This window comes from Ziziphus jujuba, chromosome 9 (assembly GCF_031755915.1).
Source record: "Ziziphus jujuba cultivar Dongzao chromosome 9, ASM3175591v1".
In the NCBI taxonomy this organism is placed as follows: Eukaryota; Viridiplantae; Streptophyta; class Magnoliopsida; order Rosales; family Rhamnaceae; genus Ziziphus; species Ziziphus jujuba.
Window position 1 is genome coordinate 24,177,639 of NC_083387.1, and position 143,090 is coordinate 24,320,728.

The 143,090-nt window shown below is 32.3% G+C and overlaps 4 protein-coding genes, 2 long non-coding RNA genes and 2 pseudogenes across 10 annotated transcripts; 6 read left to right on the forward strand and 2 right to left on the reverse strand.

Moving 5' to 3' along the window:
• Window positions 1-3,570: 3,570 nt before the first annotated feature.
• LOC125424055 (serine carboxypeptidase-like 17) lies at window positions 3,571-13,135 on the forward strand. 2 transcript variants are annotated; one of them, XM_048480320.2, is made up of 15 exons: window positions 3,571-3,799; window positions 3,960-4,096; window positions 6,099-6,175; window positions 6,394-6,519; window positions 6,617-6,637; window positions 7,256-7,358; window positions 8,022-8,059; window positions 8,175-8,276; window positions 9,519-9,605; window positions 9,704-9,829; window positions 9,943-10,014; window positions 11,374-11,504; window positions 11,827-11,940; window positions 12,571-12,625; window positions 12,716-13,135. In XM_048480320.2, exons 1-15 carry the CDS (start codon window positions 3,645-3,647, stop codon window positions 12,797-12,799), a joined length of 1,428 nt encoding a protein of 475 aa, XP_048336277.2. In that variant the 5' UTR covers window positions 3,571-3,644; the 3' UTR covers window positions 12,800-13,135. The 2 variants fall into 2 exon arrangements, with proteins under 2 accessions (XP_048336277.2, XP_060676115.1); XM_060820132.1 differs by lacking the exon at window positions 6,617-6,637 and having other exon boundaries at window positions 3,572-3,799.
• Window positions 13,136-14,784: 1,649 nt separating this feature from the next.
• On the reverse strand, window positions 14,785-50,043 carry LOC107427632 (actin-100-like; annotated as a pseudogene).
• Window positions 50,044-51,443: 1,400 nt separating this feature from the next.
• LOC132799421 (actin-85C-like) lies at window positions 51,444-52,099 on the forward strand. The gene is made up of 2 exons (XM_060811235.1): window positions 51,444-51,470; window positions 51,791-52,099. The coding sequence occupies exons 1-2, from the start codon at window positions 51,444-51,446 to the stop codon at window positions 52,097-52,099; spliced, it is 336 nt and encodes a 111-aa protein (XP_060667218.1).
• Window positions 52,100-67,732: 15,633 nt separating this feature from the next.
• Window positions 67,733-70,486, forward strand: LOC132799487 (uncharacterized). The gene is made up of 2 exons (XR_009634132.1): window positions 67,733-68,867; window positions 68,980-70,486. It is a non-coding gene; the product is annotated as an uncharacterized LOC132799487 (long non-coding RNA).
• Window positions 70,487-84,778: 14,292 nt separating this feature from the next.
• On the forward strand, window positions 84,779-87,281 carry LOC107427640 (uncharacterized). 3 transcript variants are annotated; one of them, XR_001582300.4, is made up of 4 exons: window positions 84,779-85,536; window positions 85,887-86,066; window positions 86,574-86,720; window positions 86,994-87,281. It is a non-coding gene; the product is annotated as an uncharacterized LOC107427640 (long non-coding RNA). The 3 variants fall into 3 exon arrangements; XR_003057240.3 differs by having other exon boundaries at window positions 84,879-85,536; window positions 85,887-86,006; XR_003057241.3 differs by lacking the exon at window positions 86,574-86,720 and having other exon boundaries at window positions 85,190-85,536; window positions 85,887-86,006.
• A 1,562-nt stretch (window positions 87,282-88,843) lies between these two features.
• LOC112492913 (uncharacterized) lies at window positions 88,844-95,639 on the forward strand. Of its 2 annotated transcripts, XM_048480326.2 has the most exons (6): window positions 88,844-89,150; window positions 89,542-89,658; window positions 93,016-93,503; window positions 93,592-93,817; window positions 94,529-94,884; window positions 94,982-95,639. In XM_048480326.2, exons 5-6 carry the CDS (start codon window positions 94,531-94,533, stop codon window positions 95,492-95,494), a joined length of 867 nt encoding a protein of 288 aa, XP_048336283.2. In that variant the 5' UTR covers window positions 88,844-89,150; window positions 89,542-89,658; window positions 93,016-93,503; window positions 93,592-93,817; window positions 94,529-94,530; the 3' UTR covers window positions 95,495-95,639. The 2 variants fall into 2 exon arrangements, with proteins under 2 accessions (XP_048336283.2, XP_048336282.2); XM_048480325.2 differs by lacking the exons at window positions 93,016-93,503; window positions 93,592-93,817 and having other exon boundaries at window positions 88,846-89,150.
• A 3,064-nt stretch (window positions 95,640-98,703) lies between these two features.
• LOC107427637 (serine carboxypeptidase-like 17) lies at window positions 98,704-108,543 on the forward strand. The gene is made up of 14 exons (XM_048480321.2): window positions 98,704-98,932; window positions 99,087-99,223; window positions 101,267-101,343; window positions 101,544-101,669; window positions 102,395-102,497; window positions 103,180-103,217; window positions 103,353-103,454; window positions 104,701-104,787; window positions 104,886-104,990; window positions 105,104-105,175; window positions 106,769-106,899; window positions 107,218-107,331; window positions 107,937-107,991; window positions 108,082-108,543. Exons 1-14 carry the CDS (start codon window positions 98,778-98,780, stop codon window positions 108,163-108,165), a joined length of 1,386 nt encoding a protein of 461 aa, XP_048336278.2. The 5' UTR covers window positions 98,704-98,777; the 3' UTR covers window positions 108,166-108,543.
• A 1,467-nt stretch (window positions 108,544-110,010) lies between these two features.
• On the reverse strand, window positions 110,011-112,317 carry LOC125424056 (actin-3-like; annotated as a pseudogene).
• Between the last annotated feature and the right edge of the window lie 30,773 nt (window positions 112,318-143,090).

Sequence of the window (143,090 nt, forward strand, 5' to 3'; positions counted from 1 at the left end):
TTATATTGAATATACTATTTAAGCTACACTATAATATTATACAATATTTATATTTCTATATAGTTCATTCGTTGCATGGAACGAGCGGAAGACACCCGAATAGAAACTTCGGTGGCAAAATGCTAAGGTAATTATTATATATAAAGTGAGCATTATTAGTTGTTAATAAAGTTACATATTTGTTGTTTTACATATGTATTCTTATCTAATATTACATATTGTTTGTCAATTCAGACTCCTATGCAGTCCGGAAGCATTGAATGCGGTTATTATATTATGATGATAATGAGAGATATTGTCAAGACAAATCCTCATTGACAAAATATAAGAACAATGGTAAATTATTTAATGATTTCATATTTCTATTAATAATAATTAATATTTATGATTGTTTGTATATGTATGATTATATAACTTTATAATGTTCAGTATGAAGGTGTCACTTGGTTACAAGCTGATCAGGTCAACCAGTTTAGAGAAGAATGGACAACATTGATGATCTCAAGCATCTCATCACAGTGAATATCTATGCATGGTTGTGTAATAACTTTTGTTTGTACATATAAAATGGTTGACCAATATGTAAATATCGCATATAAGTTAATATTTAATTAAGTCAATAGTGAATTTATTTTGCAAATATTCAGTGCTTATTTAAAGATGAGAAACAAATTATTAAAAAATGTTAACAGTGACGCATTAGAAAGATTATGCGTCGCCTATTACATTTCCCCAAAAAAAAAAAAAATTAAAGTGATACCAAATTTTCAAACATAATAATGTGTGCTGGAAAAACAAAAAAATTAAAAACCACCTAAGAAATATTTCTTTACATATTTAAGAAATAATTTCAATGCGGCTTAGATGGTAAGGTAAAACAAATTCCTCCCTCCCAAAAAAAAAAAAAAAAAAAGTCACCAGCAAGGCATAGTAAAGACGTATGCATCACCTGTTAGACCTAAACATTATTCCTCCACATTTTTAGAAACAATTTCAATGCTTATTCGATGATGAGGTAAAAAGTTATAAAAGACCAAAAAAAAAAAAAAATTGGAACAAATGACGAATAAGTAAGGATTCTGCGTCGCCAGTTCTATTCAAAAAAAAAATTTTTTTTTTGAAAACCACAAAAAAAAAAAACAATCATAATTAGTGCTTATTTAAATATGAGAAGAAAATTATAAGAATACAAAAAAAAAAAAAAAATATCAACAGCGATGCACAGGGATGGATTCTGCATTGCCGGTTCCATTCCAAAAAAAAAAAAAAAATTTAAAGTGATACCAAATTTTCAAACATAATAACATGTATTGGAAAAACAAAAAAATTAAACAACCACCTAAAAAATATTGCTTCACATATTTAAGAAATAATTTCAATGGATATTAGATGGTAAGGTAAAACAAATTCCCCAAAAAAAAAAAAAAAAGTCACCATCGACGCATAATAAAGACTTATGCGTCGCCTGTCCCACCTAAACATTATTCCTCCACATTTTTAAGAAACAATTTCAATGCTTATTTGATGATGAGGTAAAAAGTTATTAAAATACAATCAAAAAAAAAAAAATTGGAACAGACGATGAATAGGTGAGGATTCTGCGTTGCCAGTTCCATCCAAAAATTTTTTTTTTAAAACCAAAAAAAAAAAATTAAACTGATAATAATAATAATAATAAATAAATAAATAAATGTAGATGTATAATATACATTTGTTTGAAAGGTATGTAAAGATATTTTTTAAAAAGAAAGGTATAAGAAGATAATATGAATAATTGACAAACTAGTACATAGCTACCTACTTAAGTTTGAAATATCACTTACAATAATAATTAACACTCGAAAACTGTGTAGAAAACTTATTTTAATATAGATTTTTAATTTTTTTTATTAGAGTTGGTTTTTATTATTAAATTGTCCCTACATTGACTTTTTGTTAGTAGTAAAAAGTTAAGAGGAGATAAAAGATGCAATTTATTAATTAGCATATCAACTCTGTAGGACCCAGGGGCAAAATAGTAAATCTGCCAAATTAAAGGCATATTATTATTTATTATTAATGTAATTCTAATTAAAGCAGGGCAAGAGATATGGTATATTGAAATCACAATCTCCTCAATATTGAAGTGAAGAATTTACGAATTGAATAAACTTCGTTTAATAATAACAACGGATATTGATTTCCAATTTAACGGATGAGGTATGCAATTATAAAATCCTCCTTCCCCCAATTTAATATATGTAAAAAAGAATAATAAGTAAAAAGAGTTGGGAAAAAAAAAAAATCACAAAGACAAACTCAACTATCAAATAGCTCGAAAATCACCACTCTCTCAAAAATATATGAACAAATCAAACGAAATATAGAAAAAAAAAAATTTATGAAGGCAAGCCCACTATTATTAATATTATTATTATATTGGAGATAAGACAAGGCTATTATTACTCTGCTTTCCAACAAAGTAATTTCGCCCATTCGTCCCAAATGACGAAAAAACAATTATGACTTAAGAGGACAATTACAAATAGGGGTCCACTAATAAAAAGCCTTACATATTAAAAAAAAAAAAAAAAAAAGCGGTTGTTTTAGCTTCTTTCACTGCATTTTATTTAATACTTTTCAATTATTTTTCTTCATTGTTTTCTACATAGAAAATATGAGAGATTGAATCCTATCGTCCTAATACTAGAAAACTTAAGGCTTTTGAAATTGTTTCATTACACAATCAAAGCTTTCTTCTGGTTTTCCTTGGTGTGAGGAACATTTTAAGTTGTTCTTAGTATTAACTTAAGGATTTCTTCCATAGAATATACCAAACATATCAGATTTGGTACTAGCTGATTAATCGGACATACCTGCCAAATCCAAACAAAAAAAAAAAAAAAAAGGGTTGTGTGAAAAGATATATATTATGAAGGTAAGGTAAACTATTTTTATATTTAAATATAGGTTGTGCGCGTTTTTGAAAATTTAATTATAAAAGTTATTATTTAAATATGTAATAATCCGAATTTAAATATAAGCAATGCTATAGATATCAAATTTTTTTATTAAAATTTTAGTAATCAATTATGTGATAGTTTTTTAGTGTTGTTAAATTAATACTGCTTTAAATACATTGGTAGATAAATTATTTAAAAATTATCAAAATATGGATATCAAAATTTTGATAAAAAAATTTGATCATTCTAGATTTATTCTTCAAATATATATATATATATATATCACGTGATATGAATCAAACCACACAATAAAAATGCTCTACTTAGAACAGTCTATAAACCTACTATCATAATTACAAAATTATATAACTATAACTCTATCCAGATCCTATAGACATCAATAATTCATTACTCATCTAAATTATAAAAATTATTATTTACTCATATAATAATTGGAATTTCTAACATTCAACATTCATATATATATATATATATATAAAGATAACGTGCAATGAATTAAGCACGTGATGAAAGTGACCTGCCTAAAGCCATCAATAAACCTACCACATATAAACCTACCACATTCATAATTACAAAATTATATAGATCTATATAAGTCATATAAACAACAGTCATCTACTACACATCCAAATTCTAAACCCCGAAAGATCAGCAGCAAGCAAGCAAACCATTTGGGCAACAATGTCGTTGTGTTCTTCCATCCATGACTGCAAAAGCTATATCTTTATGCGAACTCTACTTGTTTTGCTTCTCTTCGGATCAACTGCTTTATGTGGCTCAATCATAAAGACTTTGCCAGGCTTCCCTGGGATTCTACCTTTCAAACTTGAAACAGGGTGAGTGTATAATAGACCTACTTCTTCTGCACGTTATTAAAATTAGGATATGTTAACTTGATTATTTATGGTTTTTTTTTTCTTTTATTTTCTTTTTGTGATATGTTGGAAATGTAGTCCACCTTATCTTATAGGTACAGTTTGTGGTTTTGTGTTTCAGATATATCAAGGTGGAGAGCTCTGAGTTCTTTTACTATTTTGTGGAATCACAAGGAAATCCATCCAGGGATCCTCTCATACTTCATCAGTTGGGGGGGCCCGGCTGCTCGGGCTTAATTGGGTTTTTAAAGCAAATAGGTAGCTTCTCATCCATTCAATTTCTTGTTTTGGTAAATCCCATCCATTCAAATTCTATCTGCTCCAACGGATAAATTCTTAGAATGATTTGGTACATATTTTGTAAAAGTAAAAGTAAGTAACCCTTTTATCACCCAAAAAAAAAAATAATAAAAAATAAAAAATAAAGAGTAAAGTAACCCTATTTTTTTTAACGCCTTTAATAGTTTTTTTTTTTTCTTTTCTTTTTTTACATCTAAACCTCCAACTATTCTTCTCCTCTATAGATGGAATAAAACTAGATTAATTTTTTTTTTCTTTTTCGTTTTTTATGCTATTACCTAGCAACCAAACAAAATCCAGTATTTGGAAGGAAGAACAAAAGTGAAAAATTCAAATAGATATTAACAAAGAAAAATCTGGAGGGAGAGAGATAAATAAAATGCAAGAATAATTGAGATCCTCTAGAGGCTAATAATTCATTTGTTATATTGTCCATGATCTGAAACTAGATCTGCGTCAATTATTTATATTTTCTATTTTGTTTTCCAAGAGTAATCTTATTTATGTTACAATCTAGAAATTTTTCTGGCAATGGAGGAGGAAGAAGGATGATTTTTGTTACGACAATCTTTCTTTTCTGGTAGACATGATGAAGGATTTTATGTAAGGAACAAAAAATAAAAACAAAAATAATTGAAGAGCGTTGAAACTCTGAGGGTTATTGGGATTTTCAAAATGATTTGTATTAGTGTGCATACATTGTCTCATATCATTAAACAATGGTACCAAATCAATCTCCAACTTGTTACAGATTATGTACCTAAATATTTCTCTACTTATATATAATATATTTTATAATATATATATATATATATATAGACAGGTAGTCCATTTTTTAATGGAAGACGAACAAACTATTGGCACCAAGAGCTTGGTCAATTATATCTAATCATGAGATTGGACGGTCATAATTAGCTATCACCATCAAGTATTGTGCAACCTCGCCCACTGTAGATTTTTTGTGCTTTATATATATATATATATCACCTCCAATAATATTTGAAATCCCATATTGTTTACTAAATTTATTTATTATATAATGTAGAAGTTGTTATCATAATTTTTAATTAGTTTATTATATTGTATTTCACTTATTGATTTAAAATTTTATTTTTTTTTATTTTTATTCAAAGAATATTTCATCCATATATATAATCACACTACGTTAGGTAAATATATTGATCAAACATATTTAATGAACAATTTAGTATTTCTAATCCCTAGTGTTTTGTTTAATGGGCTAATATTTCTTATGTTTATCTATAAGCTTGCAATATTAAAAAGCGGTAAGATACAAAAGGCAATATATATATTTACAATTACTTTCTAAATGATTCTAACTTAAATCATTTGTATACTAGATAATATTATCCACTAGTGAAAGGGAAATATTTTCTAGACATAACTATTTTCATATGTCATTTGTTAACATATTTTTTTTTTTTGCTTTTTTCTTTTAAATTGTGTTTAATTTGTTTTCTTTTAACTGTTTGTTAATATTATTAGAATTTGTTAAATATATTAATTAACTACAATTATCAGAAAAAAATTTAAAATCAGTACAATTTGAAATTATATTTCATTTGATGTTTAAGTTTTTTTTTTCAGATTTATAATTAATTGAGATGTTTAACTACCACAAATTTAACATTAATAAACCATAAAAGTAAACAAATTACACTTTATTTAGTAAAAAATAAAAATAAAAATCAAATACCCTAACAAATGGCACCTTAATTTTTTATCTGTTCTCTTGTCCATAAATATATATATTGCAACATTCTCTAGTCCATAGTTAGATCTCGCATTATTTTAAATTTTACGAAATAAGAGCATATGTAAATTTTTTTAAATTTTGCATGCTAATAAGATTCCATAGTCATGGTTATGGAAAAAACCAATCATTAGTCTTTCTCGAAATCATGTACATTAATAATAGTGTTACAATTTCCTTCTTAAGGACCGTTGGTTTTCAATTTATCAACTTATGGAGCAATTTTACCGTCACTGCAACTGGCCCCATATTCTTGGACTGAGGTACCAAATTAATTTTATCGTACATCATTGCTTACCACAAATGTTTGATGACTAAAAGAAACAAATTATGTGATTTATTTTATTTTATTTTATTTATTTATTTATTGTTTTTTTTTTTTTTTTTTTTGAGATATGAAAGCTCCTAGCCTTCTCCAATGGTACTACTAATACTAAAATGTGGGTTTACCTGCTAACTTGTAATGTTATACATTTTATAGATTTCAAGTGTAATATTTATAGATGCACCTATTGGCACGGGTTTCTCCTACTCAAACAATCCAGAAGATTATTTTTTGTCATCAGATACAAATACAGCGTGGATGGTTAACAAGTTTATAAGAAAGGTTTGAGAAATCTAAAAGTTATTTATTTGTTTTCGTGGAACTATCTTCTGCATTATAATACACAATATACTAATAAACATGTTGTTTATGTGGGCAGCACTTTAATGATGAATCTAAGGTGGGAGATAGGAATTTTCCATATAAATTCGTGTATATATATGTATATATGTCTATAAGATTTCGGTAGGTTAGAAATATAATTTCGCAAAACTATTGTATAGTAAGTGATAAGGATTGTTACTTATCTAACTAAGTTTGGTTTTAAATCATTAATTGACTTGATATCCTGAATTTATATTATAATTCTGTATATAAATATATATACATATATATACATATATATATATATATGTAAAGAAAGCTAGGCTTACAAGATGTCGATCAATTCTAATATTCAATTTTCTATAATTGGCCTTTTGATAGAATTTAAAATTCAATTATTGACCAAATATAAGTTTGATTTTATAGTAAAATTCACAAAATAAATTCCACATGAATTTAAATGACGATAAATGATCCTTAAATTATAACTTTTAAAGGAATCCAAAAGATGAAAAAGAATATTTTCATGACATAACCATATTATAAACCTAATAGAAGTTTAATTTTATATATATATATATATATATAATTAGCAATTTTATCTTATCCATTAAATTTTTGGATGCATATATATGTTTTGGTCTATAAGATGTTTATAGGAATAAACTGTCTCAAAGTTTTAATTATAATGCAGTGGTTAGAAGATCACTCAGAATTCAAGGAGAATCCCTTTATCATTGGTGGTGACTCATATGGTGGACTATTAGCTCCAATTTATGTACAAGAAATTTTGGAGGGTAATACTCTACAATTTTATTTTATATATGAATCGAAGCAATATTTTAACAATATTACATCGATCCTGCTAAAAAAATATTTTAGATATAAAAACAAGATATTTGAATTCCATCGTTAGTTTAATTCGAAGCAAAAAGTGAAAAACAAAAAACTATTGATGTGAACAATATTATAACAATAGAACTTGCTGCATATGTATGAACATCATATTTGGTAAGATTAATTTTTTGTCTTTGGGATAGTTCGATTGATAATAACCACTGATAGTAACCTGTAATCTTCAGTTCAATTAAGTTTGGAACTAAAACTGTCTCCAAATTTATCAACATATATATACATATATGTGTTTGTAGTATACATATGAGGTAAAAAACTTGTTTGGAAAAGCTTATTAACGTAAAGGGTTATTTGTGAAACGGTTTTTTCATTTTATCCTCCAAACTATAAATTTTTCTCACATTTGCCCATTAAACTTTTGTTTTTGCATTATTTGAGTCCAATTATGTAATTTACTTCAATGAATACACAAAATACAAACATAAATATGTAAATTGTTTGTACATAGATAAAATGTGCATGGTTAATTTTAACAAATTGATCCGATATATGCTTCAACTTTTGAGTTTCTGAAGCTTAGGCATTGACTTTTTACAGTCTTGCAGGTAATAAAATGGGACAAGAGCCTTTTATCAATTTGAAAGTAATAGTCTCAACTTTTTTAAGCTTCCCAAATTACTTATGCATCATAAATTTAGAATAATTATATGTAATACATATATATATATATAATGGTCAAAACCATGAAATGTATGCAGGGATTTTATGTGGGATCCGGACATACGGATACAGACATTGAAAAAAATTCAATAATTCCTTACGTTTATCATATGGGACTTATATCAGATGATCAATACGAGGTAATTGAATTTCTTTGACTTAACAATTTAAAATGACTTTCCTTTATAAAAGTTTTTAAATCTGAATTTTGATGATTAAAGTTTTCGATTTCAACCTTTTTGTAGTGAACTTCTTCCCACGGACAAACAATGATGTTGTTGTCACTCAATTGTTTGATGTGGCAAAAAATAATGTATTATTATTTTATTAGATAAAAATTAATATAATATAAATATAGATAAATTATATATAAGTCAATAAAATAATGAAATTGTCAAAACCATTATTGATGGATAAAACATGTAGGAGATCCTGGTTTTTTATTAGTAAATGCGACACTAGGAATGACAAATTACATTTAGATAAATTTTATGGAATAGCTATGTCTTTTCATAATCTCATAATAATTGTTCCTTCATTTTAAGTACATCATTATCATATTTTTAATAAACTTATATGAATTATTATTAAAAGTAAATAGAAATACTATGGCTAATCATTGAAACAAATCCAATGTTGCAATCAAATGGAGTTAAGCCTTGATTTGGAATTCTTATAGATTATGAAAGAGTGAGCGAAAATTCTTTTGAAATAACAATCAATCTTTTTATTTTTTTTGTCAACATGATAAATGTTTTTCAAACTATTACTTCAAAATTATTTAAAGCTACCAAATTAGAAATGAGAGTTTTTTAAATAACCTATATCACATACACAAGGACCGACAAAAAAAAACATGAATTATTATTTTTGTCTTATATAACAATATTAATAATATAATAGTAATAATATTATTAATATATTTCTATTTTTAATAATATAATTAATATAGTTAAAATTAATATATACATTTATTTTTTATTCTCACCTCAACTATATCAACCTAAAATAATATTTTATATATATATATATATTATTTGAAGCTTAAAAATAATTAATGATTCCTTCATATTGAAAAATATTAAAATACGTACAATTTGTTTCAATTTAGACCCTCTTGTTTTTAATTTATTGCAATATAAATTTTTTATTTAAAAAAATTACATTTTAATACCCTCAAACCATTAAGTGCCATTTGCTAAAAATCCAATTAGATTAAAATGCAAGAAATCAAAACTTGAAAGTCTATACTGAACCTTTGAAATTTGACAACCGACAGTGTAATTTTCCCAAATTAAAGAATATTAAAGTGCAATTAATTATTTAAAAATGTTTGTCGGTATAAATATTTTTAACGGCTTATTTATGCTTTCTTTAAACAGCGAGTGAAAGAAAGTTGTGGTGGAAATTATGTCCATGTCAATGCCACAAATACAAATTGTCTCAATGATATTGCTAAAATTGCCCAGGTACTAATTAATTTGATAGTTTAACACTTTGACTTTCCATTCTTGAGTTTCCATCCCCATTTGATTATTTCTTTCAAATTCTACATTTGAAATTTTAGTGTACAAAACACATCAATATACATCATATATTGAGAACCTACTGCAAAAAATATTTGGTCAAGTCAAAGAAAGATAATCAAATTCAAGCGCGAAGATCTACTGAAGAGATGAGTTTTTGCGATGAGGTATCTGTCTTGCTTGATTTCTTTTTCTTAATTTCTTTCTCACTGAACATATGTATGCACTTTTGATAGATGTAACTAGATTATATAATTTTTAATATATGGTTCCTTTGCAGAATATTCCGGCTATCGCCATTCAAAATTGGGCAAACAACAAGATAGTTCAAGATGCACTTCAAGTTCGAAAGGTATACAAATCGAAATAAGGACATATCTCTTTCCAATAATATTATACTAAAAAGTTATCAAACCGACCTATTAAATTTAACTTTAAAGTATAAGTCATTCAATCCAATTAAACAAATTCAACAAAATCAAATTAACAGATAAGAGATTTCAGTTTAATTTTACAAGATGGACTTAAAAGGGAGTGGTGTAAATATATTAAAAAAAAAAAAAAAGAGAAAATGTTATGCTAAATGATTTTAAACTAAAAATCTAATTATGTAATTGACATCTATTAGCATTTGTCACATTAATAGGTTCCGAATATAAAATGTTACTATGTTCCCAATTGATATTCACTACAGATCAAAATCCCTATGTACATATGATGGACCTTAATTACTTTAGAGCTTATTTGCAATTGATTGTTTACATATATCAACTAAGCTTACGTCAAGATATGTAAATTATCAATCTCTTTTAGAATGTTATGTAAATTAGTCTAGATGTGATGCAAGTGACAGATCTACCTTGATTAATTTACAACATATTGATGTGATCAAATTTATACATATAGAATAATTTTGATGTCCACAACTTAATTAAGTTGCAGACCAAGTGTCTTTAGCCATAAAAACAGCATTTTGCTTAACATGCAAGTTGATTACCTTTTTAATTCAATTTATTGCATTGCTAATGGACATTTTAAGGAAGTTTGATCGCACTAGAAGTTTTTTTCACGCAGTTATCAAAACATCAATACTTAGCAATGATTTTCAACAAAAACAATTAAAAAAAAAATTGTTTCTAGTGTAAGTAGCTTTAAATCCCAATCATTGCCTCTAACGATTATTTCTAGGGCTAAAAATACTTAGTCCACAACTAAGTTGTGGGCAGTTCTAATTGGAAAGCGGTATATATATAGTTTTAGTAAGTCTTTTATTAGAATATTCTAATAGATTTTTTATCAGAATTTCATTTATCAGTCTTTAAATATTTTTTAAAATTAAAATTTAAAGGTACATTTAAGATTAATATGAGTTCTGATAAAATTCATTTTGCTTTTATATAGTTTTAATATTTTACTAAACTGCTATAAAACCCTAAAAACATATTTAAATTTCAGCCATTGAAAATATTTAAAAACTGATAAGTAAGAGAATTGATAGAAAATCTATTAAAACGTTCTGATAAAAAATTAACTGTATATAATGTTTAGATAGTACAGATAAATAATATGTTACTTGATGCTTTTCTCAGACAATATATTATGGTCTAGAAATCAAAATTGCTTAATACACACACACACATACATACATACCTATGTATATATATATATATTTACTAGTTTGTCATTGACCCTTTTTTATACTAATGGACAGGGAACATTTAAAAAGTGGTATAGATGCAATTTTGAGGATGTAGGTGAAGGAACTTACACGAATAACGTTAAGAGTGCTGTTGGCTATCACAAGAATCTTACCAACTCAAGCATAGAAGTACTAGTTTACATGTAAGGCTAATATTATTGATTTTCAATATTTTTTTTTTTTTGGGCAACAACTTACATATAAATGAATAATATTATAATATATATCTATATATTTATATAAAAATAAATTAATATTCCTCCAAAATTTAATTGTCTTCTAGTTTATAATAGATGATGTGAAGATATGGCAAATAATATAAAAAAAAAATAAAAATAATGAATTTAAAATTGAAAACATACCTGGGATATAAAAACCCTAAACATTTGTCATATATTATCATGTTGTCATTATAATTATAATTTGAAAGATAGTTAAGATCAACTATGTTTACATTTTGAGCAGTGGTGACCATGAGATCGCTATTCCACATATATCAGCCGAACGATGGATAAAGTCCCTTAATCTGACGCTTCACAGTGATTGGCGACCATGGTACACTGCTGACCAAGTTGCAGGGTGGGTCTCTAATTTATATGTGTTTTATATTGAATAAATTATTGCAGATACTATGGTTAGTTGTGTCTAGTTTTTTTTTTTTTTTTGTTTTTTTTTGTTTTTTTTTGTTTTTTTTTTGTTTTTTCCTTTTCCTCAACTAAATGGTGTGTAGTCTGCTTAATGATATTTAGAATTTGTTGAACATGTTAATTAACTATAAATGTAGAAAAAACAAAATATACGATCACAATTTTAAACTATGTTTTATTTGACGTTTATACTTTTTTTTTTTTAATAAAATTAATAATTAACTGTGATGTCTAACTACCTTTAGTTAATAGTAACAAACAATTAAATAAGCAAACTATATACAATTTAGTGGAAAACAACAAAATAAAAACCAAACCCGTTAACAACGGGCACCTAATTTATAATATGGTATTATATTTTTGGTTTGTATTTTGTTATGCTAATCTGTGCCTAATTTATCAAATTTTAGAGTCCAACTTAATGTAACATTATTTTATCATTGAATTGCATTCCACCCCTCCAAGCAATTACATTTCATAGATTTTCAAATTTATAAAAAATAATTTTATTTTGTCATCTTAAAATTCATTTCTAACTAAAAATTTATACTATTTTTTACAGGTACACAATGACATATAAAAATTTTAACTATAGGTTAACTTATGCAACTGTGAAGGTAAGAAAGTCTCAAATTCATTTTTCAATCGTATACAATACAAACGTGAAACTCAGTGTATTTGGTATTTGGTTTTTGTTTCTTTAATAGGGAGCTGGTCACTCTCCTACGGAATACAAAAGGAAAGAATGTTATGCTATGATTCAAAGGTGGATGAACAAATCTCCTCTGTAGAGAGTATGCCTTTAAAACTGCATATTATCATATGATGATTTAAATTAATTTCCAAATGGGCTTGATTTACTGCAACAATATAACTTGCCTCTACATTCATGAACTAAGGTTGTTAGTCATTGAGCAATGTAAGACTCTACATTTATGGAATAAGGCTTTTGATTAGTAGACTATCAAAATTTATGGTTCCATCAACTAATGGTGTATGAAAGATTAGAAGTTAAAAATCTCATATCTATGAGCGTTTTAAACTTCCAATTCTTGTAATACAATGTTGGATGAGCATATTTTAATTGTTGGGGAATGATTTGTCAAAAACAATAATTCCATTGAACACTCCTCTCTCTATTCTTGAAATTAACTAGTTTGCATGCTACCTGTATTCATTTTAATATATATGAGCAATGTGTTAATATTTTGTTCCTAGATAACTGTACTACATAATCATCTACTCAAGCCTCTGCAGTTACTCTGTTTTCTTACCCTGCTCCCGAATCTTCTTCCTCAGAAAACTAAAATGTATGGTACGGCAAAGCCCAAAAACCCAACACTAAATGCTCATAAATTAATATGGTCTACATCCTTTTGGATGTTTAAGAAATATGAAAACTAAGAAAAGTAAGATACTTTTTTCTCTAGAGAACGGAGATTGACAACCCTTGAAATTGGTTTGGAATTAACATAAGAATGTGAAAAACAAGTTCATCGTTTAACAAACAACATCAATAGAAGTAAAAGACTGAATTATCTGCTGCAGAGGAGGGCAAAGGAGGTTCCTCTTCCAAGCTGCCTAAACTGTAGTTTGGAGGAGGCAAGGTTCTTGAGAAGATTAGGCAAATGTGCCTCAAATTTCAGAATGTGTAAGGCCTGTCTAATGGATAGTTTCAAACTATGGTCTGGGTGAGCACTCCTATGCCCAACATTCACATTTTGTGACTTAAGCTACTCAAGTATTTATACTTATTAATGTGTGTATATATATATATATGAAATTTTTTTCTCGTACAAGAAATTCCCATATAGATTTTATCCGGAAGATCCTGAATTATATGAAATCAGGCGCCTTTTACAGGTACTCGGGGCATGATTATGTATAAAGCCAAAGTCTCCCAAGCAAAATTTGCCAACGACTTTCCAGATGAGAAAATAAATATGTGTGTATATATATATATATATAGGGGTTGAACCAGGAAGTATAACTATCTATATTAATTTCTAGAGGGGCTGATTTATTGTAACGAACTAATTACCGACCTCTAACAAAAACAATACCAGCCAAATTGCTGCTTTTAAGTATGTGAGCAACATAAGACTACATTTACATTTACATTTATGGATTTAAAGTTTTCGATAAATTATCAAATTTATGATTCCATCAAGAGGTATGTTGTATAAAAGATAAAAGACCAATAAGTTAAACTATCACTGTTTTAAACTTCCATTTCTTGTATACATTGTTAGATGAGCAAATTTTAATCCATAGGAATGATTTGTCAAAAACAATAATCCCATAGAACACTACTCTAATCTGGAATATTTACTAGCATTCTTTTGGATCCCAGATAACTGTGGTGCATAGTCAAATTTCCAGAATTATTTATATCTACATATACATATGTATATATATATATATATATATCTATAAGCCCAAAAAATTCCAAATGCTGCAATTTCAACCAGTCATTGCAACCTGAAAAAAATTAAATTTCAAATAAAACAATATAAACAGAAACAAAATCGACTCAGAAAACAAAAACCACTATGGTGATCAAATAAGTGATTGTGAAAATTAGCACTTACTGATTTCAAACAACACTAAATCCATGACCAAAACCTGAAAGATTTTAGACTTTAAAGCAAACACGATAGAACCAGCATTCTAAGTGCCAAAACCAGTCAGCATTGCCAACGATAATTTGGTACCTAAGACCTAAAGAATAATAACTATACGAAACCTTTTGTTCGTACAACTCAAGCATCCAACATACATAATATATTTTCTGTATAAATAAAACCAGAAGATTCAAACGTTTACGAACTTTGGCTCACATGTGGCACAACACAGGTGATGAGACTCTTTTTTAACCTCGCAAATATCTTCCGTACCAACCTTAGAAACATTTTCGGTGAACAATTGCTGGACCTGATTCATCGTACTCGCCCTTGGATATCCACATCTGCAAAATAAAATTAAAAAAGATCAGAAAATGAACGTACAGCATTATAAGTTGACTACCTTTATTCAAACAAACAGTAAACACGTTGGAATCTATAGATACAAACAGATATAGTCAATAAAATTCTACAGATAGAGAAGAGTTAACGCACATATATTTATCCATCTAAATATAAGAAAATAGATGAAAGTTACCTGTTGGAAAGTGCTGAGCGATGCTGAAATTGATCCTCCAATCCAGACACTGTACTTTCTTTCGGGAGGAGCAACCACCTTGATCTTCACGCTGCTGGGAGCAATAGTAGTAATTTCCTTGCTCGTCCTATCAGCAATCCCTGGGAACATGGTTGAACCACCACTAAGCACAATGTTTCCTTACAGTTCCTTCCTGATATCAACATCACACTTCATAATGGAGTTGTAAGTAGTTTCGCGGATTCCAGGAACTTCCATACCAATCAGAGATGGCTGGAAGAGTACTTCTGGGCAACGGAACCTCTCTGCTCCTATTATAATCACCTGACCATCAGGCAATTCATAGCTTTTCTCAACAGCAGAGCTGCTCTTTGCAGTCTCCAACTCTTGCTCATAATCAAGGGCAACATAATCCAGTTTCTCTTTCACGTCACGAACAATTTCCCGTTCAGCAGTGGTGGTGAAAGAGTACCCTCTCTCAGTAAGGATTTTCATCAAAGCATCTGTTAGATCACGGCCAGCAAGGTCCAACCGAAGAATAGCATGGGGGAGCGAATAACCTTCATAAATCGGCACTGTATGGCTCACACCATCACCAGAATCCAAGACAATACCTTTCCAATTGCAAAAATTCATGTGGATGAAAGATAAATCGTACAAATCAGTAAGTTATAAGTACAATATTGTATACATATCCCAATTTCTGTAAAACATGCTTAATGATAAAGTAACCAAAATAGCACCCAATACAGCATAGGGTTCAAAAACTAACCAATTAGTCATATATATAGAATGTAACTTACAACATTCAGAACCACACAATATCTAAACCAATAACAACGAGTGCCTTCTTCTATTATACATGGCCCTCAACATTCCTCAACTCCTAATTCTTTTTACTCAAGTCAGTTTTAGGTTTAGCTTCCAGCTCAGAAGCAATTACCAGGTTTATTTTCGAAGCAATTAACTCGAAAAAAGAAAACAAAAAATCCCAATAGGCAACCACATGCACATGAAATAAGGCGGCCTATATCAAATTCGTCAAACTCAATGGTCATGATTTCGACATATTACAAGAACAGAGATTCGTTATTCATACAAACCTGTTGTACGTCCGCTAGCATAAAGAGATAGAACGGCCTGGATAAGAACATAAAGCCTGTTTAGCTATGTTTTCTGTTTTCAATTTTTAAAATATTATTTTAAAAATAAAAATAAAAAATAAATTATTTTTATTTGTTTTTTGATAACAAGAGTGTTTGGCTAGTGATGTTTGAAAATAGTTTTCAAAATTAATAAATAAAAAACATCATTTTAATATTTTCTAAAATTTTTTTTTAATTATTTTCTACAATTATTTTTGAAAACTGATAACCAAACAGATAATTTTTTATTTTAGAAACAGTTTTTTATTTTATAGAACAGAAAACTGTTTTAAAACTTAATGGCCAAACAAACCCTTGGCATTGAAGATCTCAAACATGATTTGGATCATCTTCTCTGTCAGGTCCCGTCCATAATTCCTCCTCGGAACCCTAGACAAGCCCTGATCCCAGGGAAATACCACCGAACCTTCCAACGGAAAATCCGGCAGCACCTCCCCTAAGGGATTTACTTACCATAAATTACCTGCACTGAAAACACACTTCTAACAACATCCCCTTATTCCTCCCACAGACTACAAATTGTTTCCACAAATTTCAGCACTTCAATATAAATACAGTAATCCAGTGCAAAATAAATACAACAAGAATGAAAGAAATAGTACAACCGCAATAAAGAAGAACAGGGTACTTCACGAAGTAAAACAGCGAGGAAGATCAAGTCCGCTCCGAATGAACACCGACAACCTGGAACCTAGAGGAACGGAATTTAAGAGTGTGAGATGCTAATCATCTCAGTGAGCGACCCTACTATTATACCATATAATATCACAGTAATAAGTATAAATAATAATTATTTGGAAATAATAATTTCTCTCAAAACCCTTACAATTCTCTCAGTTGGAAAGGTTCCCCTTTTAAAACATTTTCACAAAACCCTTTATTCATATTCCCCGAAAACCAAGACATCAAATAAATATCCGAACAGTAATAATTATATTTTTAATTCCAATACAGTTTCCAAACATTTTATTTTTAAAACACAGTTCTGAAAATCATTTGATGCACCCACTATATACCAGTGGCGCCAGAGTACCCAGCGTCCCAAGGTACTGCCAGACAGGAGGTTACAGAGAGAAACCGGCATACGGTCGCGTGGCGTCCCACTGCGCCGCTGCTAACCTGGTGTCCCGGCCAATGGGGGGTGGCCACCCTCTCCGATGGCATCCACAGGACACCCTCATAATATCACCTGCGCGCTAATCATATCCGTGTGCACAATATCCATATCACATATACCATATCACATAATCAGAACACCAGTACGTGCACGGTGCATCTAAAAATCATAAAATCCATAAATTTAAATCATAAAACAAATTTCACATTTTTCATAAGCATAGCGGGCATAATCCATCCGCTTGAACCGGGAAATTCTCCACAATTTCTTTATAATCAATGCCATAAATTCCATGATTTTCAAATCCACCAACTTCCAAATCCATCAATTTAAATATCCACATTTTTCCAAGCATAAATAATTCTCGAAATATCATAGTCAAATCTCATAATATTCCATGGGCATATTTTATAAAAATTGAAATCAGCAACATAACCAAATATTTTCTTTGAAATATTTGAAAATCAAATCGTGCCCAATTTACCATTAAAACCACACCAATTTCAAAATCCTCAAAACCATAAAATAATTCCACACGGCATAAATTTGTAGAATTCGCATTTTCTTAAATCCAATAAATTCATAAATAATTCTACAATAAATCCAATAAATATTTGGCACATAGAAATTAAATTCCAAATATTTAATTCACACATAATATATTCATCAATTAAATTCCCCAAAATTAATTTGAAGGTGGGTCACTCACCTGGAGCACGCAATTAACCCATGATCCACTACGGGATCAATTCTACGACTCACCGGTGCTCCTAGAACAAAATTCACAGACAGTCAAATAAATTAATATTTTATTCGGGTAAATAATACCTGGTACCCGGGGGGTCAAAACACAAACGATATCTAGAATTTACGAGTTATATACCGAATCGAAGCTCGAGTGATGCTGATCACAGATTCGGTCTTACTTCCCGGTGATCGGACCCGACGGGGTCGGAATCTCGCCGGAAAGCTTTTCGAGTTTCGGCTCCGCAATTCTCCCAAACCGTCGTGAATTGGCGGAAACGGAAGTCGAATTTGGGTTCAGGAGGTCGAACACTGCGGACTGGAGCTGGCCGGAATTTCGAGTACTCGCCGGAACAGTATTTTCCGGCGGGCCGCCGCGGTCACCGGCAACCGTCGCCGGCGGCGCGTGCGTGCGGTGGCCGTTGGCTGTGAAATTTTGCAGACTTGTAGATCGTGAGGAGAGCAATCCAACGGGACCGGCGGTGAGCAAAACGGAGGTCGGACGGCGGAGAAATCACCGTTTGAAGATTTCCGACCCCTCGCCGGAAAACGCTCCGATCCCGGCGCGTCGGTGGTCCGATGGCCATGATTTTTGGTGGGTAGGCCAGACTTGAGGAGAGGATCAAGGCTGTCAGGCGCGTGTGGCCGGAAAATGGCCGGAACAGTGCCGATTCGCAGTGGCTGGCGGTGGAGGGGGAAAAATCGCCGCCAAACTTCGGACGTCCGATCCGGGCGCGTCCGACGGCCGTTCGCCGTGAAATTTGGAGGTTTTGCCGGAAATGAGGTGGGCAATCTGGCTGGCCGGCGTGTGTACAGTAACTAGGCCGGAAAATGTGAAAATGACCGGCGGCCGATGACTCTCTCTCTCTCTCTCCTCTCTCTCTTTCTCTCTCCTCTCTCTCTTTCTCTCTCTTCCCCGAGAGTTTTAACAAATAAAAACCCTGCGTGACACTGTTCATGCCACGTGGACCAATCAGAAGCTGACACGAAGTCAACTCCGACACCCCTTGGACAATTTGGACTGCAACTTGTTTCGTCCATAACTTTCAAACCGTAGCTCCGTTTTTGACGTGCTACTAGTCTACGAACTCAGGGCGTCATGCACTTCACCACGGTACCCTGGTCAACTCGAAATTCCCACCAAGTCAAAAAGTCAACTTTTGACCCCTTCGGTCAACAGTCAACCTCGGTCAACGTGCACGGATTCCGGTGCGATTCGGGAAGGGGTGTTACATTCTCCCTATTGGCCTTTGGGTTGAATGATGCCTCAGTAAGAAGTAATGGGTTCAGGGGCAACACGAAGCTCATTGTAGAAGGTATGATGCCAAATTTTCTCCACATCATCCCAGTTGCTAACAATACCATGTTCTATTGGGTACTTCAATGTGAGGATACCTCTTTTAGACTGGGCTTCATCACCTACATAAGCATCCTTCTGACACATCCCAACCATAACACCGGTATGACGAGGTCTGCCACCAATACTGGGAAACACTGCCCTTGGGGCATCATCGCCAATAAATCCAGCCTGCAGATTTCAGGAGAAAATGAATAGAGCATCCATTCAGTTAAAAGAAGACATTTCAAATTCAGCTTCTAATATAACCAACTAAGAAAATCCACACCATGTGGATAAATTAAAACAACAAAATAAAATTACATAAAATAATAAAACATATTAGAACCTGTATATCCTAGTATTAATATGCTATTTGTAAATTGACTGAGGTCTGTGTGGTACCACAGTATGACGTTTTTCACCCACTGGTGCAGAAGTTTTGTGAAAAACATCTACCAGGATATAACGGCTACAAAGATTTTGGACACGGCATTTTCGAAACCTTTCCTTCGAACTTTTTGCGTACTATTGCTTTACCACACGATTATTGCTTTTTTTTTTTTAGATTTTCACGTATTTCTCAAAAAAATCTTTTTCCCTATATTTTTTTGAAAAACTGAAAAGAACATTCAAAAGTCCATGTGAGCATCAATCTCTTAAACACAGAGTTGTATTTCCTCAAAACTCTCAACCCCCATCTTCAAAATTATTATTTTATTTTGTTTAACAAAATTGATCAAAACCCTCATTTTTCCAAACAAACGATAGGAAATAAAACAAAGCCCAAAGCCTTTTAACGCTCAATAAAGGAAAATCATATACATTTTGTGTTGGCCCAAAACTATAACAATCATTGCCAATCTCATATAAAAAGGTTCGTGCAAGGATTATAGGTTGACTGGGATACCGTTACGAACCATGTTGGAATTTTTGCACGTTGACCGAGGTTGACTGTTGACCGTTGACTGAAGGGGTCAAAAGTTGACTTTTTGATCCGGTTTGAATTCTAGGTTGACTGGGATACCGTTACGAAGTACACGTTGGCACGAGTTCATAGACTAGTAGCACGTTGAAAACGGAGCTACGGTTTGAAAGTTATGAGCAAAACAAGTTGAGGTCTAAACTGTCCAAGGGGTGCCCGAGTTGACTTTTTATTCATGCAAAGTTGAGCGTTGACTCATGCATGGTTGTGAAGTGCTCGTTGATATGAGTCCGTAGACTAGCGGCACGTCCGATTTGGACATGTGGTTTGGAAATTATGGACATGTAGAGTTTTTCAAACACCGTATTATTTTAATATTAATTTTAAACGTGTAACGATGTACCACGTGTGACTTAATGAAGGTGACCATGTGTCACCATGGTGAGATGCCACATGTCAACCGTGTTTAATGTCATATTATTTTATTATTGTTATTTGTTATAATAATATTATTTTTAATATTATTTAATTAAATTATTTTATTTTCTTTTATTTCTTTTTCTTTTCTTTTTTTCTTTTTTTTTCTTTTCCCCCACGTGGGAAAAAAGGCCACGAGGCCCGATCATTCTTCTTCCTCTTCATCTTCTTTCTTTCTTTCTTTCATCCTTCCCACCGGCCCGCTTTCTCTCTCCCTGCTGCACATTTTCCGGCCACCGGAACCACTCACGCGCCGACCGACGTGAAATCCCGTAGCTGGGCGACACCGGCTGTAACACCCCGTCCCGAACCATGTCGGAATTTTTGCACGTTGACCGAGGTTGACTGTTGACTGTTGACTTTGACCGTTGACCGTTGACCGAATGGGTCAAAAGTTAACTTTTTGTTCCGGTTGGAATTCTAGGTTGACTGAGGTACTGTTACGGAGTACACGTTGGCACGAGTTCGTAGACTGGTAGCACGTTGAAAACGGAGCTACGGTTTGAAAGTTATGAGTAAAACAAGTTGAGGTCCAAACTGTCCAAGGGGTGCCGGAGTTGACTTTTTATTCATGCAAGGTTGGGCTTTGACTCATGCATGGTTGTGAAGTGCTCGTCGATACGAGTCCGTATACTGGCGGCACGTCCGATTTGGACATGTGGTTTGAAAGTTATTGACCTGTAGAGTTTTACAAACACCGTATTATTTTAATATTATTTTTAAACGCGTAACGATGTGCCACGTGTGACTTAATGAAGGTGACCATGTGTCACCATGGTGAAATGCCACATGTCAACCATGTGTAAAAAAAAATATCAAATTGTTTTATTATTATTTTAAATAATAATATTATTATTAATATTATTTAATCATTTTTATTTTATTTCTTTTTCTTTTTCTTTTTCTTTTCTTTTCCCCACTTGGGAAAACAACCTTTCTCTTTTTTTTTTCTTTCTTTTTTCTTTTCCCTTCCTTTCCTTCTTCTTCCCCGAGCCGAGAGACAAAAACATACACGCCAACCTTTTTTTCTCCCACCGGCCGTCTCTCTCTCTCTCCCATGTTTAACTTTTCCGGCCACATATTTGCTTATGTTGGTGACTTCAATTTTTATAAAATATGCCCATGGAATATTATGAGATTTGATTATTATATTTCGAGAATTATTTATGCTATTGGGAAAATGTGGATATTTGAATTGCTGGATTTGGCAGTTGGTGGATTTGAAATTCATGGAATTTATGGTATTGATTATAAAGAAATTGTGGAGAATTTCCCGGTTCAAGCGGATGGACTATGCCCGCTATGTTTATGCAAAATGTGAGTTTTGATATAAATTATATATGTGGATTTTATGATTTTTAGATGCACCGTGCACGTACTAGTGTTCTGTTTATATGTGATATGGTTAGTGTGCACACGGTTGTGATTAGCGCGCAGGTGGGTGTGAGTAGCTCGCGGTTGATATTATGAGGTTGTCCTGTGGTTGCCATCGGATGAGGGTAGGCTACCCCCCATGGCCGGGACACCAGGTTAGCAGCGGCGCAGTGGGACGCCACGCGACCGTATGCCGGTTTCTTTCTATAACCTCCTGTCTGGCGGTACCTTGGGACGTTGGGTACTGTTGGCGCCACTGGTATATAGTGGGTGCATCAAATGATTTTCAGAACTGTGTTTTAAAAATAAAATGTTTGGAAACTGTATTGGAATTAAAAATATAATTATTACTGTTCTGGTATTTATTTGATGTCTTGGTTTTCGGGGATTACGAACAATGGTTTTGTGAAAAAGTTTTAAAAGGGGAACCTTTCCAACTGAGACAATGGTAAGGGTTTTGAGAGAAATTATTATTTCCAAATAATTATTATTTATCTATTTTATTACCGTGGTATTATATTGTATAGTTGATAGGGTCACTCACTGAGATGATTAGCATCTCACACTCTTAAATTCCGTTCCTCTAGGTACCAGGTTGTCGGTGTTCATTCGGAGCGGACTTGATCTTCCTCGCTGTTTTAGTTCGGCAGTACCGTTTCTTCTTTTATTGCAGTTGTAATATTTCTTTCACTCTTGCTGTATTCTATACTTTGTAGTACTTCATAAAGCTCTGTATACTGTATGGGACAGTTATGTATTTATTTCGCACTGGATTACTGTATTTATATTGAAGTGCTGAAATTTGTGGAACCAACTTGTAGTACTGTGGGAGGAATAAGGGGACAATTATAGAAGTGCGTTTTCAGTGCAGAGAATTTTGTGGTAAGTCCATCCCTTAGGGGAGGTTCTGCCGGATTTTCCATAGGAGGGTCCGGTAGGGTTTCCCTGGGATTAGGGCTTGTCTAGGGTTCCGGTGGGGAACTTTGGATGGGTCCTGACAGTTGGTATCAGAGCTCTAGGTTCTAGTATTCCTAAGGGACTGTGCATTGTTGTGTGTCCCATCCGTGTCTAATCTCTCGTTTTACCCGCGTGAAAGCGTTCTTTCTGTTTGTCTCGAAGTAAATTCGTTGCCCGAGTTTGAATAACTCTAATCTTCGAGGCTGTCAATTAGGATCATCTAGCCTAACGGGGAATTCCTATGGCCTAGTCGATGGTCGAGGATTCCTTTTCTTTTTGAAGGTCAAGCTTATCATCGTGAATGGTATCCGTTTCGTTCAAGGAGAAGAAGGATGATTGCCTAAGGATGTGTGTCGATCGATTTCAAGGCGTCAAAATATTTTTCCGATCGATTATCAAAATTAAATAATTTTCAAAGTGGTATTTGAAATTTAAGGGTATTTTATTCAAGTATTTTTGGTTTGTGTTCGTACATGTATTTGCATGTTATATTGTTTAATATTATACTGCACCATATGGAGGCGGCGAACCAATGTGGTCCATGTAGAGCTAGCCCCATGATCATGTTGCCTACGAGTCTAGGGGATTGGACGGCCAATATAGGCAACCACCCTGGTTTGTATTGGTAGCAGAGTGTCGGCGACAGTTGGAATCATGGATTACGTAGCATGTAGAAGGTGTCGTACGTACCTCCATTACAAGCGTGCATATTTTATTTTATGCTATGGATTTTAAGATATGATTTTGTGCACTTATTCATGTTTTTATTATTGTTTCAATGTGGAGTTTTAACAATTGCCTATGCAAGTTAGGTATATTTGAAAAATATATTTTATTATTTGGTTTACGTTATGGTTTTTCCAAGAGCGACTTAAGGGTTAAGTATCGCCAGTCGAGAATCCAAAGCAGGGTATCGTTGAGTTTAAAAGGGAGATCCTAAAGGACGCACGTGATTCAATGTATGCGATACACCCTAAGGGTATAAAGATGTATGGAATGCTCACTAGATGACATTATGGTTTGGCACGATAGAGGAAGTTGCAGGATTCGAATAAAGGTACTTAAGTCACCGACAAGTAAAAGTGGGGAATAGAAATGTTTGAAGTAGTTTCGATCCTTGCCCATTTCCATGTCGGGTGGGGAGATGTAAACATGGATTTCGTGCTTAAATTATCATTCACAAAGAGAAGGTATGATAGCGTTTAAAGAATCAAGCAAGATCCGGATAGCGATTAAAGTTCTACTTGGTTGTTGATGAGGTTAATGAGATGAGGATGATTCCTTAGGCATGGTTAGATGTTTAAGCATGGTTATTTTCATTCTAGAAGCTAAGATTTTGATATCTTATTTCCTTGGAGATTTAAGGTTCGTATTGGTGGTGCTTTATCGATTCAAGGTGGTTGATATTGTTGGTGATAATTTACAATGATAAGGAGTATGATTTTTGGGACGTAGTTAGAATTCAAGAAGTGTGGAATACTTTTATGGGTTAAGGATCTAGTGATTTGTTCATAGTATTGGTGGTGATGCTAGAATTAAGATTTAAATTCCTTATTGCTTGAGGTGTGGATTCATGGAATTTATTTGAAATGAGGGAAACTTAGGGTTTTCAAGAATGGTATTTGGATGTTGAGAAATTTTATTCATGACCTTGATGAATTTAGTTAAAAGAAAGATTGATGTTTGTCGAGGTTAAGACTATTGGTTAATCAATGAGGAGCAAGGGTTTTATAATTGTAAGTACTAGGAGGGCAATCGAAGACAAGTGAATTAATCTCAACCTTAACTTGGTGATACCAGTATTTGAGGAAATTAGACTTAAGTTCTAATCTTACCTTTTGAATTGCTGATCAAGTTACGAGAGTTGGTTGTTGGTTTAAGGATGCATGCTTTAGAAGCACTTTATGGTTAGCGTTCGACTATGGCCAAGACTTGCAGATCGTGTTCTCGTGGACTAATTTGAATATCCTTAATTAGTGGGCATGAGAAGGAAAGTTGCACAAGAGGAAAGTTAAAGTCACTATTAGGCGTGATGGTAGTATAGTGATAGTGGATGAGGCCTCTATTATACTTGCTAAGTTACGCTGCCGACAAGTGGAAGCGGGAAAGCAGACATCGGCATGCAGCGTAATTCACGTGTTGTTGCTACAAAAGGACATCGAAGACCTGTCAGAGTCTCATGGTGATTAATTTAGTCAAGGAAGCGACGTGGAAGCTCGATGCACAAATCCGCGACTGATGTTCTTATGCGTTTCAACGACATAAGAAATTTCGAGGATGAAATTTTTGTAAGGGGGGAAGGTTGTAACACCCCGTCCCGAACCATGTCGAAATTTTTGCACGTTGATCGAGGTTGACTGTTGACTGTTGACTTTGACCGTTGACCGTTGACCGAAGGGGTCAAAAGTTGACTTTTTGTTCTGGTTGGAATTCTAGGTTGATTGAGGTACTGTTATGGAGTACACATTGGCACGAGTTCGTAGACTGGTAGCACGTTGAAAATGGAGCTACGGTTTGAAAGTTATGAGCAAAACAAGTTGAGGTCCAAACTGTCCAAGGGGTGCCGGAGTTGACTTTTATTCATGCAAGGTTGGGCTTTGACTCATGCATGGTTGTGAAGTGCTCGTCGATACGAGTCCGTAGACTGGCGGCACGTCCGATTTGGACATGTGGTTTGAAAGTTATGGACCTATAGAGTTTTACAAACACCGTATTATTTTAATATTATTTTTAAACGCGTAACGATGTGCCACGTGTGACTTAATGAAGGTGACCATGTGTCACCATGGTGAAATGCCACATGTCAACCATGTGTTAAAAAAAAATCAAATTGTTTTATTATTATTTTAAATAATAATATTATTATTAATATTATTTAATCATTTTTATTTTATTTCTTTTTCTTTTTCTTTTTCTTTTTCTTTTCTTTTCCCCACGTGGGAAAACACCTTTTTCTTTTTTTTTCTTTCTTTTTTCTTTTCCCTTCCTTTCCTTCTTCTTCCCCGAGCCGAGAGACAAAAACACACACGTCGACCTTTTTTTCTCCCACCGGCCGTCTCTCTCTCTCCCGTGTTTAACTTTTCCGGCCACCCATTCACTACACGCGCCGGCCACCGTCCAAGCCCACACGTCGGCGAGCTCACCAGCCAAATTTGGCTGCCGGCCGGCCGGCGACGCGCCCAGATCGGGCCGGCGAAGTCGCGGCGGCGGTGGAAATATTTCCGACGATTTCGCCGTATTCCGGCCAACCCAGTCCGAATTAAACCTCCTCTCCCCCTATTTTGGGTCCTCTGAGTTCAAAAATGGCCTCCAATCTCAAAAATTCGAAGCGGTTTGCGAGATACGAGGAATTGAAAACCGACCGAAGCTTTCCGGCCAAATTCCGGCCACCTCCGGCGGAATTGGGGTCGATGGAGACCGGATTTGTAATCCTCGTCGCTCAAGCTTCGATTTGGTATATTATTCGCCTAGTTTGGTTGACGTTTGTGTTTGACCCCCGGATACCGGGTATTATTTACCCGAATAAAATATTAATTTATTTGACTGTCTGTGAATTTTGTTCTAGGAACACCGGTGAGTCGTGAAATTGATCCCATGGTGGATTATGGTTTAATTGCGTGCTCCAGGTGAGTGACCCACCTTCAAATTAATTTTGGGAATTTAATTGATAAATATTATGTGTGACTTAAATATTGGAATTTAAATTCTATGTGCCAAATAATTATTTGATTTATTGGTGAATTTATTGGATTTAAGAAAATGTGCATTCTATAAAATTATGCCATGTGAAATTATTTTATGGTTTTGAGGATTTTGAAATTGGTGTGGTTTTAACATTAATTTGGGCATGATTTGATTTTCAAATATTTCAAGGAAAATATTTGCTTATGTTGGTGACTTCAATTTTTATAAAATATGCCCATGGAATATTATGAGATTTGATTATTATATTTCGAGAATTATTTATGCTATTGGAAAAATGTGGATATTTGAATTGGTGGATTTGGGAGTTGGTGGATTTGAAATTCATGAAATTTATGGTATTGATTATAAAGAAATTGTGGAGAATTTCCCGGTTCAAGCGGATGGACTATGCCCGCTATGTTTATGCAAAATGTGAGTTTTGATATAAATTATATATATGTGGATTTTATGATTTTTAGATGCACCGTGCACGTACTGGTGTTCTGTTTATATGTGATATGGTTAGTGTGCACACGGTTGTGATTAGCGCGCAGGTGGGTGTGAGTAGCGCGCGGTTGATATTATGAGGTTGTCCTGTGGTTGCCATCGGATGAGGGTAGGCCACCCCCCATGGCCGGGACACCAGGTTAGCAGCGGCGCAGTGGGACGCCACGCGACCGTATGCCGGTTTCTTTCTATAACCTCCTGTCTGGCGGTACCTTGGGACGCTGGGTACTGTTGGTGAAAAGTGGTGCTGTAGTTAAGTCTTGCTCCTAGTGCATCAGCCAACGTCCGCCATAGTCGTGAAGTAGCGCGGATCTCGATCGGAGACGATGGCTAACGGTACTCCATGAAGACTTACAATGCGTTGCACGAACAACTGAGCTAACTTCTCGGGTGAAAAACGTTCTCGTACCGGTAGGAAGTGTGCCGACTTGGTGAGACGATCAATGATTACCCAAATGCCGTCGTACCTTCTAGGTGTGGAAGGAAGCTTGAATACGAAGTCCATGTTAAGTTCTTCCCACTTCCACACGGGAATCGGTAAAGGTTGGAGTAGTCCCGAAGGCTTCTGTCTTTCTGCTTTCACTTGTTGACAAATCAAACACTTTGATACGAAGTCTGCCACTTCTCTCTTCATACCAATCCACCAATAATACTTAACAAGCGTCCGGTACATCTTGGCACTCCCCGGATGCATCGCATACATCGAGCTGTGCGCCTCCTCTAAAATCTCCTTCTTGAGTCCTGGGATATCCGGAACACAAAGTCGTCCGTTATACACGAGGGCTCCATCCTTCCTTATGGAAAATTCCAGATCAAGACCTTCTTGTACTTTACCTTTAATTGTCCTCAACTTAGGATCTTCCATTTGGGTCTCTACTATACGATCCACCAACACCGGTCGTACCTGGAAGCTAGCCATGAGAACTCCTGAAGCATGCATCCTTAAACCAACAACCAACTCTCATAACTCGATCAGCAATCCAAAAGGTAAGATTAGAACTTAAGTCTAATTTCCTCAAATACTGGTATCACCAAGTTAAGGTTGAGATTAATTCACTTGTCCTCGATTACCCTCCTAGTACTTACAATTATAAAACCCTTGCTCCTTATTGATTAACCAATAGTCTTAACCTCGACAAACATCAATCTTTCTTTTAACTAAATTCATCAAGGTCATGAATAAAATTCTCAACATCCAAATACCATTCTTGAAAACCCTAAGTTTCCCCCATTTCAAATAAATTCCATGAATCCACACCTCAAGCAATAAGGAATTTAAATCTTAATTCTAGCATCACCACCAATACTATGAACAATCACTAGATCCTTAACCCAATAAAGTATTCCACACTTCTTAAATTCTAACTACGTCCCAAAAATCATACTCCTTATCATTGTAAATTACCACCAACAATATCAACCACCTTGAATCGATAAAGCACCACCAATACGAACCTTAAATCTCCAAGGAAATAAGATATCAAGATCTTAGCTTCTAGAATGAAAATAACCATGCTTAAACATCCAACCATGCCTAAGGAATCATCCTCATCTCATTAACCTCATCAACCACCAAGTAGAACTTTAATCGCTATCCGGATCTTGCTTGATTCTCTAAACGCTGTCGTACCTTCTCTTTGTGAATGATAGTTTAAGCACGAAATCCATGTTTACATCTCCCCACTTTTACTTATCGGTGACCTAAGTACCTTTATTCGGATCTTGCAACTTCCTTTATCGTGCCAAACCACAATGTCATCTAGTGAGCATTCCATACGTCTTGGTACCCTTGGGGTGTATCGCATACCTTGAATCGCGTGCTTTCTTTAGGATCTCCTTTTTGAACTCAACGATACCCTGCTTTGGATTCTCGACTGGCGATACTTAACCCTTAAGTCGCTCTTGGAAAAACCATAACATAAAACAAATAATAAAATATATTTTTCAAACATACCTAACTTGCATAGGCAATTGTTAAAACTCCACATTGAAATAATAATAAACACATGAATAAGTGCACAAAATCATATCTTAAAAACCATAGCATAAAATAAAATATGCACGCTTGTAATGGAGGTACATACGACACCTTCTACATGCTACGTAATCCATGATTCCAACTGTCGCCGACACTCTACTACCAATACAAACCAGGGTGGTTGCCTATATTGGCCGTCCAATTCCCCGGGCTCGTAGGCAACATGATCATGGGGCTAGCTCTACATGGACCACATTGGTTCGCCGCCTCCATATGGTGCAGTATAATATTAAACAATATAACATGCAAATACATGTACGAACACAAACCAAAAATACTTGAATAAAACACTTTTAATTTCAAATACCACTTTGAAAAGCATTTAAATTTTGATAATCGATCGAAAAAATATTTTGACGCCTTGAATTCGATCGACACACATCCTTAGGCAATCATCCTTCTTCTCCATGAACGAAACGGATATCATTCACGATGATAAGCTTGACCTTCAAAAAGAAAAGGCATCCTCGACCATCGACTAGGCCATAGGAATTTCCCGTTAGGCTAGATGATCCTAATTGACACCCTCGAAGATTAGAGTTATTCAAACTCAGGCAACGAATTTACTTCGAGACAAACGGAAACAACGCTTTCACGCGGGTAAAACGAGATATTAGACACGGATTGGACACACAACAATGCACAGTCCCTTAGGAATACTAGAACCTAGAGCTCTGATACCAACTGTCAGGACCCGTCCAGAATGCCTTCCCCGGAACCCTAGACAGCCCTGATCCCAGGGAAACCCTACCGAACTCTCCAACGGAAAATCCGGCAGAGCCTCCCCTAAGGGATTTACTTACCACAATTTACCTGCACTGAAAACACACTTCTAAAAACATCCCCTTATTCCTCCCACATTACTACAGATTGATTCCACAAATTACAGCACTCCAAAATAAATACAGTAATCCAGTGCATAATAAATACAACAAGAGTGAAAGAAATATTACAACTGCAATAAAAGAATAAACGGGTACTGCCGAACTAAAACAGCGAGGAAGATCAAGTCCGCTCCGAATGAACACCGACAACCTGGTACCTAGAGGAACGGAATTTAAGAGTGTGAGATGCTAATCATCTCAGTGAGCGACCCTACTACTATACCATATAATATCACAGTAATAAGTATAAATAATAATTATTTCCAATAATTTCTCTCAAAACCCTTACAATTCTCTCAGTTGGAAAGGTTCCCCTTTTAAAACATTTTCACAAAACCCTTTATTCATATTCCCCGAAAACCAAGACACAAATAATTAAATATCGGAAGCAGTAATAATTAATTTTATTTTTCCAATACAGTTTCCAAACATTTTATTTTTAAAACACAGTTCTGAAAATCATTTGATGCACCCACTATATACCAGTGGTGCCAACAGTACCCAGCGTCCCGAGGTACCGCCAGACAGGAGGTTATAGAGAGAAACCGGCATACGGTCGCGTGGCGTCCCACTGCGCCGCTGCTAACCTGGTGTCCCGGCCAAAGGGGGGTGGCCACCCTCTCCGATGGCATCCACAGGACACCCTCATAATATCACCTGCGCGCTACTCACACCCACCTGCGCGCTAATCATATCCGTGTGCACAATATCCATATCACATATACCATATCACATAATCAGAACACCAGTACGTGCACGGTGCATCTAAAAATCATAAAATCCATAAATTTAAATCATAAAACAAATTTCACATTTTTCATAAGCATAGCGGGCATAATCCATCCGCTTGAACCGGGAAATTCTCCACAATTTCCTTATAATCCATACCATAAATTCCATGATTTTCAAATCCACCAACTTCCAAATCCATCAATTCAAATATCCACATTTTTCCAAGCATAAATAATTTCTCAAAATATCATAATCAAATCTCATAATATTCCATGGGCATATTTTATAAAAATTGAAATCACCAACATAACCAAATATTTTCCTTGAAATATTTGAAATTCAAATCGTGCCCAATTTAACATTAAAACCACACCAATTTCAAAATCCTCAAAACCATAAATTAATTTCACATGGCATAAATTGGTGAAATACACATTTTCTTAAATCCGATAAATTCACAAATAATTCCACAATAATTCAAATAAATATTTGGCACATAGAAATTAAATTCCAAATATTTAAATCACACATTATATATTCACCAATTAAATTCCCAAAATTAATTTGAAGGTGGGTCACTCACCTGGAGCACGCAATTAACCCACGATCCACTACGGGATCAATTCTACGACTCACCGGTGCTCCTAGAACAAAATTCACAGACAGTCAAATAAATTAATATTTTATTCGGGTAATCCCCAAATGGGTACCCGGGGAGCGAACACCAAACGATAACTAAAATTTACGAATTATATACCGAATCGAAGCTCGAGTGATGCTAATCACAGATCCGGTCTTAATTTCCGAGGATCGTACCCGACGGGGTTTGAATTTCGCCGGGAAGCTTTTCGGGTTTCGGCTCCACAATTCTCCCAAACCATCGCGAATTGGCGGAAACGGAAGTCGGATTCGAGTTCAGGAGGTCGAACACTGCGGACTGGAGCTGGCCGGAATTTCGGGTACTCGCCGGAACAGTAATTTCCGGCGGGCCGCCACGGTCACTGGCAACCGTCGCCGGCGGCGGCGCGTGCGGTGGCCGTTAGCTGTGAAATTTTGCAGACTTGTAGATTGTGAGGAGAGCAATCCAACGGGACCGGCGGTGAGCAAAACGGAGGTCGGACGGCGGAGAAATCACCGTTTGAAGATTTCCGACCCCTCGCCGGAAAACGCTCCGATCCCGGCGCGTCGGTGGTCCGATGGCCGTGATTTTTGGTGGGTAGGCCGGACTTGAGGAGAGGATCAAGGATAGCTGGCGCATGTACTGTATATCAGCCGGAATAGTGCCGATTCGCGGTGGCCGGCGGTGGAGGGGGAAAAATCGCCGCCAAACTTCGGACGTCCGATCCGGGCGCGTCCGGTGGCCGTTCGCCGTGAAATGTGGAGGTTTTGCCGGAAATGAGGTGGGCAATCTGGATGGCCGGTGCGTGTACAGTAACTAGGCCGGAAAACGTGAAAATGACCGGCGGCCGGCAGGTCCTCTCTCTCTCTTTCTCTCTCCTCTCTCTCTTTCTCTCTCTTCTCTCTCATTCTCTCTCTTCCCCGAGAGTTTTAACAAATAAAAACCCTGCGTGACACTGTTCATGCCACGTGGACCAATCAGAAGCTGACACGTGGCATTACTGTGCACTTAAGCCAAATATATTAAAATAATACGGTACCCGGCGAATTTCAAACGTCCGTAACTTTTTAACCACATGTCCGATTTAAGCGTGCCGCTAGTCTACGGACTCATACCGACGCGTACTTTACAACCATACAAGAGTCAACTCAAAATTACATCACAAAAAAAAGTCAACTCCCGGCACCTTTTGGACAATTTACACTTCAACTTGTTTTGCCCATAACTTTCAAACCGTAGCTCCGTTTTCGACGTGCTACTAGTCTACGAACTCAGGGCGTCATGCACTTCGCCACGGTAGCCTGGTCAACTCGAAATTCCCACTGAGTCAAAAAGTCAACTTTTGACCCCTTCGGTCAACGGTCAACCTCGGTCAACGTGCACGGATTCCGGTGCGATTTGGGACGGGGTGTTACATGGACGACACCGGCGGCCAAATCTCCGGCCGAATGGCCAGCAGACGCGCCGGGATTGGCCTCCAACGCTGGCGACCGGTGTGTCGCTAGTTTGCCCATTTTCCGGCAGCCACCGGTCGTGCAACCGGTCCTTTCCTACTAATTTGGACCCTCTGATTCCGATTCTGAGCTCCAATTAACTCAACTCCCGTCGATTTGCAAGATAGGAAGGGATCAAAACCGGCCGAATCTTTCCGACCAAATTCCGGCCACCGCCGGTCGAATTGAACTCAATGGAGGTCGGTAATGTGATCCTCATCTCACAAGCTTTCCATAGACATATAATTTGTCAATTTTGGATAACGTTTGTGTTTAACCCCCCGGGTACCAGGTATTATTTACCCGAATAAAATATTAATTTATTTGACTGTGTGTGAATTGTGTTCTAGGAGCACAGGTGAGTCGTGGAATTGATCCCATGGTGGATCATGGTTTAATTGCGTGCTCCAGGTGAGTGACCCACCTTTAATAAATATTTTGGGGTAATTAAATTATGCTCATGTGGTGTACTTTAAATATAGTCGGGAAAAGATATTATTTTACATATATTTACCTATTGGTGCTAAATGGAATTTTTGGGTTATTAAGAAATCCCTGATTTTTATTATTGTGATTAAATGGAATTTATTACACATGAGCAAGTATTTTCAGTAATTCGTTATGATTGGATTTTATATTATTTTTGGGCATAATTGGTTTGAATATTTTAAGAAAATTATTTGTTCGAATTGGTGGTTTAATTTTCTTAATTATGCCCGTAGTATATTAATTGTTAAACCGCGTGTTGCGAGGAAAATTATTTTTATCCGTTATCGATGTTTTCGTACCGATTTGTTGAATGAAAATATGTGGGATGGTAAGTGTGAAAATTTGGTATATTTCCCACGGTAATTTTGGAAAACGGTACGGTTGGTTTAATAATTATTTTAGACGCATTCACACAGTATTGGTGTTCTGGTATATGTATATATGGTTCAGCACGCAAGTATTATTATTTCACCCGTGAGTTGCCATTGGACCGTGGGCAGGCAAGTTTGTTATTGGCCACAGCCGCCCCCCTCCTTGGCCGGGATGATGGTTTCAGCAGCGGTACTGTCGGGACGCCGAAGTGCCGTTTGCAAGTTTCTCTCTTTAATCTCCCCGCCAGTCGGTGCTCAGGACGCTGGGTATCGGAGGGCATCACTGGTATATGGTGTGGTGCGTCAAGTACAAATTTTTTGGATAGAAATTTCAAACCCCAAAGAGTACAAAATTATTTATTATAATTTATTACAGTTTATTTATATTTGGGGTATTTATTTATTTATTTGTTGTTTATTAAATTATTTGGTCCCTTGGTTTTCGGGAAATACGAATATCGGGTTTTGTGAAAATGTTTTAAAAGGGGAACATTTCCAACGGAGTGAATAGTGAGGGTTTTGAGAGAAATTGTTACCTCAATTGTTTATTTATTTAATTGTTCGGTATTGATTAATTAAATCCCTTTATTTGGTATATTATTAATATTAAAGGTGTACAGTAGATAGGGTCACTCATTGAGATGATTAGCATATCACGTTTTTAAATTCCGTTCCCCTAGGTCCAGGTTGAGAGAAGTTGATTGTCCGGGACAAGCCCAACGTCTCAGTTCATTGCCGAAAGTCCAAGAAGTATTTCTTCCCTTTTTCCTCTCCATCCTGTATTGTTTCCGTATCTGTCATTGTATAAATTCTACATTTATTGTATAATGCTCTGTATACTGTATTGGACGTGTAGTTACTATCTATGCACTAATTTACTGTTATTTGAAGTACTGAAATTTGTGGAATCAATTTGCAGTATTGTGGGAGGAATAAGGGGATGTTTATAGAAGTGTGTTTTCAGTGCAGGTAATTTTTGGTTAGTCCTACCCTTAGGGGAGGTGCTGCCGGATTTTGCGTTGCAAGGTTCGGTGGTATTTCCCTGGGATCAGGGCTTGTCTAGGATTCGGGGAGGAATTCTGGACGGGTCCTGACAGAAAGCTATGAGTCAACCACGTATGGGAAAGAAAAAGTCTGACATGGGAGAGAGTGATGTGTTAAATAATGTGAAAATGTAGTCACGTGGCATCAAATCATATGAAGGAATACCTTGCTGTATAGTACTCCGAGAGTACTAGAACTTTTTATGATTAATTAAGGTGACTCTTATTTTTTTAAAGGAGTCAATTTATGAGCTAAGGTTTTGGAAAAGAGTACCAAAATTGTACATTAAATTTTGTTTGCCAACAGTACATTAATGGTTGACAATAAGATAATCAATAATACTAAAATTATCAATAATTATCAATTATGTTAGAATTATTAAAATATTTATCAAATTTGTTTATAAAATAATATAGTGAATGACGTAGTAATATTTGATTGCTTTATTTTTGTTATTCATTTATCCATTGAAGAACTTGTTTTCTTATATTTAAAATATATAAATAATATATGAATATGTTAACAAATAATATATCAATATATGTCATTTAATAAATAATATTGATAAATATTTTGGTACCTATAATATTATTGTAAAACTATACTCTACTAATCCATGAAAAATGAATTTAAAAAATTCCACGCCACATCTTTTGATGGCTTTAGCATTATTATTATTTTTTATTATTATTACAACAATTTTTAATTTAAAATTCTGTTAATAACATATCTATGAGGTAGTGACATGGAAATGACTTGTGAGGATCTTACATGGTGAACTTTTTTAGTATGGCTCCTATAATATGCCAAACTTTCATCGTTCAAATAATGACACATCTAAATATATAACTTTTTTTAATTAAAATCTAATAAGGAAAGATCAATTTATAAAATTTGACTGCAACCAACCAGTAATTATTGTTAGTATATGTGAGCAACTGATGGTAAGTCAAATACTGCTTACCATATCAAAATGATATGTGTATATATATATACACACACACACACACACAAATATATACATATGGCTTTGCTAAAATGCATGCCCTTTCTATTGTTGACAATAGATTAAAATATATAGCCTATTATTGACAATAGATTGATGGTGCACTAATATTAATGCATTTTTTAGCAAAACTATGTATAAAAATATTTAGCGACTCTTTTATTAGGATGGATCATCTTTATTAATTATCAAATTGTTCAAATTATTGAGATTTAAAAATATATTGATTAATTAATTTGAGTCTATGTATAATCAAATACTAAAATGGCAAAATAAAACTTTATATGGATTTTTTTGGGGACAAATGGATTAGAGTAAATCTTTAATGTATTTTCAACTTTCAACTCTTGATCCAATCAAAAGTTAATTATATAAAAGGTCTTGATCAGAAAAATTCTATATATGTATATATGTGATCAATAGTTTAAGGTTTTGGGGATTGACGTACTAACATATTAGAATCATACAACAAAATTTGAAAGGCCTAATTAGCTAGAATATATGAATTTGCGCAGCTCATGATCCATTACAAAATTTGATATATATAGGATACATATATACGCACATCTGCATGTCTATAGAGGCCTTTGGCAAATTTCTCGACCGATACACTTAGGGATATTGCCGTGTTTCGGATCCGAGAGCAGAGGATGCATATTTGGATTATTGCGCTTTTTCTTTTGAATATCCTTTTGTCCTAGGTATGAAATACTATGGCCGAGGACCCATGCAACTTACATGGTAAGCCATCTTTCCCTGCTGTATGTATAAATTCCTTTCAAAATAATCTAATAAATATAAATATTTTACCGGATATATACGTCCCCATCTGCTATGAGATATGTGTTATAACTATATATTTATATATATGTATATAGGATCTTTTTATAGTATGAATGTCCGTATTTTTTTATCATGTGAACATTTATAAAAAAGATAATTTTAGAATGAATGGAAATAATAATACTAATAGCGCCCTGCTAGTTTATCACTGCACTGCTAGTTTTCTTGGTTTTTTCCTTCAATTTTGCAAATGGAAATAATACATCTTAATCATGTAGACAGCGTAGGATAGAGGCTAAAGGCTAGCGCAATTAATTTACACGCACCAAATAAATAACAGTAGTATTACAGGTGTTAAAATATTCACCAAATTTATTTATGAAGTTACATATGATAAGATATTATGATTGTTATATATTTATATAAGTTGACTGAACTCTTAAATTAAAAAATGGATTAAAAAAAAAAGCTAATTAAATATATAATATGATTGAACTCTCAAATGAAAAAAGTGAAAAAAATAAGCTAATTTAATATTGCCGCAGCATCTGCTATATTATTTGATCGATAACTTTGATGAATATTTTGATAAATCTAATATTATAATATAACTAGTTAGTCTAATTTAGAAAGTAAATTGTGAAACAAATTTTGAAAAAAGAACTAGACAAATATGGGTTGAATAAATCAATGGATAATTTTAATGGCCCTTATAAATAAAAATTCGATTATAAATCATATGAATAAAAAAAAAAAATCCAATGGGATTGAGAATAACAATTACAGTTACATTAATGTGATTATTTAATAGACATCAAGATTTAAATTAGAAATTTCATATTGAATCAAATTTTCTTTTCTTTAGGATAGTAATAAGAACTGTGACTTCATATACTTTAATAATGAAAATTGAATTTTTGAGACTGACAATTATCATTCTTTTCTAAGTGCACCAATTCATCTACGAATCCCAAAACGAGAAGCCCAAAGAATTTTTCCTTTTTTGGAGAAAGAAAGCACAGAGTATTGATAATAGCGCCAGCCCATAAAATGAGAAACCAACCAAAATCATGGGCTATTAACATATTAAAAAAAAAAAAAAAAAAAAAATCACGGGCCCCATTCGCAAATGAGATGGAACAACTGTTATAATTGTTCTTTAAAGTCCACTGCAAACTGATAGAAATTGAATTTCGCAAGAAACAAAACAGAAATCTACTGTAGATGGTTATCGAATAAAGAATAAAGAAAAAATAACATCGAGTTCCAACATACCGAAGATCCATGACCAAAACATGAAAGATTTGGACTTACTCGCATATGTATAATAAGAGATATTAGGACGCGCTTGCGGTACTAACCAAGGACACTTTGATTGTTTAATTAGTAATAATCAGTTTCTTTTTAAATTTTGTCAGTTTCAAATAGGATCTAATAAAAAAATAGAATTTGTATCTATTTTATTTATTTGACTATTTAGGAAATTATCAAAGGATGTGGATCCTCCCCTTATTTAAATTCTACTTAAGTTATCTAAGAGCATTTTTAAAAGTGAATATGATTGTTTTAATATGATATATAAATTGATATTATATAAATTTAAGTGATATAAATATATATTCGTTTTAAAATTTTTTTCCAATGGTAGCATTTATAAAAAAACTATTTATGACTATTAATTAATTATACATTTTATAAATTTTTTTTTTTGAAAAATTAATTTTTATGAAAAATTTTGAATTTAGGAATCTTTATAATGCCTAAAAGTAAATATTTACTGTGACAATGTTTAAGCCACATCAAAGTTGACATTCATTATAAATATTACCTTTGGAAAGTAACGTCTCTAAAATACTATGTATAAAAAAATGCCCATTTATCATTATTGATGAACAATCCAGCTAGACTTGCATATTAGATGATAACTTAAATGGTTACTATTAAAATATTCATTTTTAGGATTTTAATATAAAAAATAATATAATTAAATGCTTCAATTAAATTTACCATATAAATTGGCGATTATTACCAATGATGATAAATAGTAAGATTTATGTGTATATTACTTATTTACAATGTTTATTTTCACAATTTATATTCCCATTAAAGATGCTTTAAGACTAATAACTATTTCCATTATGGTACATTTGTGTATGACCAAACACAAATGTGAAAGGAAGAAGGGCGACTTCTTTCATGAAGTCACCGGTGATTGCTGAAGTCGCGACAAGAATGTAATGAACCGGCACTTCATAACCAAATTCCTTAGCAAACGAATACATAGTATAATCCCAGCAATGAGCATATTGGCCCGAGCTGACGATTCTATCTAACAGCAATCTCGCATCCATGGGGGTAGTCTTCTTTAACCATATAGTTTTATCCCTAATAAAATAATCCGTTAATTGAGCCAAAAGATATATGCTCCCTTAGGTAAGTTTATATGATTGGAAAAAAAATAAAAAAATAAAAAAATAAAAAAATAAAAAAATAAAAAAAAGTAAGTTTATATGGATAATTGGCAAAAGAGAAAGCATCAAACCTTATCATCCACCGAGAAATTATTCGTACATGACCATGTGTGGGGTACTAATATGGTACACACATCCATGAGAGGTAGCCATATTAATTTCAAATACATTCACGTCTTCATATTGTCCAATTGAACAAAATAACATCATTAAGCTAACGTCAAATTTTCCCATTCCTTAATTTTCTATTCACTGTATAATTCTCCCTTCATCAACGGTTCTTTCCAATTTTCTACTTTCCATTTTTTCCTGATCATCCGAGAAAACTGATAAGTGATTAAAGGAAAATTTCATCGTTCCATATTTAGAGTATATATGTGGATGAAAACCAACATATGGATAAATAATAATGTGACAACTAATAGAATTGAGTGGAGGAAAATATTGTTCCATATTATACATATATAGTCTGACTTTGATGAAGATACCTTTAATTTTTTAATTAGTTGAGGATAAGTGGATTTTGTAGAGTATATATGTGGATGAAAACCAATATATGGATAAATAATCATGTGACAACTAAAATAATTGAGTGGAGGAAAATATTGTTCCATGTTATACATATGTAGTCCGACTTTGACGAAGATATCTTTAATTTTTTAATTAATTGAGGATAAGTGGATTTTGATTTCCTTGCATATGCTCTTGGCGGTCTAGCTAGATTCAGAATTTGAGCCTGTTTCTACAATTCTTGGAATCAAACCAGAGCAATATATTATGGAAGAGGTACAGAATCATTATCTCCTAGTCTATGAATCAAAGCTAGATAAAATTATAATTCCTCAATTACCTTTGATTTGTATAATACCCCAGCGCATCTTTGTTTTTGGAAAAACTGTTCTATACCAATCCATCTCGACGCTTTAATGTTCCACAACATCCATCACATTTAATACCTTCAGTTCATAATTATTATGGAATTAGTTAAGTCTGTAAGTGAATCCACTTTCTATACCAAGTTCTAGCAAGCTGTCTAATTAATGTTCACATTGGAATAGTGCCCTCTAAATAAGTCAAAATTGTACATATATAGAATAATGGTGATTTCAATTTTTCTAATTAATGCTAATTAATTCAGATGGAAAATATGAAAAATGGAAGTCTGGTTTTGTTTCCTGATCAGTTTCAGATGTAATTGGTTCTTCATCCAATTCTGCATTTTCTGTAATCAGATAGACCAAATAAAGTTCAGTACTTTCACTGCTAGAATCGCATTGATAAATGATGCAATAAATGCGTCGCACAAAATAAACAATAATGTATCGCACAGCGTCACCTAACGTCCTGTCGCTAAATCCATAAGACAACAAGCGACGCAGCATGAGAGTCACCTATCTTTTAGTTTTTAGCGACATATATTGACTTTTAGCGACGCATTCTATCAATCCACTTATAGCGACGTATTATTTAGTGATGCTTCACCACAATGTCGCTAAAAATATATTAGCGACTGTTTCATATAGCGTCGCTAAATATATTAGTCGCTAATGAGTCGTCTATTTAGCGACGCATTAATAAAGTCGCCTGTTTAGTGACGCATTAATAGAACTGACTATTTAGCGACGCATTAATAGAATAGCTTATTTAGCGACGTAATAATAGAATTGCCTTAATAGAGTTGCCTATTTAGTGACGCATTAATAGAGTTGCCTATTTAGCGACGCATCGACACTTTTAGCGAGGCATTATTTGTTAATGTGTTGCCCCTTCTTTTTTTTTTTTTTAAATTTTTTCAAATTTTGTGAAAAATGATTAAAATAGTAAAAATATAAAAATAATTAAAATACAAAAAGAACGAAAAATAACTTTATCCAAAATAATTAGAATACAAAAATTTAAAATAAATATTTTTTCATAACAAATTAATTATCAAATAAATTAAATATCATCTCATTGATATATTTTTACATAATTTGTAAACTATTGTATTTTTCATAACAAATTTAATATTAATTAAAATCCATGATTGCATACTCATTGAGATGGAAGTTGACGTCCTCTTGTTGATGATATTATACCCTCATGCTGCATATGGAAAATTTAAAAAAGTTATTAACACTTATGTAAATTAAATAAAATATTAATCATTATTAAATTTGTAACTTAGTAAATAAAAATTTAAAGAATATTACCATTGTTTTTAAGATTTGGCGAGACACATTTCTCCCTTCATAGTCATTATAAATATAATCACTCTCACATTCATCCTCATTATCATTTTCATCAATACTTGGCAACTATATGACAAATGAATTGTGAGCTATTATAGTATCTCCAAGAACATCTTCTTCAACAAAAGTACGATATTGTGGTGAAGTTAAAACAATAAATCATCTTGAATCAAGTTGATCTTCAACATAAAATACTTGTTGAACTTAGCAAAACAATGTCAAGCAATATCACAAACAAAATTTCTACAAAAGCAAGATTAATAAAACCCAACGAACTTAACCTGCAATTAAAATGATAAAAAAAAAAAACCCATCTCATGTCTCCGCCAACCACAAAGAAAAAAGAAACTCACCTAAACGATGGAGACAAAGAAAGAAGAAACCCAGAAAATCATGAGGGCGACATAGAGAAATCCAGTTTCCCGGCCGATGACAACGTAGGCAAATGAAAAATGAAACCCCAAATATCTCACTCTTCAAGTCTCTCTTATATTGCTTCCAAATCTAATATCTATTAGGTGGTGTACGTGATGTAGTTTTAAAAAAGAAAATGGATTCAAAGGAGCGCATAAAAATTTTAAAACGCGCCAAAAATTTTCAAAAAATGACAAAAAGTGCCTTTTCTCCCAATTGCATTTTTTTTTTCTTTGATTAATTTTTTATTTTTCATCTATAAATAAAAACTAAAAATATTTCTTAAAAATGCGAAGCAAAATATCGAAGATTGCTGTTTATCTTTCTGTTTTTCAAGTACACCTTTATTCTTTATAAAATTTGCATGTCTTTTAAAATTTTTGTTTTTTTTTTAATTGAGAGAACATACGACGCATTCTCTTCAAGAAGGTCGCCTGTTCTTGAATCGTGGGATCAAATGATGCATTATGGTCGAAAAGCGTCGCCTGTTTCATTTTTTATATTTTCTTTATAATCTTTAAATAATTTTTTAATTGTTCATCTACAAATATATTCATGTAGCAATCCAATGAACATAAATTCTATTGATCTAAAAATAGAAAATAGTTTTATCAATGCTCTTCTCAGTTATTCACATATATGTGTATAGATAAGACACAAAATATCTCAAGATCTAATTTGAGATAGGGTACCGAATATAAAATTCTAATTTAACAAGTATTTATTGACCAATTTATCTACATAGTATGTTAAATAAGCTTAACTTTCATGTGTTTGTGGTCAATGATAGTTTACTTATTTTTAAAAATTGAAAGTCTATTAAATTGCTTTTTTTATAATAAAAAATAAAAACATTTGAAGGAACAGGCGATGCAATTCCATTAAAATGCATCTCCTATTCCATTTTTTTTTAATTTTTAATTAGTTTTGTTGATTGCTCATCTATAAATTAAAAAAAAAAAAGCATATTTGCAAAATTAAAAAATTACTAAAAATAACTTTCAAATTGAAAAAAAGTTAAAAATTGGTTGGGTGAAACGGCGATGCAGTTGTTGACAAATGCATCGCCTTTTTGTCTATTTAGCGACTCTTTCTTAAAAGACTACGTGGCCTAAATCTATATTAGTTAACCACATATACACCGGAACACCAATACTGTATGAGTGCGTCTAAAATAATTACTAAATTAATTATAACCGTACCGTTTTTCCAAAATTACCGTGGGAAATATACCAATTTTCAAATTTACCATCCCACATGTTTTCCTTGAACAAACCCGGTACGATAACATCGATAACAATAAAACAATAATTTTTCTCGTAACACGAGGTTCAACAAATAATATTACACGGACATAATTATAAAAATTAAACCACCAATTTAAACAAATATTTTCACAAAATATTTAAACCAATTATGCCCAAAAATAATATTAAAACCACATACGATTTATTATTGGAAATACCTTGCTCATGCATAATAAATAAAATTAAATCACAATAAAATAATAATTAAATTGCACCACATGAGCATAATTTCAAACATCAATTAAACACCAATTAAATATAATTGATTACCCCAAATTAGGTTTAAAGGTGGGTCACTCACCTGGAGCACGCAATTAACCTAAGATCCTCCATGGGATCAATTCCACGACTCACCCGTGCTCCTAGAACACAATTCACACACAGTCAAATAAATTAATATTTTATTCAGGTAAATAATATCCGGTACCCGGGGGGTCTAACACAAATGTAAACCAAAATTGACAAATTATATGTCTATGGAAAGCTTGTGAGATGAGGATCACATTACCGACCTCCATTGAGCTTAATTCGACAGGCGGTGGTCGGAAAGCTTTGGCAGGTCTTGATCCCTTCGTATCTTGCAAATCGATGGGAATTTAGTTAATTGGAGCTCAGAATCGGAATCAGAGGGTCCAAATTAGTGGGAAAGGACCGGTTGCACGACCGGTGGCCATCGGAAAACCAGCCGATGGGGAGGAAGCCGACTGCCTGCATTACGCGCCGATCCCGGCGAGTTAGCCACTCCACCGGCCGGAGATTGAGTGGCGGAGGTCATGCCATCGCGGGTCACCGGTCTGTCCAGTGCGTGTGGCCTGCTGCCGTTCGCACGGTGATCAATCAGCCGGAGATGAAGGAGGAGGAAAGTGGACCCGTCGGGGGAGAAAAGAAGAAGAAGAAGAAGAAGAAAAGAAATTCCCCCCACGTCCACACCCCCCCCTTTTCCCCACGTGGGGAGAAGAAAAGAAAAAGAAAAAGAAAAAGGAAAATAAAATAATTAAATAATATTAAAAAATAATATTATTATATAAAATAACAATAATAAAATAATTTGGTATTAAGCATGGTTGACATGTGGCATCTCAACATAGTGACACATGGTCACATTTATTAAGTCACACGTGGCACATCGTTACATGTTAAAAATAATATTAAAATAATACAGTATTTGAAAAACTCTACAGGTCCATAACTTTCAAATCATATGTCCAAATCGGACGTGCTGCTAGTCTACGGACTCCTATCGACGAGCACTTCACAACCATGCATGATTCAAAGCTCAACTTTGCATGAATAAAAAGTCAACTCCGGCACCCCTTGGACAGTTTGGACCTCAACTTGTTTTGCTCATAACTTTCAAACCGTAGCTCCGTTTTCAACGTGCTACTAGTCTACGAACTCGTGCCAACGTGTACTTCGTAACGGTACCTCAGTCAACCTAAAATTCCAATCGGAACAAAAAGTCAACTTTTAACCCCTTGGGTCAACGGTCAACGGTCAACGGTCAACCTCCGTCAAAGTTGGAAAATTTCCGTTGTACTTTGGGACCGGATGTTACAGAAGGTCTTTGTTTGTGGTGTCTAATACTTGTAAAGGCTATGTTCCCTTCAATTATCTGTGGGGTCAGAAAAATTGCTGATCTTGGTTCGAACACATTTTACTTTTTCCCTCTCAAAGTTATAAAAAAAAAAGAAAAAAAAAAAAGAAGGCAGGGGGGGGGGGGGGGAAGAAATACCTTTCTCTACTTTGGAGTTATGCTTATTAGGAATTTTCTGGCCTCTACTTAGGTGTGTTTGTCAATGGATAGATTGGCATCTCAAAAAAAGACCTAAAAAGTCTTAAGCTAGATGAAGCACACAGAAATATCCTATGGGACATTGATAATTGAAAAGAAAAAGGAAAGTGCTCTAAGGAATAGGATGCTCAATGCTATGGTAAATTCTGCAAAAAACAAAAAGCTGATATTTTGTTCGTTGGTTTTGTAGAAAACTAGATTATTTTCATGGGATTCTGTCATTGGTGAGTATATTTGTTAACTAGGTTTAAAAAGCCATATTACAAACTAGTACAGAAAACTTAAGAAAGCAAGCTTCATGATTACTGTTCACGCGTACTGTTTACTTGTGTTTAAACATTCTTGTTTTTTCTTATATATATATATATATATATATCTCTATATTTTTTTTTTTTGGCTAAAATACCTGTGTATAAACATCAATCTCAATAAACAAAATATCAATTATTCTTTACTTCATCATGTGGCCTGATGCAAATTGATGGCCTAATATGTTTTTCCTGTAGGCTTGTTGTCCTGGTTTTTGATTTTTTTTTTTTTTGGTCATATTGCAATAACTATCAGCTTAGTTACTAAAAGAGAGTTGAGTTACGATCATAGACTCCTTAAATTGCCATGTATTGGAAACATGAAGTCTTGTTTGATTATTTGACTAAATGTATGCTAGTTTGCCATTTATTTTGCCAATGTGGTTTACTTCAGTTAGCAGGAATAAGAAGCTGGAGATTGATGTTTATACACAGGTATTTTAGCCCAAAAAAAAAATTCTAAAAAAAAAAAAAAAGATGTTTAAACACAGGTAAACAATTCACGTGAACAGTACGCATGAACAGTTTGCGTGAACAATGGTATTTATATACCAGAAAAGAAAAACAATATGCATATGTCCATGCTTTTTCTGAATTCACTTTCTGAGAGTGCATGTTAATAAGTAATATGAATACATTGGTTGAAACCTATGATTATATTCCTTTCAAAAATAAAATCTGTGTGATTTGATGGATCAGCATTCATTTGTATACATATAGAGGACACATATCTTAATGCATATCATATTTACTTCAAAGCTGTTGATCCTATTGTACCCTGTAAATTGGTTAAAATCGCTCGAGTAGAGCATGCTTTAGTAAATTTTTCGGTGTTATTTGTAGGCATGCCAACAATGCATTCTTGTTGGTTATCTAGCAGTACACATCTTTTGGAAAGAAAAAATGGAAAGACAAAAAGAATGCAAATTGAACAAATATTTATTGAACTTAACTTTCGGTAAATTGTTCACAACACAAACATCCAAGTTACAATTTATAAGCTAGTGAGTTACAAAAATTTCAATCCAATCATTTCACAACATTCATTATCATTATGTTCTTTTCTGGTACATTTAAAATGTGTTCATGGTACAATTCAACAACCAACTTGCTTTAGCACTCACAATGTCACTAGTATGGAGGCTAATAGTTGCAATGTGCTCAAGCATCAGATGGTTCATATGATGCATTTCCTCCAGATCAATCAATCTGTATCAGCTTACACAAGCACAAGCATAAGATCCATCTGCTTCTTTAAGCATGACCTGCCATGGCCCTGGCAACGTTTGAACTACACAGAAAGAAGCACATTAGTGAATCTTGCATCTCCTGCTGCCAAAGAAACACCTGTTTCCAAGGCTACCTTAGCAATCAAATATTCCTCAAGCTTGGTGCAGGCAGAGCTATAACCATAATTACAAGAAGAAAAATTATTATTATATTTTTTTTTGGGGGGAACAAGTCCATTTATAGGAAAAAGTAGAAACAAGCAATTGCAAAGGCACATATGTCAAATACATAAATGATAGATGAAGAGATTTGAGCATGCAAAACAAAATGCACTAGGAGTGGATATATAAAGCCTAAAAGGTATAAAAGAAATGACTACTCATGATATGGATGTTTCTGCATCAGATCAAGCATGTAACCAAACAGTAAAAACCTAAAACATATAAAAAAATTGCATTGATAATGGTAAAAACTGATGTGTAGATAGATTGTAACATTAGTATGAAAAACGAATATGATAAAAACTTGGAAAAAAGGTTGTCAAGGTTTGGGATATAACGACATTAACAGTAAATAAATATGATAACTTAGGTGAAATCAACAGCATAAATTTGCTTGCTCGTGAATTACACACCCTGAATACCAAATGAAGATTTACAAATTACAACCAGCAGATATCATCAGAAGTTAATATTTACATAACTGGACTATAGTGTGCAACATACTTACCCTTTAGGCAAGTATGCTTTTGCCATTAATGGTTCCAATTCAATTGCCTTGTTCGTTGCCATTAATGATTACAACCCTTCCTTCATGCTTCGCATTATCATTTGAACTGCACAGAAACAAGTATTTTTTGTTAAAAAATAAACATAGATTGATATGTTCAACTCTCAACCCGCTTCTATATGAATATGCACAAAACGGCTTGTAATTGGAACAAGAAGCTTTTACCACATTTCAAGAAAAATGTCATCTCCAATCCCAAATACATGAAGACAGTAATCATAATCAAGCTCCCATAGGGTAAGTTTCCATTCCTGTGGTTGGAAGTAACCCAAAAGGTAAAGAATATAGAAATAATTTAGGAAGTAAAGGAGAAAACAAGAATACTACAAAGTCAGCTTCTAAGAAGCATATTAGTTACTGGGGTATTGACGGAATAGAGCTTCACTATCATTCACAACATAAGGTGCTACTGCTATTGTCTTAGGAATTAATAAACATATGGTTACTGACAGCTGCACTTAGGACAAAGATTCTACAAATATGGAACGAGAGTAAATTAAAAAGCAATTTTTTTAATAAAATACTATTAAACCACTGCCAAATTGGTTGAAATATCACAGTTGTGTGCATGCCAAAATAACTTCCATGAAGGAAATTTCAACAGCAACCTATACACAAGAAGCAAGCAAAAGCACATAGGATACATATGGTGCTTAACAAGCACATCGCAAAGTTTCGTACATACTTAGTTTACCAACCAAACAAACACATATATTACTTGACTACATCACTAGGCAAACATTTTAAAGAAAATAAATAATAAAATTACAAGAGCTATAAAATTCTTAACATCATATTGGTCTTTCGTCTTAGTATCTTTCTGAATTGCTTCAAGCATATTATTAGATTTCTCCACTTGGATACATAAATGATGAACTTCACCGATAAGTATATCTATTTTGTCTAGTTTAGCTTCCCCTTCTTTTGCCCAAATGAATTTATCACATCCTTTTTCCTGTGTCAAGTAAACATATATAATTTAATTATTTTATAAGCGAAAACAAATGAAAATTAAACAGTCCAACAATTATATACAACCTGTTCTCCATCTAAGCATTTCCAGAATTGACGATTTGGGTTCTTATCTGTCCTTGATGTTTTTAAATGCATATATTGCCCACATAAGCACATCCGGATCGGTTGAACATCACTAGTGCTTGTTAACATGCTTACACAACTAATCTCAACCTCTGATTTCTAAAGAAGACAAGGTAGGATTTAATAAGCTATCAAAAGCCAAACGACATATATCAAAAAACTAAAACAAAATAAAAAATAAAACATTCATGTTTCGCTTGTGATATTTATATCACTTATATCACTATAATGTAAACATAGATGTTTAGATTGAGGGAATCGAATGGCATGCAAAGTAGTCTAAGAGAACCATATAAAGGCAACCATAGATAGTATTTACATGCTCTCACATATGCTTTGTAGTCTCAGAGAACCATATAAAGGCAGCTATAGATATTTGTATCGATTGTTCATAATTGCTTTCTAAAGTAGCAAATAGCATTGAAGATGCTCTAAAGAGAACCACATCAAGGCAGCCATAGATAGTATTTACATGTACCAAATCCAATCCTTGGTAGAACCAAAATGAACCATATAGGAAACTTCAAAATGATGCTAAGAGCTAAAGTGGACTGCCGACTTGGAAAAACAGTAACAACCAACGATAATTGTTTCACAAATATTGGATATAACTAGGAACAATCAAAGATAATTGTTTCAGAAATATTGGACATCACTAGGAACAAACCGATCTGCATGCAAAAGCTAGATCAATGGCTCGAACTTAAAAACAAAAAAAGAAAGCTTTTTTGTTTTGTTTCTGATACTCTTTGCTCATAATCAGCCTACTTGAAGGAAACATACGTCAAAAAAGCTGTTTATTTTTTTTAGCATTCGTGCAGTTCCTTGTAGCTTAACATAGTGAAAAGTGCACTAAACCTAGCTCTAACCTATTAAAAAAAAAAAACATCTTGGACATGTTCGTAAGAAGCTCCAATTAATGTCTATCTCACAACCAAGCAAGCACTGGTGCAAAATCAAATGTAGAAGAGAAGAACAATCGGATTCAGAATAACAAGAAAATTCAACATCAACACAACCGACTAAAATCTCATTTCTCTTCTAGCAAATGGGATTTCAAAAGCAATTCAGACAAATACTTCAATTTCTACTAAGTCACAAAATGTAGAAAAATTTAAAAAAGGTTCAAAAGATGTAAATACTTCAATTCAGACAAATACAACCGACTAAAATCCCATTTCTCTTCCACCAAAAGCAAACAAAAACTACCCCGATTCCATTGAAGTTCCAGATTTGACCCAATCCCTAGATGGTGGAAGCAATGGACAATATGGGATTTTCTGTCCGGTGGAAGTAGTGGAGAATGGTAGTGGCTCAACGTCATGTGCAAACTGGAGATGGTGGTGGCTCAACATCGCTAGCACGGTAGGTGGAAGTGGCTTAACGTCACTGCCATGGTACGAAGGGAAGAGAAGAGAAATATGCGAATGGGAAGGGAAGCTTTGGCCAAACATCTCACGTGAGAATTGCAACTCAATCTCCACCATTGATGCCAGATGTGCAAATTAAAGGGTAGGAAATTTCATCACATGTTTGGTCTGCATATAACCCATACGGACGCCCCTCATAGTAGATGTTCTGATATATACATATATAATTTTAATATGGTAAGCAGTATTTGACTTACCATCAGTTGCTCACATATACTAACAATAGTTACTGGTTGGTTGCATTCAAATTTTATAAATTGATCTTTACTTATTAGATTTTATTTAAAAAAGGTTATATATTTAGATGTGTCATTATTTGAACGATGAAAGTTTGGCATACTATAGGAGGCATACCAAAAAAGTTCACCATGTAAGATCCTCACAAGTCATTTCCATGTCATTACCCCATAGATATGTTATTAACAGAATTTTAAATTAAAACTTGTTGTAATAATAATAAAATAAAGCCATCAAATGATGTGGCATGGAATTATTAAATTCATTTTTCATGGATTAGTATAGTTTTACAATAATATTATAGGTACAAAAATCTTTATCAATATTATTTATTAAATGACATGTATTGATATAGTTTTTGTTAACATATTTATATATTATTTAGATATTTTAAATATATAAAAAAAAAACAAGCTCTTCAATGGATAAATGAATAACAAAAATAAAGCAATTAAATATTACTACGTCATTCATCATATTATTTGATAAACAGATTTGATGAATATTTTAATAACTCTAATATTATTGATAATAATTGATAATTTTAGCATTATTGATTATCTTTTTGTCAACCATTAATGTACTGGTTGGCAAACAAAATTTAATGTACAATTTTGGTACTCTTTTCAAAGACCTTAGCTCATAAATTGACTCCTTTAAGAAAATAAGAATCAACTTAATCAATCATAAAAATTTCTAGTACTCTCGGAGTATTGTACAGCTAGGTATTCCTTCATATGATTTGATGCCACGTGATTACTTTTTCACATTATATAACACGCCATATTAGACTTTTTCTTTCCCATACGTGGTTGACTCATAGCTTTCACTCACTCTCTCTCTTCTGCAACCACAAATGGGAATAATCCTCGCACAAACCTTTTATATGAGATTAGCAATGATTGTTATAGTTTTAGGCCAACACAAAATGTGAATGATTTTCCTTTATTGAGCCTTAAAGGCTTTGGACTTTGTTTTATTTCCTACGTTTGTCTGGAAAAATGAGGGTTTTGATCAATTTTTTTTGAATAAAATAAAATAATAATTTTGAAGATTGGGGGTTGAGAGTTTTAAGGAAACACAATTCTGTGTTTGGGAGATTGATGCTCACACGTACTTTTGAACGTTCTTTTCAGTTTTTCAAAAAAAATACAAGGAAAAATGTTTTTTGAGAAATACGTGAAAACCTAAGAGAAAAGCAGAGATAGCGTGGTAAAGCAATGGTATGCAAAAAATTCGAAGGAAAGGTTTTGGAGGTGCCGTGTCCAAAATCTTTGTAGCCATTGTATATTGAGAGATGTTTTTCACAACACTCCTGCACCGGTGGACGAAAAACGTTTTAAGGACACTGTGGTACCACACAGGCCTCAGTCAATTTTATAAAGAGCAGATTAATGCTAAGATATACAAGTTCTAATATGTTTTATTATTTTATGTAATTTTATTTTATTGTTTTAATTTATCCACATGGTGTGGATTTTCTTAGTTGTTTATATTAGCAGCTGAATTTGAAATGTCTTCTTTTAACTGAATGGATGCTCTATTTATTTTCTCCCGAAATCTGCAGGCTAGATTTGCTGGCGATGATGCCCCAAGGGCAGTGTTTCCCAGTATTGTTGGCAGTCCTCATCATACTGGTGTTATGGTTGGGATGGGTCAGAAGGATGCTTATGTAGGTGATGAAGCCCAGTCTAAAAGAGGTATCCTCACTTTGAAGTACCCAATAGAACATGGTATTGTTAGCAACTGGGATGATATGGAGAAAATTTGGCATCATACCTTCTACAATAAGCTCCATGTTGCCCCTAAAGAACACCCAGTACTTCTTACTGAGGCACCACTCAACCCAAAGGCCAATAGGGAGAAGATGACCTAAATCATGTTTGAGACCTTCAATGTGCCAAGGGCCTATTTGGCCATTAAGTTTTAAAATAGTTTTCTATTCTATAAAACAGAAAACTGTTTCCAAAACAAAAGATTTCCTATTTCGATATCAGTTTTCAAAAACAATTTTACAAAACAAATTAAAAAAAAATAGAAAATATTAAAATAATATTTTCTGTTTTTTAGTTTGAAAATAGTTTTCAAACATCACTGGCCAAACATCTTTGTTTTCAAACAACAAATAAAAGCAGTTTATTTTTTTTATTTTTAAAATAATATTTTGAAAACTGAAAATAGAAAACAGGGCTAAACAATTTCTCAATAGATTTCATATAAAATTCCTCAAATATATTTTTATTTAATATTTTGTAGATTTTAGCTAAACAATATTAAATTGTAAATACACATTAATCAAATAATATTAAAATTGTTAGTTTATAGATATGTTTAGATAACCAAAAGTAAACATACTTTCAACATTTAATAAATAAATTTTCATTTTTAAAACAAAAATATGTAACTGTAATTTACAAAAATATGTAACCGTAATTTATTCATTCATATATAATATAATTTATAAACATGAATTATTTAATTATTTTAAATATAGTTTTATTTTTTTGTAATTTTTTAATAAATATTTTTAAGGTTTGAATATTGATTAATTATTCTTCGTCAAATATAATTATAGATAAAACATTTTAATGGAATTTATGAATAAATATACTTTATTTAGATAGATTAAATATTTTTATTTTTACTATAAAACTTTCAGTTTTTGATTTAAAAAATATGTTTGGTTATACTTGGTTAAACAACTTAATATTGTTATGTTAATATGCATCAAATAATATTAATATTATTTGATTGATGCGTATTGAACAATTTAATTTTGCCCAATTAAAGTCTACTAGACATCTAATGAAGAAAAATAATTGAAAAATATTATATAAAATGCAGTGAAAGAAGCTAAAACAACCGCCTTTTTTCTTTTTTCTTTTCTAAAATAATATGTAAGGCTTTTTATTTAGTGGACCTCTATTTGTAATTGTCCTCTTAAGTCATAAATTTTTTTTTTTTTGTCATTTGGGACGAATGGGCGAAAGTACTTTGTTGGAAAGCAGAGTAATAATAGCCTTGTCTTATCTTCAATATTATAATAATAATAATAATAGTGGGCTTGCCTTCATAATTTATTTTTTGTATTTTTCGTTTGATTTGTTCATATAGTTTTTTAGAGTAGTGATTTTCGAGCTATTTGATAGTTGAGTTTGTCTTTGTGATAGTTTTTTTTTTTTTTTTTCAACTCTTTTTACTTTTTATTCTTTTTTACATATATTAAACTGCGGGAAGGAGGATTTTATACTTCCATACCTCATCCGATTCAAAATTTGGAAATCAACATCCATTGTTATTATTAAACGATGTTTATTCAATTCGTAAATTCTTCACTTCAATATCGAGGAGATTGTGATTTCAATAAACCATATCTCTTGCCCTGCTCTAATTAGAATTACATTAATAATAAATAATAATATGCCTTTAATTTGGCAGATTTACTATTTTGCCCCTGGATCCTACAGAGCTGATATAGTAATTAATAAATTGCATCTTTTATCTCCTTTTAACTTTTTACAACTAATAAAAAGTCAATGTAGGGACTGTTAGAATTTACGAATCTAAATATACATAATAAATTATATTAAAATATCAAATTACTAACTTCTAAATACAGCCATTGATAAATTGAATCTTTAATCCTGCAAAATAGAAAATAATGTAAAGTAGTGCCTATGGACATACTACTCTCAAACCACTCTCAGATCTTTGAAAAATTCTAATCTTAAAAATACCATATGGTATGTATCTGTTTGCCTGCCTTAAACCTTTGATAGTTTCTGTAAGTCAGACTTACCCATTAATTTTAACACACATCAAAATAATAATAATTTAATAATATAATAATAATAAGAAAAATATGGGGGTAAGTCAGTGAGCTTATAAAGAGAGTTGGTCCTCCAGTCCAATGGGGTAACTAGAGTCTTATAGAGAGTGTGTGACTAAGGGCCCTACTACAAAATAATAAACAAGCCAATCCTATTAATGGCATAAATAGGTCCTATAAGTGAGTAATTGATTATGCTAAATCCACAAATATTAATTTATCTAACATTCTCCCACTACTACCTAATCATTATATATATAATCCAAACTCACTTACTACAGAATCTCCCGAACTATAATACAATTTTATCTAAATATATAGCATACCGACATGGCACAACAATATACTAGACTAGGTAGTAGAGATTTCTTAGTAAATCTCCCAAAACATGATACCATTTCAACTAAGCACTTTGCATGCCATAAATCCAATCTGGGTAGTAGAGATTTACCTAACCATGTGCAATCCCCCAACACACAATAGCATTTTATCCGAGCACATTGTGTATTGACAGAATACAACAATACACCCAAACTACGTAGTAGAGAGTCATCATAGCATCTGTAGATCAACATATACATATACATAGACTAAAAGTCTCAACAAGCCTGTAAATACAAGGAACAATAATATGTGTAATAAATCATCTCATAAATAAATAATGATCCACGTACATCAATGTATCAAAATACTCAAAATAATACTTAACATGGATATTACTGCAGAATATATAACAAACTCCCATTGAACTTAACATGGATATTACTACAGAATATATAACAAACTCCCATTGACCCATAGCAGTCTCAATTGCCTTACAGTCCCATACGAGACACATACTCCTCAAATATGCCTACTGGTGAGGCCTTGGTCAGTGGATCTACCACCATGCTATAAGTAGGCATGCGAACAACAGTAATAAGGCTCTCTTCAACTTTCTCCTTTACCATAAAATACTTTACATCAATGTACCTTACATCAGGGATACCTTTTAAATTATTGGAGAAAGGCATTGCTATAGTATTGTCACAATACATCATAATAAACCTCTCAATGGAGTCTACTACTCCCAAATCACGAAAAAAATTCTAAAGCCAAAATGCATGACGAGTAGCCTTATAACATGCCACGTACTCTGCCTCCATAATTGAGGATGCTGTCACTGACTGCTTGGCACTCCGCTAAGACACAGCACCTCCTGCCATGATAAATATATATCCAGTGGTAGATTTCTTATCATCCACATAGCCTTTATAATCTGCATCACTATAACCAACTACATCAAGCGAATTGGTATGTCGATATATCAACATATGATCTTTAGTACCCTGAAGATACCTAAAGACCTTCTTAACTGCTTGGTAATGAATAGGACCAGGATGCTCATAAATCTATCAAGCACACTCACAACAAAAGCTATATCAGACCGTGGATAAACTTGAGTATACATTAAACTACCAACTGCTGAAAAATAGCAAACATTTCTTATCCCCATTCTCTCTCTATCATTTTTGGGACGTTGATCCTTAGAAAGTCTTTCACCCTCTGCGGCTAGTACCCTTCGTGGCTAGTACACTTCTAGGAGAACAATTATGCATATCAAATCTCTTAAGGATTCTATCAATATAGGCTCTTTGAGACAATTTTAACATATAATTAGTCCTATCTCGAACAATCTTGATTCCCAAAACAAAAGAAGCCTCACCAAGATCTTTTATATCAAAATGGTTCTACAACATCTACTTTGTCTCAGCTAATAGGTCAGTGTCATTAGTGGCCAAAAGTATGTCATCAACATACAACACTAGAAATACAAAACTACTCCCACTGACCTTCATATATATGCACCTATCAACAACATTTTCCTTAAAGCCATTTTTGGTGACAACCTCATCAAACTTGAGATAATATTGCCTCGAAGCTTGCTTAAGACCATAAATTAATTTCTTAAGCTTACAAACCAAATTACTATTCCCTGTTTGCTGGAAGCCAATTGGTTGAACCATATATACATCCTCAAATAAATCATCATTTAGAAAAGCAGTCCTGACATCCATCTGGTGCGACTCCAGGTCTTAATACACCACAATTGCCATAATGATTCTAAAAGAATCTTTTGTGGATACAGGAGAGACTGTCTTTATGTAATCTATTCCTTCCTTCTGGCTAAACCCTTTGACTACAAGTCTAGCCTTATATTTCTCCACTTGACCATTAGAGTCTCTTTTAGCCCTTTAGGCTTACTAACCTCTGGTAACTCAACCAACTCCCAAACACCATTGGATGCCATGGATTTCATTTAATTTTCATTGCATCAACCAAAATTTTGAGTGCGAACTGCTTATGGCCTCCTCATAAGTGATTGGATCTGAATCATCATTTATGTCAAAATCATGCTCCTACAAGTAAACCTCATAGTCATCAGGAATAGCTGACCGCCTAGTCCTTTGTGACATTCTCAAAGGTACATCAACATCTATAATAGTTGGAATATCCTGCCCTTCAATAATGGGTTCATCTTGACCAACTATTGGTTTATCAACCACTGGATTAATAACATCTCCATCAGGAACAAAAATATTGGGAATGAATACATTTTCTTCTATAAATTGAGACTCTCTTGGACCATTACTATCATCAAATCCAAAATCATTTTCAAAATAAATAGCCCTGTCTGATTCCATAATTCTGGTGGTGTGAGATAGATAAAAGAATCTTGAACCCCTATATCCTATACAATAGCCAACAAAATATCCACTTATAATTTTAGGATCCAACTTCTTAATTTGGGGATTATAAATCCTTACTTCAGCTTTGCAACCCCATACTTGAAAATGGTGCAAATTAGGCTTTTTCCTGACCACAGCTCAAAAGGAGTCTTAGGAATGGATTTACTTGGAACTTGATTCAAAATATAAGCCGCCATCCTTAAAGCCTCTTCCCACAAGTAATTTGGCAAATTAGAATTTACCAACATAGATCGTACCATATCCAATAAAGTACGATTTCTCCTCTCAGCTATGCCATTCTGCTAAAGTTTATCGAGCATTATATATTGTGCATCAATGCCACACTCACGTAAATAAATTGTGAATGGTCCTAGGTTCTGTCTAGTCTCATCATATCTGCCATAAAACTCACCACCTCTATCAGACCTCACAGCCTTTATCTTCTTATTCTTTTAAAGCTCCATCTTAACCTTAAATTCCTTGAAGGCAATCAAAGAATCCGACTTCTCATAGATAAGCTCAACATGTCTATAACGAGAAAAATCATCAATGAAGATAATAAAATAACTATAACCACCAAAGCAGTTAGTGTAAAAGGTCCACATATATCAGTATAGATTAATTCCAAAACATCTCCACACCTAGCTATCTTATCTTTTCTAACCTTGGAAGTTAACTTTCCTTTCACACATTCAACACAAGTCGACAAGTTGGAGAAATCAAGATTATGAAGTATTCCATCATTCACTAACCTTTCCATTTTGTGCGTAGAAATATGTCCCAAACGCTTATACCATAACATTGAGGAATTATCATTAATTCTTGGATGTTTAGAAACAATAATAGGGGAAACATAGAATTAAAAGAAGAATTGAGACCATTACTAAATAAATCAAGTTTATATAAATTGCCACATAAAGTTTCAAACCCAACAACTTTACCATCCTTATACATTTCAACTTTTGTTATGTTCAAACAAGAAACTATAACCTTAACTATCCAAAAGAGAAATAGATAATAAGTTCCTCCTAATTGAGGGTACATAGGAAACTTCTTATAATTCTAAAACATATCCAGTGGCAAGCTTCAATTTGATTGTTGCCATGATATCCACCTTCACTCTTGAGCCATCTCTCATATAAACATGCTGCTCAAGATTGGTTGGCCCCCTTTGCCTTATCATCCCCTACAATGAATTAGTAACATGAATTGTTGCTCCAACATCTAACCTCCAAGAATTCATAGGCACATCAATAATATTGGTCTCAATCATTAAAATACTACCTTTCTTTTCTTGCTTTCCCTTTAAATGCCAACAATCTATCTTTTTATGTTCAACTTTATTGCAGTAACCACACCTTCCATTGAAGTACGCTTTCCTTTCTTCTATGTGATGAGCTCCATCCCTAGGTCCTTTTGGCTTCATACTAGAGAACTTATTTCTATTGGGCTTAAATCCTTATCCAGGTTTAAATCCTTGTCTAAACTTGAATCCTTGTCCAGGCTTGAGTCTTTGTCCTTTCTTTTGGAAAAACTTCTTGGACTTATCTACCTGATGTGAAATTATAGCAACAGATCTCGACCTGCTTAGCAGAATATCATCATCCTCCTTAACAAGAATAGCAGTCAATTCCTCCAAGCTACAACCTTCCTTCTTAGTACTCAAACTAGACCGTATATTATTAAACTGAGACGGAAGACTCTTCATTATAGAATAGGTCAAGAACTCATTTCCAATGTCCATCTTAAGGTCCCTCAACTTATTATAATAAGAAAAAAGTAGCATAATATGGTCCCTTACTCCTTTAATTCCATCATACTTAATATTATTCAAAAGGTCCTAATAATGATACTTCTCATTTATATCAAACTTGATAAATTTCTTTCATATCTCCTCAAGGAGCTCCTTTGTTGTTTCCACCTTTGGAATATTTGCATAAATTGATTCATCCATATGATTCTCCATCATCATCATGCAGCACTTATTAGAATGCCTCCAATCCTCATAAAGTTTCCTAATTGCTACACTAGTCTCATCAGTTGGTAGCTCTGGTGGATCTATCTCCAAAGCCAAATCCAATTTCATAAAGGTCAAATTCATAACTAAAGTCTTCTTCCATTTCTAATAATTTGTCCCATCCAATTTCATCATGGTAGTCATAGGGAGAACATTCGGGGTGCTACTAACTATGAAAATAATAAACACAACAAAACATTTAAATATATAAAACAATAACTATTTTTCAGCCCCTCAACACAAAACATAAAATATCAATATCGCTAAGGTCTTTGTAGTACTAAAGATATCCTTTCATGGACCAGAGACAGTTAACCAAATAACCACAAATGCATTAAACTAAATCACCGACATGATAAATTAGAACCTGCGATTCATGGCATTTAATCAACTTCCACTGTCATTTCAGGTGTCATACAAAGCAACTAAAACCACTGATAGGGTACCCTAGTTACCGGTATGGACCCTGGTTAATAAATGGGAGATAACAACATATTGGCAATTTCATGAAATAGGCAAATATAAAACATCCCATCCACTATGCCAACATGCATTACATTGGTACACATAATGCAGATAAAAATAAGTCTCACGACAGGTGACTACTTAAAATCCCACACTACTATATCAACTAGGCACAAAATGTCAGGACCCGTCCAGAATTCCTCCTCGGAACCCTAGACAAGCCCTGATCCCAGGGAAATACCACCGAACCTTCCAACGGAAAATCCGGCAGTACCTCCCCTAAGGGTAGGACTAACCAAAAATTACCTGCACTGAAAACACACTTCTATACTCATCCCCTTATTCCTCCCACAATACTACAAGTTGGTTCCACAAATTTCAGCACTTCAAAATAAATACAGTAATCCAGTGCAAAATAAATACATAAGTGTCCCATACAGTATACAGAGCTTCATGAAGTACTACTAAGTATAGAATACAGCAAGAGTGAAAGAAATATTACAACTGCAATAAAAGAATAACAGGGTACTTCACGAACTAAAACAGCGAGGAAGATCGAGTCCGCTCCGAATGAACACCGACAACCTGGTACCTAGAGGAACGGAATTTAAGAGTGTGAGATGCTAATCATCTCAGTGAGTGACCCTATCTACTATACAATATAATACCACGGTAATAAGTAAATAAATAATAATTAATTGAAAATAATAATTTCTCTCAAAACCCTTACAATTCTCTCAGTTGGAAAAGTTCCCCTTTTAAAACCTTTTCACAAAACCCTTTGCTCGTATTCCCCGAAAACGAAGACATCAAATAAATATCAGAAACGGTATTAATTATATTTTTGATTTCAATACAGTTTCAAAATATTTATTTTTAAGATCACAGTTCTAAAAATCAGTTGATGCACCCACTATATACCAGCGGCGCCAACAGTACCCAGCGTCCCAAGGTACCGCCAGACAGGAGATTATAGAAAGAAACCGGCATACGGTCGCATGGCGTCCCACTGCGCCGCTGCTAACCTGGTGTCCCGGCCATGGAGGGGCGGCCTACCCTCATCCGATGGCAACCACAGGACAACCTCATAATATCACCTGCGTGCTACTCACACCCACCTGCGCGCTAATCACATCCGTGTGCACAATATCCATATCACATATAAACAGAACACCAGTACGTGCACGGTGCATCTAAAAATCATAAAATCCACATATTTAATTTGTATATCAAAACTCACATTTTGCATAAATAGAGCGGGTATATTCCATCCGCTTGAACCCGAAAATTCTCCACAATTTCTTTATAATCAACACCATAAATTCCATGAATTTCAAATCTACCACTCCCAAATCCACCAATTCAAATACTCACATTTTTCCAATAGCATAAATAATTCTCAAAATATAATAATTAAACCTCACAAAATCCCATGGGCATATCTTATAAAAATTGGAGTCACCAACATAAACAAATATTTTCCTCGAAATATTTGAAAACCAAATCATGCCCGATTTAATGTTAAAACCACAAGAATTTCAAAATTCTCAAAACCATAAAATAATTTCACATGGCATAAATTTATATAATGCATATTTTCTTTAATCAAAATAAATTCACCAATAATTCCACAATAAATCACATAAATATTTGGCACATAGAAATTAAATTTCCAAATATTCAGACCACACATAATAATCACAGATTTAAATTCCCAAAATTAATTTGAAGGTGGGTCACTCACCTTAAGCACGTATCTCAATCAAGATCCTCCGTAGGATCGACTCCACTACTCGCACGTGCACCTAAAACACCCACAGCATACCAACCAAATATATTAATATTTTATTCGGGTAAATCCCAAATGGGTACCCGGGGAGCTAACACCAAACGATATCTAAAAGTTACGAGTTATATACCGAATCGAAGCTTGAGTGATGAGGATCACTGATTCGGTCTTACTTTCCGGTGATCGGACCCGACGGGGTCGGAATCTCGCCGGAAAGCTTTTCGGGTTTTGACTCAGCAATTCTCCCAAACCGTTGCGAATTGGCGGAAACGGATGCCGGATTCAGGTTCAGGAGGTCGAACACAGTCGGGAGGGGTTGGCGGTGCAACTGGGTACTCGCTGGAACAGTAACTTCCGGCGAGCCGCCTCGGTCACCGGCAACCATCGCCGGCGGCGGCGCGTGCGGTGGCCGTTGGCTGAGACTTTTTGCAGATTTGTAGATCGTGGGGAGAGGAATCCAACGGGACCGGCGGTGAGCCAAACGGAGGCCGGACGGCGGAGAAATCGCGGTTTGAAGAATTCCGGCCCCTCGCCGGAAAAAAGCTCCGATCCCGGCGCGTCGGTGGTCCGGTGGCGTGAAATTTGGTGGGTCGGCCGGACTTGAGGAGGTGGTGATGGCTGGCTGGCGCGTGTGGCCGGAAAAGGGTCGATCAGAGGTGGCCAGCAGTGGAGGGAAAAATCGCCGCCGATCTTCGCCGCCTCGATCCGGGCGCGTCCGGCGGCCAATCGCCGTGAAACTTTGAGGTTTTGCCGGAAATGGGGAGGGGATTCTTGCTGGCCGGCATGTGTACAGTAGATTGGCCGGAAAATTTGAAAATCTCCGGTGGCCGGTCGGACTCTCTCTCTTTCTCTCTCCTCTCTCTCTTTCTCTCTCTTCCCCGAGATTTTTTGTCAAATAAAAGCCACCGTGTGGCACTGTTCATTCCACGTGGACCAATCAGAAACATTAAAATATTACGGTATCCGGCAAACTTCATGCGTCCATAACTTTTTAACCGGATGTCCGTTTTAAGCGTGCCGCTAGTCTGTGAACTCGTATCGACGAGCACTTCACAACCATGCATGATTCAAAGCTCATTTCCCCATAATTAAAAAGTCAACTTCGACACCCCTTGGACAGTTTGGACCTCAACTTGTCTTGCTCATAACTTTCAAACCGTAGCTCCGTTTTCAACGTGCTACTAGTCTACGAACTCGGGGCATCATGCACTTCGCCACGGTACTCTGGTCAACTGGAAATTCCAACCGGAGCAAAAAGTCAACTTTTGACCCCCTTGGTCAACGGTCAACAGTGAACCTCGGTCAACGTGCAAAAATTCCGACATGGTTCGGGACGGGGTGTTACACAAAATCTCTTTAGGGGAAAGCTAACACAATCCAATTCACCAAACATAGATATTTAATTTAATTCAAGAAAATTCAATCCAATTCACCAAACATAGATATTTAATTTAATTCAAGAAAATTAGAATGGAATAAATAAACAAATAAATAAATGAACAACAAATAAATAAATAAATAAATAACAATTTTTTTTAATGAACAATAGATAAAGAAATAAACAAATAAACAAATAAATAGTCAACAAATAATTAAATAAAGTCGTGAAAAGAAAATAAACAAGGGAAAATTTTTTTTTTTTTTTTTATTTCGGCTGCTGAAGTCAGCAATCGACACGCTAAATTTAGCAGAGTGACCATATGACCTATCGTTTAGGTCTTCTTCTTTCCACAACCGGATCGCGGGTCGACTCCAATTCAACGGGTCACGCGACTCACTTCTTAATCCTCCTATAAATCACTATTTAGGCCACCGTTTTCTACAATTTTGGTGCCTTTTGATTTGTCTTTTAATGGGCGACATTTTCTCAAGTTTATTTGGTCCAAAAAACCCAGAAATTAAACACCCAAGCATGATGAAATTCGACCTCCATACAAGAATTTTCAGATCCAATTTCGAAAGGTTTCAGTCCAAATTAGAGGTGTTAAACAATACAAATCACAACAAAAGACAATTTTCCACCATGCCCGGGTCTTAGTTTGAATTAAAACAAAAATTTACATATTTTGCAAAAACTTGATCTAAACCCGATAACCTCAGTTTCATAATCACAGTTGTTTATTTTTTGTTTTTTTGTTTTTTTTTTCAAAAGAAAATAAACACACGGCTTATACATGTATATATGTTTCACAGATAACATATTACCTCATAATCTCACAGATCCATGCGAGAATAAAATAAAAAATAAAGAACATGTATATTTGGATCACACAGATGTTCAATAGTCGCATATAACAATCCAAACATAGCCAATATAATCACAAAAAATTTATTATGCATATTAACCACAGTTTTGATACCAATTGTTAGAATTTACGGATCTAAATATACATAATAAATTCCATTAAACCATCAAATTACTAATCTCCAAATGCAGCCGTTGATAAATTGAATCTTTAATCCTGCAAAATAGAAAACAACGTAAAGTAGTGCCTTTGGATACACTACTCTCAAACCACTATCAAATCTTTGAAAAACCCTAATCTCAAAAATACTGTATGGCATGTATATGTTTGTCTGCCCTATACCTTTTATAGTCTTTATAAGTCAAACTTATCTATTAATTTTAACACACACCAAAATATTAATAATTTAATAATATAATAATAATTGAAAAAAATATGGGTAAGTCAATAAGCTTATAAAGAGAGTTGGTCCTCCAGTCCAATGGGCCAACTGGAGCCTTATAGAGAGTGTATGATCAAGAGTCCTACTACAAAATAATAAACAAACCAGTCCCATTAATGACATAAATAAACCCCATAAATGAATAATTAATCATGCTAAGTTCACAAATATTAATTTAGCTAACATTTAATAATAAAAACCAACTCTAATAAAAAAAAATTAAAAATCTATATAAAAATAAGTTGTTTTACATAGTTTTCGAGTATTAATTATTATGGTAAGATATAATTCAACAAAAAACTTGAGTAGGTAGCTATGTACTATTTTGTCAATTATTCATATTATCTTTATATACCTTTCTTTTTTAAAAATATCTTCATATACCTGTCAAACAAATGCATATTATACATCTACATTTATTTATTTATTTATTATTATTATTATTATTATTATTATTATTATTATTTTGAAAGGAACATATGTATTAATTTGAATAGCTATAGTAATGCCACAAAGAATAAACATACGCATATCACGTCACATTGGTAGAGATATTTGAACTTGAAGTGTCAGATTACAAAAGAAAGTGTTAGTGTGAGCTTTGTGATAGGTCAGAAAGAAGAAACATACGCATACCACATCACATCAGTTTTGTTTGAAGTAGGAAAACCAGCAGCAAAGAACGAAACTCTTTTTGCGTTAAACTCGGCACACACACACGCGCGTGCACACACACACACACACACACACACATATATATATATATATATATATATATATATTCTACCATAAGAATGCAAACATTTTGTATCCTTTATGATGCACAATATATGCCGGATAAATTTTACCACACAAAAAAATAAAATAAAATAAAATATGCCGGATAAACACTTAAATGTATGAAATTGAAGTTTGCGTGTATGATAGGGTCTGAGATAATTATGATATTATGCACATCCAAGTAGTTTCATAAGTGAATAATTAATCTTGTACTTGATTACGAGTTTGTGATATGGAAGGTAGAAATCAAGAACAACTATTGGAAGTCTGCTAATTAAAAAATAAACATAGCTTAATTGAAAGCTTCCCACCAGTAATTAATTAAGTGACTTATATGTGCGCTTGAGCCAATAAACTGAATCCAACTTCAACAATATACCTATACTTCTTTTTTGCAATAATTTTGCGTTGTTTTGGAAAAGGAACAAAGGTTCTGAATTCACCTTCCTAATCTGTTTGTAGACATTTTAAATTTCAGTCCGGTACTCCTCTATGCCATTATATTATGAAAGATAACAAATGTGGTAAAAGCTTATTATTTGTTTTTCAAATGGAAAAATCGTGTGAAATCATCAACAAAATAATGCATATAATAAGGGGAAATGTTTCCATGTGTTGTTTTCCAGGTTTGCGTGCTTCACAAGAAATAAAATAGTAGGCTTCCTTTGTTGATATTCGAAAACTGGTTGCATAATTTTGGCACCTTTTTTTTTTTCAACAGAAAAACAAGAAAAATCAGTATGACCTAATCGCTTAGCGATGCTACAAAATAAACGAGTCTGAAAAAATAAAACCGTGACTCTGAGGTTAATGTGTCAGTAAAAATTCAATAAATGTCGCTGAATGTGGAGCTAACCAGATTTGCCATTAATACTGTGTGTATATTTTATCTGAATTGTATTGTATGTTTAAATGCTACTCATCAAAAATGAATACCAACCACTAATCTATGTTTACGTAATAATAAAATTTAATTATATAAGGTTGTTATTCAATTATATAATTTTTCTTGTATAACTTATTCTTTCAAGTCTCTTAAATAGTATTTTTTTTATTTCAACTACAAATAATCAGTAAAAATATTAAAGCAACATAATTGAGCTGGTTTTTTTGTTTTTTGCTTTTTTTTTTTTTTTTTGAATAGAGGTAAGATTGTGCGTCGCCTGTTACCTTCTCTTTACTTTTTAATTTTCTTTAAGTTCTTTTAAACAATCTAATTTTATTTCAACAACAAATAACTAGTAAAAATATTAGAGTAACAAAACTGAGATTTTTTTTTTTTTTAAGATATAGTTAAAAGGTGACGGATTATTTAGATTGTGTGTCACCTGTTCACTCCTATCTTTGTTTTTTTTAGTTCTTTTAATCAATCTAATTTTATTTCAACAACAAATAAGCCATAAAAATATTAGAGTAACATAACCGAGCTGTTTTTTTATATATTTTTTATTATATATGTTACAGGCGACGCACTAATTAGATTGTGCGTCGCCTATTCTCTTCCTTTTACTCTCTAATTTTTTTTTTTTTAGTTTTTTAAACAATCTAATTTTATTTCAACAACAAATAACCAATAAAAATATTAGACCGACAAAAATGAGCTTTTTTTTTTTATATAGTTAACAGGCGACGCACTATATAGATTGTGCGTCGTCTGTTCTCTCTTCTCCCTTTTTTTTTTAGTTCTTTTAATTAATCTAATTTTAATTCAATAACAAATAACCCACAAAAATATTAGAGCAACATAACTGAGCTGGTTTTTTTTTTTTTTTTTGTGTTATATGTGTAACAGGCCACGCACCAATAAGATTGTGTGTCGCCTGTTCTCTCTTCATTTTTTTTTTTAGATCTTTTAATCAATCTAATTTTATTTCAATAATAAATAACCAGTAAAAATATTAGTACGTTAAAACTGAGCTGTTTTTTTTTTATTATTATATATAGTTATCAGGCAACATACTATTTAGATTGTACGTCGCCTATTCTCTCCTCATCTTTTTTTTTTTTTTAGTTTTTTTAATCAATCTAATTTTATTTCAACAATAAATAACCAATAAAAATATTAAAGCACCAAAACTGAGCCTTATATATATATATAGTTAACAGGTGACGCACTATTTAGATTGTGCGTCACCTATTCTCTCCTCACCTTTTTTTTTTATAGTTTTTTTAATAAATCTAATTTTATTTCAACAACAAATAACAAATAAAAATATTAAAGCGCTAAAACTGAGCTTTTTTTTTTTTATATATATAGTTAATAGGCGACGCACTATTTAGATTGTGCGTCGCCTATTCTCTCCTCACCTTTTTTTTTTTTTAGTTCTTTTAATCAATCTAATTTTATTTCAATAACAAATAACAAGTAAAAATATTATAGCGCTAAAACTGAGCCTTTTTTTTTTTATGTAGTTAATAGGCGATGCACTATTTAGATTGTGTGTCTCCTGTTCTCTTTTTTTTTAAGTTTTTTTTAGTTCTTTTTTTATTATATATATAGTTAACAAGCGACTCACTATGTAGATTATGCGTCGTCTGTTCTCTCCTCACCTTTTTTTTTTAGTTCTTTTAATAAATCTAATTTTGTTTCAACAATAAATAACCAGTAAAAATATTAGAGCGCCAAAATTGAGCTTCTTTTTTTTGTATAGTTAACAGGCGAAGCACTACTTAGATTGTTCGTCGCCTGTTCTCTTTTTTTTAAGTTTTTTTTTTTTTTTAGTTCTTTTAAACATGTACAAACCCATAAAAAAAAATCAGATTGGGCCATTAAAAAAAAAAAAAATTAGATAGGGCCATGCCAAGAATTGAACTCAGAACCTCATATCTCTCAAGGAATCACCACATCACCAAGCCAAATGACTTGGATGTAATAATACACCAAGAACTAGCTAATATAGTGTTAGGTAACGCATTATTTTAAGAATGCATCGCCTAATAGATGAAAAAGTGATGCATTCTTCAACAAATGCATTGCCTTTTCTTTTGTTTTTCTTCAATTTTTTTGTTTAAACATTTAGAAATCCATAAAAAAAAATAAAATCAAAATAGGGTCATAATAAGAATTGAGCTTAGGACCTCCTATACTCTTAAAAAATCACCACACCACCAGGCCAAATGACTTGAATGTAATAATAGAACAAGAACTAGCTAATATAGTGTTAAACGATGCATTATTTTAAGAATGCATCGCCAAATAGATGAAATGTAACACCCCGTCCCGAACCATGTCGGAAATTTTTGCACGTTAACCGAGGTTGACTGTTGACCGTTGACCGAAGGGGTCAAAAGTTGACTTTTTGATCCGGTTGAAATTCTAGGTTGACTGAGGTACCGTTACGAAGTACACGTTGGCACGAGTTCGTAGACTGGTAGCACGTTGAAAACGGAGCTACGGTTTGAAAGTTATGAGCAAAACAAGTTGAGGTCCAAACTGTCCAAGGGGTGCCGGAGTTGACTTTTTATTCATGCAAGGTTGAGCTTTGACTCATGCATGGTTGTGAAGTGCTCGTCGATACGAGTCCGTAGACTAGCGGCACGTCCGATTTGGACATGTGGTTTGAAAGTTATGGACCTGTAAAGTTTTTCAAATACTGTATTATTTTAATATTATTTTTACACGCATAACGATGTGCCACGTGTGACTCAATGAAGGTGGCCATGTGTCACCATGGTGAAATTCCACATGTCAACCATGTGAAAAAATCAAATTATTTTATTATTTTTGAATAATAAAATTATTATTAATATTATTTAATTATTTCTTTTTTATTTCTTTTTCTTTTCCTTTTTCTTTTCCTTTTTCTTTTTCTTTTTCTTTTCTTTTCCCCACGTGGGAAAACACCAATCCTTTCTTTTTCTTTTTCTTTTTCTTTTTTTTTCTTTTTCCTTCTTCTTCCCCGAAATACACACACACACACGCAGCTTTTCTTTCTTCTCTCCCGACCGTCCCTCTCTCTCCTGTGTTTCAAATTCCGGCCACCCATAGCCCTCACGCGCCAGCCACCAAGGAAGCCCGCCACCTCGCGAGCTTGGCCGCCAATTTTCACGGCCAGCCGCCGCCGGACGCGCGCCGATCGGGCCGGAGAAGCCGCCGGCCGCCGGATTTTCTCTCTCCTCTTTTCTTGTGTTTTCTGGCCAGCCCACTCCCAATTGAGCCTCCTATCCCCCTATTTTGGGTCCTCTGAATCCAAAAATGGCCTCCAATCTCAAAAATTCGAAGCGGTTTGCGAGATATGGAGAAGTGAACACCGGCCGAAACTTTCCGACCAAATTCCGGCCACCTCCGGCGGAATTGGGGTCGACGGAGACCGGATTGGTGATCCTCGTCCCACGAGCTTCGATTCGGTATATCATTCGACCATTTTGGTTAAAGTTTGTGTTTTGACCCCCGGGTACCGGGTATTATTTATCCGATTAAAATGTTAATTTATTTGACTGTCTGTGAATTTTGTTCTAGGAGCACCGGTGAGTCGTAGAATTGATCCCGTGGTAGATCATGGGTTAATTGCGTGCTCCAGGTGAGTGACCCACCTTTAAAAATATTTTCGGGGTAATTAATTGTATTTATGTGGTATTAATTTGGTATCTGTAAAATTGTGCTCATGTGGTGTATTTTAAATACAATCGGGAAAAATATTATTTTATATATATATTTACCATTGGTAATAAATGGAAATTTTGGGATCATTAAGAAATTCCCGATTATTATTTTATGGTGATTTAATTATGAATTATATTGTTGTTTAATTTATTATGCATGAGCAAAGTGAATTTTGGTGGTATTTGTACGTGGTTTTAAATTTGATTTTCAGGGCATAATTGGGTTAAATATTTTACGAAAATATTTGGTTATATTTTATAAATTATGCCCGCGGTATTTTTATGGTTGCATCTCGTATTTCGAGGAAAATTGTGGTTTGTTGGTTATCGCTGTTTCGTACCGGGTTGTTTAAATAAAAATATGTGGGATGGTGTTTTGTGAAAATATGGTATACTTCCCACGGTGGTTTTTGGAAAAACGGTACGGTTGGTTATTATTGTTTATTTTTAGACGCACTCATACAGTATTGGTGTTCTGGTGTATGGTGTATGGACACGTGGTTTAGCACGCGGTTATTATGTGGTTTAGCGTGCGGTTATTACTTCACCCGTGAGTTGCCATTGGACCGTGGGCAGGCAAGGTTATTGTTGCGCACAGCCGCCCCCCTCCTTGGCCGGGTGATGGTTTTTAGCAGTCGGTACTGTCGAGACGCCGAAGTGACCACTGCAGGTTTCTCTCTTTAACCTCCCGCCAGTCGGTGCTCGGGACGCTGGGTATCGGAGGGCATCACCGGTATATGGTGTGGTGCGTCAGGTGTAATTGTCGGTGTAAAATTGCAAATAATGTTTTAAACCCCAAAGGTGTTCAAAAAAAATTATTTATTATAATTTATTACAGAATATTTATATTTGGGGTATTTATTTATTTGTTTATTTGTTGTTTATTAATTCGTTTGGTTCCTTGGTTTTTGGGAAGTACGTACATCGGGTTTTGTGAAAATGTTTTAAAAGGGAAACTTTTCCAACGAAGTGACTAGTGAGGGTTTTGAGAGAAAGTATTACTTCAATTGTTTATTTATTTATTTATTTAATTGTTCGGTACTGGTTAATTAAATTTCCTTATTTTTATATTATTATTATTAAAGGTGTTTAGTAGATAGGGTCACTCACTGAGATGATTAGCATCTCACACTCTTAAATTCCGTTCCCCTAGGTCCAGGTTGGAGACGTTGATTGTCCGGGGCGAGCCCAACGTCTCAGTTCGTTGCCGAAGGTTCAAGAAGTTTTTCTTCCCTTTTTCCTCTCTATTCTGTATTGCTTCTTTATCTGTTATTTTTATAAATTCCACATTTGTCGTATAATGCTCTGTATACTGTATTGGACGTGTCGTTGTTTTTATGCACTGGGTTGCTGCTGTTGTTTTATTTTTGAAGTGCTGAAATTTGTGGAACAATTTGTAGTTGTGGGAGGAATAAGGGGATGTTTATAGAAGTGTGTTTTCAGTGCAGGTAGTTTGTGGTAAGTAAATCCCTTAGGGGAGGCTCTGTCGGATTTTCCGTTGGAGGGTCCGGTAGGGTTTCCCTGGGATCAGGGCTGTCTAGGGTTCCGGGGAAGGAATTCTGGACGGGTCCTGACATGAAAAGGAGACGCATTCTTCAACAAATGCATCGCCTTTTTTTTTTTTCAATTTTTTGTTTAAACATTTAGAAACCCATAAAAAAAAATCGAAATAGGACCATACCAAAAATTGAACATAGGACCTCCTACACTCTTAAGGAATTACCACACGACCAGGCCAAATGACTTGGGTGTAATAATACAACGCGCAAGTATTATGTCTCTCGTGAGTTGCCATTGGACTGTGGGCAGGCAAGTTTGATATTGGCCACAGCCGCCCCCCTCCTTGGCCGGGATGACGGTTTCAGCAGCGGTACTGTTGGGATGCCGAAGTGCCGTTTGCAAGTTTCTCTTTTTAACCTCCTGCCAGTCGGTGCTCGGGACGCTGGGTATTAGAGGGCATCACTGGTATATGGTGTGATGCGTTAAGTATAAATTTTCGGATAGAAATTTAAAACCTCAAGTTGGTCAAAAATTATTTATTATATTTTATTACATTTTATTTATATTTGGGGTACTTATCTATTGTTTATTAAATTAATTGATCTCTTGGTTTTCGGGAAATACGAATATCGGGTTTTGTGAAAATGTTTTAAAAAAAAAACATTTCCAACGGAGTGAATAGTGAGGGTTTTGAGAGAAAATATTACTTCAATTGTTTATTATTTATTATCTATTTAATTATTGGTATTAATTAAATTCTTTTATTTGTTATATTATTAATATTAAAGGTGTTCAGTAGATAGGGTCACTCACTGAGATGATTAGCATCTCACGTTTTTAAATTCCATTCCCCTAGGTCCAGGTTGGGAGACGTTGATCATCCGGGGCGAGCCCGACGTCTCAGTTCATTGCCGAAAGTACAAGGAGCACTTCTTCCCTTTTTCCTCTCCATCTTTTATTGCTTCGTTATTTGTCATTGTATTAATTCCACATTTATCTGTATAATGCTCTGTATACTGTATTGGATGCATTTTATTAAATACTGCATTGTTTCCCTGTTATTCACTTGGAGCGCTGTAAATTTGTGGAATCAATTTGTAGTATTGTGGGAGGAATAAGGGGATGAATATAGAAGTGTGTTTTCAGTGCAGGAAATTTTTGGTTAGTCCTACCCTTAGGGGAGATGCTGCTGGATTTTCCATTGCAAGGTTCGGTGGTATTTCCCTGGGATCAGGGCTTGTCTAGGGTTCCGGTGAGAAATTTTGGACGGATCCTGACACCTTCCCATACTTCCTTAAGGCATATTGACTATTAAAACTATAGATTAGTAAAAAGACAAACACCTTGTCCCCCACTCCCTCAAATTAAAAGAGTAAATAAGTTTTCTATTAATCATATTTCTCCCCACTTCTACAATAGGCCAAAATGCAAATAACAACTCTTCCACAACCACACAGATATTCCACTGGGCCACCACCAATCAATGAAATCCAGCAGAAACATGCATAGGAAAAACATGAGAACCAGCATGAACAGCATAGATAAAACAGTAAACTTTCATGAATAACAAACCAGAAAAACAAGCCTAGCAAAAACAGTAAACCAGCAGGAACAACAAATCAGCAGAAACAAGCATAGAAAAAACATGAGAAAGATGAAATAAACAGGCCAATAAGTCTTTTAACAAATAAACTAAGGTGATGAAGTACAATATGGCATTTTAGAAGTAAATCAATAACATGATAGATTAGAAGATTGAAGTAGAGCAAAATGGCAGTGGTATGTGGAAGAACATAATCAGTTGCAAAAATGGCTGCTCTTCTCTTCATTTATCATGATGTACAGAAATTAAACATTCCAAACACAAACAGCAGCATGTGAATATACAGCAAAACCAGTATACATTTAGTCCAATAATCAAAACACATCTCTATTTTACATAGTCAGCTGATAGTGCTTGCTATAAGACAGAAAATCCCAGACAAGCACACCAAAATTAAAAAAAAACAACTTATTCTCCCAAATTTGTTGCAAGATAGGTCATCCTTTCATTTTCTCATGCAGACATGCCAAAGTCCAGCAAGTCCTTAGATTAGCAGCATGTTAGTTCAAAAAGACCATAAGACACCACTTAGTTTCATACCTATGGAAGACAAACTATCAGCTTCAGAATCACATTCCGATATGTGTTGACGATTTTTCTCATTTTATGAGGGCCTATATAGATGAGCAGCATGGTTTGTACAAAGTATGATCATACAAATTGCATAAGAATAATAAATAGTAAATGTATTATTTTCTTACGAATTGTTGAGGAGTGGACAGTTTCTTTTGTCGTACGATTACAGAACTTTTCCACATCCATTGCAATGTCAACCTCTATACTTTATGGAATTTGTTACCTTCTCCTTTCTCCTTTTTAATCTTCGTCCACATCCTTTTACCCTCACGGCAGATGGGTCTTTCAAAACTTCATAGTCATGAACAGTGCTTCCTTTTTCAGAAATGCCTCTACTCTTCATGTTGCTAACTATGGATTCAATCTTGCCTAGCAAACTTTGAAGACCATCATTCACAATTACACTTGCCCCTTCATATATTATGGCTTTATCAATGAGTTCTGAAGTAAGTTGGAATAGTTTAGCTCGCCAAGTCAACATTGAACTACGTTGTCCACTTATCTCAACGCTTTGCTTATCGATTATTATTTGACATTTTGCACCTCTAGTCCACCTTTTCATGATATATTGATTTGGCAAAGGAATGTTACGAAAGAGTCTCAAGAATGCAAAGATATATCTACAGGGAAGTTCTTCACTCTCAAACTTCTTACATGCACAAGATGCAAAGCCTAATTCTTTATCATAAGCAATTTTCGGCACTCTATGAACACCTTCTTTTGGACTACTCTCGACCACATACATTTTGTGTATAGCATTTCCGTCAATTTTGCAAATCGAAATAACACATCCTAATCATGTAGAAAGCGTAGGGTAGAGGCTAAAGGCTAGCGCGATCAATTTACACGGACCAAATAAATAATAATAGTGTTGCACGTATCAAAATATTCACCAAATTTATTTATCAAATTACATATGATAAGACGTTATGATTATTATATTTATATAACTTGAATGAACTCTTAAATAAAAAAGTAAATTAAAAAAAAGCTAATTAAATATATAACATGAGTGAACTCTCAAATGAAAAAAGTGAATTAAAAAAATAAGCTAATTAAATATTGCCACAGCATTTGCTACATTGTTTGATCGATAACTTTGATGAATATTTTGATAAGTATAGTATTATAATATAACTCTAATTTAGGAAGTAAATTGCAAAACAAATTTTGAAAAAAAAAAACTAGATAGGTATGTGTTGAGTAAATCAATGGATAATTTTAGTGGTCCTTGTAAATAAAGATTCGATTATAAATCATATGAATAATAAAAAAAATTCTGATCGGATTGAGAGTAACAATTACAGTTACATTAATATGATTATTTAAGAGGCATCAAGATTTAAATTAGAAATTTCATATTGAATCAAAATTTTTTTCTTTAGGATAGTAATAAGAACTGTGACTCCATATACTTTAATAATGAAAATTGAATTTATGAGACTGGCAACTATCATTCTTTTCTAAGTGCACCAATTCATATACGAATCCCAAAGGGTTTTTTTGAAAAGTAACCACCTTCTAAATTAACAATTGAACAATAACAAAAAAAATATTTTTTTTTAAAAAATAACCACCTTTTTACGTATTTGGACTAAAATACCCTTTAACAGTACAATTTCTTTTTTTCCACTTTCCTTCCAAAACTGCACGGCTGAATCTGTAGCTCACTCTCAGACACATCTCCCCTCTCCACCTCCTTCTCTCTCTCTCTCTCTCTCTCTCTCTCTCTCTCTCAATTTTTCGCGTTTAAAGAGATGTTTTTTGGTTGTACAAATTTTTTTCTCTATGTTGGCGACTTGAGTGAGATTTTTAGTTTTCTGGCTGTACTAATTTTGTTTTTAATTTTAATTTTTTTTAATTATTTAATGGGTTTTCAGAGAATGAGTTGCTTTTCTTGCTTTATTTCTCATCGGAAGGATGTCAGCAAGGTTGAAAATAATTATGGTACTCGATCCTCAGGTATCTTCTTCACTGTTTCAGCTTGCTAAATGTGGAAACCTTTTTTGTTTTTTTTTGGGTATAGTTTTGCTGAATGTGGCAATGATTTTCGCAAAACAATGCTTAAAATTGTAGGAAATGGGAGGGAAAAGGCGAGTTCCAAGGATGGTGGTATGAAGATTTGAAATTGCACTGTTTATCCAAATTCAAATTTTTTATATTAATTATTATTACTATTTTAAATTGTTTATTATTATTATTATTATTATTATTATTATTATTATATTTTGAGGGTTTAGTTTTTAAAGAATTTGTTTATCATGTGTAGAAATTGGGAGAGGAAAAGGAAATGGTAAGGGTGGCAATGGCCCAAAAAACAGTATGACTCATAGTTTCACTTTGAAATGTCACAGCCAGTTGAGTAGTTATCCAGTGAGGGTAGCCCTTCAATTTCCCCACGAGGCAGTGATGAAGTGAAGGTAATTTCTCCTTCAAGATCCACCAAGTATTCCATTAATTAATCTGTTTGGCTGCAAATTTAAGTTATCCATCCATCCAACATTAGCATTTAGCAATTCGAAATGGATTTTAGGCCTTCCTCCAAATTCAACAACCCAATGATCTCTTTGGCTATGAGCTTTATTATTTAATGCAATTTTAATTTCTAGTTGCAAAATCATCAAATAATTAATTATCATCGTCATCACTTATTATGAATATTTTTTTGGCTAAGCACTAGGTAATTAGGCATGCTTCAAACAAGTAACCAAAAATTACATACGTGATTATATATTTAACGTCTTATTTTGTTTTTGACCCCACTATTTGTTGTACATACATATGCATTACAATTACTTTGTTAGTTAAGTCATTGTCCTGCTTTAATGGCTGACTTGCTTTTCTAATCCATGCAAAATTACATCAAAATACAAACAACGCCATGTTACACAAACCATAAAATCTGTGTAGGAGTTATTTTTACTTCACCAAGCACTCAATTTCGAGTTTCTTTCCAGCCAACAATTGTTCCAAAATGGGATAATCCATCTTCTAGTCTCAAAATTCATGTTTTTTCTCTTATTTTCTTAAAGTAATTATATTTATAATCATCTTTTGTCATTTCTATTACTCTTTAGATATACAAGAGCATAATAAAAGGCAAAACAATTGGTAGGTGGTTAATTTTTAAGGTTGGTAGGCATTCATGGCTGCTGGTTATGGTGGTGGCTTTAACCATAGATGGAGATGATTTTGTGGAGTGTAGGTAAAAAATATTACTATGTTTGGTTCGTTTAGAAGTCATGAGTTTTAATTTTGATAGATATAGTCTGAAGATTGGAGTTGAAATTCTTGAATTTTGGAGATGTGGGAAATTGGATTTGGAAGTGGTATTGTAGAAGATGATGATGTGGCCATGGTGATGATATGGTTTGGCCAATCAAGAAATAGAAGTAGGAAAGTAGATTGGATATAGGACAATACATGGTACAGGTTGAAGCTTGCTCTGCCGAGCTCTGCTTGATATGGAGATGTCTTTACCATATGTCTTTGCCAAGTACAGGGAAATTTCTGTATGATGTTGAAGTCATTTATTAGTTTGCTCTTATATATAATGTACTTCTAGCTATTTTCTTAATATTTATCTTGTACTGGATTATTTTGATGTTCATTTATCGAATATAATAATGGGTTTTGGTGTAAAGATATCTAATTAACCATCTACAAAATGTGGCATTTTTATTATAATTCCATTTTTCACAAACCCCTTATATGTAGCTCAATTCAAGCTTCTGGATAATTTTCCGCTTGTCGGAAAATTTTTCCTCCAATTGGAAAGCATTGTTCTCCTGTCGGAATACATTTTTCTCCAAGTAAAGAAGTTTTAAAGGCCAGGTGTCCTATATGTGGCTATTGTGATTTTAGGTAACTAATAATTTATTTTGTTATAGGTATACATTGAGCAGTTATGGAAAGTTTCTCGCCAATCCATCTAAGTTCCAATTCTCATATGCAATGCAAGAATATGTATTGGGGATTCGAATGAAGGAGTCGAAGCCATGGAAATGCATAAATCATGTACAATATACATGTCCAAATTGTGTAATGTTAACTATTCATTTATTCATGTGCCTTACTTTATTTGTTGTGCTAACTGAAATCCTGTAATGTATTGACAGTTGTTGATTCCACTAAACAAGCGCAACATACATTGGCTGGTAGGGCACGTGGACTTAAAAGAGTGTCGTATGACTGTATGTGACTCAGATAAGGCTGACAACCGAAATAGGGAAGAAATTTATTTCCAGAAATTATACATTATGTTACCTTATTTACTGCGGTCTGCATCCTTTTATGAGCAGCGGACGGATCTTGTAGACTTCGTTGATGAGTTTACATGTGAATTGACACAAAATTTCCCTCAGCAAAGTAACGGGTAAAGCCCCTTAATACGTACATGTTTGTTGAATAAATATTAACTATTGAATATGGTTCTAATAATACTAATATATGTTAAAATAATTGTTTTTTTATAGTGGTGACTGTGCCATTCACACAATGACATTCACACAAGATGACATTCACACAAGATGACATGCATATGAGGCTTATAACAAAGAACTAAGCATATAAGCTGGGTGGTGATGCATTTTTCTTTCCTTTTGTCATGTTTATAGATGCATATTCTTTATTATATTAGACTTTTAATTGGTAAAGATAATGGTGGCTTATAATGTTCATTTAACAAAGATAACAATGTGTTATTGATGTAAGGATAACTAATTGACCTTATAGAAAATGTGTCATGTTTAATTATTAGAATTCCATTATGCACAAACGTCTTACGAGCTCAATTGCAAATTCTAAAAAAATTTCCGCTTGTCAGAAAATATTTCCTCTAGACGGAAAACTTTTCCTCCTAGAGGAAAAATTTTCCTGCAGTTGGAAATCCCATATGGAGATCAATTGAAGCCTCTGGATAATTTTCCACCAGGCGAAAATTTTGTCCTCCAAGCAGAAATCGTTTTTCTCCTGTTGGAAAAAATTTCCTCCAAGCGGAAATTGTTGAATAATTTTTACTCCTATCAGAAACTAATTTCCTCCACTTGGAAAATCAATTTCTAATTGATTATTTAAGTTAATAGTGGGGTAAAAAAATTGAGAGTGAGACAAATTATATAAGATGAAGATGGAATTAACAAAAAATGTATTGACATTTAAAATCAATAACCATTTTAAAGAAAAGAAAAAATGATATATATTTGTTTTTCTTTTCAAAATCATTTGGACATTTCATAAAATGAGATATAAACTAAAGATTTAAAATCAACTCCAGAAAGCCTCTTTTCATTTGGGATTAAATTCAAAAAAAAAAAAAGATTGCTAATAGATCTTCCACCGTGGAGTAGAAAATATAATATCCAAGATATGAAATAATTATCAAAATATATTAAACCATAACACTAAATTAAAACTTTTTAATCCAAAGCATAAGACAATGAATTCGTACATCTCTGCCTATAATGTCCAACACCACCACATCGGCTACATCTATGTCCAATAACATCTTCACCTTCGGATGGTATGCATTGCATCCTCGGCCTACCGCCTCGCCTACGTGTCCATCTTGGTGGAAGAACAATACAACTTGCCACGTCATCCGGGGCATGCCATTGTTTTTCATCTAACACAGGGTAAATGGACTCAGCATAAGCTATACGATATGCATCCGCGGTGTAGTAATGAGAACACATGCCATAAGGAGCAATTTTGCGGTCTTTGCAAGCGGCAATACCATGATCACAAGGATATTGATCAAGATCGAAGACTTTGCATGAGCATGTTTTTGATTGGAGATTAACTGTACCCCTCAAACTCCCACCTTCCATAAGAAATTCATGCATATTAATGGCTTTCATGCGTAGTCCGATGGACTCCAAATTTCGTAGTTTTAGTTGCTCTTCCATATGGTCAGTCACAGGCTTCATCAATTTTGCACTTGCAGTACGTCGCTTATAAAACCACCTTTACAGTAAATCCCGTATATGCTCAATTAATGCTACTATTGGCATCTCTCTAGCATCTAGCAAAATACCATTCAAGCTTTCTGCAATATTGGTGGTCATGATAGTATACCTTCTACATAGAGAAAGAGAATGTGCCCACCTTGTAGGGTCCCATGATCGAATGTACTGGGCAGCCCTACTGTTTTTTGCCTCAATTTGCCCCATATAAAAATCAAAATCTTCAACCAAATATGCACTAGCTGCGAGCATGAAACATTGTATCATTGTTTCATCTTTCGCATGTCTATTTGCTTTAATATTTCTGCTTACGTGCACAACACATGGTATGCATTGGGAAAAACTTTGCATAATGCCCTTTCAATAGGGGGTGTCTATCACTCACAAACACCAAATCCGGAAAATCTCCGATGGCATCCTTGAGGTTTTGGAAAAACCATGTATATGTTTGCTCGTTCTCTCCATCTCTAATGCCGAAAGCCAAAGGATATATTTGCTTATTATCATCTATGCCCGATGCAATATACATGTACCCTTTGTATTTCCCTTTCAATGTAGTTGTATCAACAGCCAACACGGCTCTTATGTGGGATTTAAATCCCCTAATGCTTGCTCCAATCGCCATAAAGAAATATACAAAATTGTTATTATCGTCTGTTTTGATACATGTAAAAGTCTCAGGGTTCTTCGACACTAACTCATAACAGTAGGCAGGCAACTTAGCAAAATTCTCCTCTGGAGATACCCTAATACTATTAAGTGCATACTCTTTACTTCTCCATGCTTTGTTGTAGCTTATATTCACCCCATATTTCTGTAAAAAATCATGTTGAATTTCTTTGGGTTTGTAAACATGTGCAATACCTTCATATTTAGATTTGATACATTGCCCGATAACTCGGCTACTAGCCTGCTTATGTTCTCAATGCACGATATCTAACGAGCAACTGTGTACATTATCAAAAATTCTCATAACGAATATTTCTCCATTTTTAAATGTGGTTGCATGTAGTCGCCATTTACAAGTATTTTCCAAGCATACAACCTCATACCGTTGTGTAGTTGATCGTAGCACCTTGAACTCCTTATTTTCTCGCATGCAATAGATACTCAGTTTATTCTGTAAGTCACGTTTGTTGCGAAATAATTGTCCAACTACTATGCTCTCATAACCAGTGAACATTGACGAAAATATGGCCATAGAACCACTTCTATTGCTCGATGATATGTGGTCACTTGTAGCATGATGAACCCTAACATCATCAACTCCTTCATTGTTCATTCCAGAATGCATATCATTATCATTATCCGGCAACTCATCATCAAAATCTACATCATTATGATTAACATCATCCCCTGCTGCATTGTAATTCTCATCATGATCAATATTATGCAACTGCTCATACTCCTCATCGTCAGGAAACCGTTCAGCATAGTCACCTCCAACATCAACTCCTTCGTGGATTTTAAATGATGTCCAGGCCCCACGAACATCAACTGGATCTCTAAACTAAGTTTCTTGAAGCATAATTTCCTGAGATGTAGCCTGAATAGGTTCACTACCGGAAACTTGTGGTAGACGAACGCCAATTGGAGGACAAGAAAAAAACTAAAGATTACTCCTACTATCCAAAGCAAAGGCTGTTTAATGAACATTTCTACATACATGTTCAACTTTCGAAATCACCTCAACATACATTGGAGGCCGCATCATTGTCATCCCTCCATTCCTCACTTCTTGAAGAAAGCATTTCACATCCCTATTACAGCGTATTTCTGTAGGATCCAACTTTTCTACACATCGTCCATATATCCATTTTAGCTTTAGCAAATATTCATTTCGATTTATCTCAATAAATTGAAAATCTTATCCTCTAACTCTGATTTTGTGGATCTCTTACCGATGGAAACCATTATATCTTTACCATTTCGATATTCCCAATTACCACCATCATTTTGTACCAAAGTTCCATTGTATAAAACTGCAATTACAATATCATCATCTTTCATTTTACTACAAAATTAAATGAATAACGTTAAACTAAATCAATAAATACATAAAAATTTGAATAATACTAAACAAACATATTAACTATATTAAAAAAGTTGATTCTTTTTTTTTTCCGCCAAATATAGTTTTTTCCTACTGGTGGAAAATTGGTGAAAAATTAGCGGAAAACTTGCGAAAACTGACAAACTGGAGGCAAATGGCAGAAGTTCATCTTTTTTGCCAAATTTCCTCCGTTTTTACTGTTTTTCACAATTTTTCAGTTTTACACAAATTTTCCCCCATTTTCAAACCATATGCAACCTAAGTATCTTTAAACTCACATATAACAGCTCATAAATTAATTTCTTACATACCCATATTAAATAAAAAGCTTAAAAATTCCAAAACTAACAAAAAATACAAGAAAAAAGAGAAAGAGAAAAAAAAAACACATATTTCCTTAGTTTCATCTAATAAGAAAAAAGATAAAATTTTTACCTGAGTTTAGTTTCGGATATGTGAAAATACAAGAAAATGAGAGTGAGAGGAGATGAGATGTAAAGAGTGGCCTGTTAGAGAAACCTTTGCATGAACGGCTACATAAAGGAAGAAGGAAAGGGTAAAAAAAAAAACTATTGCGTAATTTTCAATTTTATCAAGGGTATTTTTGTTCCAAGGGGACTAGTATTTAAAAAAAAAAAATTTGCTATTCTTCAAAAATCATATTACGGGTGGCTACTTTTCAAAAAAACCCAATCCCAAAACGAGAAGCCCAAAGAATTTTTCCTCTTATGGAGAAAGAAAGCACAAAGTATTGATAATAGAGCCAGACCATAAGAAACCAACCAAAATCATGGGCTATTAACCAAAAAAACAAAACCAAAATCATGGGCCCCATTTGCAATTGACATGGAACAGCTCTAGTAATTGTTCTTTAAAGTCCACTGCAAACAGATAGAAATGGAATTTCACAAGAAACTAAACAGAAGCCTACTGTAGATGGTTAGCGAATAAAGAATAAAGAAAAAATACCATTGACTTCAAACACACCCAAGGTCCATGACCAAAACATGAAAGATTTGGACTTACTCGCATATATACAAATAATAAGAAATATTAAGACGCTCTTGCGGTACTAACCAATGACACTTTGATTGTTTAATTAGTAATAATCAGTTTCTTTCTAAATTTTGTCATTTTCAAATAGGATCTAATAAAAAAAATAGAATTTGTATCTATTTTATTTGTTTGACTATTTAGGGAATTATCAAAGGATGTGGATCCTCTCCTTATTTAAATTCTACTTAAGTTATTTAAGAACATTTCTAATTTTGAATATGATTGTTTTAATATAATATATAAATTGATATTATCTAAATCTAAGTGGTATAAATATATACTCATTTCAAAATTCTTCCTCAATGGTAACATTTATAAAAAAACTATTTATAACTATTAATTAATTAGATATTTTATAAATATTTTTTCTTTTCTGAAAAATTAATTTTTATGAAAAAATTGAATTTAGGAATCTTTATAATGCCTAAAAATAAATATTTACTGTGATAATGTTTAAGCTACATCAAAGTTGACATTCATTATAAATATTACCTTTCGAAAGTAACGTCTCTAAAACACTATCTATAAAAAAAATGTCCATTTGTCATCATTGATAAACAATTATCAGCTAGACTTGCATATTAGATGACAATTTAAATGGTTACTATTAAAATATTCATATTTAGGTTTTTAATATAAAAAATAATATTATTAAATGCTTCAATTAAGTTTACCATATAAATTGGCGATTATTACCAATGATGATAAATAATAAGGTTTATGTGTATATTACTTATTTAGAATGTTTATTTTCACAATTTATATTCCCATTAAAGATGCTTTAAGACTAATAGCTATTCCCATTATGGTATATTTGTGTATGACCAAACACAAATGTGAAAGGAAGAAGGGCTGCTTCTTTCACGAAGTCACCGGTGATTGCTGATGCCACGATAGGAATGTAACAAACCGGCGCTCCATAACCAAATTCCTTAGCAAATGAATACACATTATAATCCCAGCAATCTCGCATCCATGGAGGTAGTCTTCTTTAACCATATAGTTTTATCCCTAATAAAATAATCCGTTAATTGAGCCAAAAGATATATGCTCCCTTAAGTAAGTTTATATGATTGGGAAAAAAAAAAAGTAAGTTTATATGGATAATTGGCAAAAGAGAGAGCATCAAACCTTATCATCCACCGAGAAATTATTCATACATGACCATGTGTGGGGTACTAATATGGTACACACATCCATGTAGAGGCAATCATATTAATTTCAAATACATTCATGTCTTCATATTGTCCAATTGAACAAAATAACATTATTAAACTAACGACAAATTTTCCCATTCCTTATGGTATGTTTGGTTTATGGAATAAACATAGGAATAGAATTTTTTTTCCATAGATTTTGTTTTTTCTATGTTTGGTAAATTTTTGAATTTGGTAATAGCTATTCCATAGGAGTAGATATGTTTCCATTTAAGAGAACAGCAATTCCTTATTAAAACCTCAAAATCCCTATTTCTATATTTTAATTTGAATAAATTTTAAAATATCTTTATTATATTTAAATTTAAATTGATTATCACATACTAAAAATATATAAATAAATATAATTTTAATTTTTAATTATTTTTACCAAATTTAAATTTTTTGGGAAAAAAAATATTTAAAACCTAAACTTTAATTTTAAGTCAATATTTTTACCAAATATATAAATAGGAATTATCAATCATTGTTTCATTTTCTAATCCTATGAATAACTATTCCTATTTTTAAAGAAATATGTATTCTTAATACCAAACGTAGCATTAATTTTCTATTCACTGTAGAATTCTCCTTTCATCAACAGTTCTTTCCAATTTTCTACTTTCCATTTCTTCCTGATCATCCGAGAAAACTGATAAGTGATAAAAGAAAATTTTCATCATTCCATATTTAGAGTATATATGTGGATAAATACAAACATATTGATAAATAATAATGTGACAACTAACAGAATTAAGTGGAGGAAAATATTGTTCCATATTATACATATATAGTCCGACTTTGACGAAGATATCTTTAATTTTTTAATTAGTTGAGGATAAGTGGATTTTGATTTCCTTGTATATGCTCTTGGCGGTCTAGCTAGATTCAGAATTTGAGCCTGTTTCTACAATTCTTGGAATCAAACCAGAGCAATATATTATGAATCAAAGCTCGATAAAATTATAATTCCTCAATTACCTTTGATTTGCATAATACCTCAGCGCATCTTTGTTGCTGGAAAATCTGTTCTATGCCAATCCATCTTGATGCATTAATGTTCCACAACAACCACCACATTTAATACCTTCAGTTCATAATTATTATGAAATTAGTTAAGTCTGTAAGTGAATCCACTTTATATACCAAGTTCTAGCAAGCTGTCTAATTAATGTTCACACTGGAATAGTGCCTTCTAAATAAGTCAAAATTGTACATGTATAGAATAACGGTGATTTCAATTTTTCTAATTAATGTTAATTAATTCAGATGCAATTGGTTCTTCATCCAATTCTGCATTTTCTGTAATCAACCAGACCAAATAAATTTCAATACTTTGCACCAAAGATTAGGTCATACAGATTTTTCTTGTTTTTTTGTTGAAAAAAAAAATGGTGCCAAAATTATGCAACCAGTTTTCAAATATCAATAAAGGAAGCCTACTATTTTATTTCTTGTGAAGCACGCAAACCTGGAAAACAACACATGGAAACATTTCCCCTTATTATATGCATTATTTTGTTGATGATTTCACACGATTTTTCCATTTGAAAAAAAAAATAATAAGCTTTTATCACATTTGTTATCTTCCATAATAGAATGGCATAGAGGAGTACCAGACTGAAATTTAAAATGTCTACAAACAGATTAGGAAGGTGAATTCAGAACCTTTGTTCCTTTTCCAAAACAACGTAGAATTATTGCAGAAAAGAAGCATAGGTATATTGTTGAAGTTGGATTCAGTTTATTTGCTCAAGTGCACATATAAGTCACTTAATTAAGTACTGGTGGGAAGCTTTCAATTAAGCTGTGTTTAGTTTTTAATTAGCAGACTTCCAATAGCTGCTCTTGATTTCTACCTTCCATATCACAAACTCTGCAATCAAGTACCAGATTAATTATTCACTTATGAAACTACTTGGATGTGCATAATATCATAGTTATCTCAGACCCGATCATACACGCAAACTTCAATTTCATACATTTAAGTGTTTATCCGGCATATTTTATTTTATTTTTTTTGTGTGGTAAATTTATCCGACATATATTCTGCAGCATAAAGGACACAAAATGTTTGCATTCTTCTGGTAGAATATATATATATATATGTGTGTGTGTGTGTGTGTGTGTGCCGAGTTTAACACAAAAAGGGTGTGTTTGGTAAGTGAGATTCGCGGGGATTGGATAGGATTGTGTCCCAGTCTAATGTTTGGTTTTACAATTTGAGATCGGGACAACTAATCCTAAACAGTATTTTAATCCCAATCGATCGGGACTCATCTGACCCGTCTCCCCCCTTGGGTCATTTTTGTCCCAAACTCAAATGAAGCTTAGCTCACTCTCGCTGGTGTTCTCTCACCAAAGCAGATCCTTGGATCGTGTCAACAATCGAAGGAGCTCTCTTTCCCTGTGAACGATCGTTTCTCTCGCCGAAGGTCTATATCTCTCCGAGAAACAAACACGGCCGGTGAGTATGGTTCTTACTCTACCCTCCATCTCTGTATCTATTCCAGCTGTTTCTTGACCTTCTTCTCCTTCTTCCTTCCATTTCGTGACCTTTTTTCTCCTTCTATTTGAAATGAAAGCCGATCTTACTTGATCTGGAAAATTTAGGGCTTCAATTTGCAAGGACCCCAAATTTCCATCACTTCTTAAATCCCTACCAGATTTGCAAGGACCCAACCCTCGGGATTTTTTGCTTATTTATTTCTTTTTGGAATTTGGACGGTTGGGACTTGTAATTTAGATCCTTTTCTTAAATGGGTTTCTTTCAACTCAGGAAAATATTCAACCTTTCATTTTAATTTGAAATTTCAGGTCTGTTTCTCAGTTGGGTTGTGTTCAATCTCTGCTTCCCCTTCACTCAGCGGTATCTTATGCTCGGCTCACCCTCTTACCTCAGTATTGATTCCAGGAGCTCAAGGTCATTGGCTCAGGGTATGCTTTGCTGTGCAAACCCACGAGTTTGATATCTCCAATGTTTTGTATTTAGTATCTGTAAGCAACTTTTCGGTATAATTGTTTGATATTTGAATAAAAAGTTATTATGATGATTCATTGAAATTAGTGACCTTTTTATGTTAGTTCATATTGATAAGTAAAAGTTTTCCATTGCAGAGCATCAGTCTGACTCTTGTGTGCTTGTTGCGTTGCTAATTGGCCTATATCTTTTACTTTCATGATGCTTTTTTCTCTAAGTCCAACTTCTTGTCTACAAAGAAAGCTAAATAAAAGCTTGGAATAGATATTTAGTCTATATTATTCTTGTTAAATTTGAGATACTTAGCAGCTTTAGAACTAAGCAGAGACCTCCTAAAAACAATGATTTAATCCAGTGTTCAAGATACAATATGTTAGGATTTGTAGTTCTAATTCTTATATATATATGAAGTAATAGTGCAGAAAGTTTTGAAAAATAAATTCTTACTGTTAGCAATCGGCTCATCATAGTATGGAAAGCTATATGTTTTGGTTGTAATTTGTTAGCATTTACCAATACTTCAGTTGAAAAGGTTGAGGAAAAAAAAAGAAAAGAAAAAAAATTGGATATGAGAGGGATGGGACCCAACCCGATGATGAAATGCATGCCATTCTTGGAGGACCCATTAATGAGGAGGAATGAAAGCATATTTGACCATCTTTACTTTCGGTGTAAGTTGAATTTTTTTTTTTAAAGTTTTCTTTTGTTCAATTTACCTTTATCTAAATGTGTTGGTGAGGTGACTAATTCTCACGCATTTATTAGAACATGTCCCCAAGTTTTACCACTTCATAGTTCATATCAGTTTAGTTTGCTTGTATAGATTATCATTCTAAATGACTTTCTCTATAATCTATTGAATTCATCAAATCTTTGTTTCAGATATGTTGCTTATGTGCATCGATGCTAATATATGTGCTCTGTTTTCTTTTGAAAATATTCAGAATTGGGTCTCAGTGTGCCGCGATAAGAGATATTGAAGTCGAGAAGAATATAGAGTTTGATATCTCCGAGAGTTCACCGCCCATACATGTGCTAACTGGAACAATGAGTGCCGCAATGGTTTTATATTAGGCTGTTTATTTGAGTTACTATCAATGAGTGTATTTACATATTTGTTATATAAGAAAATTATCCTTGTAAAATCCAATATATCCATATGTATGCAGACAAGTATGTGAAATCTATGTTATCAACAAGTTCTTAATTAAATATAATATTAACTTTTTTTATTTGTAGTTAATTGTTAGTTATGATTTAACATATTATAATTTCATTTTAATTGGTTTTGAAAAGTATATATTAATGTAATTTGTGGGTGTAAAATAAAATTACAATTTAATTACAATGTAAAAAAAAATTACAATTAGAAAATATCATTAATTATCTTTATTTTTAATTAATTGTTATTTATAAAATATTATGTTATAATTTAATTTTTATTTATTTTTAAAATTATAAATTAATATAGTTTGTGGGTATAATAAAAAAATAAATTGCATATGTAAATACAAATATACAAATATACAATATTAATTAAATATATTATTTTTTATTGTAATTATAAATAGAATTTTAAAATTTTTCATTTTAAAAAAATAAAAAAATTATAAAATAGTCCAATACAATCCAATTCTATATCAAACATGGAATAACTAGTCTACTATTCAGTCCAAAACTATATCAAATATAGGACTATGCTATTCTATTCTGTCTAATCCTGTCCAATCCAAATCTATCCTGTCCAATCCAATCCGATCCGAATCTATCCTGCATACTAAACGTACCCAAAGAGTTTTTTTTTGGCTGCTGGTTTTCCTACTTCAAACAAAACTGATGTGACGTGATATGCGTATGTTTCTTCTTTGTGACCTGTCACAAAGCTCACACTAACACTTTCTTTTGTAATCTGACACTTCAAGTTCAAATATCTCTACCAATGTGACGTGATATGCGTATGTTTCTTCTTTGTGGCATTACTATAGCTATTCAAATTAATATATATGTTCCTCTAAAAAAAAATAATAATAATACTGATAATAATAATAATAAATAAATAAATAAATGTAGATGTATAATATACATTTGTTTGAAAGGTATATGAAGATATTTTCAAAAAAGAAAGGTATACGAAGATAATATGAATAATTGACAAAATAGTACATAGCTACCTACTCAAGTTTGAATTATCACTTACAATAATAATTAACACTCGAAAACTATGTAGAAAACTTATTTTTATATAGATTTTTAATTTTTTTATTAGAGTTGGTTTTTATTATTAAATTGTCCCCACATTGACTTTTTGTTAGTAGTAAAAAGTTAAGAGGAGATAAAAGATGCAATTTATTAATTAGTATATGAGCTCTGTAGGACCCAGGGGCAAAATAGTAAATCTACCAAATTAAAGGCATATTATTATTTAATATTAATGTAATTCTAATTAAAGCAGGGCAAGAGATATGATATATTGAAATCACAATCTCCTCAATATTGAAGTGAAGAATTTACGAATTGAATAAACTTCGTTTAATAATAACAACGGATATTGATTTCTAATTTAACGGATGAGATATGGAATTATAAAATCCTCCCTCCCCCAATTTAATATATGTAAAAAAGAATAATAAGTAAAAAGAGTTGGGAAAAAAAAATCACAAAGACAAACTCAACTATCAAATAGCTCGAAAATCACTACTCTCTCAAAAATATATGAACAAATCAAACGAAAAATAGAAAAAAAAATTATGAAGGCAAGCCATTAATATTATTATGATATTGGAGATAAGACAAGGCTATTATTACTCTGCTTTCCAACAAAGTATTTTCGCTCATTCATCCTGAATGACGAAAAAGCAATTATGACTTAAGGGGGTGTTTGTTACATGGGACTGGCCAGGATCAGATAGGTTATAGTCCCAATTTGGTGTTTAGGAAGGAAAATCCAAAACACGCGAGTCACTTTTGTCTTGCCCTTTTTCGAAGCTTTCATGAATAACCTCTCATCCTCTCACACGAAGTTGCTTCTGCCGGACCGTTCACCGACTCTGTTCGAGATCTCGCCGGATCGTTGGCCGCTTCTTTTCAGTTTGAAACCCTCAGTGAGTCTGCTTCTTTGCTCTGTTTGTTTTCGTGTTCTTCATATTTGATCTGGTCAGTTTACTTCTTCTTCTTCTTCGTCGATAATCTCTGCTTCTTCTTCTTCTTCTTCTTCTTCGTTTTCCTCTGCTTCTTCTTCTCCGTTTGATTTGTTTAGGGATTTCTCTTGTATCCCACCTAATCAAATAAAATATGTGTCTGAATAATCAATTTTAGTAGTCTTGGAATGATTTTATTTTATTTTTTCCAAATTTATCCAGAACTTCATTAAGACCAGCAACATTTTTGGACCAAGAACGGGGCTTATCTGAGCTTTTTCTGAAAAATAGCAATAAAGTGTGTTAAAACACTGAAACTTTGATTTCTAAAAACGCTTTTGTAAAATTGATATAGGGAAAGAAGAAATTGTGGAATTCATTGGAGTTGGAGGCTTTGAGTTGAGGAAGATTATATACTACTTCAGTCTCCAGTAGTAACTCTATCTCCATTGTTGAAGAAGCCCTAGTCAAGGTACTTTTTGTGTGTGTGTGTGTGTGTGTGTGTGTGTGTGTGTGTGTGTGATGGTATTCTTCGCATCAGATTCATGTATACCTTCTTTACCATGCCAATGGATATCTCTTATGTCGGTTATGTCAAAAGCCACCTTGCTATAAAAAGCTAGCACAATTTTCTTAAAGAAAAAAAAAATACAGCTTTAGCACAGTGAAACACAGTGTTTGAACTTGACTTCAGAGGGAATTGGTCTCAGTTCGACATACTTATTTAAAAGGCCAGGAACTATATCCTTATTGCTTGCTAGTTAGTGACCATTTTCCCATGCATAAAATAGTTATGCCATCTTTACTTGATTTTAATGATACGTAAAAATCATTTGGAAAACAAGAGTGGCCTGAGGGAGCCAACCTGAAACCAGAGTACATTTTCGTTTACTGCCACCTTATAAAACCTGGGGTAGTGAATTTCAAAAGACAAAAGTAGGTAATTGCTTAGTCAGAGTTCAACCTCATTAATTCTGAAAGAATACTATAGAATCCAATCATATAACTTGGATTGCTTATCAATTAGTTCAAAGTATTGTAACGAATTAAAGCATTATATGCATATAATTGAGGGTCATTAATATGATTTCAAAGTAAACGACACTATTTACTGCACATTATCATAATGATTCAACCTAATATTTTCAAAACCAATTGAAGATGTCTTATGAAACTAATTCCATGTTCTTTGTTACAAAATATGTAATTTAAAGAAGTAAATACATAATTTTATGGTGAGCTTCTGTTGCTTGATATAAATGGTTAGACCCAGTTTTTGATAACTTAATCTTTTGAGGTTAATGATAACCTAGAAGTAGAATCAAAGTCTATTTGTCCATCTAGTCTTATGTTCTGATCCTAGTAATGCCTTTTCTGTTTTGGTAGTTTATTAATCTTTAAGTCTAAGGCCTATTTTTGTCACTTATTGGACAGACTTTATATACAAGAGACTGTTAGGTGACTGATGAGGAGTTAAAACTTCATTGTAAGCTCTAAGTGTGAAAATTTTACTTCGTAGTTTGCTCTCACAGAGAACTCGGAAAGCTTTATGCTAATGAGGGTTTTTCAACAAGGAAAAGTCTGTGCATATTTCGTGTCATTTAGTTTCTACAAAGTTGCTTCACAGTCTTTTTCTCTCATGTTTCAAGTCCAATGTTATGTGTTCAGCTTTTGCCCTTGACATGATATCCTCTTCTATATTCTATCTTGTGCTCTTAAAGAATACATATTTGTCCTCATTTTACATTCCTTCATAGAGTTACTCCTTTTAGTACAAAAGAAAAGCAATACCAGGTAGACTCATTCCAATGAAGGATCACTTCCAGATAGATAAAAAATTTCTTGCAAGAAACTCAAAAAAGTTTGGAAAATTTGGGAGTTTAGATTATGAAGAAGAGTCATAGGGAAATAATGGAGCATATGGCTTAGACTTTTGATGAATAGGTTCTCTCAAGAAGCCAGTACAAGCAAAAGTGGTACCAATGGTAGCCAAAAGCTATTGAAATCGTTAAAGAAGAAACAAAACAGAGCCTTAATCATTTTCAGCTAAAACAATAATTAGGACAGCATTTCTCTTTCTCTTTGTTTTAACCAGCCTGTATTTTCAGTAGTTTGCTGGTGATTTTAACAAATGGTTGAAATTTCTGAAAGGAAAACCTATGAGTAGGATGTAGGTGTAGGCAGAAGATGTTGGAGCTACTAATGAGGAAGTGTTTAAGCCAACAGACTTATTTATAAGCTGACACGGAGTAATTGCTGTTCTGCAAAATTTCCTTCATGTTGTATATTAAATATGGAAACATAGACCATGTTTTACCTAGTTAGATAGCAACAAAATTTTTTTTAGTATAATGGTATAAGGAACTGAACCAGATGGAGTGTAAATTATTCAATGGTAATATGATTATTCCTGATAGTCTTGACTTTTTTTTAGTGAATTATTCCTAATAGTCTGATACTGATAATAAAAGCAGTCATTTTTGAGCGCCAGATCCAAAGCCTAATTAGAAGTCTTAAGCAATTGAGACTGACAGATTATGGGCCGGCTAGCTGCTGTCTGAAAGTTGTGTGAATTATGGGCCGGTGATGTGCACAGGCTTTGCAGGCTAGCAAATAATTGGTTTGTTTGGTGGTGGGTTTTAACACTTCAATGACTGAATTGGGCACGCGAGAATAGAGTGAATACATACCAGTTTATTAGCTTAACATCATGGTTATCTGATCCATCACTGCTGAAAGCATGAAAACTATTTGACATGTCATCACACGTACAGACATCAAATTTATTTATTTATTTGGTTAAGGAAAAAAGGCATATTCTCAATATAAATAAAAAAATACAAGTTGAAATCCCAATCAGAAGTACCTGATCTTGAAATGGTCCGGCATTAGCATAGCTCAAAGGGACATGTGTAAGGCCTTCAAAGAAGTCCATGAAGCTTTCAGTAGCGGTGTATGGAAACCCCGTGTCTATGTAATGCACTTCCATTTGTCTATCTTCTCCATTCATTTTTTTTTTTTGTGCCACTAATCAAACTGAAATTGCATACCGGGCTGCAAATGAAAAATAATGACATTCACGATCATAAAAAAGCATAATCTTTTTGGAAAAAAGAGTTTAAAGAAGGAATAAAAATATAAGAAAATAACAAGATTACACAGATTTCCATTAGTTTCAGGCTAATCTCAGCATGCTGGAAAACAGCAGGAGAGGAATTGAAAGTTCGAAACCAATGCACAAGCATCAATAATTTTCTAAAATTTGAAGGACAGTAATTAAAATATCATCATCTGAAAAGCAAAATAAAACAAAATAACGCCTTTTCTTTTATGCCAAACAAAATGTTATATATAGGAATAAGAAAAAAAAAAAGAAAAAAAAAACTAATACTCACAGAAATTGACCAGCATTTAAAGCTAAACTTCAGCTTGTTATCTTAAAAAAAAAAATTAAAATTAAAAAATTAAAAAAAAAACTATAATCACAGTATATGTGTCGGTTTTAAATCTATGACCATCCTTCAACCATAACTAATATATTTTAAGGATACAATTATTCATTTGGCTCCATCATTAATAATAAAAAAAAAATTTGATGATATATATATATATATATATATTGAGTTTGAAGAGTTTAAAAAAACTTAAATCCACCTTTTATTTTGACTTTCCAAATATATATAATGTTTATTGTGAATGCTAATATATAAATATATTATTTATGGAAGATTTTTGTTTGCTGTAAATATTCAATTGTATTGGCAATAGCAGCTCAATTTATTGTATTTCTTATAATTTTTTTTATTTGTTGTTTTTTTTCTTTTTGTAGAGATGGATGGAAGAAAATTAGTTGTGATTCAATCTATTTGTTGGGGCTTTATGTTTATCTTCTTTATGTACATGTATGTAGCGTGGCAAAGGAGAAATGAAAGAGGTGTTAGGAATAGAATAACTAGGAATACCGAATTGCGTACATCTTTTATAGATAGTTTGTGGGACAATGATGTCACTTGTATTAGTCAATTGAGGATGGATAGGAGAATATTTGTTATTTTATGTCGATTATTACGCCAGGATGGATATGTGAAAAGAGATGGTACTGTTACATTGGAAGAGCAAGTGTGCATATTTTTGCACATAATTGCTCATCATACAAAAAACCGTACAATTATCAGTCGATTCTATAGATCAGGGGAGACAATTAGTAGATATTTCAATTCAGTATTGAATGGGGTTTTGCGCTTACATTCCATTTTGTTGAGGCATCCTGAACCTGTGTCGGATAATTGCTCGGATGATAGATGGAAAATGTTTAAGGTACGTATGTGGACTAGTTTGGTTATTAATTTTATAGTTAGATGACTTGTAGCATTATCTGACGTTAGTAAAATTGTTTGTGTCGTAGAATTGTTTGGGAGCATTAGATGGAACTTATATTAAGGTGAAAGTACCTGAAATCGCTAAGCCAAGATATCGAACAAGAAAGGGTGAGATAGCAACAAATGTCTTAGGTGTATGTAACCCGAATATGGAATTTATATTTGTATTACCGGGTTGGGAAGGCTCCGCTTCAGATTCCAGAGTACTTTGAGATGCAATAAGTAGGCCAAATGGAATAAAAGTACCAACCGGTAAGACCAATCCTTAAATATTTCATCGAGTGGATTAACATTGCATAAACTAAGAGGAGATATTTTTCTGTGTTAGGTTGTTATTACTTAGTGGATGCTGGTTACACAAATGGTGAATGATTTCTTGCACCATATAGGGGAACAAGATATCACCTTTCCGAATGGAGAGATGGTTGTGCACCCATAAATTATCAAGAGTATTTCAACATGAAGCATGCATCAGCTAGGAATATCATAGAAAGATGCTTTGGGGTTCTTAAAATGCGATGGGCAATTTTAAGAAGTCCATCTTTCTACCCAATTGCAACACAAATCAAAACCATTACTGCATGTTGTCTGATACATAATCTGATTAGAAGAGAAATGACACTCGATCCTGGAAAAGTTGAATATGATAGGATGGAAAATGTGGACATTAATGAAGAGGAGGACATTATAGGATCAATTGCTTCCTAGGATCGATGGACGAATTGGAGAGATGAGTTAGCTAAGCAAATGTTTGGTGAATGGAGAGGTCATCATGATTACTAGTTGATGGTTATGTAAAAAATTATGCTCTAACTGCTTGTTTAATATTGTTTGTTAAATCTTTTAGATAATATGTATGAAGACAAACTTATATTATATTAAGTGCAACATTTAAGATTTATTGTTATTTTGTTTGCATCTTGTTTTGATAATGTTGGAATCATGAAATGTTTACTTGAATAGCAATGGAAGCTGGAGGTAGCAGTAACGATAATAGGGGGGGTGAATCTAGGCGTACATGGAGTAGAGGTGAGGAAGAAGCTTTGCTGGTTCTTTTAGATGAAGCTGTAGCTAGTGGGCAACGTTGTGACACGGGAGCATTTAAACCTGGTACACTTAATATGATTGAGCGGCAACTGGCTGAAATGTGTCCTAACTCAGGATTGCGAGCAACTCCACATATTGAATCGAAGCTAAAAAAGTGGAAGAAGCAATATGGTATCATATACGACATGCTGAACAAAAGTAGATTTGGATGGAATGACACTCTTAAATGTGTGGAGGTTGACAGTGACGATGCTTGGAAAGCATATGTGCAGGTTTTGAATTTGTTAGGAAAAATACCTTTATTGAATTTTGTGTTTCTTATCTTAAATATATAATGTTTTTACTAAATGATGGCTTTTTTTATTTTAGAGTAATCCAAGTGCAAAAAGTTGGAGAGATAAACCTTTTCCGATATATGAGAGGCTTGCTAATATTTTTGGGAAGGATCAGGCAACAGGACATGGAGCACAAACTCCAATTGGTTTAGTTAATGATATAAATATGGAGCCTGACAATGACCAATTTGATGATGTGGGTTCTCCAATGTCTATGAATCAAACACATAGTCAACTGCCCACACAATCCCAATTAAGAGGTAAGAGGAAAGCTAAATCGAAGGATGTTGACATCGTTAGCGGGTTAAACAATATAGCAGATAAGTTTATTGATAAATTGGCTACACAGTTAGACAAGTTGGAGAAGTCTGATATCAACTATCCACAATACTTAGCTATGGAGCTTGACAGGTTAGGATTCCCTATTACTGACAATCTCAAAATCTCTAAGGCAATGAGATTGGATCCATCGAACGTTGAGGTTTTCAAGATTATTAAAACCGATGCGCAGAAGATTGAATTTGCTTGTGGATTTTTGGATAACTAAATTAGTATTGTTGTGGATTATATATTTATGGATATGTATGAGAGGATGACAACTATGAACATTTGGAATTGAAACTTATGGGCATATATTGTAACGTATTGAATGTTAGTTTCTAATTATGCATGTACGGATAATTTTATTATTATGTGTTATGTTTTAGAATATTAATATGCACTTTATTGATTTGGTTAGTTGTTATTTTGTTTAATAATATTACTATATTATATTGTCATTTATTAGTATATGCAGGAATATTGAATGGCAAAGAGAAGGGTTTATATTGTGTTTAAAGGTAGACAACCAGGGATATATAATTCTTAGTCTGAATGTCATCAACAAGTGCACGGATTTACAAATAATTTATATCAAGCTTATAATACAATTGAAGAACCTGAAATTGCATATGTTGAGTTTGTAGAACAAACAATGAGGAATCGTAATGAAGCAAATCCAATACAAAATACCACCACCGTACATACACGTGCTCAATTTCACAACGAGTGGGGTAATGGTTTTGTATTAGGTTGTTTATTTGGTTTACTATCAATGGGTTTATTTGCTTATTTCTTATATAATTAGATTATCCTTGTAAAATCCAATATAAATATACGGATGCCATACTTGTTAAAAGTGCAACTACATGTGACATGTATTTATATATCTATATATCTATATGTATGAATTGAAGATGGATATTTTTATGCTATCAACAAGTTCTTAATTAAATATTATGTCAATTTTTTTTATTTGTATTTAATTGTTATTCATGATTAGTAATTTTATTTTAATTGGTTTTGAAAACAATATTTTAAGTAGTTTATGGGTGTTAAAAAAAAAATTACAAATGTATTATAAATATCATTAAATTATTTTTATTATTAGTTAATTGAACATATAAATATCTATATAAAAAATATTAAATATAAGTAATAATAAAACTTTAATTAAATATAATATTTAATTTTTTTGTAAATATAAATATAATTTTAAATCTTTTCATATTTAACAAAATAAAAACTATAATTATAAAATAATCCAATCCAGTCCGATCCTGTACTAAACATGGGACAACTAGTTCAACATTCAGTCTAGAACTATACCAAACACAGTACTGCATTATTCGATTCTGTCCGATCCGAACCTATCCTGTCCGATCCGGATCTATCCTACGTACCAAACGCCCCCTAAGAGGACAATTACAAATAGAGGTCCACTAATAAAAAGCCTTACATATTTAAAAAAAAAAAAGAAGAAAAAAAGCGGTTGTTTTAGCTTCTTTCACTGCATTTTATATAATATTTTTCAATTATTTTCCCTCATCAGATGTCTAGTAGACTTTAATTGGGCAAAATTAAATTGTTCAACACGCATCAATCGAATAATATTAATATTATTTGATACATATTAACATAACCAAACATCTTTTTAATATCAAAAACTGAATTTTTTATGGTAAAAATAAAAATATTTAATCTATCTAAATAAAGTATAATGTATTCATAAATTCCATTAAAATGTTTTATATATATTTATATTTGATGAAGAATTTTTAATCAACAAAATATTCAAACCTTAAAAACATTTATTAAAAAATTACAAAAAAAATAAAACTATATTTAAAATAATTAAATAATTCATGTTTATAAATTATATTATATATGAATGAATAAATTACGGTTACATATTTTTGTTGTAAAAATGAAAATTTATTTATTAAAGGTGAAAAGTATGTTTATTTTTCGTTATCTAAACATATCTATATACTAACAATTTTAATGTTATTTGATTAATGTGTATTAAACAATTTAATATTATTTAGCTAAAATCTACAAAATATTAAATAAAAAATGTATTTGAGGAATTTTATATGAAATGTATTGAGGAAAAGCAAAAATAATTTGTGAAAAAAAAAAAAAAAAGAGCCTTTGTACATTTCCAAAGGTCTAGTAGTTGGGCTCACTTTATACTTGGATTTTCAATCATTCAGAAGAATCCAATGGTACGGTCCATTATTTTCTACACATACATATTATTATAGTGCTTAAAAACGACTTTCAAATAATTTTTCAACCAATTATGTCACCTGGTTACGTCCCATTTGCTGAAAATTTATGATATAGACGACAATTCCAATTAAATATTGCACATAATAAATAAATCCACCATAAAGAGCCATACATATTTAAAAAATATATATATATATATTATGGATACGCAAAGGTGTGTAGTAGTTGGGCTCTCTTTAAACTTGGACTTTTTCCATTGTTTTCTACATAGAAAATATGAGAGATTGAATCCTATCGTCCTAATACTAGAAAACTTAAGGCTTTTGAAATTGTTTCATTACACAATCAAAGCTTTCTTTTGGTTTTCCTTGGTGTGAGGAACATTTTAAATTGTTCTTAGTATTAACTTAAGGATTTCTTCCATAGAATATACCAAACATATCAGATTTAGTACTAGCCGATTAATTGGACATATCTGCCAAATTCAAACAAAAAAGGAAAAAAAAAAAAAAAGGGTCGTGTGAAAAGATATATATTGTTAAGGTAAGGTAAAATATTTTTATATTTAAATATAGGTTATGCGCCTTTTTGAAAATTTAATTATAAAAGTTATTATTTAAACATGTAATAATCCGAATTTAAATATAAGCAATGCTATAGATATCAAATTTTTTTACTAAAATTTTAGTAACCAATTATGTGATAATTTTTTAGTGTTGTTAAATTAATACTATCTTAAATACATTGGTAGATAAATTATTTAAAAATTATCAAAATATGAATATCAAAATTTTGACAAAAAAATTTAATCACTCTAGATTTATTCTTCAAATATATCTATATATATATATATATATATAAGTCATATGAATCAAACCACACAATAAAAATGCTCTATTTAGAACAGTTTATAAACCTACTATCATAATTACAAAACTATATAACTATAACTCTATCCAGGTCATATAGACATCAATAATTCATTACTCATCTAAATTATAAAAATTATTATTTACTCATATAATAATTGGAATTTCTAACATTCAACATTCATATATATATATATATATATAAAGATAACGTGAAATGAATTAAGCACGTGATGAAAGTGACCTGCATAAAGCCATCAATAAACCTACCACATATAAACCTACCACATTCATAATTACAAAATTATATAGATCTATATAAGTCATATAAACAACAGTCATCTACTACACATCCAAATTCTAAACCCCGAAAGATCAGCAGCAAGCAAGCAAACCATTTGGGCAACAATGTCGTTGTGTTCTTCCATCCATGACTGCAAAAGCTATATCTTCATGCGAATTCTACTTGTTTTGCTTCTCTTCCGATCAACTGCTTTATGTGGCTCAATCATAAAGACTTTGCCAGGCTTCCCTGGGATTCTACCTTTCAAACTTGAAACAGGGTGAGTGTATAATGGACCTACTTCTTCTGCACGTTATTAAAATTAGGATATGTTAACTTGATTATTTATGGTTTTTTTTTTTTTTCTTTTTTTGATATGTTGGAAATGTAGTCCACCTTATCTTATAGGTACAGTTTGTGGTCTTGTGTTTCAGATATATCAAGGTGGAGAGCTCTGAGTTCTTTTACTATTTTGTGGAATCACAAGGAAATCCATCCAGGGATCCTCTCATACTTCATCAATTGGGGGGGCCCGGCTGCTCGGGCTTAATTGGGTTTTTAAAGCAAATAGGTAGCTTCTCATCCATTCAATTTCTTGTTTTGGTAAATCCCATCCATTCAAATTCTATCTGCTCCAACGGATAAATTCTTAGAATGATTTTGTACATATTTTGTAAAAAGTACAAGTAACCCTTTTATCACCCAAAAAAATAAAATAAAATAAAATAAAATAAAAAGAGTAAAGTAACCCTATTTTTTTTAACGCCTTTAATAGTTTTTTTTTTTTTTTTTTTTTTTTTTTTTTTTTTTTTTTTTTTTTTTTACATCTAAACCTCCAACTATTCTTCTCCTCTATAGATGGAATAAAACTAGATTAAATTTTTTTTTTCTTTTTCGTTTTTTATGCTATTACCTAGCAACCAAACAAAATCCAGTATTTGGAAGGAAGAACAAAAGTGAAAAATTCAAATAGATATTAACAAAGAAAAATCTGGAGGGAGAGAGGTAAATAAAATGCAAGAATAATTGAGATCCTCTAGAGGCTAATAATTCATTTGTTATATTGTCCATGATCTGAAACTAGATCTGCGTCAATTATTTATATTTCCTATTTTGTTTTCCAAGAATAATCTTATTTATGTTACAATCTAGAAATTTTTCTAGCAATGGAGGAGGAATAAGGATGATTTTAGTTACGACAATCTTTCTTTTCTGGTAGACATGATGAAGGATTTTATGTAAGGAACAAAAAATAAAAACAAAAATAATTGAAGAGCGTTGAAACTCTGAGGATTATTGGGATTTTCAAAATGATTTGTATTAGTGTGCATACATTGTCTCATATCATTAAACAATGGTACCAAATCAATCTCCAACTTGTTACAGATTATGTACCTAAATATTTCTCTACTTATATATAATATATTTTATAATATATATATATATATATATTTATATATAGACAGGTAGTCCATTTTTTAATGGAAGACGAACAAACTATTGGCACCAAGAGCTTGGTCAATTATATCTAGTCATGAGATTGGACGGTCATAATTAGCTATCACCATCAAGTATTGTGCAACCTCGCCCACTGTAGATTTTTGTGCTTTATATATATATATATATATACACCTCCAATAATATTTGAAATCCCATATTGTTTACTAAATTTATTTATTATATAATGTAGAAGTTGTTATGATAATTTTTAATTAGTTTATTATATTGTATTTCACTTATTGATTTAAAATTTTATTTTTTTTATTTTTATGCAAAGAATATTTCATCCATATATATAATCACACTACGTTAGGTAAATATATTGATCAAACATATTTAATGAACAATTTAGCATTTCTAATCGCTAGTGTTTTGTTTAATGGGCTAATATTTCTTATGTTTATCTATAAGCTTGCAATATTAAAAAGCGGTAAGATACAAAAGGCAATATATATATACATATATATATTTACAATTACTTTCTAAATGGTTCTAACTTATATCATTTGTATACTAGATAATATTATCCACTAGTGAAAGGGAAATATTTTCTAAACATAACTATTTTCATATGTCATTTGTTAACATTTTTTTTTTTGTTTTTTTCTTTTAAATTGTGTTTAATTTGTTTTCTTTTAACTGTTTGTTAATATTATTAGAATTTGTTAAATATATTAATTAACTACAATTATCAGAAAAAAATTTAAAATCAGTACAATTTGAAATTATATTTCATTTGATGTTTATGTTTTTTTTTCAGATTTATAATTAATTGAGATGTTTAACTACCACAAATTTAACATTAATAAACCATAAAAGTAAACCAATTACACTTTATTTAGTAAAAAAATAAAAATAAAAATCAAATACCCTAACAAATGGCACCTTAATTTTTTATCTGTTCGCTTGTCCATAAATATATATATTGCAACATTCTCTAGTCCATATTTAGATCTCGCATTATTTTAAATTTTACGAAAATAAGAGCATATGTAAATTTGTTTAAATTTTGCATGCTATTAAGATTCCATAGTCATGGTTATGGAAAAAACCAATCATTAGTCTTTCTCGAAATCATGTACATTAATAATAGTGTTACAATTTCCTTCTTAAGGACCGTTGGTTTTCAATTTATCAACTTATGGAGCAATTTTACCGTCACTGCAACTGGCCCCATATTCTTGGACTGAGGTACCAAATTAATTTTATCGTACATCATTGCTTACCACAAATGTTTGATGACTAAAAGAAACAAATTATGTGATTTATTTTATTTTATTTATTTATTGTTTTTTTTTAGATATGAAAGCTCTTAGCCTTCTCCAATGGTACTACTAATACTAAAATGTGGGTTTACCTGCTAACTTGTTGTAATGTTATACATTTTATAGATTTCAAGTGTAATATTTATAGATGCACCTATTGGCACGGGTTTCTCCTACTCAAACAATCCAGAAGGTTATTTTTTGTCATCAGATACAAATACAGCGTGGATGGTTAACAAGTTTATGAGAAAGGTTTGAGAAATCTAAAAGTTATTTATTTGTTTTCGTGGAACTATCTTCTGCATTATAATACACAATATACTAATAAACACGTTGTTTATGTGGGCAGCACTTTAATGATAAATCTAAGGTGGGAGATAGGAATTTTCCATATAAATTATATATATATATATATAGATATATATCTATAAGATTTCGGTAGGTTAGAAATATAATTTTACAAAACTATTGTATAGTAAGTGACAAGGATTGTTACTTATCTAACTAAGTTTGGTTTTAAATCATTAATTGAATTGATATCCTGAATGCGTATTATAATTCTCTATATACATATATATACATATATATATATATGTAAAGAAAGCTAGGCTTACAAGATGTCCATCAATTTTAATATTCAATTTTCTATAATTGGCCTTTTGATAGAATTTAAAATTCAATTATTGACCAAATATAAATTTAATTTTATAGTAAAATTCACAAAATAAATTCCACATGAATTCAAATGATGATAAATGATCTTTAAATTATAACTTTTAAAGGAATCCAAAAGATGAAAAAGAAAATTTTCATGACATAACCATATTATAAACCTAATAGAAGTTTAGTTTTATATATATATATATATATAATTAGCAATTTTATCTTATCCATAAAATTTTTGGATGCATATATATGCTTTGGTCTATAAGATGTTTATAGGAATAAACTGTCTCACAATTTTAATTATAATGCAGTGGTTAGAAGATCACTTAGAATTCAAAGAGAATCCCTTTATCATTGGTGGTGACTCATATGGTGGACTATTAGCTCCAATTTATGTACAAGAAATTTTGGAGGGTAATACTCTACAATTTTATTTTATATATGAATCGAAGCAATATTTTAACAATATTACATCGATCCTGCTAAAAAAATATTTTAGATATAAAACAAGATATTTGAATTCCATCGTTAGTTTAATTCGAAGCAAAAAGTGAAAAACAAAAAACTATTGATGTGAACAATATTATAACAATAGAACTTGCTGCATATGTATAAACGTCATATTTGGTAAGATTAATTTTTTGTCTTTGGGATAGTTGGATTGATAATAACCACTGATAGTAACCTGTAATCTTCAGTTCAATTAAGCTTGGAACTAAAACTGTCTCCAAATTTATCAAAATATATATATATATATATATATATATATATATATACGTGTTTGTAGTATACATATGAGGTAAAAAACATGTTTGGAAAAGCTTATTAACGTAAAGGGTTATTTGTGAAACGGTTTTTTCATTTTATCCTCCAAACTATAAATTTTTCTCACATTTGCCCAGTAAACTTTTGTTTTTGCATGATTTGAGTCCAATTATGTAATTTGCTTCAATGAATACACAAAATATATACATAAATATGTAAATTATTTGTACATAGATAAAATGTGCATGGTTAATTTTAACAAATTGATCCGATATATGCTACACCTTTTGAGTTTCCGAAGCTTAGGCATTGACTCTTTACAGTCTTGCAGGTAATAAAATGGGACAAGAGCCTTTTATCAATTTGAAAGTAATAGTCTCAACTTTTTTAAGCTTCCCAAATTACTTATGCATCATAAATTTAGAATAATTATATGTAATACATACATATATATATATATATATGTATATATATATAATGGTCAAAAACATGAAATGTATGCAGGGATTTTATGTAGGATCCGCACATACAGACACAGACATTGAAGAAAATTCAAAAATTCCTTACGTTTATCATATGGGACTTATATCAGATGATCTATACGAGGTAATTGAATTTCTTTGACTTAACAATTTAAAATGACTTTCCTTTATAAAAGTTTTTAAATCTGAATTTTGATGATTAAAGTTTTCGATTTCAACCTTTTTGTAGTGAACTTCTTCACACGGACAAACAATGATTTTCAATTGTTTGATGTGGCAAAAAATAATGTATTATTATTTTATTAGTTAAAAATTAATATAATATAAATATAGATAAATTATATATAAGTCAATAAAATAATGAAATTGTCAAAACCATTATTGATGGATAAAAGATGTAGGAGATCCTGGTTTTTTATTAGTAAATGCGACACTAGGAATGACAAATTACATTTAGATAAATTTTATGGAATAGCTATGTCTTTTCATAATCTCATAATAATTGTTCCTTCATTTTAGGTACATCATTATCATATTTTTAATAAACTTATATGAATTATTATTAAAAGTAAATAGAAATACTATGGCTAATCATTGAAACAAATCCAATGTTGCAATCAAATGGAATTAAGCCTTGATTTGGAATTCTTATAGATTATGAAAGAGTGAGCAAAAATTCTTTTGAAATAACAATCAATCTTTTTTATTTTTTTTTTTTGTCAACATGATAAATGTTTTTCAAACTATTACTTCAAAATTATTTAAAGTTACGAAATTAGAAATGAGTGTTTTTTTAATAACCTATATCACATACAAAAGGACCGAAAAAAAAAACATGAATTATTATTTTTGTCTTACATAACAATATTAATAATATAATAGTAATAATATTATTAATATATTTCTATTTTTAATAATATAATTAATATAGTTAAAATTAATATATACTTTTATTTTTTATTCTCACCTCAACTATATCAACCTAAAATAATATTTTATATATATATATATATATATATATTATTTGAAGCTTAAAAATAATTAATGATTCCTTCTTATTTAGAAAATATTAAAATAGGTACAATTTGTTTCAATTTAGACCCTCTTGTTTTTAATTTATTGCAATATAAATTTTTTATTTAAAAAAATTACATTTTAATACCGTCAAACCATTAAGTGCCATTTGCTAAAAATCCAATTAGATTAAAATGCAAGAAATCAAAACTTGAAAGTCTAAACTGAACCTTTGAAATTTGACAACCGAAAGTGTAATTTTTCCAAATTAAAGAATATTAAAGTGCAATTAATTATTTAAAAATGTTTGTCAGTATAAATATTTATAACGGCTTATTTATGCTTTCTTTAAACAGCGAGCGAAAGAAAGTTGTGGTGAAAATTATGTCCATGTCAATGCCACAAATACAAATTGTCTCAATGATCTTGCTAAAATTGCCCAGGTACTAATTAATTTGATAGTTTAACACTTTGACTTTCCATTCTTGAGTTTCCATCCCCATTTGATTATTTCTTTCAAATTCTACATTTGAAATTTTAGTGTACAAAATACATCAATAAACTGCATATATTGAGAACCTACTGCAAAAAAGATAATCAAATTCAAGCGCGAAGATCTACTGAAGAGATGAGTTTTTGCGATGAGGTATCTGTCTTTCTTGATTTCTTTTTCTTAATTTCTTTCTCACTGAACATATGCATGCACTTTTGATAGATGTAACTAGATTATATAATTTTTAATATATGGTTCCTTTGCAGAATATTCCGGTTATCGCCATTCAAAATTGGGCAAATAACAAGAGAGTTCAAGATGCACTTCAAGTTCGAAAGGTATACAAATCGAAATAAGGACATATCTCTTTCCAATAATATTATACTAAAAAGTTATCAAACTGACCTATTAAATTTAACTTTAAAGTATAAGTCATTCAATCCAATTAAACAAATTCATGAAAATCAAATTAACAGATAAGAAATTTCAGTTTAATTTTACAAGATGGACTTAAAAGGGAGTGGTGTAAATATATTAAAAAAAAAATGTTATGCTAAATGATTTTAAACTAAAAATCTAATTGTGTAATTGACATCTATTAGCATTTGTCACATTAATAGGTCCCGAATATAAAATGTTACTATGTTCCCAATTGATATTCACTACAGGTCAAAATCCCTATATACATATGATGGACATCACTAATGAGTAACGTATAATCCAACAATGAATTACAAAATTACGTGTAGGTAGATGCTTGTCATAATTTGGATGACATCATCCCTTGTTGCATAAGTATATTAGACAAGTTCAAATAAGATGCACTATTTATTTGTTTAAAGTGAGGTTCAACCTTTATCGTTTTTAAATTCTATAGATTAGCTCTCATCTTTTAAAAATTCAAAAGCTCTAATGAATGGACCTTAATTACTTTAGAGCTTATTTGCAATTGATTGTTTACATATATCAACTAAGCTTACGTCAAGATATGTAAATTATCAATCTCTTTTAGAATGTTATGTAAATTAGTCTAGATGTGATGCAAGTGACAGATCTACCTTGATTAATTTACAACACATTGATGTGATCAAATTTATACATATAGAATAATTTTGATGTCCACAACTTAATTAAGTTGCAGACCAAGTGTCTTTAGCCATGAAAACAGCATTTTGCTTAACATGCAAGTTGATTACTTTTTTAATTCAATTTATTGCATTGCTAATGGACATTTTAAGGAAGTTTGATCGCACTAGAAGTTTTTTTCACGCAGTTATCAAAACATCAATACTTAGCAATGATTTTCAACAAAAACAATTAAAAAAAAATTGTTTCTAATGTAAGTATGCAGTTTTTTAGATATTAAATTAGCTTTAAATCCCAATCATTGCCTCTAACGATTATTTCTAGGGCTAAAAATACTTAGTCCACAACTAAGTTGTGGGCAGTTCTAATTGGAAAGCGGTATATATATAGTCTTAGTAAGTCTTTTATTAGAATATTCTAATAGATTTTTTATCAAAATTTCATTTATCAGTCTTTAAATATTTTTTAAAACTGAAATTTAAAGGTGTATTTGAGATTAATATGAGTTCTGATAAGATTTATTTTGCTCTTATAAAGTTTTAATATTTTACTAAACTGCTATAAAATTCTAAAAACATATTTAAATTTCAGTCATTGAAAATATTTAAAAACTGATAAGTAAGAGAATTGATAGAAAATCTATTAAAACATCCTAATAAAAGATTAACTGTATATAATGTTTAGATAGTACAGATAAATAATATGTTACTTGATGCTTTTCTCAGACAATATATTGTGGTCTAGAAATCAAAATTGCTTAATACACACACACACATACATAGCTATGTATATATATATATATATTTACTAATTTGTCATTGACCCTTTTTTATACTAATGGGCAGGGAACATTTAAAAAGTGGTATAGATGCAATTTTGAGGATATAGTTGAAGGAACTTACACGAATAACGTTAAGAGTGCTGTTGGCTATCACAAGAATCTTACCAACTCAAGCATAGAAGTACTAGTTTACATGTAAGGCTAATATTATTGATTTTCAATTTTTTTTTTTTTTGGGGCAACAACTTACATATAAATGAATAATATTATAATATATATCTATATATTTATATAAAAATAAATTAATGTTCCTCCAAAATTTAATTGTCTTCTAGTTTATAATAGATGATGTGAAGATATGGCAAATAATATAAAAAAAAAAATTAATGAATTTGAAATTGAAAACATACCTGGGATATAAAAACCCTAAACATTTGTCATATATTATCATGTTCTCATTATAATTATAATTTGAAAGATAGTTAAGATCAACTATGTCTACATTTTGAGCAGTGGTGACCATGAGGTCGTTATTCCACATATATCAGCCGAACGATGGATAAAGTCCCTTAATCTGACGCTTCACAGTGAGTGGCGACCATGGTACACTGCTGACCAAGTTGCAGGGTGGGTCTCTAATTTATATGTGTTTTAATTTATATGTGTTTTATATTCAATAAATTATTGTAGATACAATGGTTAGTTGTGTCTAGTTTTTTTTTTTTTTTTTTTTTTCAACTAAATGGTGTGTAGTCTGCTTAATGATATTTAGAATTTGTTGAACATGTTAATTAACTATAAATGTAGAAAAAACAAAATACACGATCACAATTTTAAACTATGTTTTATTTGACGTTTATATTTTTTTTTTAATAAAATTAATAATTAACTGTGATGTCTAACTACCTTTAGTTAATAGTAACAAACAATTAAATAAGCAAACTATATACAGTTTAGTAGAAAACAACAAAATAAAAACCAAACCCGTTAACAACGGGCACCTAATTTATAATATGGTATTATATTTTTGGTTTGTATTTTGTTATGCCAATCTATGCCTAATTTATCAAATTTTAGAGTCCAACTTAATGTAGCATTATTTTATTATTGAATTGCATTCCACCCCTCTCTAAGCAATTACATTTCATAGATTTCCAAATTTATAAAAAAATAATTTTATTTTGTCATCTTAAAATTCATTTCTAACTAAAAATTTATATTATTTTTTACAGGTACACAATGACATATAAAAATTTTAACTATAGGTTAACTTATGCAACTGTGAAGGTAAGAAAGTCTCAAATTCATTTTTCAATCGTATACAATACAAACGTGAAACTCAATGTATTTGGTATTTGGTTTTTGTTTCTTTAATAGGGAGCTGGTCACTCTCCTACGGAATACAAAAGGAAAGAATGTTATGCTATGATTCAAAGGTGGATGAACAAATCTCCTCTGTAGAGAGTATGCCTTTAAAACTGCATATTATCATATGATGATTTAAATTAATTTCCAAATGGGCTTGATTTACTGCAACAATATAACTTGCCTCTACATTCATGAACTAAGGTTGTTAGTCATTGAGCAATGTAAGACTCTACATTTATGGAATAAGGCTTTTGATTATTAGACTATCAAAATTTATGGTTCCATCAACTAATGGTGTATGAAAGATTAGAAGTTAAAAATCTCATATCTATGAGCGTTTTAAACTTCCAATTCTTGTAATACAATGTTGGATGAGCATTTTTTAATTGTTGGGGAATGATTTGTCAAAAACAATAATTCCATTGAACACTCCTCTCTCTATTCTTGAAATTAACTAGTTTGCATGCTACCTGTATTCATTTTAATATATATGAGCAATGTGATAATATTGTGTTCCTAGATAACTGTACTACATAATCATCTACTCAAGCCTCTGCAGTTACTCTGTTTTCTTACCCTGCTCCCGAATCTTCTTCCTCAGAAAACTAAAATGTATGGTACGGCAAAGCCCAAAAACCCAACACTAAATGCTCATAAATTAATATGGTCTACATCCTTTTGGATGTTTAAGAAATATGAAAACTAAGAAAAGTAAGATACTTTTTTCTCTAGAGAACGGAGATTGACAACCCTTGAAATTTGTTTGGAATTAACATATGCATGTGAAAAACAAGTTCATCATTTAACAAACAACATCAATAGAAGCAAAAGACTGAATTATCTGCTGCAGAGGAGGGCAAAGGAGGTTCCTCTTCCAAGCTGCCTAAACTGTAGTTTGGAGGAGGCAAGGTTTTTGAGAAGATTAGGCAAATGTGCCTCAAATTTCAGAATGTGTAAGGCCTGTCTAATGGATGGTTTCAAACTATGGTCTGGGTGAGCACTCCAATGCCCAACATTCACATTTTGTGACTTAAGCTACTCAAGTATTTATACTTATTAATGTGTATATATATATATATGAAATTTTTTTCTCGTACAAGAAATTCCCATTTAGATTTTATCCGGAAGATCCTGAATTATATGAAATCAGGCGCCTTTTACAGGTAATCGGGGCATAATTATGTATAAAGCCAAAGTCTCCCAAGCAAAATTTACCAACGACTTTCCAGATGAGAAAATAAATATGCGTATATATATATATATATATATATATAGGGGTTGAACCAGGAAGTATAACTATCTATATTAATTTCTAGAGTGGCTGATTTATTGTAACGAACTAATTACCGACCTCTAACAAAAAAATTACCAGCCAAATTGCTGCTTTTAAGTATGTGAGCAACATAAGACTACATTTACATTTACATTTATGGACTTAAAGTTTTCGATAAATTATCAAATTTATGGTTCCATCAAGAGGTATGTTGTATAAAAGATAAAAGACCAATAAGTTAGACTATCACCGTTTTAAACTTCCATTTCTTGTATACATTGTTAGATGAGCAAATTTTAACCCATAGGAATGATTTGTCAAAAACAATAATCCCATAGAACACTACTCTAATCTGGAATATTTACTAGTATTCTTTTGGATCCCAGATAACTGTGGTGCATAGTCAAATTTCCAGAATTATTTATATCTACATATACATATATATATATATAAGCCCAAAAAATTCCAAATGCTGCAATTTCAACAAGTCATTGCAAACTGAAAAAAATTAAATTTCAAATAAAACAATATAAACAGAAACAAAATCGACTCAGAAAACAAAAACCACTATGGTGATCAAATAAGTGATTGTGAAAATTATCACTTACTGATTTCAAACAACACTAAATCCATGACCAAAACCTGAAAGATTTTAGACTTTAAAGCAAACACGATAGAACCAGCATTCTAAGTGCCAAAACCAGTCAGCATTGCCAACGATAATTTGGTATCTAAGACCTAAAGAATAATAACTATACGAAACCTTTTGTTCGTACAACTCAAGCATCCAACATACATAATATCTTTTCTGCATAAATAAAACGAGAAGATTCAAACGTTTACAAACTTTGGCTCACATGTGGCACAACACAGGTGATGAGACTCTTTTTTAACCTCGCAAATATCTTCCGTACCAACCTTAGATACATTTTCGGAGAACAATTGCTGGACCTGATTCATCGTACTCGCCCTTGGATATCCACATCTGCAAAATAAAATTAAAAAAGATCAGAAAATGAACGTACAGCATTATAAGTTGACTACCTTTATTCAAACAAACAGTAAACACGTTGGAATCTATAGATACAAACAGATATAGTCAATAAAATTCTACAGATAGAGAAGAGTTAACGCACATATATTTATCCATCTAAATATAAGAAAATAGATGAAAGTTACCTGTTGGAAAGTGCTGAGCGATGCTGAAATTGATCCTCCAATCCAGACACTGTACTTTCTTTCGGGAGGAGCAACCACCTTGATCTTCACGCTGCTGGGAGCAATAGTAGTAATTTCCTTGCTCGTCCTATCAGCAATCCCTGGGAACATGGTTGGACCACCACTAAGCACAATGTTTCCTTACAGTTCCTTCCTGATATCAACATCACACTTCATAATGGATTTGTTAGTAGTTTCGCGGATTCCAGGAACTTCCATACCAGTAAGAGATGGCTGGAAGAGTACTTCTGGGCAACGAAACCTCTCTGGTCCTATTGTAATCACCTGACCATCAGGCAATTCATAGCTTTTCTCAACATTAGAGCTGCTCTTTGCAGTCTCCAACTCTTGCTCATAATCAAGGGCAACATAAGCTAGTTTCTCTTTCACGTCACGAACAATTTCCCGTTCAGCAGTGCTGGTGAAAGAGTACCCTCTCTCAGTAAGGATTTTCATCAAAGCATCTGTTAGATCACGGCCAGCAAGGTCCAACAGAAGAATAGCATGGGGGAGCGAATAACCTTCATAAATCGGCACTGTATGGCTCACACCATCACCAGAATCCAAGACAATACCTATCCAATTGCAAAAATTCATGTGGATGAAAAATAAATCGTACAAATCAGTAAGTTATAAGTACAATATTGTATACATATCCTAATTTCTGTAAAACATGCTTAATGATAAAGTAACCAAAAAAGCACCCAATACAGCATAGGGTTCAAAAACTAACCAATTAGTCATATATATAGAATGTAACTTACAACATTCAGAACCACACAATATCTAAACCAATAACAACGAGTGCCTTCTTCTATTATACATGGCCCTCAACATTCTTCAGCTCCTAATTCTTTTTACTCAAGTCAGTTTTAGGTTTAGCTTCCAGCTCAGAAGCAATTACCAGGTTTATTTTCGAAGCAATTAACTCGAAAAAAGAAAACAAAAAATCCCAATAGGCAACCACATGCACATGAAATAAGGCGGCCTATATCAAATTCGTCAAACTCAATGGTCACGATTTCGACATATTACAAGAACAGAGATTCGTTATTCATACAAACCTGTTGTACGTCCACTAGCATAAAGAGATAGAACGGCCTGGATAGCAACATAAAGCTAGTTTAACTATGTTTTCTGTTTTCAATTTTCAAAATATTATTTTAAAAATAAAAAAAATAAATTGTTTTTATTTGTTTTTTGATAACAAGGGTGTTTGGCCAGTGATGTTTGAAAACAGTTTTCAAAATTAAAAAACAGAAAACATCATTTTAATATTTTCTAATTTTTTTTTTAATTTGTTTTCTACAATTGTTTTTGAAAACTAATAGCCAAACAAGTAATTTTTTATTTTAGAAACAGTTTTCTATTTTATAAAATAGAAAATTGTTTTAAAACTTAACGGCCAAACAAACCCTTGGCACATTGAAGGTCTCAAACATGATTTGGGTCATCTTCTCCCTATTGGCCTTTGGGTTGAGTGATGCCTCAGTAAGAAGTACTGGGTGTTCTTCAAGGGCAACACGAAGCTCATTGTAGAAGGTATGATGCCAAATTTTCTCCACATCAACCCAGTTGCTAACAATACCATGTTCTATTGGGTACTTCAACGTGAGGATACCTCTTTTAGACTGGGCTTCATCACCTACATAAGCATCCTTCTGACCCATCCCAGCCATAACACCGGTATGACAAGGTCTGCCAACAATACTGGGAAACACTGCCCTTGGGGCATCATTGCCATTAAATCCAGCCTGCACATTTGAGGAGAAAATAAACAGAGCATCCATTCAGTTAAAAGAAGACATTTCACATTCAGCTGCTAATATAACCAACTAAGAAAATCCACATCATGTGGATAAATTAAAACAACAAAATAAAATTACATAAAATAATAAAACATATTAGAACCTGTATATCTTAGTATTAGTATGCTCTTTGTAAAATTGACCGAGGCCTGTGTGGTATCACAGTATTCTTAAGATGTTTTTCGCCTGCCGGTGCAGGAGTTTTGTGAAGAACATCTACCAGGATACAACGGCTACAAAGATTTTGGACACGGCATCTCCAAAACCTTTCCTTCGAACTTTTTGCATACTATTGCTTTACCACACTATTACTGCTTTTCTCTTAGATTTTCACGTATTTCTCAAAGAAACCTTTTTTCCCTATATTTTTTTTAAAAAACGGAAAAGAACATTCAAAAGTACGTGTGAGCATCAATCTCTCAAACACAGAGTTGTATTTCCTCAAAACTCTCAACCGCCATCTTCAAAATTATTATTTAATTTTGTTTAAACAAAATTGATCAAAACCCTCATTTTTCCAAACAAACGGTAGGAAATAAAACAAAACACAAAGCCTTTTAAGGCTCAATAAAGGAAAATCATTCACATTTTGTGTTGGCCCAAAACTATAACAATCATTGCCAATCTCATATAAAAAGGTTCATGCAAGGATTATTCCCATTTTTGGTTGCAGAAGAGAGAGAGTGAAAGCTATGAGTCAACCACGTATGGGAAAGAAAAAGTCTGATATGGGAGAGAGTGGCGTGTTATATAATGTGAAAATGTAATCACGTGGCATCAAATCATATGAAGGAATACCTAGTTGTACAGTACTCCGAGAGTACTAGAACTTTTTATGATTAATTAAGGTGGCTCTTATTTTTTTAAAGGAGTCAATTTATGAGCTAAGGTTTTGGAAAAGAGTACCAAAATTGTATATTAAATTTTGTTTGCCAACTAGTACATTAATGGTTGACAATAAGATAATCAATAATGCTAAAATTATCAATAATTATCAATTATGTTAGAGTTATTAAAATATTTATCAAATTTGTTTATAAAATAATATAGTGAATGACGTAGTAATATTTGATTGCTTTATTTTTGTTATTCATTTATCCATTGAAGAACTTGTTTTTTTATATTTAAAATATATAAATAATATATGAATATGTTAAAAAATAATATATCAATACATGTCATTTAATAAATAATCTTGATAAATATTTTGGTACCTGTAATATTATTGTAAAACTATACTCTACTAATCCATGAAAAATGAATTTAAAAAATTTTACGCCACATCATTTGATGGCTTTAGTGTAACACCCCGTCCCAAATCGCACCGGAATCCGTGCACGTTGACCGAGGTTGACCGTTGACCGAGCGGGTCAAAAGTTGACTTTTTGCTCTAGTGGGAATTTCAAGTTGACCAGGGTACCGTGGCGAAGTGCATGATGCCCTGAGTTCGTAGACTAGTAGCACGTCGAAAACGGAGCTACGGTTTGAAAGTTATGGACGAAACAAGTTGCGGTCCAAACTGTCCAAGGGGTGCCGGAGTTGACTTTTTGTTTATGGGGAATTGAGCTTTGACTCATGCATGGTTGTGAAGTGCTCGTCGATACGAGTTCACAGACTAGCGGCACGCTCAAAACGGACATCCGGTTAAAAAGTTATGGACGTTTGAAGTTTATCGGATACCGTATTATTTTAATATTTTTGGGTTGGTGAACAGTGAAATGCCACTTGTCAGCTTTTGATTGGTCCATGTGACATGAACAGTGTCACACAGGGGTTTTTATTTGTTAAAACACTTGGGGAAGAGAGAGAAAGAGAGAAAGGAGAGAGAAAGAGAGAGAGAGAGTCGCCGGCCGCCGGTAATTTTCAAACTTTCCGGCCGAGTTACTGTACACGCGCCGGCCAGCCAGGTTGCCCACCTCATTTCCGGCAAAACCTCCAAGTTTCACGGCGAACGGCCGCGGGACGCGCCCGGATCGGACCTCCGAAGTTTGGCGGCGACTTTTACCCCTCCACCGCCGGCCACCGCGAATCGACCCTGTTCCGGCCGATCTACAGTACACGCGCCAGCTAGCCTTGTTCCGGCGAGTACCCAAAATTCCGGCCAGCTCCAGTCCGCAGTGTTCGACCTCCTGAACCCGAATCCGGCTTTCGTTTCCGCCAATTCGTGACGGTTTGGGAGAATTGTGGAGCCGAAACCCGAAAAGCTTCCCGGCGAAATTCCGACCCCGTCGGGTACGATCCTCGAAAATTAAGACCGGATCTGTGAATAGCATCACTCGAGCTTCGATTCGGTATATGATTCGTAAATTTTAGTTATCGTTTGGTGTTCGCTCCCCGGGTACCCATTTGGGGATTACCCGAATAAAATATGAATATTTGTGGTTTGGTACTGTGTATGTTTTAGGTGCACGTGCGAGTAGCGGAGTCGATCCCACGGAGGATCTTGATTGAGATACGTGTATAAGGTGAGTGACCCACCTTCAAATTAAATTTGGGAATTTAATTGGTGAATATATTATGTGTGATTTAAATATTTGGAAATTAATTTCTATGTGCCAAATATTTATCGGATTTATTGTGGAATTATTTATGACTTTATTGGATTCAAGAAAATGTGCATTTTATAAATTTATGCCATGTGAAATTATTTTATGGTTTTGAGGATTTTGAAATTGGTATGGTTTTAATGGTAAATTGGGCATGATTTGATTTTCAAATATTTCAAAGAAAATATTTGGTTATGTTGGTGATTTCAATTTTTATAAAATATGCCCATGAAATATTATGAGATTTGATTATGATATTTCGAGAAATTATTTATGCTATTGGGAAAATGTGGATATTTGAATTGATGGATTTGGGAGTTGGTGGATTTGAAAATCATGGAATTTATGGCATTGATTATAAAGAAATTGTGGAGAATTTCCCGGTTCAAGCGGATGGATTATGCCCGCTATGCTTATGAAAAATGTTAAATTTGTTTTATGATTTAAATTTATGGATTTTATGATTTTTAGATGCACCGTGCACGTACTGGTGTTCTGATTATGTGATATGGTATATGTGATATGGATATTGTGCACACGGATATGATTAGCGCGCAGGTGGGTGTGAGTAGCGCGCAGGTGATATTATGAGGGTGTCCTGTGGATGCCATCGGAGAGGGTGGCCACCCCCCTTTGGCCGGGACACCAGGTTAGCAGCGGCGCAGTGGGACGCCACGCGACCGTATGCCGGTTTCTCTCTATAACCTCCTGTCTAGCAGTACCTCGGGACGCTGGGTACTCTGGCGCCACTAGTATATAGTGGGTGCATCAAATGATTTCAGAACTGTGTTTTAAAAATAAAATGTTTTGAAACTGTATGGGAATTAAAAATTAACTATTACTGTTCTGGTATTTATTTGATGTCTTGGTTTTCGGGGAATATGAATAAAGGGTTTTGTGAAAATGTTTTAAAAGGGGAACTTTTCCAACTGAGAGAATTGTAAGGGTTTTGAGAGAAATTATTATTTCAATTTATTATTATTTATCTACTTATTACGGTGGTATTATAGTGTGTAGTAGATAGGGTCACTCACTGAGATGATTAGCATCTCACACTCTTAAATTCCGTTCCTCTAGGTTCCAGGTTGTCGGTGTTCATTCGGAGCGGACTTGATCTTCCTCGCTGTTTTACTTCGTGAAGTACCCTGTTGTTCCTTATTGCAGTTGTACTATTTCTTTCATTCTTGTTGTATTTATTATGCACTGGATTACTGTATTTATTTTGAAGTGCTGAAATTTGTGGAACCAATTTGTAGTATTGTGGGAGGAATAAGGGGATACTTTTGAAGTGTGTTTTCAGTGCAGGTAAATTTATGGTAAGTAAATCCCTTAGAGGAGGTGCTGCTGGATTTTCCGTTGGAAGGTTCGGTGGTATTTCCCTGGGATCAGGGCTTGTCTAGGGTTCCGGGGAGGAATTCTGGACGGGACCTGACATTTAGCATTATTATTATTTTTTTATTATTATTACCAATTTTTAATTTAAAATTCTGTTAATAACATATCTATGGGGTAGTGACATGGAAATGACATGTGAGGATCTTACATGGTGAACTTTTTTGGTATGGCTCCTATAATATGCCAAACTTTCATCGTTCAAATAATGACACATCTAAATATATAACTTTTTTTAATTAAAATCTAATAAGGAAAGATCAATTTATAAAATTTGACTGCAACCAACCAGTAATTATTGTTAGTATATGTGAGCAACTGATGGTAAGTCAAATACTGCTTACCATATCAAAATTATATGTATATATATATACACACACACACAAATATATACATATAGCTTTGCTAAAATGCATGCCCTATCTGTTGTTGACAATAGATTAAAATATATAGCCTATTATTGACAATAGATTGATGGTGCACTAATATTAATGTATTTTTTAGCAAAACTATGTATAAAAATATTTAGTGACTCTTTTATTAGGATGGATCATCTTTATTAATTATCAAATTGTTCAAATTATTGAGATTTAAAAATATATTGATTAATTAATTTGAGTGTATGTATAGTCAAATACTAAAATGGCAAAATAAAACTTTATATGGATTTTTTTTGGACAAATGGATTAGAGTAAATCTTTAATGTATTTTCAACTTTCAACTCTTGATCCAATCAAAAGCTAATTATATAAAAGGTCTTGATCAGAAAAATTCTATATATGTGTTGGGGTGAGAAGGTTATGACCAAGAGCAAGCTAGCTTGAAGTGTTAGCAACAAGCAAGCTTTTGGTGATGCTCTTGGGAATGGTTGTGTGTGAGTTGTGTTTTTAGGTTTTGGTTATGGTGTTTTCTGGTTTTTAGGGTTCCTAAAGTGTTCTAAGGTGTTGAAGAAGAGATGAGAAGAAGGGGACCATGTTGGTTTTTGAAAAATGAGGCTTAGATGTATAGTCATCTTAATCATTTAACAATATAAGCTTGAAATTACAACTAGTTCACACATGCCAAGCATGTGAGCTTACAAAATAAGTAAAGTATTTGAAATTTAAAGAGTAAAATGGTCAACACCTAACTTTTCATACACAAAAGAGGTAAAAACAAAGCTGTAACATGTCTATTCCAAATATAGTAAAAAGTGGCACATGGTTTGAACTAAGTTCCTATTGTTTAACTAGTTTGGGTAAACAACCAAACTAGCTTCACCTACTTAGTTCCCTTTGTATCTACTTATAAAACTTGGTTTGAAGCATCCTTGGTCATCAATAAATATTTTTCCAAGAGCTAGGAAAGTTCTGGAACTGGATCATGCGCCAAACAGCTCCAAAACTGACCCATACTCTGCATACTAGGCCCATCAGATACAGCAATCTGTTTGGAATAGAAAATAGACTTTCCCATGTCACTTTGACCTGAAATTTGAACCATAGTCTTCTATATATGTCTGTAGACATCCCTCAAAATTTCAGCCCAAAACTTCATTTGCAACCTGAGATATAAGATAAAGAGTGGACCTATGTTGCTGGAAATTATGAATCCAGCACCATAGGCATTTCAAGCATAACGTTCCTACTGTTTTGTGCATAGTTTTGCCTATACTTTTGCATACATAAATTAGGCACAAAACATTATCAAAATATACCTTGCATCAATTAAAAACATACAAAAAATATAAACTCACAAAAGGAAAGGAGGTGATACCAAGGTGTGTATGCTAGCCGGTCAAGTGGCAAAATTACCACACTTCAACAATATGTATATATGTGATCAATAGTTTAAGGTTTTGGGGATTGACGTACTAACATATTAGAATCATACAATAAAATTTGAAAGGCCTAATTAGCTAGAATATATGAATTTGCGCAGCTCATGATCCATTACAAAATTTGATATATATAGGATACATATACGCACATCTGCATGTCTATAGAGGCCTTTGACAAATTTCTCGACCGATACACTTGGGGATATTGTCGTGTTTCGGATCCATAAGCAGAGGATGAATATTTGGATTATTGCGCTTTTCTTTTGAATATCCTTGTGTCCTGGGTATGAAATACTATGGCCGAGGACCCATGCAACTTACATGGTAAGCCATCTTTCCCTACTGTATGTATAAATTCCTTTCAAAATAATCTAATAAATATAAATATTTTACCGGATATATACGTCCCCATCTACTATGAGATATGTGTTATAACTATATATTTATATATATGTATATAGGATCTTTTTATAGTGTGAACGTCCGCATCTTTTTATCATGTGAACATTTATAAAAAAGATAATTTTAGAATGAATGGAAATAATAATACTAATAGTGCACTGCTAGTTTATCACTGCACTGCTAGTTTTCTTGGTTTTTTCCTTCAATTTTGCAAATGGAAATAATACATCTTAATCATGTAGACAGCGTAGGATAGACGCTAAAGGCTAGCGTGATTAATTTACATGCACCAAATAAATAATAGTAGTATTACAGGTGTCAAAATATTCACCAAATTTAGTTATCAAGTTACATATGATAAGACATTATGATTGTTATATATTTATATAAGCTTATTGAACTCTTAAATTAAAAAGTGAATTAAAAAAAAAAAGCTAATTAAATATATAACATGATTGAACTCTCAAATGAAAAAAGTGAAAAAAATAAGCTAATTAAATATTGCCACAGCATCTGCTATATTATTTGATCGATAACTTTGATGAATATTTTGATAATTCTAGTACTATAATATAACTAGTTAGTCTAATTTAGGAAGTAAATTGTGAAACAAATTTTGAAAAAAGAACTAGACAAATATGGGTTGAATAAATCAATGGATAATTTTAGTGGTCCTTGTAAATAAATATTCGATTATAAATCATATGAATAAAAAAAAAATTCCAATGGGATTGAGAATAACAGTTACAGTTACATTAATGTGATTATTTAACAGATATCAAGATTTAATTTAGAAATTTCATATTGAATCAATTTTTTTTTTTCTTTAGGATAGTAATAAGAACTGTGACCCCATATACTTTAATAATGAAAATTGAATTTTTGAGACTGACAATTATCATTCTTTTCTAAGTGCACAATTCATCTACGAATCCCAAAATGAGAAGCCCAAAGAATTTTTCCTTTTTTGGAGAAAGAAAGCACAAAGGGGTTTTTCCGAAAACTAGCCACCGTAAAAATGCAAACTTGAAAAATAGCAAAAAAATTTTTTTTTATAAAATCTAACCAAGTGTGGACTAAAATACCCTTAGATAAACCGAAAATTACAAAATAGCTTTTCTCTTACCTTTTTTTCTTTTTCCTCCTTTGTCAAAACACCTGTGCACCCTAAAAAAAAAATTTTCTTGCATCTCATATTCTCTTACTCCTTTTTCTTGTATTTTCTGGAATCTTACAACCCAATAGAGTCCAAATAGTTAGAGTTGAGAAGACTTCAATATGACAGCAGCTTGCTTGCATTAGCCTATGGATTGAAGGTCTCTCACAAAATTTTGATTTGTCCAAAAATTCATTGGGACTGGATATTTTGTACACTAAACTTAGGTAAAACGTTTTTTTTTTTTTTTTTGTTATTAGATGAAATATCGGTGCTAAATGATGTAAAATAGTGTGAAAATGGGAGAAAAATGATGTAAAAATGAAAAATCGCGAAACCAGTAAAATGGAAGAAAATTGGCGAAAAAGATGAACTTCCACCATTTTCCATCAATTTGTCAGTTTTTCGCTAATTTTCCTCCAGTTTTCCACTAATTTTCCACCAGTAGGAAAATGTTATATTTAGCGGAAATAAAAACAGAAGCAATTTTTTGGGACAAATAATATGTTTATTAAGTATTATTCATATTTTTATATATTTATTAATTTATTTTAATGTTATTAATTTAATTTTGTAATAAAATAGAAAACGATGATATTGTAATTGCCATTTTATACAATTGAACATTAGTACAAAGTGATGGTAGCCATTGGAGATATCAAAATGGTAAAACTATAATGGTTTCCGTAGGCAAAAGATGCACAAAATTAGAGTTCGAGAATGAGATTTTCAATTTTATTGAGATAGACCGAAATGAATATTTGCTAAATCTAAAATGGATATATAGACGATGTGCAGAAAAGTTAGATTCTCTAGAAATATGCAAGGATAGGGTTGTGAAATGCTTTCTTCAAGAAGTGAGGAATGGAGGGATGACAATGATGCGACCTCTATTGTATATTGAGGTAATTTTGAAAGTTGAACATGTATCTAGAAATATTCATCAAATAGCCTTTGCTTCAGATAATGGGAGTAATCAGCATTCTTTTGCTCGTCCTTCAATTGTTGTTCTTCTACTATAAGTTCCCGATCCTGAACCCATTGAGGCTACATTTCATGACATTGTAGTTCATGAAACTCAGGTTAGAGATCACAATGAAGTTAATGTCTGTAGATCTTAGACATCATTTAACATCCATGAAGGAGTTGATGTTAGAGGTGACTGTGCAGAACGGTTTCCTAGCCAAGAGGAGTATGAGAAGTTGAATAATATTAATCAATATGAGAATTACAATGCAGCAAGGGATGATGTTAGCATTCAGTTGGATGATGTTGATCATAATGATGTAGATTTCGAACATGAGTTGCCCAACAATAATAATGATATGCATCCTGAAATGAGCAATGAACAAGTTGATGATATTAGGGTTCATCATGCTACAAGTTACCACTTATCATTGAGCAACAAAAGTGGTTCTATGGCCATATGTTCATCAAAGTTCACTAACTGTGAGAGCATTGTAGTTGGACATATATTTTGCAGCAAATGTGACTTACAGAATAAAATATCCAAATGAGTTTGAAAAGAAAAACAAATATATATCATTTTTTTCTTTTCTTTTAATTGGTTACTAATTTTAAAAAGCAATACATTTTTTATTAAATCCATCTTCATCTTATATAATATTTGTCTCCACTCTCAATTTTTTTACCCCAATATTAATTTAAATAATCTATTAAGAACAAATATTTGTCTCCGTCGCGACGACAGCAAGATGGGTTTTCTGGCAATCCGGCCACTATCCGGCCAAATTGATACTCCTTTCCACTAATTTTGGACCTCCTAAGCTTAATTTTGAGGTCCATTCAGCTTGATTCCCTATCGTTTGAGAGATATGAGGAGTTGAACTTTGGCCAAAAACTTCCCGTTCATTCTGCCGATCACCGCCGGTCGAGTTGATTCTAAAAAAAGTTGGTAACATATTCCTCGTCTCCTTAGGTTTCTATAGATACCTCATTTGTGAATTATGGTGTAGTATTCTGAAAGATGCCATTTTTACATAAAATATTATTATTTTATTGCGGTAGTTTGAAAAATGCATATGTTTGTTATTTTAATAATTATTTATATTGAAAATGTCGAATTCATGTTGATTGGAATAAGCATGACTTTAAAATAATCTTGGATATTATATTTTCTACTCGACGGTGGAAGATTTATTAGCAATGTTTTTTTTTTTTTTAGAATTTAATCCCAAATGAAAAAAGACTTTCCGGAGTTGATTTTAAATCTTTAGTTTACATCTCATTTTATGAAATGTCCAAATAATTTTGAAAAGAAAAACAAATATATGTCATTTTTTTTCTTTAAAATGGTTATTGATTTTAAACATCAATACATTTTTTGTTAAATCCATTTTCATCTTGTATAATATTTGTCTCCACTCTCAATTTTTTTTATCCCACTATTAACTTAAATAATCTATTAAATATTGATTTACCAAGTGGAATAAATATTATTCAACAATTTCCACTTGGAGAAAATTTTTTCCAACAGGAGGAAAACGATTTCTGCTTGGAGAAAAAATTTTCCTTCTAGCGAAAAATTATCCAAAAGTTTCAATTGGTCTCCGTATGGGATTTGCAACCGGAGGAAAATGTTTCCTCCAGGAGGAAAATTTTTCCGCCTAAAGGAAAATTTTTCCAACAAGTGGAAAATTTTACAGAACTGCAATTGAGTTCGTAATATGTTTTGTGCATAATGAAATTCTAATAAATAAAATGGCACATTTTCTATAAGGTCAATTAGTTATCCTTACATCAATAACACATCGTTATCTTCATTAAATAAACATTATAAGCCACTTTTATCTTTACAATTAAAAGTCTAACATAATAAAGAATATGCATCTATAAATATGACAAAAGTAAAGAAAAATGCATCACCACGCAGCTCATATGCTTAGTTCTTTGTTGTAAGCCTCATGAGTATACTTCCTTCTGAAGAACTCTATGTTATTTTGTGTGAAACTCAATGGTAATCTAGCATATAAAAACTCCATGAACTTGAGCACAAAAATATCACAGTCACCACTGCAACAAAACAATTACATAATTACAACCATATTCAATCGTTAAAATTATCAACAATGCTGAAAATCCATACAATACAGCACAAGTAAAGGTTCAATGGTAAATTCTTGACATTATATTTTCACCAACAATAAATCAACTTGCATAATATTTTCTATTTTGTTCGAACAAACAACTTACATTAATGGGGGACAAACCGCCACCAATGCTTCTCTATCTATCTGTGTGTGTGTGTTTGTGAGAGCTTCAAAAGTTTGGAGTTGTAATTTTCTCAGCATTCACTTGTAACTCTACGATCTCAAATTTTATGCTTCATTTTTCTACTCATTTCCTCACTTGTTCCTCAAATGCTGGGGGAAAAAAAAAGTATGAGTATGTTCAAAAAATAAAAATTTAAATATTACAAGACTGAAAGTGAAATACCACCAAATTAATTAACGAATATCTAAATATGAAAATTATGATGAAAGTTTCCACCATGCATTGTCATAATATATATGTTGTTTTATTATTAATAGTTTACCGAAATAAGATGATTCTTATAATGCAACCACGGCTGACCAAGAACAAAATAATATCATGGAGATTATTATGTACTAAACTAAGGATATAGATAACATATAAACATCAAAATCAAAATAATTCAACTTAGTCATTCCTTAGTTGTTTTCTGTTAAACACAATGATTTTTAGTGAAAAAATGAAAAAAAAAAAAAAAAACCAGAAATTTGACAGAAAAGTATGCATAAACAAGAAAAAGAATTCAAGGACACTAGTTAAATGTTATAATACAAAAAACAGCTACTATGCAAACTGATTAGAGTCTAAGCCACATACCAGTATTTTCTCTATTGTATGTTTCCCCTATCCTAGACACAATAAAATTTTCTATTAAAAGATAATCTTAATTAAGTTCATAAAGCATATGCTTGCTGTCTTCAGTGTGCTGTTTGGTAAGAGGCTTTGGTTTTAAAAAAATTAACCATGTAATGGAAAGCATATTATGATTTAAGCCATTTGTTTATGAGTATTTTAAAGCTTATATATATATATATATATATATGAAAGGGAGAAGAAAAATGAAAAATGTGAAAGAAGAATTTTTTAAAATATTCAACTGAAAAATATAATTTAGTAACAGTATTCACAAACTATTAACACATTTTCATACTAATATTTATATTTTCCTAGCTAGTTTCTGTAGGCCTTGCATTTTCTATTGTTATTTAGTTTTTATTTTGTGCTCAAACATGATCAAAGTTATATATATATATATATATATATATATGTTATATTAATTATCCCTTTGTTATCAACGTATACTACATTGTAAATATTCCTTGTTATATATTAATATTTTATTCACACATATTAATGATGTCAACAAACTCTATCTCAAACAGCTGGAGTAGATTCTTACAGTGTAAATCCTAATAAATGTTTTTCATGGCAAAGAATGGAAATTTTGAAAGTAACATAAAAACCCAACAATGATATGCTAGAATATGATAGAAAAAATAAAATAAAATAAATAGAGGCAAGACGGCTAGAATAAATTAAATTAATTCATCACATCCACCATTTGCCTAGTTTCATAACCACAATAACCTACCATAAGACCTCTGCCATTTGAATTGAATTTAACTCTACTTTAATTGAGAAAGGAAATTTTAGTGCCAAGCAAATCCACAATGCAGAGCTGTTCCTAATTCGTATTTATTGATTTTTTTCCCCCAAAGAGGAGTAACAACAATGACTTTTTTCATATTTTGAAAAAAAGAAAAAGAAAAAAAGAGTGTGACTTTTTTAACCATGCAGCAATCAAACTTAGCATATTATATGTGTAAGATGTGCATAGGAGAGGCAACAGAATATTGCTTACCTAGCTAATGATAAGATGGAGCCTGGAGGTTCAAATAGGTAAATATCTCCTTGTGTATTCTTTCTTTGATTTCTATTCAAATGAACCAGAGCATATGAGAAATTTGGAAATTTTGCACCAACAGAAATAAACCACAAGAACTACTAACAACTAAATAACTACACAAATATACAAATAATAAAAAAAATAAATTAAGGACAAAATCATTGCATAAAATTTCTGAATTTTCTCACTTTTTATATATTTCAAGAGGCAATATAAAAGGCTCTGTTTTGTTTCTTGGGTCAAGAAGTAGGAATATTAAACCATAACACCAATCCCCAGTGCCATTTCTCTCTATTTCTTTCCTTTTTTTTTTTTTATATAGTGATAATGACACTCACTTACTAGTATAGCATTAAAAAAATTATTTGCAATATTTTAATTATGCTGCTTTGGACTTGAGAATCTGCCTCCTTGTTATATTAATAAATATAAATTAAGGATTGCCATGGGTTTTTTTTTTCTTTTTTTTTTTTTTTTTGATAATGGGTTGTGGCTAGCTCTTTCAAGTTTTCGTATTGGTTTTCCAAATTAGGATAAATAATTTAAGATGATGATAGTTCTTACTTCTTCCTATGTATATAATATCTTATTTTATATATATTCCATTGCTGGTCATATTAATTTGTCTAATTTTATCTGCTGATAGCTACAAGGAATTTATTTATTCCTTCTAGGGACATATACGGCAAGCTAGCTCAAGTATATCGTGTAAATCTAATCAAACTAGTACTACTGCTACATATTTTCTGAGTTCTACCTAGTCGATGGCCAGTCAAAGGTGCTTGTTCTAAATACTAACAAGATTAGCAAAAGTCACACATGAACAGAGAGGAAAAACTAAACAACAAGGAAAGCCTATTGAAATAACATAATTTCATCAAATAGAATCGAAACCCGATTGAAAAGGAAAGCAAAGAGAGAGAGAGAGAGAGAGAGAGAGAGAGAGAGAGAGAGATGTATGTTTACCTTAAAGCCCAATGGTGGCAAGAACACTGATGGTGGCAAGAAATGTTTGGGTGTCTCAAGAGGTATCAAAGCCAGTGAAGGGTGTAAAATGGGGTGGATAAAAAGCCTTGTATGCCGTATGTACGACTTTGGGTCTTCTAACCATAGCAGATCAGTGGGACAGAGGCAAATTCGAAAGCAATCTATCAAAAACACTGGTGAACAGGACGATTTTTCTAATGAATGAGATGGTGTTTTTTGGAAGGAAAGTAGAAAGGAAAGCCCTAGGTTTCTTTCAAAAGGGAAAGAGAAAGCGAAAAAAGAGACAAAAAAACAGAAAGAAAAAAAAAAAACCACATTTTGATAGTGAAAAAACATAAAAAAGATTAAAAAATAAAAAAATAAAAAAAGATATTTTGGTCTGAATGGTTTAAAAGTTGGCTAGTTTTTTTTTAAAAATTTTTTTTTGCTATTTTTCAAAAATAAATTTATACTGTGGCTAATTTTCAAAAAAACCTAGCACAAAGTATTGATAATAGCGCCAGCCCATAAAATGAGAAACCAACCAAAATCGTGGGCTACTAATACATAAAAAAAAAAAATCACGGGCCCCATTTGCAAATGAGATGGAACAACTGTAATAATTGTTCTTTAAAGTCCACTGCAAACTGATAGAAATTGAATTTCACAAGAAACAAGACAGAAACCTACTGTAGATGGTTATCGAATAAAGAATAAAGAAAAAATAACATTGACTTCAAACACACCGAAGATCCATGACCAAAACATGAAAGATTTGGACTTACTCGCATATATACATATAATAAGAGATATTAAGACGCTCTTGCGGTACTAACCAAGGACACTTTGATTGTTTAATTAGTAATAATTAGTTTTTTTTTTTAAATTTTGTCAGTTTCAAATAGGATCTAATAAAAAAAAATAGAATTTGTATCTATTTTATTTATTTGACTATTTAGGGAATTATCAAAGGATGTGGATCCTCCCATTATTTAAATTCTACTTAAGTTATCTAAGAGCATTTAATGGTAAATATGATTGTTTTAATATGATATATAAATTGATATTATCTAAATTTAAATGATATAAATATATACTCATTTTAAAATTCTTCTCCAATGGTAACATTTATAAAAAAAAAACTATTTATATCTATTAATTAATTATATATTTTATAAATATTTTTTCTTTTTTGAAAAATTAATTTTTATGAAAAGTTTTGAATTTAGGAATCTTTATAATGCCTAAAAATAAATATTTACTATGACAATGTTTAAGCCACAACAAAGTTCACATTCATTATAAATATTACCTTTGGAAAGTAACGTCTCTAAAACACTATCTATAAAAAAATGCTCATTTGTCATTATTGATGAACAATCATCAGCTAGACTTGCATATTAGATGATAACTTAAATGGTTACTATTAAAATATTCACTTTTAGGATTTTAATATAAAAATAATGTAATTAAATGCTTCAATTAAATTTACCATATAAATTGGCGATTATTACCAATGATGATAAATAGTAAGATTTATGTGTCTATTACTTATTTAGAATGTTTATTTTCACAATTTATATTCCCATTAAAGATGCTTTAAGACTAATAGCTATTTCCATTATGGTACATTTGTGTATGACCAAACACAAATGTGAAAGGAAGAAGGGCGACTTCTTTCACAAAGTCACCGGTAATTGTTGATGTCGCGACAAGAATGTAACAAACCAAATTCCTTAGCAAACGAATACACAGTATAATCCTAGCAATCAGCATATTGGCCCAGGCTGACGATTCTATCTAACAGCAATCTCGCATCCATGGAGGTAGTCTTCTTTAACCATATATTTTTATCCCTAATAAAATAATCCGTTAATTGAGCCAAAAGATATATGCTCCCTTAAGTAAGTTTATATGATTGGGGAAAAAAAAAAAAGTAAGTTTATATGGATAGTTGGCAAAAGAGAAAGCATCAAACCTTATCATCCACCGAGAAATTATTCGTACATGACCATGTGTGGGGTACTAATATGGTACGCACATCCATGTAGAGGTAGCCATATTAATTTCAAATACATTCGCGTCTTCATATTGTCCAATTGAACAAAATAACATCATTAAACTAACGTCAAATTTTCCCATTCATTAGGATATGTTTGGTTTATGAAATAAACATAGGAATAGAATTCTTATTTCATAGATTTTGTTTTTCCTATGTTTAGTAAGTTTTTGAATTTGGCAATAGCTATCCATAGGAATAGATATGCCTCTATTTAAAAGAATAGCAATTCCTTATTAAAATCTCAAAATCAAACTTTAAAATATTCTTATCACATTTAAATTTAAATTGATTATCACATACTAAAAATATATCAATAAATATAAAATTTAATTTTAATTAATTTTTAGCAAATTTAAATTTTTTGGGGAAAAAAAATATTTATAAAGCCTAAACCTTAATTTTAAGTCAATATTTTTACCAAACATATAAATAAAAGTTATCAATCATTTTTCCATTTTCTATTTCTATAAATAACTATTCCTATTTTTAAAGGAATACGTATTCTGTATACCAAACATAGTCTTAATTTGCTATTCATTGTATAATTCTCCCTTCGTCAATGGTTCTTTCCAATTTTCTACTTGCCATTTCTTCTTGATCATCCGAGAAAATTGATAAGCGATAAAAGGAAAATTTTGTCGTTCCATATTTAGAGTATATATGTGGATAAAAACCAACATATGGATAAATAATAATGTGACAACTAATAGAATTGAGTGAAGGAAAATATTGTTCCATATTATACAGTCCGACTTTGACGAAGATATCTTTAATTTTTTAATTAGTTGAGGATAAGTGGATTTTGATTTCCTTGTGTATGCTCTTGGTGGTCCAACTAGTTTCAGAATTCGAGCCTGTTTCTACAATTTTTGGAGTCAAACCAAAGCAATATATTATGGAATAGGTATAGAATCATTATATCCTACAGTCTATGAATCAAAGCTAGATAAAATTATAATTACTCAATTACCTTTAATTTGCATAATACCTCAGCATATCTTTGTTTCTGGAAAATCTGTTCTATACCAATCCATCTTGACGCATTAACATTCCACAACAACCATCACATTTAATACCTTCAGTTCATAATTATTATGGAATTAGTTAAGTCTGTAAGTGAATCCACTTTCTATACCAAGTTCTAGCAAGCTGTCTAATTAATGCTCACACTGGTGTAGTGCCCTCTAAATAAGTCAAAATTGTACATATATAGAATAATGGTGATTTCAATTTTTTCTAATTAATGCTAATTAATGCAGATGGCAAATATGAAAAATGGAAGTCTGGTTTTGTTTCCTGATCAGTTTCAGATGTAATTGGTTCTTCATCTAATTCTGCATTTTCTATAATCAGATAGACCAAATAAAGTTTAATACTTTGCACCAAAGATTAGGTCATACTGATTTTTCTTGTTTTTCTGTTGAAAAAAAAAAAGGTGCCAAAATTATGCAACCAATTTTTGAATATCAACAAAGGAAGCCTACTATTTTATTTCTTGTGAAGCATGCAAACCTGGAAAACAACACATGAAAACATTTCCCCTTATTATATGCATTATTTTGTTGATGATTTCACACGATTTTTCCATTTGAAAGACAAATAATAAGCTTTTACCACATTTGTTATCTTTCATAATAGAATGGCATAGAGGAGTACGGGACTAAAATTTAAAATGTCTACAAATAGATTAGGGAGGTGAATTCAGAACCTTTGTTCCTTTTCCAAAACAACGCAGAATTATAGCAAAAAAGAAGCATAGGTATGTTGTTAAAGTTGGATTCAGTTTATTGGCTCAAGCGGACATATAAGTCACTTAATTACACTACGCGAAACTCGCTGATTAGCGACAAAATTAAATGTGCTAAATGAAATAAACAAATATGCATTTTACCACGTCGCCTAACGTCCTATCGCTAAAAGCATTATATCAACGGGGACGTATAAATAAAAGTCACCTAATGTGGACGAAACAGCGACGTCGTATAAAAACAGATCGCTAATTGTTATCATTTTTAGTGACTTATTATACTTCGTCGCTTTTTTATGTAAACTATGCATCCCCAATATGGAAGAAACAGCGACCCTATATTTATGAGTCGCTAATTGTTTGACTTTTAGCGACTTATTATACTTCGTCACTGTTTTATGTAAATTTATGCATCGCTAAGTTGTAGAATTTTTAGCGACTTCTGTAGTTATACGTCGCCGTTTACTTAAAACTACGTGTCGCTAATTTCATATATGTTTAACCTTTAGTGACTCTTTTTTTTTTGCATCGCTACATATTTAAATGAAGTGTCACTAAAAACAGGCATGCAAGTCTAGAGCATCGCTAAAGGTCGAAAATGGCAACCATGTTGTTATTATGCATCGCTAAAGGTCCAAGTTGTTATTATGCGTTGCTAAAGGTCGAAAATGGCGACAATGTTGTTATTATGCATTGCTAAATGTCTAAAATGGTGACCATGTTGTTATTATGCGTCGCTACAGATCCTTTTAGCATCAATTCTGTTCTTATACGTTGCCGTTTCCTTTTTCTAATTTGCTTTTTGTAATTTTGTTACAATTTATTCAAAAATAATAAATACAAAAAAAATTAAAATTAGCTTCATTCAAAATAATTAGAATACAAAAATTGAAAGTAAACATTTGCATAACAAACTAATTATCAAATAAATTAAATAGTATCTCATGAAATATTTTTACAATTCTGTATACTATTGTATATGCAAAAGCAAAAGCAATATTAACTAAATCTCCATGAATTGGACATTCATTGAGATGGAAGTTGTCATCCCCTTGTTGACGATATTACACATCCTCATACTGCATATGAAAAAATTAATAAATTTATAAACACTTATGCAAAATAAATATATATTAAGCATGAAAAAGTAATAAATTAGTTGATGAAAATTTAAAGAATATTATCGTTGTTCTTATGAAAGCGAATAACAAAATTAATTAAATGGATAATAATAAATGTCATAAATATTACTTAAAACATATAAATAAATCTACGTATCAATTTATTTAGAAGGTATTTGTTATCCATATCCCCTCACAATCGTTACGAATATAGCCACTCTCACATTCATCCTTATTATCATTTTCATCAATACTTGGCAACTGTATGACAAATGGATTGTGAGCCATCATAGTATCGCCAAGAACATCTTCTTCAACCAATTCTTCTTCAACAAAAGTACGATGTTGTGGTGGAGTTAAAATAACTGACCATCTCGAATCAAGTTGATCTTCAACATAAAATACTTGTTGAACCTGTGAAGACATAATGAATGGGTCGGATTTATATCCAATTTTATTTAAGTTAACACATGTAAATCCCATTTCATCAACTTTCACACCACTGCTGTCAACCTAATCACACTTGAACATAAGAACTCGAAACACAGTATAACTGACATCCCAAATTTCTCTTATAATCGCGTAGTATGCCATCTCAGCTAAAATTGGGTTATTATCCTTAGCACTAGCAAAATGCTCACTTTTGGCAATTACTTTGACACCACTATTTTGGGTGACCCGCTTATTATCCCTATCTAAAGTGTTGAATTGAACTCCTCTAATCTCATATCCTTCATGTTTCGTTACTATCCATTATGAACCATGGGCTATCCATCTTAATGTTTCAGAGACTGTGTGATTTGGTTGACTTCGCTCCTGTTCAATCTAGTTAATTGACAAAAATATGAAAAATATTTATTCACTAAAGCTAAAGCTAAAACAATGATATGATATTGAATATTTAACTTCTCCATACCTTATCACAAACCAGTAAATAAATGTACGTTTGTGTTCATCTTGAAACCATTTTGCTTTCTCGATTTTTTTTGCTTGACTTCAAGACTTCAAAATGAATACTAGAACAAAGAAAAGTTTTTGTAATTAATAAATATATTCAAAATATCAACTTATTTATGCGTATTAATATATTCAAAACATCAACTAATTTGTACATTAACATGTATATACGCACCTGACATAGGGTGCCACTTCTGGTGCATTCGAAAGTATGCATCTATGGACTTGCTTCCAAAGTTGTTGATCAATTAATTGATTTTTTCCACCTTTAATGGGGGCACCAACATCATCTTCATCATTTAAGTTTTGATATCTACCAATGGGGTTTCCAACTGCCTCTAACCCTTTTTGAAATTCACTACAAAACTCAATCACTTCTTCACAAATATAACTCTCGACAATAAAACCTTCTGGCTGATTTTTATTTCGAACATAACCTTTCAATACTTTCATATACCTCTCAAACGGGTACATCCATCTGAAATGTACTGGTCCACATAATCTGACCTCTCGAACCAAATGTACAGTGAGGTGAACCATTATATCAAAAAAAGATGGTGGAAAGAATTTCTCTAGAAGGCACAAAGTTGTAACAAGATCGTTTTGAATTTTGTCCAATTCAGCAACAATGATAGACTTCTTGCAAATTGCATTGAAAAAAAAACAAAGTCTTGCAATTGCATGTCTCACATTTTTAGGCAGGATTGCACGAATTGCAAGAGGCAAGAGTTGTTGCATCAATGTATGACAATCATGAGATTTCAATCCTACTAACTTTTAGTCCTCCATTGAAACAAGATTTCTAAAGTTTGAAGAATAACCATCTTGAACCCTTAAGTCCGCTAAACACTTACAAAACAATTTCTTCTCTTGCTTTGATAATGTATAGCAAGCTAGTGGTAGGAAAGTTCGATTTCCTTGCTGTTTATGGGCTAAGTCTTTCTGTAAACCCATTTCTTGTAAATCTAACTGAGCATTAACTCCATCCTTCGTCTTACCAGGAAGATTGGGCAATGTACTATATATGCTTTCACAAATATTTTTCTTAACATGCATGACATCTAAATTATGTCCACACATGGAGAAATTGCCAATATTCCAATTCGAAAAAAATGGACTTCTTCTTCCAACATTCTTCAGCATCAACAGTCTTTTTCCTTTTGTTTGAGTTGTCAAAACTTATTGCATTCAGCTTAGCTAAGATTTCTTCTCCAGTCAACGGTATTGGAGGCACTCCAAACTCTTGAAATCCAATAAAAGCCTTCTTTTGCTTTCTGTAGCAATGATTTGGAGGAAGAAATCTTCTATACCCGGTAAAACTCATTTTTTTCCCATGCTTTAGTCTTCTAGCAAAGGTATTTTCATTGCAAATTGGACAAGCATAATATCCTTTCACTGCATGACCAGATAAATTACCATAAGCTAAGAAATCATTTACATCCCATAACAACACTGCCTTCAAAGTGAATTTCTCTTGACGATAAGCATCGAAGACACTAACACCTTCATTCCACAACTTCTACAGGTCTTCAACTAATGGCCCCATGTATACATCAGTATGATTTCCGGGTTGTTTAGGTCCAGAAATGAGAAGACTCAACATCATAAATTTTCGCTTCATACACAACCAAGGAGAAAGATTATACACAACTGTCATCACAGGCCAACAACTATACCTACTACTCAACATACTATGTGTATTAACTCCATCAGACGCGATCCCAAGTCTCAAATTCCTATCTTCTGATGCAAATTTTGGCTATAAACAATCAACCAACTTCCAAGATGGAGAATCTGTAGGGTGTTGCCTTTCCCCTATCTTAACCTTTCTCCCATTGGCATGCCATGTCAAATTCTTAGCCGTTTCAACACTACGAAACATTCTTTCAAAATGCAAAATAATAGGAAAGTACCATAAAACTTTATTTGGAATATTGCTAACAACTCCATTCTTACCAATTTTCCATCTAGAAGATCCACATTTACGACATTTATTAAGGTCCACATATTCCTTCCTAGACAAAATACAACTTTTAGGACATGATGAATCTTGGTGTACTCTATTCCCAAAGCACTCAAAGTCTTCTTAACATTGTACATGGATGTTGGCAACACATTGTCTATTGGCAACTTATCAGATAACAATTGCAACAGTACATCGAAGCTCTTATCAGAATATCTATATCTTGCCTTTAAGTTATATAATTTAACCAAGGCCGATAACTTGGTAAATTTGGTGCAACCTCGATACAAAGGTTTCTCCGCATCCTCCAATAACTTAGCAAATTCATTAAGATCATTATCGAAATGATCAAAGATAGCACGGATCATTTCTAAGTTATTGAAAGTCATGTCTTCCTCACTACCACTATCATTTCCATTAAATTCTACATTAATATTATCAAAATGAGAAGATGGTCCAATGCCATCATTACATGACTCACCATGCCAAATCCATCTCCGATAATTGACATCAAACCCATTCCAAAATATATGACCTTTAATATCCCTAATAGAATGGATTTCCATATTCCCACATTTCATGCAAGGACACCGTATGGCATTACAGTCATTGGCATTCTCCATGCTAAATTTCAAAAATTCCTTCACACCCTTAACAAAATCATTTGATGTTCTATCTTTTGTTATCCACAATCTATCCATTTTCCTATTAATCTTTAAGCAAAACAATGTCAAGCAATATAAAAAAAAAAAATCTACAAAAGCAAGATTACGAAAACCCAACCAAACCTAACCTGCGGGTGAAATGGAAAAAGAAAAAACAAAAAAAACAACCCACCACATGCCACCGTTAACCATAAAGAAAAAAAATGAAACTCACCTAGGCGATGGAGACGAAGGAAGAAGAAACCCAGCTAACCACGAGGGCGAAACAGAGAACCCCAGCTTCCCAACAAAGCGTAGGAAATTGAAAATTAAACTCGAAAGATCCAACTCTTCAATTTCCCGTAGATTGCTTCCAACTCTAACATCTATTAGATAGTGTACTTCATGTAGTTGTAGAAAAGAAAAGGGATTCAAAGGTGCGCGTAAAAATTTTAAAGGGCACAAAAAAATTTCGGGTAATCAGCGACGCAATATACTTGTGCAGAGTCGCCTGTTAATTTATATTTTATATTTCGAATTATTTAAGTTTTAAAAGTACAGTTTATTTTCCGTTTAAATTTGCAAGTCTCTGTGTTGTTTGATAAAAATTATTGAACTAGAGACGCAAGTGAACCCAATCACGTCGCCTGTCAACATAATGGTTTTGTTTTCCCCTTTTAAATGATCTTGTTTTTTAAGTACAGTTTGTTTTGTGTTTAAATATGCAAGTAAATTAAATTTCATTTTTAAAAAATAATAATAATAATAAGAACTAGCGATGTCGTTACTACAACACGCGTCGCCAATCCCCTTTCCAAAAGAAATATGGCGGTGCAGTTCCTTCATACTGCATCGCCCGTTCATGTTCTGATATTTTTTCCTATTTAATTTCTGTTTTTTATTGTTCATCTACAAATATACCCATGTAGCAATCCAATGAACATATATTCCATTAATCTAAAAGTAGAAAACAGTTTTGTCCGTGCTCCTAACATAGAATTATACCACACAACAAGGACTTATTGACCAATTCTACACATAAGTTTGATAAAAGGTTATATTTTCACTTCTTAGTGCTTCAATGATTAGTTTGTTTGCTTTTAAAAGTTGAAATCCTAATAACATTTTTATTTGTTTTTCATATTCACATTTTATTTTCTATTTAAACTTGCAAGTCTTTATATTGTTTGATAAAAATTATGGAACGGGTGACGCACGTGAACAAAACTCACGTTGCCTGTTCACATAATGATTGTTTTTTCCCCCCTCTTTGATGATCTTTTTTGTCAAGTAGAGTTTGTTTTGTGTTTAAATCCGCAAGTCACTTAAATTGCATTATTTTTTTAAAAAAATAACAAGAATTAGCGACGTAGTTACTACATTATACGTCGCTGGATCCCTTTCAAAAATCAATATGGCGACCCAGTTTCTTCATACTGCGTCGCCAGTTCATTTTCTTATTTTTTTTTTCCTTTTTAGTTTCTGTTTTTTATTGTTCATTTAAAAATATAACCATGTAGCAATCCAATGAACATATATTCCATTGATCTAAAAGTAGAAAACAGTTTTGTCCGTGCTCTTCACATAGAACTATACCACACAACAAGGACTTATTGACCAATTCTACACATAAGTTTGATAAAAGGCTGTATTTTCACTTGTTAGTCCTTCACTAATTAGCTTGTTTGTTTTTAAAAGTTTAAATCCTAATAAAATTTTTATTTGTTTTTCATATTCACATTTTATTTTTTGTTTAGCCTTGCAAGTCTTATATAGGTTGATAAAAATTATTGAACTGGCGATGCAAGTGAACAGATATCACGTTGCTTGTTCGCACAATGGTTGTTTTTTTTCCCCTCTTTAATGATCTTGTTTTTCAAGTATAGTTAGTTTTGTGTTTAAATCTGCAAGTCACTTAAATTGCATTTTTTTTTTAAATAATAAGAACTAGCAACGTAGTCACTATATTATGCGTCACCGGATCCCTTTCCAAAATCAATATGGTGACCCAGTTTCTTTATACTGCGTCGCCAGTTCATGTTCTGATTTTTTTCCTACTTAATTTCTATTTTTTATTGTTCATCTACAAATATACCCATGTAGCAATCCAATGAACATATATTCCATTGATCTAAAAGTAGAAAACAGTTTTGTTTGTACTCTTCACATAGATTGTTCCACACAACAAGGACTTATTGACCAATTCTACACATAAGTTTGATAAAAGGCTGTATTTTCACTTGTTAGTGCTTCAATGATTAGTTTGTTTGCTTTTAAAAGTTTCAATCCTAATAAAATTTTTATTTGTTTTTCATATTCATATTTTATTTTCTATTTAAATTTGCAAGTCTTTATATAATTTGATAAAAATTATTGAACTGGCGACGCAAATGATCAAATATCACGTTGCCGGTTCGCATAATGGTTGTTTTCTTCCCCCTCTTTAATGATCTTGTTTTTCAAGTATTGTTTATTTTGTGTTTAAATCTGCAAGTCACTTTAATTGCATTTTTTTTTAAATAATATGCACTAGCGACGTAGTTACCACATTATGCGTCGCCGGTTCCCTTTCAAAAATCAATACAGCGACACAGTTTCTTCATACTGCGTCGCCAATTCATGTTTTAATTTTTGTTTTTTTATTGTTCATCTACAAATATACCTATGTAGCAATCCAATGAACATATATTCCATTGATCTAAATATGCAAAAGTCTATCGATTGAGATGACTTATGGATATGGGTGCGTATGGGGAAGGATGGAAAATACGCAAATGAAGACACTGAAAATATGGTGGAATGATTATTTGTTGCATATATTATGATTTTGTTAAATCTTATATCGATCGAGACATTTAATCATTTCATAAATATAATGTAGAATGTCCTAAAAAACAAAGCAACAGAAGAAGAAATTGACCATTCACCTCCGATTGATATCCTCACACAAGTGTTGAGGAATGTTGAATACAGAGGTAGGCTTAGGGGTCAAGACAAAGGATACACGGTGGCAAACTTCTTCCATACCCCTAAGCAACATCCACAGAAAAAGACTAAGGCCCCAGATAATGAAAAATATAAGAATATGGAGAAGCTGATTGTTGGTCTTGTGAGCATCCTTGAAACTGAAAGCAACAAAGAGAAGGTATGCAATCTCCTATCGTCATGTGGTTTTACCCTCCCGTCGCTTTCTACTATATCCGATGATGCTGCTTAGGAGACACCATCTACAGCTACGGTAGATCCTCCTCTTGTGACATCTACAGAGGTATTTTGACCAAAAAAAAAATCGTATTTTGCGCATTAATATGTATGTTATGCGGTTGCATATATGTTTAAGTGAATGTCATGTTGTCCAAGTGGGTAGCTCCCATGGTTGAGTACCTTATCTATGTCCATGAGATCATGGGATCGAGTCTTTCGAGTGACGGAATATTGTCATGTGAATATATATTAATTTGTTTTCGAGGGACGGAATATTGTCACGTGAATATATATTAATTTGTTTTTAACTTTGTAGGGCGTAAAATGCAATCTTGCACAAGGCAACGTCAGCCATATTATAGCACGTGACACTTTGGTACCTTCTATGCCAACCAATATGTGCCATGGTACGAAGCTAGGTGCACAAAATTATAAGGTCACTGTCGACAAGGTGATTGATGCACTTTCACCTTTGCCTGTTCCGTCATTTGACCTTACATGTGTCGGTGATGCTGAAGGTGCCTTTGTTGCACGGCCGAGACATCTTGTTATTTTTCCATCCGATGAGGTATTGTTTGATTGAGCTATATATAATAATTAATTTTGTATATGTTTTTAACTAATTTCATTTTTGTTATACTTCAAATTTTGTTTGTTGATATTTGTATGTTTTAACTAATTTCGTTTTTGTTGTACTTCAAATTTTGTTTGTTGATATTTGTAGGGGAGTCCGAAGAGTTCACATGTTGAGGCTGATAAAGATGATGATGTTGATCCCATTATCATTACCCCACCGATCCCCGAGTTGCTGTGTCGGATCAAAAATGTCAAGAGCGATAATTTATATACATTTCAAATGAAAAAAGAGATTTTTAGGGGAGAACAAATGTTATGCATAGCTAGAAGTGACATATCTGATTTTTGCAACATGCAAGAATTGTCTGCGGAGTGCATCTTGTTCTATATAAGGTAGCCTAAATTTGGATATGTTTATAATTATATTTCATTCAATTATTTATAAATTTGGTTTTAAAAACTATATTTACTTATAATCGGATTACACAGGTTTTTACGTGATGGATTGACGGGCACACCATCTGAACAAAAATTTTGCTTTGTTCATCCGGCTATTATTGTGCTGGTTGGTCATACAAACCCTCATGAACAGATGATACATATACTGAGTAAATGGCAAGATGCATCGCCAGATCAGCTATGGTTTTTTCCTTACTATGCAAGGTATATTGTGTTATTTTTAATTGAATTATGTTGTTACAATATTACTTTAATAAAACCTCATATTAACTAATCTATTGATTGGTGTTTTTAGCAATCATTGGATGCTTTGTGTTGTTGATGTATACAAAGCAGTAGCATGGTTTTTTGATTCCTTGAAATCTCATAAGAATAGAATTGATGGGGATCTAAAAGCTTTGCTCGATGAGTAAGTTAAAAACTCTTAATTTTATTTAATTAATTGTTCTTATATTTCTCTTTAGTTCATTCGTTGCATGGAACGAGGGGAAGACACCCGAATAGAAACTTCGGTGGCAAAATGCTAAGGTAATAATTATATATAAAGTGAGCATTATTAGTTGTTAATAAAGTTACATATTTGTTGTCTTACACATGTATTCTTATCTAATATTACATATTGTTTGTCAATTCAGACTCCTATGCAGCCTGGAAGCACTGAATGCAGTTATTATATTATGATAATAATGAGAGATATTGTCAGACAAATCCTCATCGACAAAATATAAGAACAATGGTAAATTATTTAATGATTTCATATTTCTATTAATAATAATTAATATTTATGATTGTTTGTATATGTATGATTATATAACTTTATAATGTTCAGTATGAAGGTGTTACTTGGCTACAAGCTGATCAGGTCAACCAGTTTAGAGAAGAATGGGCAACATTGATGATCTCAAGCATCTCATCATAATGAATATCTATGCATGGTTGTGTAATAGCTTTTGTTTGTACATATAAAATGGTTGACCAATATGTAAATATTGCACATGAGTTAATATTTAATTAATTCAATGGTGAATTTGTTTTGCAAATATTCAGTGCTTATTCAAAGATGAGAAAAAAATTATTAAAAAATGTTAATGGCGATGCATTGGGAAGGATTATGCGTCGCCTGTTACATTTCCCCCAAAAAAAAAATTAAAGTGATACCAAATTTTCAAACATAATAATGTGTGCTGGAAAAACAAAAAAATTAAACAACCACCTAAGAAATATTGCTTTACATATTTAAGAAATAATTTCAATGCGGCTTAGATGGTAAGGTAAAACAAATCCCCCCCCCCCCTCCCCCAAGCGACGAATAGTAAAGATGTATGCATCGCCTATTAGACCTAAACATTATTCCTCCACATTTTTAGAAACAATTTCAATGCTTATTCGATGATAAGGTAAAAACTTATTAAAAGACAAAAAAAAAAAATGGAACAAATGACGAACAAGTAAGGATTCTACGTCGCCGATTCCATTCAAAAAAAAATTTTTTTTTTTTGGAAAACGAAAAAAAAAAATTAAACAACCATAATTAGTGCTTATTTAAAGATGAGAAGAAAATTATAAGAATACAAAAAAAAAAAAAAAAAATCAACAGTGACGCACAGGGATGGATTCTGCGTCACCGGTTCCATTCCCCAAAAAAAAAAAAATTAAAGTGATACCAAAGTTTCAAACATAATAACCTGTATTGGAAAAACAAAAAAATTAAACAACCACCTAAGAAATATTGCTTCACATATTTAAGAAATAATTTCAATGGGTATTAGATGGTAAGGTAAAACAAATTCCCCCAAAAAAAAAAAAAAATACCAGTGACGCGTAATAAAGACTTATGCATCGCCTGTCCCACCTAAACATTATTCCTCCACATTTTTAAGAAACAATTTCAATGCTTATTTGATGATGAGGTAAAAAGTTATTAAAAGACAACAAAAAAAAAAGAAAGAAAAATTGGAACAGAGGACGAATAAGTGAGGATTCTGCGTCGCCGGTTCCATCCAAAAAAAAATTCTTTTTTAAACCAAAAAAAAAAATTAAACAACCATAATCAGTGCTTATTTAAAGATGAGAAGAAAATTATAAGAATACAAAAATATATATATATATATATATATATATCAACGGCAACGCATAATGAAGGATTCTATGTCACCGGTTCCATTCCCCAAAAAAAAATTTAAAACGATGCCAAATTTTCAAACATAATAACCTGTACTGGAAAAACAAAAAAAATTAAACAACCACCTAAGAAATATTGCTTCACATATTTAAGAAATAATTTCAATGGGTATTAGATGGTAAGGTAAAAAAAATTCCCCCAAAAAAAAAAAAAAAAGTCACCAACAACGCATAGTAAAGACTTATGCATCGCCTGTTCCCACTAAACATTATTCCTTCACATTTTGAAGAAACAATTTCAATGCTTATTTGATGATGAGTTAAAAAGTTATTAAGAGACAAAAAACAAAAAAATTGGAACCGATGACGAATAAGGAAGGATTCTGCATCGCCGGTCCATTCAAAAAAAAAAAAAAAATTAGACAACCATAATAACCTATACTGGAGAATGAAAAACGTTAAACAACCACCTAAGCAATATTGCTTTATATATTTGAGAAATAATTTCAATGCTTATTTGAAGATGAGATAAAAAATTATTCAAAAACAAAAAATAAAAAATTTGAACCAGCGATGTGTAGGGTTGGATGATGCGTCACTGGAACCAAAAAAAAATTAAACGAACACCTAAAAAATATTACTTCACATATTTAAGAAATAATTTCAATGCTTATTTGACGATCAGATAAAAAATTATTAAATAAAAAAAATTATAACTGGCGACACAAAAGCAAATGTTATACGTCGCCGGTTTGTTTCAAAAAATATATTAAAGTGATAGCTAAGTTTAAAACATAATAACATGTATTGGAAAAACAAAAACAGTAAACAACCACCTAAAAAATATTGCTTCATATATTTAAGAAATAATTTCAATGCTTATTTGAAGATGAGATAAAAAATTATTCAAAAACAAAAAAAAAAAAAAAATTGGAACCAGTGACCCGTAGGGTAGGCTAATGCGTCGTCGGAATGAAAAAAAAAATTTAAATAAACACCTAAGAAATATTACTTCACATATTTAAGAAATAATTTCAATGCTTATTTGATGGTGAGGTAAAAAATTATAAAAAATCAAAAGAAAAAATTATTTATCACCGGCAACGCATAACGAATGTTTATGAGTCTCCTGTTTGTTTTAAAAAATAAATTAAATTGATAGCAAAGTTTAAGATATAATAACCTATACTGGAAAAACAAAAAAAATTAAACAAACACCTAAGAAATATTACTTCACATATTTACGAAATAATTTCAATGTATATTTGACGGTTAGATAAAAAATTATTAAATCAAAACAAAAAAATTTGAACCGGCAACACAAAAGCTAAACATACACGTCTCCTGTTTGTTTCAAAAAATATATTAACTTGGTAGCAAATTTTAAAACATACTAACCTGTGTTGAAAATACAAAAAGGTTAAACAATCACTTAAGCAGTATTGCTTCAGATATTTAAGAAATAATTTCAATGCTTATTTGATGGTCAGATAAAAAATTATTGAGAAAACAAAAAAAAAAAAAAAAACTTTGGAACTGGCGACGCAAAAGGAAGTCTTATGGGTCGCCTGGTCCATGCCAAAAAAAAAATTTAAAGGGATAGCAAGTTTTAAACATAATAACCACCTAAGAAATATACTGCACATATTTAGGAAATAATTATAGTGCTTATTTGAAGATGAGAAAAAAATTGTTCAAAAACAAAAATTTATTTTTTGAACCGGCAACTCAAAACTAAGGTTTTTGCGTTGCTGGTCCATTTGAAAACCTCAAATGGGTAGCAAATTTTTGAAACATAATAACCTGTATTGAAAAAACAAAAAAATAAACAATCACCTAAGCAATATTGCTTCACATGTTTAAGATATAATTTCAGTGCTTATTTGAAAATGAAAAAAAAAATTATTAAGAAAATAAAAAAATTAATTTCATATATCAAGCCATGCATGAGTAAATATTTGCGTTGCTGGTTCTCGTAATCATAAAACAAAAATACTAGTTGAATTACTTGCAAATTTCAAAAGAAAATAATCTGTACTTGAAAAATAAAAATATTAATCACCACACCAGTAAGTTTCCTTTATATTTTAAAAAATATTTTCATTATTTATTTGTAAATAAAAAAATATAAAAACTAATTAAAGAACAATAGAAAAAGAGTTGATATTCTTATATGCAACGACGCCGAGAACCAAAGTCGTTTATTTTTGTTTTTAGCAACCTTCGGTTTATGCTTTTCGTATCGTCGCTAAGTTTATGTTGCTAGACATCAATTTTCTATCTATTTAGGGACAACGTATAAAGTGCATTGTTTGTTATTTTATTTAGCGATGTGTTATTTTTTATTTTTGTATTACGTCGTATGTTTGGTGTCGCTAAATCGCTTTTTTCGTATAATGTTAATTAGGGAAGCTTTCAATTAAGCTGTATTTATTTTTTAATTAGCAGACTTCCAATAGCTGTTCTTGATTTCTACCTTCCATATCACAAACTCTGCAATCAAGTACCAGATTAACTATTCACTTATGAAACTACTTGGATGTGCATAATAATATCATAATTATCTCAGACCCAATCATACACGCAAACTTCAATTTCATACATTTAAGTGTTTATACGGCATA

Coding starts and splice junctions, on each gene's coding strand:
- LOC107427637 (XM_048480321.2), top strand. CDS start 98,778: ATGTCGTTGTGTTCTTCCATCCATGACTGCAAAAGCTATATCTTCATG. Junction 104,991..105,103: donor AGATGAGTTTTTGCGATGAG/GTATCTGTCTTT, acceptor GTTCCTTTGCAG/AATATTCCGGTTATCGCCAT. Junction 107,332..107,936: donor ACTGCTGACCAAGTTGCAGG/GTGGGTCTCTAA, acceptor TATTTTTTACAG/GTACACAATGACATATAAAA.
- LOC125424055 (XM_048480320.2), top strand. CDS start 3,645: ATGTCGTTGTGTTCTTCCATCCATGACTGCAAAAGCTATATCTTTATG. Junction 8,277..9,518: donor TATCAGATGATCAATACGAG/GTAATTGAATTT, acceptor TTCTTTAAACAG/CGAGTGAAAGAAAGTTGTGG. Junction 12,626..12,715: donor TAACTTATGCAACTGTGAAG/GTAAGAAAGTCT, acceptor TTTCTTTAATAG/GGAGCTGGTCACTCTCCTAC.
- LOC112492913 (XM_048480326.2), top strand. CDS start 94,531: ATGGAAGCTGGAGGTAGCAGTAACGATAATAGGGGGGGTGAATCTAGG. Junction 94,885..94,981: donor CTTGGAAAGCATATGTGCAG/GTTTTGAATTTG, acceptor TTTTTATTTTAG/AGTAATCCAAGTGCAAAAAG.
- LOC132799421 (XM_060811235.1), top strand. CDS start 51,444: ATGGTATGCAAAAAATTCGAAGGAAAG. Junction 51,471..51,790: donor GCAAAAAATTCGAAGGAAAG/GTTTTGGAGGTG, acceptor CGAAATCTGCAG/GCTAGATTTGCTGGCGATGA.